This window comes from Talpa occidentalis, unplaced genomic scaffold (genome assembly GCF_014898055.3).
Source record: "Talpa occidentalis isolate TD23 unplaced genomic scaffold, MPIMG_talOcc4v2.1 talOcc4.6, whole genome shotgun sequence".
Lineage (NCBI taxonomy): Eukaryota > Metazoa > Chordata > Mammalia > Eulipotyphla > Talpidae > Talpa > Talpa occidentalis.
In genome coordinates this window covers 1919152-2057433 of record NW_023604972.1, presented here as the reverse complement: position 1 = coordinate 2057433, position 138282 = coordinate 1919152, and the positions used below count along the sequence as shown (strand labels likewise).

The following is a 138282-nucleotide window of genomic DNA, read 5'->3' as shown; positions in this document are numbered from 1 at the left end:
CAGCACACCTGTCAGCACACCTGTAACACAGTGGGTCTGATTAAATCTGTCCCGACTCGTGGTCTCACCTTGGTCAGAATGAAGGCCCCACCTCTTCTGGGCCACAGCCCTGCCTCTTCCACCCCTCACACTCACCGCTGGGCATGGCAAAGTCCCACACAGATAATCTAGGTTTCACAGGACTCCTTGGGTGGAACTGCTTATTTATTGTATTTTATTATTGAATCTGCAGTTATGTTTTTTTAAAGATGTATTTATTTATGCATACAAGAGCCGGGGTGTAGGCCAGAGGTGCAGGGTTTGAAAGGATTCACCAGAGACAGAGTGGGGAGCAGAACAGGCAGAGCCACTGAAATGCACTCCTGAGGGGAGCAGCGGGCAGACAGGAGAGGTCTGAGCGCCATGTGGGCAGCTCCCTGGCCAGGGATCGAACTCGTGCAGCAGTGGCTGGCAATAGCTTGATAGCGCTGTCTTTAACCCCTGTGCCACCAGGGAGGCCCTGCAGTTCTTCTGTTTTTTAACTGACATATAACAATATATCCATTTCAGGGGTATGACATAATGAATTCATCTCAAAATACTGCGTAGGGTTACAGTAAGTCTTGTGAACATCCATCACCGAGCATACAAACTTTTTGATAGTGATGAAAACTGTTAGGACCTCCTCTCTCAGCACCTTTGAAACACACAACACAGCGTGGTCAAAGATGGTCACCGATTGTGCGTTACAGCCTCCGGACGCGTCTGATTTATTATTGATCATTGGGACCTTCGCTTCTTTCACCCATTTAGCTGAAGCCCAGGCCCTTTCTAGCAACCTCCAATCTGGGTCTTCCCCCATCTCTTTCATCCATGTCTTATACTTTTCGGCATGTGGTGCTGCACCTCCCCGGCACAATTCACTGTCGTCTGTGGCTTTTGTTACGCTGAGTCAGGTCCCCGCTACAACCACATTGTTCAGAGTTTTTATCGTAACTGAAAGTTGAGTTGCGTTGAATACTTTTTTGCATCTGCTAAGACATCATGACTCTTATCCCTCATTCTGTTGAAGCAGTAGATCACTGATTGATTTGTGGGTGTTGACCTCCCCGTGCATCCCTGGAATAAAACCCCCTGAAACCTGGCGCACCATCCTTTCAATGTATTTTTGAACTTGGTTTGCAAATAATGAGTTTCTACAGTTTTCTTTTCCTGTGGCATCCTTGTTGAGAGTTGGTAGGAATTTGGAAGTATCCCTTCCTGTCCTTTTTTGTTTTTTGGTTTTTTGGGAAGAGTTTAGGAAACACTGCTGTGAATCTTCTCTAAACGCTGGGTAGAATTCACCAGTGATGCGCTCCGGTCCTGGACTTTGGCTTGTCAGGTGACTTTGATGACGGCTGCGAGCGCCCTTGATTAACTCGTCTGCTGAGATTTCTATTTCTTCAGTCTTGCTAGGTTCTAAGTTTCTTGAAATTTATGGATTTTTTAATTTGTCTACCTTTTTGGAAATGAGCTTATAGTTAGTAAGTGTATTATTGTTGTTATTAATAATTATCATGTTTTCATGATGTTGAGCCGTGGAAATACAGGCGGGTGCTAACAGACAGTGGGTGATATGCGTCAGATGAAGACAAGTACTGCGTGATCTTGTTATGTGTAGAATTAATAAAAACACACACATTTGTGGTAAAAAAAAAAAAAAAAGTCCAAATTTAGAGTTCCTAGAGGTGGGAGGAGGGGTGGGCAAAGTGGTTGAAATTTCTCGAAAGAATGCAACCTCCAGATGTAAGACAAGCCAGGATGGGACTGCTGCGTAGCTTGATAATTTTTTAATGAAAGAGAAACAAAGAACAGGATCACCTGTCACCCAGCCACGGGGCGGCCCTGAGCCTTCCTTGGCCCTGTGCAGAGTGGGCATGTGGTCAGCAGGTAAGGCCGCCCTGCCGGGCTGGGCTCTGCTCCCAGCAGCTCAGGGCCTGCTGCCGTGCCTGCCGCAGGGGTGTGACAAGCAGTTCTTCAACGCCTCAGTGCAGTTTGCCAACATGGACCTCCTGATGCGCTACATCAACATGCAGACACGCCTGCTGGGCGTCACGGTGCAGTACGCCACGCTCAGCAACTACTTCCAGGCCCTGCACCAGCTCAGTGGCCCCTGGCCAGTCCATGACCATCGTGACTTCCTGCCTTATTCCTCAGGTATGACTTCTGGGCATCGGGGTGGCAATTGGGTGCCAGGACCCCACTGGGTCCCCTAGACACACTGCAGCTGCCACGCACAGCCTGGTCCCCACCAGGCGCAGGAGTGACCGTTGATTCCATGCTTCTGCTCTTGAAGTGCTCCCTGCCAGGAGTGCCCTCCTCCCGCCACGCTCCTGCAAAGTCTTACTGAGCTTGAAAAGTCACCTCCTCCAGGATGGCTTTCCTGATCTGAAGGCTAGACCAGGCGGCTCATTCGTGTCCCCACAAACCCCAGGTCCCCCATTGCTTCGACATAGTCATTATCAGGGACCGTTATGTCTGCATGTAAGGCTGGACTATGCCAGCTGCAGACAGTACGGCCTAAGGATCCGAACAGCCAGACTTGGAACGCGCCTCCCCGCTGGTTACAAGCCCCGAGCACGCTGTGCCATATGCTGGGGGTGCTCACAGGCCTGTCAACAGAGGGAGAAATTTCCTTGTCTAGGGCCCAGCACAGAGCAGGGGCTCCACATGCAGCTATACCAGGCAGGCTGGCACCCGTGCCTGCCAGCCTGGTCCCTGCCCCTGCCCGGCGTGATCCCTGTGGTCCCGCCCTGGGGGCTCACTCAGGAGCAGGGACTGTGAAGGCCACATCTTCAGCACACTCCCCCAGGCAGCCCCAACCTCCTCCTGCTGAGCTTCCCATAGCCCGGGGCCAGCCTGTGTGGGTCGGGGAACAAGCGCTGGCTGAGAGGCCTTGCTCGGCCTCGCCTGCTGTGCTGGTCAGCCTGTGCTCATCAGGCCTCTGGGCACCCCTCCTTCCCATCCGAGCTGCTGGCTGCAGAGGGACATGCTGCCTGGCAGGCCTGTCCCGGCCCTGGGGGGGGGGGTCACACAGAAGCAACCCCCATGCTCAGGACCTTCCCTGCCGGGTAGGCCCTCCTGTCCCTCATATCCCAGCTGCCCTCGGGACCCCAGGCCCTTTGCTGCGTGGCCATTCCAGGTCTCCCAGGCACACCCAGGGCTGCCATCTCCCATCATAGCACCCCCACTCCAGGCCTGCCCCACCAGACAGATTGTGCCACCTGCCCAGCGGCCCTCAGGGCACCAGGCCCTTCTGGGTGTGTGGGGTGGAGCTGGGCCACTGCCAGCCCGCCTGGGGCTGCTGCTGGGTCAGCTGGCCCTCCCCTGGGCCCGCTTCCTCCGCTCCTCCCAGGTCAGAGTTCAGGGGTCCCCACGGGAGACCCACGCCCGCTGCTGGTCTTGTCCCCAGAGCCGCCCAACACCTGGACCGGCTTCTACACCTCCCGCAGCGGCCTGAAGGGGCTGGCGAGGCGAGCGAGCGCCCTGCTGCACGCGGCGGAGTCCATGTTCGTGCGGCACGTGTGGACGGCGCCCGGCTCGACCCCGCAGCTGGCCTGGGCCCTGGGGCAGCTCCAGCAGCTCCGCTGGGCCGTCTCCGAGGTGACGCAGGCTCCGCGGCAACCGTAGGATGGCAACCTCCTGGGCAGGGGCTCCCCCTCCCCGAGGTTAGCCAACGCTCCGGGTCGCAGAGGTCACTCTGCAGAGGGGCGCCAGGTCACTTGGGGACAGGGGCGGGGTGGGGGGGCTGAGGCTCGCCAGGCCAGGCAGGACCGCTCCAGCTGCAGCCTGAGAGCCCGGCCTGGGCAAGGGAGGGCAGAGCAACGTGGTGTCCCCAGGCCTGCCGGGCGGCCCCGCTGTGCGGCCTCAGGCTCCCTCCTCTCCCGAGCCTGAGGCCCTCCGGGACCCGCCAGCACGGCCGCTGCGAGGGCAGCCCCGAGAGTGACCGGCCCTGTGCCCCGCCCCTGCGGGGGCAGCCACTGCAACAGTCCGGAGACGTCCATGCCCACTGTCCCCAGGGTTGCGGCCCTGGGAGTGCCACAGCTTGTCCTCCTGCCATGGCCAGAACGGGCCACGCCAGCCTCGACGCCTGCACGGCCATCTGAGGGCCATGAGCCGGGAAGCATGGGCGACAGGACCTCATCAGAGCCGGTGCCCAGGGGGTCGCCCTGCGTGTCCCGGTCCCTCAGGGGCTTCCTGCCCAAGCTCAGTGCAGAGACGTGTCCAGGTTACCATGGAGCCTGCCTGGAACACGAGGGCCACTGACGGGAGACAGCGCCCAGAGTGCAGGGGGTGGGCCCTCCAGGAGGCTCCTTGCCCCCCAGGTCGAGGGACTGGGCGCCCAACACAATGCCGGGCAGATCCACCACTACCCACCCACCCCCAAGCCTGGTTCCTCCAGGCAGGTGGGACACCCCTTCTGCACCAGGGCGGCCAGAGCAAGGGAGCCAGGCCCAGGCCGGTGCTGGTGGCCGCTCCACCCTGCCGCCCGCCCCAGGTGCAGCACCATGACGGCATCACCGGGACAGAGACGCCCAAGGTGAGGGACATGTACGTGAGCCACCTGAGGGCGGCCACGCGGGGCGTGCACAAGGTCATGGACTCCATTGTGAAGGGCAGCACCAAGACCCACGCAGGTGAGCCGGGCTCTGCGGGACTCCAGAGGCCTCGGACCTGGCCCAGCCTGGCTGGCTGCTGCCCCTCCGAGCCCAGCTGGGGTGCAGCCATTTCTCCAGCCTCCTGACAGGGAGGTCCCGGGCACAGAGCTGCCATCCCGCCAGCTTGCTGGGATGAGGGCAGTCGGTCCAGAAAGACCCCACACGTGGTGCCCGGGGCAGGAGCAGGACGTGTGCTATGCCGCAGCCTCCGCCCTCGCTCCGGCCCACATGCAGCCTGCCCTGCTCCGCTGTCCCTCCCCTCTCCAGCCAGGGGTCCCAGGGCAGCTCAGAAGTAGCCACAGGGGGCCTCCCTGGTGGTGCAAGGTGTTAAGACACAACCTATGAGGCTTTCCGCAGCCACTGCAGCGTGAGTGCAATCCCCGGCCAGGGAGCTACCCACATGGCGCGGCAGACCTCGCCTGTCTCCCCGCTGCTCCCCTCAGCAGTGTGTGTCAGTGGATCCGCCTGCTCTGCTCCCCACTCTGTCTCTGGTGAGTCCTCTCACCCCCTGTACCTCTGGCCTGTGCCCCAGCTCTTGTGTGCATGAATAAATAAAGCTTTAAAAAATTCATTAAAAAAAAAAGAAATAGCCACAGGACCAGGGCGAGGCTGGACTTGAGTGGCCGCTGCAGGGCGAGCCCTCGCGGTTGAGCTCAGGAGTTACCTGCTGAACCAAAGCCACGCCCCGGGGGCCCCTCGGGCGATCTCCCCGAATCTCAGGGTACCACTGAAGTGACTTGACGTGAGAAGAAGCCAACTCGAGAGGAAACTGAATGAACTGGGTTGTCCCCAGAGGCTTGTGTTTGCAGAAAATACTGTGAAAGCGGCCACTTCAAGCAGGTCAAGACTGGCGTGGAGACTTCACAGAAGTGGAGAGAAACGCGGCTCCAACAGCAGCTATTAGATGAACTAAGTGGGGGCCTCCCCGGTGGCGCAGCGGTTGAACGCTGGGTTGTGAAGCTGCCCGCGGCCTCTGCAGCGCCGGCTCGATCCCCGGCTGCTCCCCGGCCACCAGAGGAGGGTCCCCCATGGCGCGCAGACCTCTCCTGCCGCCCGCTGCTCCCCTCAGCAGTGTACTTCGGTCCTTCTGCCTGCTCTGCTCCCCGCTCTGGCTCTGGTGAATTCTCTCACCCTCCCGCGCTTCTGACTGTACCCAGGGCTTGTATGAATAAATAAATCAAACAAATAAATAAATAAATCTGAAAAAAAATGAAAAAGAAGTGAGGCTGGTCCTAAAAAAGTTCATTTGCTCTCTCTTCATTTCTAATAAGAGCTGTATTGACATATAATTCACCTACCATTATATTCTCTCTTTTTTTTTAAGGAGAATATATTCACAGCCTGTATTCACAGACTCTTGCAGCCATGGCCACCATTACTTGTTACCTTGCGCTGGATATGATGACCATGTGCCAGGCTGCAGGGCCGCACCGAGCTCCGGCCACCGCCCGGGCTGGCGTCTCACGAGCCGCAGCGGGAGCTTCGCAGGCCTCAGGCCAGAGGCGGGAGGAGGCGGGTGTGTGCAGAGAAAGAGAAAGTTCACTGAGGAGAAAAGGAAGGAAATAAAGGGGGGCTCCCGGCGTGAAAGCAGCCCAGGGAGGGGCGAGGAAGCCACAGTGAAGCCGCGTCTCAGGGAATTTATGCCTTTTTCCCTCATTATTCCCTAATTATTCCACCCGCCTCTCCCGGCTGGCGCTCTCGGCTCTTCACTCGTCTGCTGCTGGGGGGGCTGCACCGTCCCCCTCCCGCGGGTTTGTCTGTCCCCGGGTGTTGCATCTCTATCCTCATGGCCCGTCCTCGGATGGGCGCCCCGGCCTTGAAGGGGAGCAGCTGCCCGGCTACGTCGTCCGTAGATTAAGCCACTGTCCACTTCCCCGTCTCCGCCTCCCGCTGTCACCTGAGGGAAACCAGGTGTTGTCCTTGGCCCTGGATGTTTGTCTTTCCAGGCGGAAGCAGTGACCCTCCTCCAGCTGCCCGTGTCTCTGAAGCCTTCCTCCGCTCTCCGGGGCCCTCCTGCAGTGTCCCTAAAGCTGCCTGATGACCCTGACTTGCCCTGTGTCTCACCGGGAAGGCAGAAGCGGGAGGCGGCGGATGCCCGGCTAGGCCCGTGCCGCCCCCCCCCACTCTGCTCCCTCCGTGCAGCGTCCCCCTCCACACCCCAAGTCCCTCCTGCCCTGCCTGCGACTCACCCCCCCTTCCGAGGGCCTAGAGGGTCCTCACGCCCTGTTCTTCCTCACAAGGGCCGCCAGAGGGCGCCATGGATGGGGGCCTGAGAGATGGGGTGACCCCCCATGACCCCCAGCCCCAGGGTAAACCGAGTGGCCCACCAGGTTGTCCCGTTTTGCTAGGGAGGAGAGATGGGGTGGGGCCAGAGCTGCTTGCCCAGGGCCCAGGGCCCGGCAGGGGCGAGGGAGGAGCAGCGGGCTGATTTGTGCGTTCACAGCAGGAAATGGTGTATTAGGATTTACTTATCCTTCAAACAAAATTTGCATTTTAAGGGGCCTCCCTGGTAGTGCAGCCGTTAAAGACCGGCTATCAAGCTACTGCCAGCCACCACAGCACAAGTTCCATCCCCCAGGCCAGCCAGGGAGCAACCCACATGGCGCAGACCTCCCCACACCTCTGGCTCACACCTCAGTTCTTGTGTGCATAAATAAATTAATCTTTTTTAAAAAATTGCATTTTAAGAAACTTTTCTCACCCTCGCGTGTAGAGCCGGACCTCTCCTCTCCCGTGTGATGATCTCGTCACAGGCGCTCATGTATCTCACTATTTGCAAAAGTCAAAGACAGGAAATTCTGCAGAGGCGGGTGACGCAGCCACAGGGCCGCAGACCACAGCTGCAGGACAGGCCCTGTCAGCCTCACCTAGGTCACCACTGTCTGCTGTGGCCCCGTTGTCTGTCGTTCCACGGCTCACCCCATGCTGGTGACATCGTTGCGGGGTGTGGTTTGCCATTGAACAGAGGGCGGTGTGAGCCAGCAGGTGTGCGGTGAACCCTAACACCCCACACTGGACCTGGGAGCACCCTGCTCTGGAGGCGCTGTCTCCCGGGTGCAGAACCCCTGGCCCAGAGCCTCAGAACGGGACTGTATGTGGAGAGCGCCCCAGGGGTCACGGCTCGAGTTCTCTGCTGGCTTCAGAGCTGGGATCAGAGAACAAAGGACTTAGACTTTACTGGCTGAGAAGCCAGGAATGTGGACCTGGCCCCAGTCTGCGGGCTCATCCCAGGGGGTCCAGTCATCACTGCCCGTCGTGGGCACCCACCGCACCCAAGGTCATGCAGAGCTCACGAGCATCTCCTGGGGCCTAAGCCCAATGCACCCACACACCAGCTTGAATCTGGTCTCGGGGTCTGTGACTCCCTCCTTTTGCCACAGTCAGGGACCTTGATACACCGGATGGAGATAGTGCAGGAATGTGCAGACTCAGTGATAAAAATAATGACCAAGGAAGTGCACATGCTGGCCAGGCCTTTTGCTGAGTCATCTGGTTTGTTTGGCCTTTTTTTTTTTTTAAGATTTATTTATTTATGCATACAAGAGCTGGGGTGCAGGCCAGAGGTGCGGGGGGATTCACCAGAGACAGAGTGGGGGGCAGAGCAGGCGGATATACTGAAACACACTGCTGAGGGGAGCAGCGGGGAGATAGGAGAGGTCTGCTGTGCCATGTGGGTAGCTCCCTGCCCGGGGATCAAACTCAGGCCGATGCAGTGATAGCCTGAGACTGACCCCTAGGCCGCCAGGGAGGCCCTGGCCTTTATTTAACCAAGTTCTCCAGTTGGAACAGCAGAGTTCTGTCCTGGTCCCAGGCCCCTGCCTGTCTCTGGTGCAGTAACAAAGGCTGCCGGCAGCGGGCCCCAGCTGTGGCAGTTCTAAGTCAGCAGACGCGGGTGCCGGGAGCAGCAGCGGCGGGAAGGCAGAGCTTCTTGGCAGGGAGACCCTTTATCTTACGCGGGGGCCTCTTTTTTCCCATTTCATACTTCTGCCCTTAAGTTCTACTTTATTCCTTTATTTTTCCACGTTCATCCTCACTTCCTCACAGGTGTGCTGCTTGTGAATAACACATTTCTGAATTTTAGCTGCCACTTCCTGTCTTTTAAGGACCAGTATGTTCGCAAATGGAATTTTATCATTTCTCTGCTATTCATCGCTCTGGCCTTTTCATTTTTCCTTTCTTTTTCACTGCTCACATGTCTCTTCATTTCTTACCTTTGTTGGATGCTGGGGGCGGCTTGACCTGGGGTTAAGCCTGTCCTGGGGCCTGTCCCAGGGGTTAAGAGCCACTTGCCTTGGGAACACCCCTCAAGGCAACACGTCCCCAGTGCCTGGTCAGCTTTCTCCTTTCTTCTTTTCCTGTCATTACCTTGAAAGTCCTACTAATCTTTTCAGTTTTGTTAGCTGTCACTCCCAGGCCTTTTGCCCCAATCATCATAAATAAGCCCCTATTTCTATCAAATTAAAGCCATCACTGTGCTACCCACACCCAGAGGCTGCCGCTGCCCCTTCCCTCCTGCCCACCAGCAGATGCGGCCTGCGGCCCTCGGCCTCGCCCCGTCCAGCTCCGACAGGCTGAAGCTCGGGGTGGAGAGACATTCAAGCCTGAAGAAGAAGGAAGAGAGAGCAGAGGAGCTGGGTGGCCTGTGCCTCCCTCGTGGGTCCGCAGGGTCAAGCCCATCTGCCCCCCACATCCTCAGGGGCGCCAGCCTCCCCCCAACCTTGAGAACCGGAGCGGCTGGGCCACTGCTCTCCTGCCCTCCCACCAGCCCTGTGAGGCCCCAGCCCTGCAGGACCAGGTGTACATCTGGGCAGTGCCCCCTTGGGGACTGATTAAGGCTGGTCCATGCTCCAGGGCTCCCCTCCAGGCTTCAGCAGCATCCCCTTTTCTGCTGTTCTGCAGGGTTCAGGGCCAGGCACAGGACTCGGAGTCCCCAAGTGCCTGCCTCACCGCACTTGGTCCGGGACAAACTGTCCTCCAGCCCCCAGCTGGGGAGGAACACGTTCCCATCACTGCCCGCAGAAAGCGTGGCTTTCTGCTCACGAAGCCTGGGGGCTGCCTGTCGTGGGCAAGAGTGTTTTTGCAAAACTGCAGCGTTGAATCTGTGTAGTGTTTGGGCTGAGAGCAAAGAAAAATTACAGACATTCCTGGGGGCACCGGGCCGGGTATGTGGACACAGGGCAGGGCCCGGAGAACCAGCAGCAAGGCACGCAGCACTGTCTGTAGGAATTTGAAAACAAGTTACACCACTGGACCTGTCTGGCTTCTGGTATCACTACACATCTGAAATTCTGAACCTGCCAGTGGTGGAAGCACTGCTGCTGAGTGGCAGCCCACCAGGAGCCCCCAAAAGTGCTGCTGTCACCCAGGAGATTCCAGGGGGCTCAGAGCCCTGAGTTGGGAGCCCGGCTGGGACCAGATGCAGGACAAGGCAGGCAGATCATGTCACTGGCGCTCTTGCCACTAGGCGGACAAGGGCGTAGCAGCTCTGGCTCAGGAGTCCGGCCGACACTATCTGGTGTGTGTTATATTATCTCAAGAACTACCTGAAATACTGAGTAAATAGCTGTTCCTTCAGGAGAGTGGGGACCTTGTAGAAAATTTTAAAACATAGATCCAGTAACTGATGGATCAAAAAAATCATAGGGGCCTCCCCAATGGCGCAGCGGTTGAGCGCTGGGTTGCGAAGCTGCCCGCGGCCTCTGCGGTGCCGGTTCGATCCCCGGCTGCTCCCCGGCCACCGGAGGAGGGTCCCCCATGGCGCGCAGACCTCTCCTGCCGCCCGCTGCTCCCCTCAGCAGTGTATTTCATCAGTCTGCCTGTTCTGTTCCCTGCTCTGGCTCTGGTAAATTCTCTCGCCCTCCTGAGCTTCTGACTGTGCCCAGTGCTTGTATAAACAAAAACAAACAAACAGATAAAATAAATAAATAAAACATGCCTCTATTTAAAAAAAAAAAATCATAGTAGGGAAAAGTATGATTAGAACTAGATAATAATAAAAATACAAGTATCAAAAGCTGTGGGATGCAACTAAAGCCATACTGATGGAACATCCGACCTTAAATGCATATATTAGGAAAAAATAAAAATATTATTGGGTTCAGAGTGTAACTTTTTAGGCTCCAAGAGCCAAATGAGTGGTGAGCAGAAGCGGGGGGGAGGTCACTGGGGCGAAGGGAATCCATGGATGGCCAAGGTGGACTGGATGTGGCCAGCGTGAGCACAGCCTCTTCCACCCAGATGCTGATTCATCATGCTGTGCGTCGGGAAGCCATCTAGTGTTATAAACTAACTTTACTTCAAAAAAATTTTCATTTAAAAAGTAGGGGCCTGCCTGGCGGCGCAAGGGGTTAAGCACAGCACTCTGAGGCAATCTGCAGCCTCTGCAGCACAAGTTCGATTCCTGGCCAGTCAGAGCTACCCACATGGCGCAGCAGACCTCTCCTGTCTCCCCACTGCTCCCCTCAGCGGTGTGTTTCAGTCAGTCTGCCTGTGCTGCTCCCCGCTCTGGCTCTGGTGAATTCTCTCACCGCCCCCTCCTCTGGGCTGCACCCCAGCTCTTGTATGCATAAATAAATCTTTAAAAAAAAATTTTAAAAAGTATAACCTAGGAAATTAAAAAGGGGACACAGAATTAACCCAAGGAAGGCGATAATGACGACAAAACAGAAATTCATCAAAGCGAAGCCAACACAGGCCGTGGGGCCGCCCCGTGCCCGCCCCTGGAGAGGGGCGCCCCTAGGGCCCCGGCCAGGAACCCCCGCCGGTGCGGGAGGTCAGGGGCTCGGGCAGGGGCTCGGGTCAGGGCCCCGGGCGCGGGTGAGGGGCGCGGGTGAGGGCCGGGGTGCGGGTCAGGGGCGAGGGTGAGGGCTGGGGCCCGGGTCAGGGCTGGGGCGCGGGTCAGGGGCGCAGGTCAGGGGCGCCGGTCAGGGCCAGGGCGCGGGTCAGAGGCGCGGGTCAGGGCCGGGTGCGGGCCCCAGAGCACCGCCCCCGGGCGAGAAACGCTTTCCGCAAACAGCACAGGCCGCGCCACGCCGGCGGGCGCCCCGCCCCGGCCTCCCCCCCCCCCCCCCCCCGCCTGCGCGCGCTGGGCGCCGAGCCGCCCTCCGGAGTCGGGGAGCGCGCGCCCGAGCGCGGCCGGCCGCGGGCGGGGCCCGGGGAAGGGGCGGGGCCGGGGCCGGAGGGCGAGCGTGCGCGCTCGCGGCCGCGGCGGCGCCCCCCGGGGCCCCCGTGGACGTGCGCGCGCCCGCCGGACGTGGGCTCCGCGGCGCGGCCGTAAAGCGGCGCGCCGCGTCGCGAAAGGGGCCGCCGCCGGCGGGGCGCTGCTTGACGGCGCGGCCTCCATTTTGTTCGCCGCTGCTCTGCCCGCGAGTCGCCTCTCGCCGCGGCCTCCCGACGCGAAAAGTTTCCAAGCGGCGAAAGTTTCCTCGCGGGCCCCGGCCGCGGTCGCTCGCCGCGCGGTGCCCCTGTCCCCCGCAGGCGTCGAGAGCGCGGAGCGGCGGCGCCATGCGGCCCCTGGACGTGGCGGAGCCGGCGGAGCCCGAGGAGGTGGAGGTGCTGGAGCCCGAGGAGGACTTCGAGCAGTTCCTGCTGCCCGTCATCCACGAGATGCGCGAGGACATCGCGGCGCTCACGCGCGAGCACGGCCGCGCCTACATGCGCAACCGCAGCAAGCTGTGGGAGATGGACAACATGCTGGTCCAGATCCAGACGCAGGTGGAGGCCTCGGAGGAGAGCGCGCTCAACCACCTGCAGGGCGCGGGCGACGGCGCCGAGGCGCGGCCCCCCACGCGCGGCGACCAGGCGGAGGAGAAGGCGCAGGAGCTCGCGAAGATGGCCGAGATGCTGGTGCAGCTGGTGCGGCGGATAGAGAGGAGCGAGTCGGCGTGAGGCGGCGGCGGTGAGCGGGGCCCGGGCCCGCCGGCCGTGGGGCGGGGGTTCGGCCGAGGCCCGTCGCGGGCGGCCGCGGGGCCGTGGCCTCCGAGCCTGCGGGCGGGGGGCTGCGGGGCGAGGGGTGCAAGCCGAGAGCCCCCAGAGCGAAGGCCGCTGCTGGGCCGGTCCAGATTTTGCTGGAAGGCGGGGAGGAGGGGGCTTTCGGCGCGGCTGGAATTTGAGGGGGGCTTGAGCCGGGTTGGGGGGGTGGCGGGGGGTTCCCTCGGCATTAACCTCTTGCGTTTCTCCACATTGTGTTTCAGGTTAGCGGCCAGTGGGCTCCGGGCACTGGCGGAGATTGGCTGATACCCTGGAAGCTGAAACCAGAGAGCCTGTTGTTTTCTCTCTTTCTGTCTGTCTTCTTTTTCCTTCTGTCCACACCGCCCTCACTGACACTACGTTTCTGCTACAGTCTGTGGTTGATGACCTCAATATGCGTTTTGACTGTTAAGTGTTTTTGTTTGGAGAGGTAACTTACTCGGAAGACGCGCTCACGTAGGAGAATGAGTCCTGGATTGTAAACGCCTGCAGCGGTCACATTTGTTCCTGGGCTTTGATTATTTCTAAATTTTGAGGTGCTTTGTTTTTTTGTGTGACCTGATAGCTCCCTGGAACTTTGGGTCTGTGTGTGACACGTGGGACTCGCAGTTGGGGTCCTCCCGCTCTGGAGGTGCTGAAGGAGCTGCGTTACTTCTAGAAGCTGACTCCGTGCAGTGGCAGCTCAGGCTGAAGAAGGGACCAGCCTTCAGCTGGGGGTGAGACCGGAGCTGACCTGGCTGGAGGACTGGCGGAGCAGGAGGACTAGAAGATGGTGTCGCGTGCATCTTGGGACTTTCATTTCTCTGTGAGACCAAAGGAGGAGAGATGTGTTTTGTTCAAAATTTAATCTCATGTGACACACTATCCGATGTAAACTTGTATGGTCGTTTCATTTGGACAACTTACACAGAACCTAGAGTGGGAGGCCAGAGCCTGATGTTGCGTACACGCTGGTGCATACCCTGATGCATCTCGGGTCATCTGATGGGGGAGATTCGCAGACATCCTCGAGGGTCTGGGAAGGAAAGCAGGGACTGTTCGCGCTGGACCCTCAAGCTGGCAGGGACCGCGTAGCTAAAGGTTCGTAAGTTGTCCGACTCTGAGTTCATTTGAGTAGCAGACCTGACAAGTATTTGAGGTCAAAACCCAACCATGTGTAAAAAGCAAATTACCATGTTAATAAAAGTATTCATTTGCTTGGAAAAATGAGTTGAAAAGTTATTGACTAAGACACTTCATTTCTCTTAGAATGAAATCTTTCTCTTTGATTGTCATTGCCAAGTGGGGGTTAAATTTCCAGGGGTTTTGAGGCTCTCAGTAACCTCTTGTCAGAGGGAATGTTTACCTCCCAGGACGGCCGTGGGGCCTGAGCTAGCACAGAACGAACCTCGTTCTTAGTGTAGGAAGAATCTTGCCGGCCTTGCCTGAGCACCAGAGTACTTTCCACCTATCGTCCTAGAAAACCAGACGTGTTCTCTTGTCCACGTGCGAGGGTTACGGACAATCGCAGTGGGGTGTTTCCTTCAGAGGTGGACTTCCCCCAGCTGCAGGAATGTTGCCGGCGGGCCCCTACCTCTTGCGTAAGAACTGCCTTAGCCAAGGCCACACACCCCCCCTTTCCGGGGTGACCCATCTCCAGTTAGCTATGTCTAGTGGGCTGGGAATCTCAGGGTCCTGTCCTCTCACTACAACTTGGGACAACTTTGAATCCCAGCATCAGAGCTCCCGGTGGGAGTGCCTCACCCCCACTACTGCCAGTCTTCACGCCTTCCTGGCACAGCTCCTAACTCCTAATTAACCTGCACTCCAATTTTCATCTTAGAATCTGCTCCCTGGGAAACCCAGCTACATGTCAAGCAATAGAAAGCCAGCGAGATAACCATGCCTTAGCACGGGTGGCAGGGGGAGTGAAGAGGACATTGCAAAGCAAGTAACTGATGGACTTGGTCTTGACAGAGGAGTACAGCTGTCAAGGGTGGAGAGGAGAGGGCTGCCCCTCGCCAGGGGACGCCAGTGCTTGGAAGGGTCTGTGAACCGCAGTATTGGGGAGCAGTGGCTGGGGAGAAATTCAGGACCAGGAAACAACCCAGAGTTCCATTTCGCACATTTGTTAAAACTAGAAAATTGACAATACTCTGACTGCAGATTGGATTCTGGTTGCCCAGTTCCCGTGACTGCCCTGCGGTCTTCAGATGCCACGTTGTACTTGATTGATTTTTAAAGTGGTGAATACAAATGGCACAAGATTGAAAAGGAATAGACGTCTCCGCTCCTGGGCAGGCCTCCCCAGAGCCCACCCAGGAGACGCCATCTCTGTCCTCCCAAGCGTGCACGTGGGAGCACGCTAGAGGACTTCTCCTTCGCCCGCCTTTTGGTTTTTTAAAACACAACTGGTCGCACGCTACCACTCTGTAAATAAAGTGTCTAGATAAACAGACATCTCTGGAGAACTTATCAGTCATTGCACAAAATCCTTTTTACATAATGTCAGATTCAATTTACTAGTATTTTGTTGAGGACTTTTGCATCTTACTCTAAAGCCATCGTTGGGAAGTCGCCCTCTCTAAGCCTGGATCTCCGCGTTCTGTAATGGCTGCAGTGTTCGTATTACCGTCAGCTGTCAAGTAGCCACAGATGACTCTTACTACACAAATGTCTGCGAACTATTGGCCTAAATTCTTGTTTTTTAAAGGTTTATTTGATTTACTTATGCACACAAGAGCTGGGGTGTAGACCAGAGGTGCAGGGGGTGAGAGGATTCACCAGAGAATGATGGGGAGCAGAATAGGAGGCTCTACTAAAATCCCCAGTTGATGGGAGCAGCGGGAGAGGCAGAAGAGGTCTGCTATGCCATGTGGGTCAGCTCCCTGGCTGGGATCGAACTCTTGTCGCAGTGGCTGGTGGTAGCTTGATAGTCTGTCCTGGGGCCTGTCAGCAATTGGAGGAGCACTCAGATCTTGCGTTTTCTAACAGAGATTGAGGGCGCCACCTGAGCGTGGCCGTATAGCCCTGAAGCTGAGTCTGGCTTGCAGAACATTTCAATATTGCGCATGTCTCTCCTGAGCCAGAGCTCCCTGCCCCTATGGGTCAGGTCATGGCCAGTTGTTCAGAGACCCCCTCGCAGTGCTGGGACAGGTGCCTGACACCCTAGAAGACCCTGAAGCTCACTGTTTCAGGTGTAACAAGTGGCCTTTATGTCAAAGCGCGGTTGCAGAGAGTAGAGGGCGCCTGGGAGCCTGGTGGTCTGGAAGGGCACCTGGGAGATGGTGAGGGGTTGAGCTCTGGCGAGAAACGTAGGCAAGGTGTGCAGGAGGCTCTACGTGTGCAGGCCGGCGGGGGGGGGGGACCGCAGAGCACACAGACCTTCTGCTCCGCGTGTTATGCCAGCTGAGACGACCACTGGGGAGGGAGAAAGTTCATTCTCAGGGACAGTTTGACAGGACTGGTGGCAGGGAACACGGCCGTCAGCCCTGAGGGTGAGGGGGCATGAGGGAAAGTCTGCCGCCAGGGGACAGGAGGCCGGTCCTACCCCCGCTGGAGACAAAACCTCAGGTCCAGACGGCCACGGGGTAGAGGGCTGGAGGGGGCCTGGCTCCCAGCCTCCCTGAGGCGCACCGTCGGCGTGACCTCGGTGGATGCTGCTTGTCTCTAAGGTTCTTTCCAGCCTGCCATTCCGAGTGACTTCTAGAATAGAGCCGCGCTGGGAGAAAATGCTTAGAGGCCATCCGTGCTATTCACCAAGTAACTTTCAATTCTCTGCCTCCCAGGCCCTTAGTAGGGCCACCTTCCCAGCCCCCTTGTGGTGGTGGTGGAGGTGGTTGTGGCGATGATGGGGGGTGGTGGCTAAGTCAGTGAGTTGTGAGGGCGTCTCCCAGGTCACATGAGAGCCAGAACGCCCGGCTTGAGACCCTCCAGAGTTCTCTCTCCCCCCACCGCTCTCTCTTCCAGATGAGGGTGGGTCAAAGGCTGGTGAGTGGGTGGGGTCTCCTGCCCCTCTACAATGAATGTGCGGCACAAACAAGGGAAACCCTCGGTGGTTTCCAGCCACTGGGATGTGATGACCGGTGGAGACCCTGTCTTCCTCTCCTGGGGACGGGCGGCCGCCTCCTCTTCGAGGCTACCCTCGCTGTCACCGCGTCCCAGGTCACGGCTGACAAATGATCTCCTTTTGGATGTGTTTCCAGCTATTGGCTTTTCTCTGCCCACTGAGGATTCCCAGTTGGGAAAGGAAACCCAAGTTCATGGCCCTGGCCCTGGAAACCCTCCCCTTGACGGCAGCAGGTAAACAGGGACCCGTTTGGGTTTCTACCATGTCGCAAAGGTGAGTGGGGTGAGTTATCTGGTCAACACTGGCCAGGTAAATCCAGATCCATCCAGCGCTTGTGCCAGCCCCTGCCCAGCACGAGCCAAACCCTCCCTAGCCACGCTGCCCCTTCCGTGTGCTCTTCTCTGTCCATTCTGTGAGCCACAAGGCCCCCCCCATGCTCCTCTTCCCAGGCTCCTCCGATTGGTGATGATTTGCCAGTTGTTTACACGACTGAATCTGGGAGCACAAGTGCACGTGCTCACTCACCCCCCACCAAAGCGCTAGTGCCCGTATCCTGTCACGGCCTCTCCCCTGCCCCCTCCTGTCTCACCCCAGCCCTTCTCAGAACAACCTATTTCTACAGAGACTAGGAATTTCTTTTTGTTCTGCTTTGCCAGTTTGTTTTCTTTGTACCATGCTACGATCCAGTGAAATCCCTGGGTAACTGTCTTTCACTCCGACTTCTTTTTACCCGTTGAGGTTTCTTTTCATTCATGCCGGCAGCATTTTTACTAATATATGTCGTCTCATAAATGTCTCACAAATATATGTCTCATAAATGTCGTGGGTTTCCTATGTGTTTTATTTCATTCCACTCCTGTACCAAAAGCCGGGGAGTTCTTTTAACGATATATTTAGCTCTCCAGATTTAACTACTGCTACTGATGAGAAGATATATTATTGAGCAAATGAATACAATAAAGATTCCAGCAGAACTTCCAGCCCAGGTGCCATGAACATTCCAATGCAGGCGTCGTCAACAAGTTTGCTTCCTTACAGCTCCTTCCCTTTCAAGATTCATAGCCGGGGCCTCAGCACTCTTCTCTACAAGGTCCGGCAGCCAAGCAGTTGGTCTGTCTCTCCAAGGCCAACCCTGAATGCCGCATCTTTCCCCGCCTGCCTTGCCCCTCTTGTCTGGGGACTTTGCTGCAAACGGTTGTGCCTGCTACAAAATGCTATCAGTGTAACAGCCATGGACACAGGTGTGTATAAAAGGAACCCTTGGTGTTTAAACCTGTGCTCAGACCTTACCGGCTCCGCAGGTCTAGGACCTCATGCATGAGTAATAAAGCTTCTCCTGCCCTCACCATTCCTCTGCCTGGGGAAAAGGCTAGAATTAATTTCTACCCTACTCAGCCCTGTCGGCTGTGGTAAGGCCGCGTCCTCCGGAGTCCGGGGAGGCGGTGGTGCACAGAATTTTAAGATGCTCCCGGGCATCACTCCTGGGGTTGTGTTATCTTACGTTGCAGCAGATGCTTCAGTCGCACCCAGTGTGATCACATGAGCCCCTTGAAAGGGGAGGGTGTATGTGCGTGTGCATGTGTGTGCACCTGCGCGCAGGGTTGTGGGTGCGTGCGTGTGCGCTTGGTGCAAGGGTGTGTGTGCGCGCAGGGGTGTCTGTGCAAGACCCTGGGAGGGGGTGCCCAGAACTGTGCCCAGAAGCCGCTGACGGGCGGGACCTGTTGCTCGCGCGCGGGCGCCGAGGCGGCCCCTGCACGCCCACCAGCCTCGGGAGCCGGCTGAGCCCAGACAGCCGCGCCCGCGCCCCGCGCCCCGCGCCCCGCGCCGGAGCCCCCAGCCCTGCCCCGCCCTGCGGCGCGAGCACGTGCGCGCCCGGCGGAGGCGCCTGCGGCCCGGAGCCCCGAGCCCGCCGCGAGGAGGCGGCCGCCCGCTGCCAGGCGCCCGGGCCGGGGCGCGCGGGGCTGGGGCGGCCCCTGCGGCTCCACCCGCGGGGGGACGGGCGGCGGGGCGGGGCGGCCGCGCGAGGGGGGCGGCCGGGCTCGGCGGCGGCGGGGCGGGGCGGGGCGGGGCGGCCGCGGGAGTGTCCCGGCCCGAGGCCGCCCGCGTGGAAGTGGGGCGGCGGGGAGCCTGGGTGACGCCCGGGCCCTCGGGGACAGGGGAGGGCGCTCGGGAGCTGCGGGCGCCTGTGAGGGCGCGGGGATGACGGCGCCCCCGGGGGAGGCCGCGTCCCGCCCCGGCGCCCCGCGGGGTTCGCCCCAGGCCCCAGACAGCCTCTCTCTGCGGTGCGGGCGCTGCCCAGGCCCAGCCCCGGCCATCGCTCCCGAGGCTCCTGCTGGCCGCCGGGCTCGTCCTTGGAGACGCGGGGCCGGGCCGGCCTCTCCGTGAAGGACCCGCCCGGGCGGCGACTTCATCTGCTTCTCGGGGCGCGCGGGGCGCCTCCGAGGCTCTGCTTGTTTTTCGTGCCCCCGGAGCTGGGCCTTGAGCGAGACCCGGGGCTGCCTGCGGGGGACGCCCTGGCCGCGCCCCCAGAAGCAGGACCCCGGCCCGGGGCGCGGCTGTGCGGGGGCGCCCGGCCCAGAGCCCCGGCAGGGAGAGGCGCCGGGGAGGCTCCGCGCTGCGTGTTTTGGTTTCATTTACGGACTTACGCGCGGGAACGGGAGTGATGCCCGCGGCGTGTTAACGGCGCGCACGTGCCTGTCAGGCGAGTAACCCGGCCGGGCCGTGAGTCCCGAGCACCTTCTCCGCTCGCTGATTTGGCGGTGAGCACGTGCTGACACCCCTGCACTTCAGGGCTTCTCTGCCAGGAGTGCCCGTGTCCCGGAGCGGGGCGTGGGGGGCAGCTGGGCCACAGGAGCCCCGACTGGCAGAGGTCGCCTCCTGGCTCCCAGGCCTCCCACCTGGCGGCGGCCCAGACCCCCAGGACGAAGGGCAGAGTCTAGTTTGTGACTGTAAAGTCCTTTTGCCTGGAAAACGAAATGCTGAAAACCGATTTTAGAATCTTTGTGCAAATGGCCAAAGCCGGTGGCGTGGCCGGGGCAGGGGGTGAATAGAGCTTTCAACACAAACCCTCTCCCTGCGTGTGTCCGTCAGCTGGAAGGCAGGTGCTCCTGGTGCAGGCCTGTCCACCACCCCGACTGCAGCGGGTTGCGATGGGGGAAGCTGCAGCGGGAAGGGCCACAACTTTGAGCTGGAATGGGAGGCGGGGGCCAGGCGAGCCAGCACCTGCCCCAGGAGAGGCCCAGCTTCCCTTGCACCTCCCTGTGCTCAACTCTAGAACTGCTGGGAAAATCAGTCCATTTGGGGGGATTGTCCTAGGTCAGGAGACACGAAGCCCCTTAGGCTTCGCAGACTGGGAGGGTCAGGCATTGTCCCAGCTACTCAGCCTCAGGAAAAGTGCGTGGAGACCCTGGCCCCACTGGCAGATTAGCAGAGAACAAGGACAGCCTCACCCGACTTTTTCGGAGAAGCATTTCATGCAACCAGAGCGACCCCCGTTCTTTAGCGCCAGGGCTGGCAGAAGGGCGCAGCCCTGTGAGCGTGCCTGAGCCCGGGCCACTGCACCCACAGGGAGAATGAGCTGCTCAGCCCTCTCCACCCAGCCAGGAGCCGTCCAAGCCACCTCATGCGGCCTTGCTTCCTCCTAGGTGTTGCTGCTCACACCATAACGTGTTGCCAAAAGCGCTTGGAGGTGCATGAGCACAGCACGCTCGCCTGAGGACACCAGGGCCAAGCAGCCAGAGAGCAGGGGCACGTGTTCCCACAAGCACTGACGCCCAGGCCGAGACAGCGGGAGATCATGGGGCAGGGGCTCCGCTGCTGCCTGCCCCCTGTCCCACTTGCTGGGCTGCCTGCGTCCGGTCTCCTGCGCCCGCGTTAGAGTCTGTCCAGTCTGCTGAGGGCTCCAGGATTCGCTCCCATTTGCCTGAATCAACAATGAGCCTAGTTTGCCCCACAGCAACCAAATCCTCAGATGCCTGAGAGGCCAAGATACTGGAGGCCGGACAGAAAGATGGGGTGGGGAGTACAGGGCAGGGAGGTGGTTTGTTCCTGAGTCCTGACACTGCGTGCCCCGGAAACGCGCCTGCTTCCTGCCCCCCTCCCCCCCTTGCTGAGCCCTAAGCACATGGAGCTGCAGAATCTGATGGGGATGCCCAGGCCTGGACCCCTTCAGCCCTGGCGTCTGATGTCTGCCTCTGGGCTCCCCACCTCCAACTGTGCCAGACACGCCCCACAGCTCCAGAGCTGGGTGTGCGCGCCTCCCCCCAACCGCGGGGAAGCTGGAAGCTGGAGGCCTTGAGCAAGCTGGCCTGGGGAGAGTTTGCTAATGGCCAATCCTGGTCAGACCTCACCCTGCCTTCGGGCCGGGCAAGCCGGGACACCTGCCCTGGTGGCCGTCTGGGCCAGGACCCCGTGACACCAGGCCTGTTCCTGAGAAACAAACTCACTTCCTCCACTCACTCAGCCTCCTCCCTCTGCAAATATTTGTCTGAGCCCTTATCAAGTTTCGCTCCCAGGCTTCTGTGCAGTGAGAGTGGGGAGGAGCCTGGGCATGTTCACCCACAGTCACTCCAGGCCTCAGTTTCCCCTTCTGCAAATCATGGCAGTACCTCCAGATGGTAGGTTCCCCCACCCCAGTCTCACCTCTCTCTCCTGCCCCCTGCCAGGGCCACTCCCAGACGTCCTTTGGGCAGATGATGGCAGAAGCCTGGCCCTGTGTGGCCAGAGGCTCCTGACCCTGCTTCCAGCCTCCCCCTTCTCACCCGCCAGCCGCCAAGCAGGCCTCAGAAGAGCCAACCCCACTGTGAATGTCCAGCTGAAAGGCCCACCTGTCCAGCGGGGCCCGCTGGAGGCGTGCGCCACCTCTAGGAAAGTGGCCGCGCTGGGGGCAGGGAGCAGGGGGTGCTTGTGCTCCCTCCAAGCCCACCTCGCTCTGCAAACTCCGCTTCCTCCGCCAGGGCGGCTGATGGCCCCGTTCTCCTTGCCCCTGGGCCCTCCTCTGTTCCATTCGCGTCTCCCTCACCGCGCCCCTCTGAGGTCATCCGGAGACTCCCACCGGGCACCCTGACCCAGAGCAGGGGCCCAGCTGCCCCACACCGAGTCGATGCCCGGACCCAGGCTGGCTGGGCCCAGCAACCCAGCATCTTCTCCAGCCCAGACGCAGAGGAGAGCATGAGCCAGTCCCCCACAGACTGTACCCAGCCGCCCCACTGCTCTGGCCCCCGGCCCCCCGACCCGCCTGGACCCACGGGAGACACGTCCTGCCCGCCCGTGTCCCCGGTGACATCCAAAGACTGCAAACTTGACCTAGACCCCTGCCTTGAGGCCAGAGCTGCCTTCACCTTGCCCAACCCTGGTGACCGTGTGGGTTCGGGGAGTGACTCTGAGGGGTGATACCTCAGGGTGGGGGCGCATAATTCCAGCATCTATTCAAGCACTGCCTCCCCCCACCGTGATACAGCCCCTCTGCTATCTATTCACACGGGGCAATAACCGGAGAGGACAGAGCCACTCACTCGTTATTCATTCAACAAACACAGCGCCCACTCGCCCCAGGAACGCCACTTGTCCCCCAGGGTGGGGACTCCGCTGCAATCCAGCGCTGACCTCTGCTAAAAACAAACAACAAAAAACCCAGACGGCCCCAGATGGAATCCCAAGCTCAGCCCAAAGAGGCTCAGGCAGATACAGCCCCCCCAGGAATGCGGTCCCTCCCCTTCAGGTTGGGCAGAACTTTCCAGTCAGCACAGCACCATGAGGTCATCCTTCCCATCCCCCAGGGGGAGGCGAGCCACCGGCCAAGCAGACCCCTGCCCCCACCCCCAGAGGCCTGCACCCCCTGGCCCCAGCCAAGCCCTCTGCTTGTGAAGGCCACCCCGGGGGCGCAAACCCTTCCCCCCTCTGCCTGGACTGCCCACCGGGCGTGCAGTCTCAAGGAGAGCTTGTCATGAAGCCCATCAGTGCTTTAAAGGTGCTTGTTGCAGTTGTCACCCAACACCCCAGGACTCCAGAGAAGCACAGGAAAGTGTGGGTGCTCTTCGGTGGGGGAGGTTTCCAGACCAGAGGTTGCAAGGAGCGGCTGGGCAGCACAGCGGGGGCGGGGCAGGGCGGGTGACCGTGGCTCCCCGGCCCACCCTCTGTGTCAATATGTGGCTGGGCCTTATTAAGGGCCCCAGCCGCGGCCCGACACTTCCTCGCCCGGCAGCATGACGGAGCTGGAGACCGCCATGGGCATGGTCATCGACGTCTTCGCCCGCTACTCCAGCGTGGAGGGCGACAAGCAGAGCCTGACCAGGGGCGAGCTGAAGGCGCTCATGGAGAAGGAGCTCCCCGGCTTCCTGCAGGTGAGCCCCAGCGGAGGGGGCGCGCGGTGAGGGCACCCCAGGCCCAGGGGCAAGGCCAGCCGAGCCCTCCAGAGGGGAGGCTGGGAGCCGCTGAGCAGGAGGGGTGTGGCCAAGGGGCCCTTCAACCCGGAGCTGCAGCCCCAATTTACTTGAGAGCAGGAGAGGGGTCCAATCCGAGCGGTGGGGGGACCCACGGGGGGGCCATGTCCCAGGCCTGGTTTGCTGGGCCCTCAGGCTGTCCCTCAAGGCTGCGTGCCCACCTTCATGCCCCGCCCCAGAGGGAAAGAAGGTGGGGAGCCCGCGGGGCCTCTCCGCAGAGGCTGCCTCTCCACCAGCCTTCCCTGCTCTTCCCTCCCCCGGGACCTCCCTGCTCCCTCCTCTCGCTCTTCACCCCCTTCCTGCCCCCCAAGCTCCACCCACCTGCCCTGGAAGGGACTAGCTGATACTGAACCTGAAATCTTCAGCCTGAAGTGATACTTGGAGGACGCTGAGCCCCTTGGAATATTGTGTTTTTCTTTTTATAGATGAAGATAAATATTATTTTATTTTAATTCTTTTTTTTAAAAAAGATTTATTTATTTATTTATTTATTTATACAAGCACTGGTACAGTCAGAAGCGCGGGAGGGTGAGAGAATTCACCAGAGCCAGAGGGGAGAGCAGAGCAGGCAGACTGATGAAGTACACTGCTGAGGGGAGCAGCAGGCGGCAGGAGAGGGCCATGGGGGACCCTCACCCGCTGGCTGGGCATCGAACCGGCGCTGCAGAGGCTGCAGGCAGCTTCACAACCCAGCGCTCAACCGCTGCGCCACCGGGGGAGGCCCAAGATAGATATTATTTTAAAACAAGGTCCGTTTTTCTCTACTGTAAATATGTTTGTGGTAGAAAATGTACTATTTCCTTTCTTTTCTTTAATTTATGTATGCGTACAAGAGCTGGGGTACAGGCCAGAGGTGTGGGGGTGCGAGGACTCACCAGAGACAGAGTAGGGAGCAGAACAGGCAGACAGACTGAAACACACTGCTGAGGGGAGCAGCGGGGAGACAGGAGAGGTCTGCTGCGCCCTGTGGGTAGCTCCCTGGCCGGGGATGGAACTTGTGCTGCAGAGGCTGCGGACAGCTTCATAGTGCTGAGCCTTTGACCCCTGAGCCACCAGGGAGGCCCGCAGTCACCCTTTTAAAGCACACCCTCTGATCCGAAGACAGTCCCCCCCAACATGCTCCTTCAGCAGCGCACCCGCAGCTCAAACGTGGCCCCGAGACAATAATAGGTTAGTTGGCATCGTGGGGCAGCTGAGGCCGTGGGTCTCACGGAGCTGCCTGGGTCTCGCGCGCTCAGCTGGGCCTGGCCAGGAGCCCACACGCCGCAGAAGCCGCGCAAGCTGGCGGGAATTCCCTCTACACGCGGCGGTGCCAGGCTGAGGCGGGGTCCCGCAAGGCGCCCCATGGCTGATCCTGGCCTCTGTCTCCTCAGAGCGGGAGGGACAAGGACGCCGTGGACAAGCTGCTCAAGGACCTGGATGCCAACGGAGATGCCAGCGTGGACTTCAGCGAGTTCATGGTGTTCGTGGCCGCGCTCACGGCAGCCTGCCACAACTACTTCGCGCAGTCAGGACTCAGCTGACGCCCGCAGGCCCGGACCCCGAGGGAGCAGAGCCTTCCCCGGCTTCCCGAAAGCCCTCTTTGGGGCTATTTCCTTGGGCTGAACAGTTGCCCTCTGGTTGAATAAAATGCTTGTGAAATGATCCTAGTCTCAGGGAAATGTGACTTCCTTAAAACCTCAGCAGCCGCCCTTCCCAATAATCACTAACTAGTCACTTACCTGACGACTGCCTGAAGCCTGGGCCCAGCACCGCGCTCCTCCGCTCACCGCCCTCTCTCCCGCGCCTCATTACGCACCACGCTCTGACTCAGGTGCCCTGTGCTCTGCCCACATCTCTGGTTTCTAGGCTCATCCTGGGGCATCCAGCTGGCACCCCCCTCTCCCTCCTTGGTCCCAGAGCCCCAATTTTGTTCAGGCATGAGGCAGAAATGTATGCAGGGAGCGTAGGCTCCTCATCCAGTCCTTGCTCCTTCTGCCATGTGGACTTTGAGGAGATCTCCTGGTGGCCGCCAGGCACAAGGCCAGCCCTCGGGGTACTGGAGGGCCCTTCCTGGAGACCAAAGAGCAACGTCTGCAGGAAAGCTGTCCCGGGACCCTACAGGGGTGCACGCATCTGACGTGAGTGGCGCCCCCAGAGCGGAACAGCACACGCTGCAGGTGACCATAGCTGGGAAGGACCTTCCTCCCCGATTCAGACACATCACGTCATCATGGACACCACCCGCTTCTTTCAGGGCTCAGGCAGCGTTGAGCGAGGATGTGATGCTTGGAGCAGCAGCAGCCATTGTGCGAGCATGAGGACAAAGGGCAGAGGATCCCAGAGCTCCGGCTCATGGAACAGCTGACAGCGCTGCCCACCGCCCAGCCCCAGGGGCGCTACTTACACCATCGCCCATGTGGGTGATGCTGGGAGGCCCTGGTTGCTGAGCTGAGTCAGGCCCACCCGCCACTGGAATGATGGCCACACAAAGTCCTATCCTTAAGCCCCGTTAGTCAGCAACTGCCTGCCCCGTCACCGTGGCGTGGACGCTTCCTCACTCCGGCCCTCCCGTCAGGTCCCCTTCTCACGGCTGCGAAGTTCATCTCCCGCGCAGGCCGGGCGGCCGGGGACACACCGATACCCTCGCAACCAGCGTGCTATGGCGGCACCGGGCTCCCCCAGCCTCACCCCCGCCGGGAAGAGGGGAGGTGCGGAGCTGGCGGACTCCCCCGTGGCTGGTCAGCTCAGGGGTGAGGCGCGGGCCGGGGAGGGGGCTGCAGCGAGTGCTGTGCTGGGGGCTCGGCAGGGCTTCTTTTGGTCCAGTTCTGCAGGGTGGATGCGCCCGGAACCGTCACCTGGGGTCTCGCCTCCTGCCCTCCCCAGGATTCTGGGGACTGGCAAAGGCCAAGCCTATGACCAAAACCGGGACCCGCAGCACGTCGTGAACGCTGCACGCGGGCCCTTCAGGCGACGTAGGCGCCACAGCCGTAGTCACAGAAGTGCTGCTTGCACGCACGGCAGCACAGCAAAAGTCCCTGATTTCATGAATAACCTTGACCAGAAGAGGCAGACACCGGACTGGACAAGAACCTCCTGACGGAGAAATTCAGAATCACGCGTGGGTTACGGACCGGAGCTGCCGCCGCGGCCGGGTATGAGCGCGCAGTGAAGGTGGAGGCGGCAGCTTTGTTCCGGGAAATGACGTGAGACTTTGTAAGAGGCCCTTGGCTTTCCTTTATTAGTCCTTTCTTACTCTTAAAATCTGAAAACTTGGGAGAAAAGTGAAGAGTATAAAGGACATTTTTTTAATTTATTTTTTTTTAATTTTAAGATTTTATTTATTTATGCACACAAGAGCTGGGGTACAGGCCAGAAGTGTTGAGGGAGGGTGAGAGGACTCACCAGAGACAGAGCGGGGAGCAGAACAGGCAGATCCACTGAAACACACTGCTGAGGGGAGCAGCGGGGAGCCAGGAGAGGTCTGCTGCACTATATGAGCAGCTCCCTGGCCGGGGATCGAACTCGCGCTGCAGAGGCTGCGGACGGCTTCATAGGTTGTGTCTTAACCCCTTACGCCACCAGGGAGGCCCTTAAGTTTATTTTTAACGTTTTTTGACAGGACAGGCGCTCCCATCATGAGTGTCACTGTAGCGCCCCCACCAAAGCCCCCACAGGCCATGGTGCTCTCCCCACTCACCCCTCTCCTCCACCAGCACCTGATTGTTCTGCATGACCCCCAGGAGGCTAGTGTGGACATCTCCCCACATTCCCGTCCCCGGCCATGCAGAGAACCCTCCATCTCCAGACCCTTGCACTCCCGCCCCTGTTCTAACAACATCTTTTAGGAAGCAGAGGATTGCTTGTGTAGCAAAATGAATAAAAAGCAGCAGCGCTGCCTCCAGCTGCCACAGCTCTTTGGTCTTCAGTTAGGAACAGTCCCGGGTCTTTCCGACTTGGGCGACGGCATTTCTGGAGACCCCAGGCTGTCATTCTGTAGAACTCGCTGCACCTCTAGCCTGGCCAGTGTTTCCCCAGGGCTAGGGGCGCGGGCCGTGTCTTGGCAACAACATCACAGAAGCCACGCAATGTTCTGTCCCCTCGGCTGGCGCGAGGTTTCATCTTGTCCCATTACTGACCAGGGCCCTTTGATCACTTGATGAAGAGGCTGTGCCCGGGCCAGCCCCGGGGAGGGCAAGCATGAGGAGTCCCGGATATGGCGCTGGGAGGGCAAGAACATGTTCACGGAACAGCCAGGACGAGTCGAGGGACACACGGCCAGTGTGCACGGGCTCCCGCCCGCCAGGTCACTGAGACGCTGCGCTCTTTACACCCTGGGCACTGCCACGTGTTTTCACTTGCAGACTTTAAATATTCTGCTCCTCATCACAGATTTTATTCATCTACTCAGAGCCATGTGAATTCAGTTCCCCACGGCGCTCGGTGAACTGGGACCGTCACCACCGCTGTGTTCCGATGTGACCGCGGCCCCACTGGCCAGGGGAGCCCACGGAGCCGGCCTCTGGTGCCACGGACGTGGGCCGGGCCTGGGAACAACTCAGCAAGCTCTGTGTCTTGAGCTTTCCTTGCCCCGGAAGGGACAGTTTCTCCACGCAGCTCCAGTTCCTTTCAGTGGAAATGGTCATGTAGAAGCCAAGTCTGGAGCGCGGTGCCGCGCTGCCGGGGGTGCGGCCGCCGGCTACCCCAGGGGACACAACTAGAGACTGTCTCCAGCGCGCACACAGCCACGGCTGCGGGACGGTGACACGGGAGACACCACACGCCTCACACCCCCTCCCATGCCGTCAACACCGGAGACTCTCCTGTTCCCCCTTTTGGGGTTTCCGCTGGAACCCCTCCCCTGCAGGGCCACCTTTCCCCTGGGCTCTGCGCCCCAGGCCGGGGTGCCCTCGGGGCCCCCCGCGGACGTCCTCAGGCCACTCGGCCGACGGCTCTCCTCACGCCCTGGCTCGGCCCGCCCCGGGGCCCCCCACTCGGCCCGGCTTGTCTCTGATTTCCGGCGGGGGCGGAGAGGGCGGGTAAACACCCAGCGGCGCTAACATCCGCCGGCCTAGCCCGCTCCGGCGACCTCCCGGGCCGGCCTCGCTCTCACGCCGGTTCGGACGCAACGAGCTCCGGGCTCACGGCGAGCGCCACCGTCCTCGGGGGACCCGCGCCCCCCGCCCCAGCATCTCGGCCGCCGAGGAGCTCCGGCGCCGTCTCCCGGCCCGGTCGCCGCGCGGGTGGCTGGGCGCGCCCCTCCGCCGAGGCGGCCACCGCGCCCGGGCCTGGCCAGCGCGTCGTCCGCCCCACAGCTTGCTGCGGCCGCGCTCGCGCGTCCCGCGGAAGACGGGCAGCAGGAGCTGCTCGACGACCTCCCGCCCCCGCTGCCCCCGGGAGGCCGCGCCCGCCCCCTGCCCGCCTCAGGCGCCGGAGCCGCCCGCGGGGACGCGCCCGCCCGCGAGGCCGGAGCCAGCGGGCAGCGCGCGCGCGGGAGGCGCCACCGCCTCCTTTACGACGCCGCGGGGCCCTTTACGACGGGGCGGGCTCCTTTACGACACCGCGGGGTCCTTTACGACGGGGCGGGCTCCTTTACGACACCGCGGGGCCCTTTGCGACCCCACCGGGCGCCTCTACGGTGGTGCTGTGGACGGGCTCCGGGCTCTCGTCGCCGGTGAGGGCCGGTGGCCCGGCCGCGTGCCTGCCGCAGCAGCGGCTCCTGGAGACGGTGTGCGTGAGGGTTTTGCAGCCCCCGGCAGCCGGAGCGGAGCGGCCGTCGCGGCGGTGCCCTGCGGGGCGGGCCGGGGCAAGCCTGGCGTTTGTCCCATTGTTGTAGAGCAACCCCGATACAAAACGGGGTGCCTGACTGTGGGTCCTCACCCGCGCGCTTAAAAGGACTTATCAATGCTCTACTGCAGGCACACGTGAAAGGTTAATAAAAGGTTTATTTACAAGGGAAAGGGAAATGAGGAAATGTACAGCTCTGGGAGAAAAGTGGGAGACAAAGTTTTAAATGCGTCCTACCCGATCCGCCGATCAGGAATCCCAAAATGGCGCTCTCAGTTGGCCGCCAGCCAGGAGCGGTGAAGCCAGGAGGCGAGCGATCACCAGCCAGAGAGCGAGCAAGGCCCACGTGTTTGGTTTTTATATCCAACCTGGCTGCCCAACTCCACCCTCAGGTCCCAGCCACCCTCCCCTTGGTGGTGATGGGATTTGTCTTTCCCAATGTCCTGATGGCTTTAGTCTGGAGTGGGGGTGGAGTCCACAAAGCCTGTATGAGATTATCTCAGGACATCCTTTCCCCCTAACAATTCCCCCCTTTCACTTTTTGCCACCATTTCCATGGTGATGAAGATCAAACATATGGATTTTGGGATACAGTCTCAGATGAAAATTTTCCAGGGTTCCAGTCTGAAAGAAAACGAATCCCTCCAGGTAGTGTCCATTGTGGAAAGCACTCTTTAGGGTGCATCATGTAACTATACCAGGTTTTCATACCTGTGTTGTTGTTGTCCCTCCCTAGTGTGGGGGAGGTGTAATCTGTGCTTACATGTTTAATCTGCTCTTTCAGCTTCTGTCCCAGAGTGGCTAACAGAAGTAAGGACATGACTCCTTTTAATTGAAAGTTAATTACTGATATTTTGATTTTGCTTTTTCAGGTTCTATTCCAGGAAACCCAAGGGAGGGTGGAGCTGAGCAGCAAGAGGAGAAGCTGCAGAAGAGACTGAGGAAGGAAGCAGGATGGAGCCAGGAGACCTGGAAGAGGCGCATGGAGCCTAGAGACACGTGAAAAAACTGCGCTTGTCTTTTGGTCGTGGACTGGGTGACACAGATGTGGGTGAGACCCGTGGGGAGGTGACCATGGCAGCTTTTATCTTGATGTTGATTTTGCTCTTTTCCTTCCGGGCTTGTCTGGTTGTTTGTGACCCTTTTCTGTGGGTCCCCACTGGAAGATGTTTTAGACTTGTGGCAGGCTTTGGGGCCTTGCTCTGGGCCGACCCCATATGGATGGAGTTTTACCCACGAGGGGATGGGTAACTTTGGGTGCTTCATTTAGAAACTAGACTCTTTGCCTTACCTGTATTGTTTCCTAGTTTTTATTAAAGATCCTTCCCATTAAAGTGTCATATGTTTTGTGTTGATGCGGCGGATGGCAGAACCCATGTAGAATAGGCAGGTTTGTGGGGGTCTGGGGTGCCCCTCTCCCTGTCCTATAACACCATCGCCGCGTAGGCCGCGGGAACCATTAGGGAAACACGACTGCTTTTCCCCGCCCGGCCCCCCCGCGGGCGCCCGCCTGGCTAAATGTCCCGTGAGGAGGTGTCGGCGAGGGTGGGGGACCTAGAAGAGGATGTAAGAAATGCAGGAGCACCCTGGGGTCCCCACATGCCCGCCGCCCAGACTTCACTTCCAGACGTCGAGGCGTGCACGCCCGCGCTCGGGCGCTGTTTCTGGCCCCCGATGAGAGCAGCTTCCAGCAGCTGACTGCCAAAGAGAAAAGCTGGAAAGTGTTGCAGGTAACCAGGCGGCTGATCCTGCCCCCTGCGTAGTTGCTCGCCTGGAAGGCGCCGAAGTCCGGGCCTGGCGTCTCTCGGGGCTGTCGGTTGCCTGGCCTGGGCCACAGGCTCCCAGAGAGCTGCGTATCTGATGGTTCGGCAGGGCCTGGTGCTGCTGCCGCTGTCGTGTACTCCAGCGTCTGGTGCTGCTCATCCGGACCCTCCGACTCCCTGCAGGCTGCTGCAGCTTTTCTTAGCCGCCCCCTCTGTGAGCTCCTGCAGCTCAGGTTGGAGCCTGGCCCCCCAGAGGCTCATGGAGCCTCTGGCTGCCACGAGCTCCAGGCAGTGCCATCTCGGAGGACTGGCCTTTCGTTTGGGACTTCTGAACCCTGTGGACTCTATCTAGGGTGAAATAACCGGCCACTTGTGGCCTTAGTAACTCTGTTTCCCCTGTGTGTTAAGTAACCCCCATTATTGGTGTTCCCTGAGACTGAGTGGTCTTTAGTTGTGCAGGCAGGTGACGAGCCCACAGACGGTGACCCGTCTGCTGCTGGGCACTGTGCTTGGATGGCAGTGGCAGCGTAACTGCCGTTTCAGTGTTATAATTGTCAGCAGACAGTACATGGGGAGGGTTGATGCCAAAGGGTTTGGAAACACACAAATCCAGAATTAGACCCAAGTTTTTCACTTTATTTGCTATGTGGTCCTGAACCGGTTAACGTGAGCACAGCTCTCTGGCCTCTTGTCTCCACATGTTGCTCCAGGGTGGGTGTTGGAGACATGATCCCAATGATCACATTATGATCCGTGTGGTCCATAATAACTATGTGGTGTGGTGTGCTCTGGGTTTTCACCTAACTCATAGGGTTGTTCTGAAAGTTAAATGAATTACCAGAGAGCTGCGTATCTGATGGTTCGGCAGGGCCTGGTGCTGCTGCCGCTGTCGTGTGCTCCAGCGTCTGGTGCTGCAAAACAGGCTAGAAGAATGGGGAGGTAATGAGTGTGAGCTCTGCTGTCTCCCCCCCACCCCCCCAGAAGAACATGAATCCTGACAAACTCCACCTGTGTCATCTCATTTCATTACTTTCTTCCTCAAATGTAACTACACTGGGAGCTAGGGCTTTAACATTTGACTTGGGGGGGGGCACATACATTTCATCCGTTACAAAGGAAATGTCAACTGGTACAACCACTTTGGAAACTATTTGGCAGGATCTACTAAGTATATACCAACCCTATGATCTAGTAAACTTGACATTTTGATTTACACTCAAAACTTTTTTTTTTTTTATTTTTTTTATTTATAGAGGCATGTTTTTTTTTTTTTTTTTTTTTTTTTATTTGTTTGTTTGTTTTGTTTATACATGCACTGGGTACAGTCAGAAGCGCGGGAGGGTGAGAGAATTCACCAGAGCCAGAGCGGGGAGCAGAGCAGGCAGAAGGACCAAAGGACACTGCTGAGGGGAGCAGTGGGCGGCAGGAGAGGTCTGCGCGCCATGTGGGACCCTCCTCTGGTGGCCGGGGAGCAGCTGGGGATCGAACCGGCGCCGCAGAGGTCGCCGGCAGCTTCGCAACCCAGCGCTCAACCGCTGCGCCACCGGGGAGGCCCCTACACTCAAAACTTTTAATGCATTTGTACACAAAAGGACATAGAGACAAATATTCAAGCTCCCAAATTAAAACAACTCAAACGTTCACCAGCAGAATTGTAGTCTAGTCATTTAAGAGTGTATATTTTATCTATTGCTGCATAATAAATTATCCCAAAATTGAGCAACTCAAAATAATATGTATTTATTACTTCGCATAGTTTCAAGATACCAGCTGGCAGTGCAGCGATCTCTGGACTGGGGCTGGAGGATCCATTTTCATGATGGCTTACTCACATGGTTGTTGGAAAAAGGCTGGTTTTCACTAGCTGTTGGTTAAAACCCTCCGTTCCTTTCTACGTGGACTTCACAAGAAAGCAGCTGGTTTTTCCCAAAGTACATGATTTGAGAGAAAGAAGACATGGCTCCTCTTACCATTTTATCTCTACGTCACATGCCATCACTTCTGCTGATTTTTATTAATTGTAAGCAAGTCAGTAGGTCTAGTATGTACTTTCTCAGAAGGAACACACAAGGAGGTGGAGATGATCTAGGATCATAAAACTGCTACTGCAGTCTGCTCTCTGGCCAGTAATGATTCATGTGCTTTATTTTTTTTTTTTAAAGATTTATTTATTTATGCATACAAAAACTGGGGTACAGGGCAGAGGTGTGGGAAGTGAGAGGAGTCACCAGAGACAGAGTGGGGAACAGAACAGTCAGATCTACTGAAATACACTATTAAGGGGAGCAGCGGGTGAGCCAAGAGAAATCCGCCATGTGGGTAGCTCCCTGGCCAGGGATCAAACTCATGCCACTGTGGCTGCAGATAGCCTCATAGGTTGCATCTTGTTGTGCCACCAGAGAGGCCCCTGATGTGCTTTGAACATGCAAATCACACTCATTCTCACCCAAGCTCCCTCGATTATATAGCATCAGCTCCAAGTCCAGAGTTTTGTCATCTAAATTAGGCTAGCTGTGGATAAGACTCCATGAGTATAGACTAGATTGAGTTGTTAGACTACAGTTCTTCTTGACCTGCAGACTTCGAAACTAAAGAGACAGGCTATCTGCCCCCACACATCCAATATGCAGTGGTGGCCAGACATGGGATAATCATTACAGATTATCCCTGTTCAAAACCAGTGGGAAGATGGTGGGAGGCACAAAGGAGTGATTGTCACAGTAAGTCTGCAACCCAGTCTCAAGTTCTGAGGATAGTTCTCCATGGCTCTCAGCTACACCATTGGCTTCACCCTTTGTGTCATGCTTTCTTTTTCTTGAAAGGGGGCACGTATTTGCTGATGAGTCACTTTATCAACATGCCTTGTGCTTGCAGAAGTTTGTGAGGTCCAAAGGTCTGTTTTGTACCATTGCTGCTCCTTCTAGTTCAAGTTGCAGTGTTCTGATGTAATTATCTTTAGAACTTTGTAGGCTTCTTGTCAATCCCATTGGAGTTTACTCCATTAGACAAAAACAGCACCTTCAAATCCCTTTGAGATAAGTTGGTCTCTGCTTATGAGTTAGGCTTTTGCTAATAAGGCCAAGGGACAAGCACTTACGCTTCCCTGAGACCCTGAGGCTGGGAGAAGCACAACCTTATTAATCTCATTAAAGAGCAGTTAGACTGACTGGTAATTTGAACCACTGCCTTTAATTTTTTCTCAGATATCCCATTTTTTGCTTCTACTTTCTAAGTGTTCTCCAAACAACACATAATAATCAAGCAACTAGAAAATGTGGGCAATTGTTTTTGTCAAGTATGACTTTTTCTCAGTTAACAGTAAATTCAACGACTACCTGGGGTGTGGGTTTCACAGTCACAACTCGGGTCTTCCTGTCCCTGCCTGGGATTTGAGCGTTGCTATGAAACCATTTTGTAATTTTATTTACCTAATAAATAAAATGTGTTAAATTTTATGACGTCAAAGTCATCGAGTGTCAGAGTTGAAGAGTTTCCTTTTTTTAAATTTTGTTTATGCATACAAGAACTGGGGTGTAAGCCAGAGGTGGGGGGGGTGAGAGGACTCACCAGAGGCACAGGGGGTGGGGGGCAGGAGACAGGGGAGGTCTGCTGCGCCATGTGGGCAGCTCCCTGGCTGATAGCCACGTGGTGCAGAGACTTCAGCCCCTTGCACCACCAGGGAGGCCCAAGCAGCGTTTCCTCTCGCGTGTCTCACTTCGCCAGCTGCGTGGCTGCGGCCCGGGGGCCCTTCCTGGGCTTGTTCTGCACCTTAATCTGGAGGGAGGTTAAGGGTTGCGTGGCTGCGTAGGAACAAAACAGTCGGACGGCTGCACTTCGGGGGGGTGCGATTTACCCTATACCAGTTACGTTGTCATTTGAAAACAGAAATGGGGCTCTAGGCGCGAGCGCGGGCGCACGCGGCGGGGGGCGCCGCCGCGGGGAGGGCGGCCGGGGCGCGGGAGCGCGCGGGGGCTGGGCTCCCAGGCGGACGCCGGAAGTGGGGCGGGAGCGCGCCGGGCGAGGCCGGAAGCCGGGCGTGCGCGTGCGCGGAAGCCGGCGGTGCGTGTGCGCGTGCGCCAGCGCGCGGGGGCCGGAAGTGGGCCAGCGCGCGGCCGCCGCGGGCCATGGAGGGTCCCCCCGCGGAGGAGGCCGAGCCCCGGGGCGCCGCCTGGAGCGGGGACAGCGGCCACGTGTCCCAGAGCCACAGCAGCGCCTCGGGGCCGTGGGAGGACGAGGGCCCGGAGCCCGGCGCGCCGGGCCGCGACCTGCCGCTGCTGCGCCGCGCCGCCACGGGCTACGCCGCCTGCCTGCTGCCCGGCGCCGGCGCGCGGCCCGAGGTGGAGGCCCTGGACGCCAGCCTGGAGGACCTGCTCGCCAGGGTGGACGAGTTCGTGGGCATGCTGGACATGCTGCGCGGCGACTCCTCGCACGTGGTCAGCGAGGGCGTGCCGCGCATCCACGCCAAGGCCGCCGAGATGCGGCACGTCTACGGCAAGATCGACAGACTCGAGGCCTTCGTCCGCATGGTGGGGGGCCGCGTGGCCAGGATGGAGGAGCAGGTCGCCAGGGCCGAGGCCGAGCTCGGGGCGTTCCCCAGTACGTTCCGGAAGCTGCTGCACTCGGTGACCGGGCCCTCCTTCTTCGGCAGGGCGCCCTCGGGCAGGCCCCCGCCCGCCGGCTTCGAGCCCCCCGTTCTGTTCCGCACCGAGGACCACTTTCCCTGCTGCAGCGAGAGGCCCCAGATCTGAGCGCAGGACGAGCGCGCGGGGACACGGCCGAGTCCTCACCTCGAGTGTAACTCGGCCCCTTGAAACTCCTGTCGCTAGACATGGGTGACGTCCAAGTTTGGAATTTCTCCTTGTGCACACTCTGGTTCTCAGTCTCCGTTAGTTGGTGTCTGATTCGGTGTCTTCCAGGTCTAAGCTGAGAGCTGCTAGGTAGGGGTTCAGGGTCGCGACGTGAATGGCGCCCTCCGTACACTGGGACTGTTATTTTCATGGATTTCACGGCTCGGCCAACAGTATTGCCTTTTCCAGATTTATATATTTATATTGAAAAAATGAGCCATTAAAGCCTTGTTGTTCAATCCTATTAGAGATTCAATTTTCTATAACTTTTAGGGTAGATGGTAAATTATTTAACGTTATATTGAACTTTCCACATCACGGATTGTAAACTGAAAAAAATTATACAGTTTCCGGGAAAATATATTGATTTGTTGTAACAAATTCCAAAGTCCCATTTGAAAGTATGACCTCACAATCTTTTTAATGTGTTCCAAGCAAACATGGCTATATTTGGTTGCCAATGTTTGGCTTAGAATTTAAGTGTTAATAAAGTTTTTTAATTCTGTTGGAAAAGCTTTCTTTCTAAAAAGAGCTTCACATATTTCCTTTTTGTTTGTTTAAAAACAGACCTGTTGCTCATAGAATTTTAGGAGTGGGATAAGAAAAGTGACTTGGGAGTGTCTCCTAATGCGAAGAACTGATCTTGGCTCCAGTTTCACTGTTCCTTAATTTTCCCACTCATTTGTGGGAATCAGCGGTATGGGGGTTTTGTTCTTCCACCTCACAACGTGGAGTGCGTGAAGATCTCTGGAGATACAATAGGCTCTGTTCTTGCTTTTCATCTGCTTTATAAGGTGGCCCTTATAGAGAGTAGACCTCAAATAGGGACGCAGCTTGGCCTGCTTTTGTGTCATTACAGGTCTTTGGGGTTGACGCAGTCCGCACGGTGTCCTTGACCTTGTAAAGATACCAAGTGTATTACATTCTACAAAGCCCACACTCTATTCCCAACCTGAGCTCTCCGGGTTTTCTGTGCAACCTTTACATTTTTCTAGTAATTTATTGATTACAAGCTAAGGAACTCCTGACACTGCAAAAAAAAGCTGAAAAAACATGTGATTAATCTTAAGAACTTGGCAGCTCCTGGGTACTGCTGTAACTAGTCTTCATGGGGCATAGTCACTGGGTCTGATTAGCTTCCTTATGCAGCTTCTAGATTGCCAAAAAACTCGGAGCTGATATTAAAAAAAAAATTAGGACAAATGAAAAGTTACAATAATTTTAAAGCTGAAATTTAATATCTATATACTATAAAGAAAAGCTTTAATAATTAAAAATGTGTAATAGATATCTATTTTCACTACCTACAAAAGTAAATTGGGTTGAGAAAATTAAAAGCTTAAAAACCAGTAAAAATGAAATTCAGCTTAGTCGCTTTTAAAGCAAATCATCGCTTTCTGACACCACAGTTTCAAGTGCCGGTTTAGGTAGTTTACGGGCCACACGTGCCCTCATCTGGAAGGATCCTTGGGGTCTGAAGTTCTCTCCATCAGTGTTTTGAGGTTTCTAAGTAGAGGTTTGTGTGGCGCTTTTCTTGTTCAGATGGGGACTTGAACTGGCTTGCTGAGCACAAGGCAGACTAGTGAAGGGGATTTGTTTGTCTCCAAAGGGGGGCACCTTGTTCTGTCACTGTCACCCTTGCATCTGACTTGCCTACCCCTGGCCAACTGGAGAGCTAAGAAGGCCCTTCTGGATAGTAGAAAATTCATCCTTCCTCTTCTTGCTTAGTGAATAACAAGTTGGGAGGGGGCCTCCACCCCTGATTCTGTAGGGGGAGTCCCAGTGTCATCCTGGGTGATCCCTACAGACCATCTGCTGCTGTGGTCTGGAGCTCCCCCGCTTCTAGAATAAACAGTTGGAGTTGGTGTTTAGTAAAGCTTGGGAGGAGCACCCCCAGCCCCACCAAAGTCAATTGGTTTCGATGCGGGTCCAAGAGCATACCCACCAGTTTTCTGGGGTCCATAGGACTCAACTGCGCAGCCTCAGCAGCTGAGTTGGTTTCTGCACAGTGTAAAATCGGGTACTAGTGAGCTGTAAGCACCTAGTGCTAGCCCCCACGCCCTCAAGCCAGAACTTCCAGGAATGAGTCTTGGACCATGTAAAAGGAGGTGGGTCCATCGTAGGTATAACCTGAAGGCACCCCTCTGTCCACCCCCACCTGCAAAGCCTCACCTGGGCCACAACGATCTTTAAGTGGCTTCCTGCTTCCCTGTCCCTCTCTAAGCCACCCCTAGGTTGCATACAGCAGCCAAATGGGCTTTAAAAATTATGTAATTTTTTTTTTTTAAAGACTTATTTATTTATTTATTTATACCAGCACTGGGTACAGTCAGAAGCGCGGGAGAGTGAGAGAATTCACCAGAGCCAGAGCAGGGAGCAGAGCAGGCAAAGGACCGAAGTACACTGCTGAGGGGAGCAGCGGGCGGCAGGAGAGGTCTGCGCGCCATGCGGGACCCTCCTCCGGTGGCCAGGGAGCAGCCCGGGATCGAACCGGCGCTGCAGAGGCTGTGGGCAGCTTAGCAACCCAGCGCTCAACCGCTGCGCCACCGGGGAGGCCCTATGTAAATCTTTATGAATCAAATGTATTAGACTTTGTCTAAAACCATCACGAGTCTCTTACTACATTCGAATAAAATCTGGGGCCTCCCTGGTGGCACAGGGGTTAAAGTCTCAGCGCTACCACCAGCCACTGGGGCATGAGTTCCATCCCCAGCGAGGGAGCTGACATGGGGCTGCAGACCCCTCCTGTTGCACCTGCTGCTCCCTTCAGCGGTACTTTCGGTCCGTCCACCTGTTCTGCTCCCTGCTCTGTCTCTGGTGAATCCTCTCACCCCCTGCCCCGCACCTCTGGCTTACACCCCAGCTCTTGTATGCATAAATAAATAAAAATAAATCTTTAAAAGAAAAATAGAGGATAAAAGTCCCAAATTCTATTATACAGGATCAGTTTCCCATCCCCCACCGGCACTGACCTTGTCCTGAACAGCTCTCCTGGCCTCACCTGGGTCCAGGGGCTGCCAGGGCACTAGTGCCTGCTTCCCTCCCTGCCTGTGATAACATCTGAGCGGCCCCGTCCGGCAGGGGCTCTGGGTCCCGCTCCACCCGGCTGCCTTCCCATGGGAAACACTGAGCGGTTATTAAACATTTGCAGGGAAGCCGAGCAGCAGGGAGGGCTGAGGACACAAAGGAAAAGGGGGGTGCAGTTTTCCCAGGAGCTCTTGACAGGGGAGACCTGAGGTCAGGGGCCAGCTTAGGCCAACCAAGGTTGAGGGTCTGAGCTTGAGACACCAGGTACCAGCATTCTGAGGGATTCCCAGTGTGCCCGCACCTACCAGGCCCTGGGGGTGCTGATAGCTTGTAGATTCTCTAAGAGAAAGGCTGAAAGGTTGAAAAAATATTTTCTTAAAGCCCATTTTCCAAAGTGACCTAAATCAGTCGTCCCAGAAGTTGAGAAAGGAAAACACTGCTGAGGGGAGACAGGCGAGGTCTGCCACGCCATGTGGGCATCTCCCTGGCCGGTCGGGGATGGAACCCGCGCTGCAGAGGCTGTGGACAGCTTCACGGCACTGCGCTCAACCCGCTGCGCCCCCGGGGGGCCCTAGAGTGAGATATTCTTTATGATGTTTGTCCTCAAAGAGGGGCTCCCCAAGGCCACGTGAGACGCAGGGTGTGCAGGTGGGAACCCAGGTCCCCGGGTTCTCCCAGGAGCCAGGCTGCAGAACAGCCCCTGTTCCGGCCGGGGGCTCCTGGGAGCAGGCAAGGCCACCCGAGGAGTCCAACCCGGCCTCGGGAGCCAGGGACCCGCACCCTGCAGCTGCTGGCCCTGGGTCTGGAGCCTGGGGGCCTCTGCCAACCCCAAGGCGCAGCGGGCTGCTCTCCATGCGTGGGCGGGGAGGGCAGGATGGCACCCCCGTACCCCAGAGATCTCTAGGCTCATCCCTAATGGGAGCCACCAGGATGACAGAACAAACCGAGGAAAATATGCGTCCATCCCGCCCTGTGCCGGACGCTGCCAAAGTCCCGGAATTTCCCCGCCTGTCCCAGGAGGGCCAGGGCCAGAACCCTGCCCTCGACTTCCCCTCTCTGATCACCAGGGGGCACTGTCGGCCCATTGTTGGCCCAGGTCCTGGATGGGGGTGGGGGTTGGCGCTTGGGAAATCGCTACAGTCCTCTGGGCCTCAGCTGCTCCTGGGGAGGCTGTGACCCGGAGCCCCAGCTGCTGCCGGCCAAGGTCTCTTGCGCCTGCTGGGACACATCTCCACCAAGGGGGAGTCTCTGTCCCTCTCCTTGGAGCTGTCTGCCATGGTTGAGGCCTCAGGGGACCCCAAACTCCTAAACCACAGAATCTGCTTCAGGCCGTGAAACTTCAGGGCAAAATCTGTGGCCAGAGTGACGGGCCCACCTGGCCTGCTCGAGCGGGGAGCAGCTCAGCTGTGGGAAGCCCAGTTGCCGCCCCCCCCAACCCCCCGCTCCGCCATGTCCAACCCTGGGCAGGGCCCACAGGGGCTGGAGGCCCAGAAAGGGACCCTCGCCAGCCTGGGGGCCCCCAGGTCCGGCGTGCGCCTGAGGCGCCGCGGCACGAGCCGGCCTTGCGCTGGGAGAGCTGTAGCAGCCAGGTCCACAGTCGGCCAGGCGGGCCGGGCCGGGTCAGGCCGGGTCCTGCAACCTCGGGTGAGGACCAGGCCTTGGAATCTGTCCCTCGGAAGGTCTAGAGGAGAAAGGCGGGGCCGGGCTGGCTCAAGAGACCCCCTGGGGACCACGCGGGGCTGTTGGGTGAGGGGTTAAGAGCGGGGGCAGGACAGCAGGAGGGGGTTGTAGCCCGTAAGCACTGAGCCCTCTTCCCCAAGCAGGCGGGTCTGCGTGGTGCAGGCCCAGCCTCCCCCTCCCTTTGGTCCCTTCCCCTCCATCCCCTCTCCCCCCCGACCCCCCTCCACCCAGGGCTTCTGCCTTCCCTGCCCCCCAGCTTTGCAGGGACCGAGCCAGTTCTGGGAGCCCCTGAACCCACGCAGAAAATGCCCCAACCTGAAGGCACCCCACACTGACAGCGAGTCCTTTGGGGCCTGGTCCCCAGCAGCTCCGGAACAAGCCCACCCTGGGGGCACTGGTCTCTAGCACGGGACAGCTGTGCCCACGTCAGCACCCCCCTCCTATCCCCCCGCCCTGGCCTCTCAGCCCCGCTGGGCCCCAGTGCTGGGGGGAGCGCTCATGCTGTGCGTCTGGAAGCTGAGGGGGGTCACGCGACAGCCGGCAGGCAGTGGGGCCCACACATAGAAACCCCATGTAGGGCTCTCCCAGGGCCGGGCCCCAGCTGGTTGTGTGGTGAGGGGGGGTGCTCGGTGGTGTGGCCCCAGCAGGGAAAACCCCACCCCTCCCCCAGGCTCCTGGAGCCTCAGGCACTTGGGGTATTTGAGGGCCAGGGAGGGACCAGGGCCCCAGGAGTGCGCCCCCCCTGCCTGCTCTGCTCCCCCCTCCTCAGCAGGCTGAGGCCCGGGTGTGCCAACCAAGGGGGCGCGAGGCCAGCACGGGCACCCGCAGAGCAGCGGGCAGTGAGGGCAAGCGTGTGGGTGCTTGTGTGAAGGTATGTCAAGGGCACACGCGTTTGCCTGGGGGCGGGTGCTCCAGGGCTGGTCGGTCTCTAGGAGCTGGGAGGAGAGGCCTGTTGGCGCCTTCCCATGCTGGCCGCGTCCCCTGTCCAGTGCCAGCCGCCAGCTTCTGTGTGCTTTGGCAGGCATGCCCGGGCCCAGGGGCCTCCGCGTCAGGTCAGGGCCGCTCTGTCCGGGCCTCTCCCCGCTCCCCTCCTGCCGCTCCCCGTCACATTCCAGCTGACCAGGCCTGCCCCCCGCCCCCCCGCCCCCCCCCCGCCCCCCGCCCGTGGAGTCTGGCCCTCGCGGTCCTCGTCTCCAACTTGGCTCACCTCAGTCACCCTGTTTTCTGGGGCCTCGGGTCTGCGGTCAAGCCCATGCGGCTGGGCTGGGGTGGGGACAGACGTGATAATTAAAGAGGGTGCCAGTAGCCAGCACGACTGGCCCCAGAGTGCCTGGGAGCATGAATGACAAGACAACGGCCTGCTTGGTCCCTGTGGAGCCCCTGGAGAGCCTCTGCGCAGCCCGGAAGCCAGGACCAGCCGCGCTGCAGGTGCCCCGCCCTGCCCCAAACAGCCCCGGGAGCCCCCCGTCGCCGGTGGGGAGACTGAGCCCAGGGAAGGCCAGTGGCACAGCCAGGGCCCCAGCGGTCAGGACGTGCCTTCCCCAAGGTCCCCGGCAGGCCAGGCCGGGGAGAGCCCGGCACCGCCAGGGTGACGAGGCGGGGCTGCCGCGTGGGCCCGGGGGAGGGGAGCTGTCTGCCATCCTGTCCACACTCTGCCCTGCCCCGGCTCGCCGCCCCAGAGGTTCAGCCAGGTGACCCCGCAGCAAGTTCTCGCCCTCAGTCAAGATCAGAACGTGTTCTCCGCCTGTTTCACTCGCTCACGCTCACGCGCTCGTCCCGCAGACATCCGCTGGGCCCCCACCAAGCCCCGGGGTGCGTCGGCGCTGCGGGCCTCAGCAGACACGGACTGCAGCAGCACCGGGGCAGATGTGGGGTGGGGGGCTTCCCCTCGTCAGGAAGGCCTGGCGGCCCCTCCCCAGCCCCGCCCTCGGGCCTGCACTGTGGCCCGTGCGGAGGGCGCTGGCCGCGGGTGTCCTTCTGTGGGTGCTGGCCTGCGGCCCACATGGCCCCGTGCCCCAGCACAGGCCTGCCCACACCAGCAGCCGAACCGTGCTGTTTGTACAAGGGGATGACAACGCCTTCTGGTGAAAGACCTCAGAGGTGACGCGAGCATGCATGGGAGAGGCGAGGGAGTGAGCCCTGTGGGCCGGCTGGGCGGGGGCAGTCGGGGGCAGGGATGGCGTCAGGAGCCCAGGGCAGTGGCCTGGCCTGGCTCCTGAGGACGCCACTCCTGGCACTGGAGCGGCCCCAGCCCTGTCCTGCTCTCCCGGGCGGAGCTTGGCCTTGACCTGAGGCCGGCCAGCCCCACGACAGAGCCCAGGAGACATCCCCCCCCAGAGGTGGGCAGACGGAGAAATCGAGATTCAAAGGACCGATGTGCCCAGATCCTCAGCTACCCGCAAGCAGACCTGGAACTCAAATCCAGACCTGTCCTGCCCCTCCCCCCGAATCGTGCCATGTCCCATGTCCACCCTAGAGTGGTAACGCTGGCAATGGCAGCGGTTTTCTGCAGATGAGCTGCCCATCTCAGACGTTCTCTCCAGGGGTGCTCTTGAGAGTGTGAGGGAGGAATTCCCATCCCCATTTACAGATGGGGAAACTGAGGCTCAGAGCCGTGCTAAACTGTGGTCATTTTGGCCTTGTGCTGCAAGGTAGACCCAGCAACACGCAACGGGGCCCAGTTCCTGGCTACTGGGTCAGGACAGGGGGGTGAGATTGGGGCCCCCTCCATACTGCAGGCCCAGGCAGCCCTCCCGAACCCCATCTACCACCGTGACCCTCCTGCAGCCTCCATGGGCCGCCTGGACATCAGGGACGGCCCCAAGGAGTAGAGTGAGAGCCAACCCACCCAGCCTCCCCTGCTCAGGCCGTCCGGCTCCGCCGGCGCGCAGGGCCACGAAGGCCACCCCGCTCCAACTTGTTCTCCGGCAGGCACTGCCAGGGTTGGGGCGGGCTGGCCCCGGGTGTCCTGCCAAAGCAGAGGAGGCCGTGGGCCAGATGCAGCGTCCTCTGTCCTCCCCACCTTTGCACCCGTGCCCTGTCCACAGCTGAGACGTCTTTCTCCTCTGGGCCCAGCTCATCAAACGCTGACCCATTTGTCACAGCCCTGCCGGATGGCACAGCCTCCAGGAAGCTTCTGGACTCCCCCAGGCTGAGGGGTGTGGCACTCGCCCTGTCCAGCAGCTGACCCTGGAGAAGATCCACTGTATCCAGCCCCGAACCGCATGCGAGCTCCAGACCCGCCACGGACCACGTGCTCCTCACCGCAGCCCCGCGAAGGGGTGCCCACGATTGTCCCTGGCTTACAGGCGAGGAACTGGGGCGCGAGCTGGCTCCGGGTCACACCGCTGGTAACTGGCAGGACTGGATCTCGAGTCTGGCCGCTGCCTGGCTCATCCCCGTGGCCCCACTCCCCCTGGAAGCCAGAACCGGAGCGGGAGGCAGGGCTGGGGCCCAGGTGTGGAATCTGGCAGGCCAGGGCCCGCCTCCTCTGGGCTGCGTGACTTAAGACAGGCTGCTTTACCTCTCTGGGCCGCCGATGTCTCCGTTCTAGGGCGAGGATAGTACCAATATCATCCCTTCAAAAGTAGGGAGTGTTCTCTGTGCGCCAGAGCTGTTCTAGAACCCAGGAACACAGGCGATGGGGACAGGCCATCCTTCCTGGTGGGGCGCTGCCGCTGTGGGACCCGTCGAGAGCGGGTAGCGGAAGCTCCTATGTCGCTGCCAGGACACACACCTGCTTTGCCAGCCCTTTCTACTGCCTCAGGGGGCCCTTCCAGTTCTGCCTAAAAGATGGTGGGGCTTGTGGGAAGTGCAGTCCAGGGGTGAAGGGAGTTGGGGGGGCGGCCAGGAAGGCGAAGGTGCCGGTGAGCAGCGCGGGCGGCCGCTGGGTGGGGCCAGGCAGAGGGGCCCTTGCTCCGGGCGCTGTGCCGCAGGCCCTGAGGGCAAACTGTCCTCTCCTGACCTGGGGTGGGGGTGCGGTGACAACAGGGTGTCAGCAGGTCCCTCACCTGCCTGGCCAAGCCCAAAGCAGAAACACGCTGTCTGAAGCGGGGCCAGCTGTCTTCCGTTTTCAGAAGCGCCTTCCCTCTGCGCATGAGGCCGCGCTCACTGTCGTCAGAACAGGCCTGGGAAAGTTAGAGCGCCATCACCGCGGGAAGTCACAGGCCCTCCCGCCGCCCCAGACAGACCTGACGTGTGTGGGCCACCAGCCCCGGGGGTTCCCCGCGCGTCCCCACCGGCTTGGGGCCAAGCTGCACGTGGAGTGCGTGTTGGGCTCCGTCCACAGGTGACGCGGGGCGTCGCGCCCCCCCCAGCCTCTGGCACGGTGTCTGTGCGGGCCTGTCCCCCCAAATGAGCGTCCGCTCATTGAAAGAAACGAACAAATCAAACACGTAGAGAGACGTGGGACAGAGACAGTCCAGGGGAGAAAAGCAGGGGAACGTCGCCCAGCCCTGCCCCGGGCCCGCGTGGGTGTGGGGTCACTGGCAGTGCCCTTCGGATGGGGGACCAGGGCAGGGCGGCACGCGTGTCCCGCGTCCACGGCCACTGGTCAGCGGCCCCTCTGGGCCTGCCTGGGCTTCTGTAAAGTAGGGATCCTGGTGAGGCTGGCCCCATAAAGTTGCTGGAGGGGTGAGGAACAAATGAGAAGCAGTGCCGGCAGCCAGCGGAGGCAGGCAGAGGGCTGGCAGCGTGTACAGCTGGTGCTCGATGGATGCAGGGTCGCCGCGAGCGCTCACCCAGCAAGGGCTGCCGTCTGTACGTCACCCGGGCCCGAGGACTCCAGGAGGTGGGATTTTCATTATGCCCGCTGCACAGACGTGAGGACCGAGGCGCCTGGCACAGCCGCGCAGGCACAGCGCTCAGAAGGGGACAAGCAGCTCAACCTCCATCAACAGCACATGGAGAAACAAAGCGGCCAAGTCACGCGAGGGATCTTGTTCGGCCCTGCAGGGGATGACACGCTCTCGCCTGCCGCAGCGCCGTGGGCTTCGAGGACACCAGGCTAAGAGGACACAACAGTCACAAAAGACCACGCACGAGCCATTTAGACAGACACGGGGAGTCTCTGGTATGAGATGCCCGGGAGGCGCATCCACGAGAGGGCACAGAGTGGCGACTGCCAGGGGCCGGGAGGCAAACGGCAAGTTGGCGGGGGCCGCCTTTGGGAAAACGTTTTGGCAAAAATGAAGAAGTGGTCGCACAACCTGATGAAGGTACTGAAGGCCACGGAATTGTACACTTGAAATGGATGGTTTTGTGTTATGTTAATTTCACCTCCATTCAGGAGGGGGGAGGGGGGAGGGTCCTGCCTGGCTCAGAATCACCGATCACGGACAGGGGCCACGAGGGAGGACCTGAGCCGAGCCCACGCAGCCCACACAGCTGAGCCCTGTCCTCGGAGGGGTTGGCCACACCACCACGACCTCGATCTCTAGAAGTAGGCACCGGAGTGGGTGGGAGTGCTGGCCACCGGCCTGGGTCATGAGAGACAGGTCAGTGTGGTCATCCTGGAGCCCAGCCCAGAGGAGGAGGCGGGCGCTACCCTTTGACCACACTGTCTGCGAAGCCTCCTGCCTGCCGGGGTGACATTTGATCCTGCTCTCTCCAGAAACCAGGCTTGCAGGAGCCCCAGAGGCTGCACCCCACCAGGGAGCTGCTTCTGGACAAGGGGCTTTGCTTTTCTGAGTCTCAATTTCCCCATCTGGAGACAGATGTAAGCAGAACTCAACCCGAGGGAGGTGCCTGTGGCATCCAGGCATGTTCTGACGAGGCCCTGGGAATGCTCACGTGTCGCCCCAAACCCGGCAGGCTTCTCTGGAAGTATTCTGAAAACGTGACTAGGGACTTAGCAATGCGTGTAAAAGACAGGAAGTGAGAAGTGGGGGTTCTGTTTGCCCACACAGGTGTCTACCACAGAGTGCCTTTCTGGAGGATTCCACGAAAGACAGCTAGTTCCTCCCGTGTGAGCAGCAAAGGGGACTTCACTCGACACCTTTCTGTTCCCCTGAGATTTCCATCAGGCGCGTGCGTGGCTGTTGTAATAAAGGACTGGAAAGTAAATTCATGCTCTGAGATACAAGCTGCGTCTGGGCCGCCTTCTCCAGGACAGCCCGCACCTCGGGCGTGGGGTGCAGCTCAGCTCACTCCCCATAAACGGCCTGGAAAGGCCAGTGGGGGTCGTCCAGAGGGCCTCTGCCGGGCTGGCCCTGTGGCATCTGCAGTCCAGAGGAAGAGAGGTTGTCCAGCCCCAAGTAGCAGAGAGGACACCCCGGGCATGGAAAACACTGGGCAGCTGAGACAGAGAGAAAAGCCACAAAAATAAGGGCAGTTGGTCCTGCTGTGTTAACTACTGGGCATTTCAAAATTGAGGTGTCTGCCTCCTAAGCGGAGTAGACGTCTGTGAAGATGGCCGCGTCCTTCCCAGACAGACGCAGCCGTTGGGGCCTGGAAAGACAGACCCCAAAGGATCAGCAAAGTGAAGTGACTCCATTTTCCCCATGAGAAAAGCGAGGTGCAGGGCCTCACCCAAGGCTTCACAGGACAAGAGCTTTTCTTTCAGTCCTGATCTCTAAACTTTTTTGCTCATGTAAGTTGTAAAAAATACTGGGGGTGGGGGAACACCCTGATTACCCCCTTGTTGATCCATTTAATTTTTCATCCTCCATTTACCAATAGCAAATTATGTGATTTCTAGAATGGCGTATGTGTCGACATTTCAGTATAAATGGCTACATCACTCTTGAATAAAAGCAATGGAATCCATGTTCCATCGCAAGCTGACACTCAGTTTCATTTGCTTAAAAAAGTGTGAACAAGTTCCTTGACCTTGAACAGTTTGCATTGTTCCTTTCTCTCAGTGTCTTTTTATTTCCATTCCACTCACCCCCCGAAATTTTATCTAATTTAACAGAACACATTTTTATGCTTTTGCATTTTACTGTTATCTGATTATTTGTTTTCTCTAACAAAGATCACTATACAAACTGAAATTAATTTCCTTTGACTTCAAGACTCTATGGTCTTACAAGACATACTTCGGGGTTATTGTTACTAAATTCTTAGTAAAAAGGTCTTATGTTATACATTTTTAAAAGATTTATTTATTTATGCATACAAGAGCTGGGGTACAGGCCAGAGGTGCGGGGATAGGAGGATTCACCAGAGACAGAGTGGGGAGCAGAACAGGCAGACTGACCGAAATCCACTGCTGAGGGAACCCGTGGGGAGACGGGAGAGGTCTGCGGCACCCTGTGGGTAACTCCCTGGCTGGGGATCGAACTTGTGCTGCAAAGGCTGCGGACAGCTTCACAGTGCTGACACTTAACATCTTGCACCACCAGGGAGGCCCCTGTTGTACACTTTGATAAGTACTTATTGAACATAAAGTAAAATTGTTCTAGAAATTTGTTAATGACACATGGACCTTGTAATCTAAATTAGCTCATGCTCCCCAGGGGTGAATATTTGCTTCGCCAGCAGGAGAAGTAGTTGATGGTATTTGTTGCATTTGTAGACACACACATTGGGGTGATATGTTCGTACAAATGTCAACGGGAAGGAGAGTTCTTGTTATAAAAATGTCTTAATTCTTTGAACTCCTTCAAAGATATGTGGCCCCCCAAAAACCACGGGTAGATCTCTGTCACTCCGATTACTATCACTGCTCAAGCAGTGGGCAACTTGGGCAAACTTGTCCCAGTTTGATTCTTTCTCCATTTTCCTGGAAACCGCCTGGCTGGCCTGGGCTTTAGAAGCTGGCCAGTCGTTGGCCAGTGGTTGGGGTCTTTCTCAGTTCTGGGGAAGGGCGCCCCAAACTGCTTCTTGAGAGTCATCGGGGAGCTGTCAGTCACACCCGCTCATCTTTCACTTAAGGGCACCGCATCTAACCTACAGATGCAGGGGAAAATTGAGAAAATTAAAATATTTCAATATACCTTTCCCCAGACAACTATGAAATGCTCTTGTCTGTTTCATGTGATTTTCATCCAGATGTTGCCGTGGGGGTCTAGTTCATCCAAGTCACGGAAACTATCTACCAGCACACCCGTTGGCAAGGCTGTCCTCTCTGTCCCTCCAGCGAGGGGAGGTGACGGAGCCGCCTTCCATTCAAATACAGGTGACGCCCCCCACCCCCACCCCGCTCCCGCGAGGGTCTCCTCACTCTTGAGGAGTAGGCAGGTGATGGGGAACCGCCCCCCCGAGCGGGTTAGTCCTGCTCACGCAAATGCCTCCCGTGTCTCTCATGACAAGCTTTTGACTTCGCCCCTAAAGACTCTTGTTCTGATAACAGAGGACAAGAGCGGGGTGTTCCGTAAGCAAAGCCAGGCGCCCCTCTCCTGCCCACAATACAGCGCATGAGAGTCCAGAAGGCCCGGCCTGCAGACGCCGCCACCAGCTCTGCCCTTGCCGCGGCGGCGTGGGACAGGGTGACCCGTCCCTGCCAGTATCGCGCTTCGGGCTGGGAGAACGTGGCTTTCTCTGTGCATGTGGTGGAGGGCGCGGTGGCGGGCGGGGAGCCAGATACCGCGCCAGGCAGGACGGCTCAGTGGGAGACAACCTGGAACTCGGGGTCTTTGGGTTCTCTGTGCCCGCCTGCCACGCAGAAAGTCTGTGGCCCCCAGGCCTGCGGGAACGCGTCGACAGGAGGAGACTCTGGGCTGCTTGCTGCATGGAAGTGGGCCCCACCCACAAGGTCCTTGTGGAGGGTCACCAGTAGCGAGCCCCCCCACCCCCATAACCCCCACCTCCTGTAGACCCAGACCTTTCCCTTACTTTCCAGATCCTGCAGCCCCTCAGCCTGCTTCCTCCTGCCCCACCCCCAGGCCCCTTCCACCAGAAACCCAGACACTGTCCCAGTCACAGTGCCTCACCAAGGCCGCGGCCCTCCGCTGCTGCAGCCCCAGGCAGCTCTGAGCCCTTGCCCCAGCTCTCGGGGCCTGTCTTGTTTCTCCCTCTTCATGCGCCTCCCAGCTGCCAAGGGCCCTGCTTGGTATCCTCCACGTCTCCCACGCCCCACGCCCCCTGGGCATCTGGAGTCTGGCCTGTAGTCCCAGTGCTGCAGGCTAGTCCCTGCTCACACCACACACCGGCCACCCTCACACTCATCAGTCCTGTCAGACCGCGTGCACCCCGCTCACCCTCACGCTGCCTCGTGCCGTGGGCGGGAGCTTTTCCACACACCATGAGGCTGTCGCTCACACCCATGGGCACCCCCCTGCACCTGCTTTGGCCCTGAGTATAAAGGAAGACAGGGTGCGGGGTCCACATGGCAGACAGACCGGATGTGTGACTGGCCCCCAACCACTCGCCAGTGTGACCTCAGAGAAGACAGCCTTTCTCTCTCTACACCTCAGTTTCCCCAGCTGCAAGACAAGGAGGCCAGGCCAAAGGCTGCCCAGTGTCCTGGGCGTGGTTCGGCATTCTCCAGCTGAACCTCCTGCACGCGCCTGGGTGGGGCACCCCCACCTTGTTCCTAAACGGCCTGTGCTTGTTAAGTAAGTAGGTTAAGTCAGCTGTGCTCAGTTCTCAATCTCTCAGCGCCCCCCACCCCCGTCCAGCAGGGAGACGTCGCGCTGGCCTGCAGCCTGCCCTCCGGCTCCCAGGGAGCGCGTCTCCAGCCGCTGAGGGAGGCGGCCTTGGCCGCCGGGACAAAGGCAGCTCTGTCCCCAGCCAGGGGTTACTCAGCGGCCTGCCCTGACGCCCGCAGCTGTCCTTCCTCCCACCCCGCTGTGAAGGGTGCCCAGGGCCCGCACTTGGCAACTGACCCACTTTCCCGCTGCAGTGATGCGCCCCGGGCCGGCAGGGACTCCCGCAGCTGTGCAGGCGCCCGGAGTGGCCGTCCGGGTACACAGGGCGCCGATGGCCAGAAGCAGGCATCCCCCCGCCCCTACCAGCAGCTGCAGGGCCCGGGCAGATGGTCTTCCCAGATGGGGAGGTGGGCGTGGCAGAGGGCGCCGGTCCCGGGCAGCACCCGCACCCGTGGGCCCAGCGAAGGAGCAGCCCCCGCAACTTGGGTCCGCCTGGCTCGACTGTCACATTCATTTCTTTAAATGTCGAAGGTGAATGTCTGCCTCCCGCCTATTAGTCGAACTGGATTTAGCTCAGCGCCCAGCTGGCTGCTCTGGGGACGTGCTCAGGCCTCTGGCCCGGGTGGGCATGGCATGGCTTCAGCCACAAAGGCCTGCGGAAGCTAGTGAGGCGGCGGGGGCTGCGGGCCCCTCCTCGTCTGCAGAACCAGGTGCTGGTGTCTTCCTCGCAGGGCCCTAGTGAGGACTCAGGAGCAGTAGGGAAAGCGCGTGGCCAGAGCCAATGCCAGTGAATTTGGGGTGTGGTGCCCGGCTACCCCAGGCAGGGGCCCTGTGCTCCGCCACCCACACCCCCTTTATCTCCAGACCCTTCCTCTGACACACACCTTCACCGACCAGCAATTGTTCTACAAATCTTTCTGGAGCCGGAGTCCGGGCGGGGAGTGAGGTGCGACCCACACCTGGCCGCCCGGCGCTGACCGCTGGCGGGGCGCGGGGCCCAGGCCAGACGATGGGCCAGCCGCTTCACCAGGCCGGTGCTGAGGGCCATGAGGAAAAGGGCTGGGCCTGGGCGGGCAGGTGCGGCGGGGCAGGAGGCTGCCCGGGAGAAGTGGGTGAGTGTGCTGCGCAGGGGCGGGGGGCAGGCTGGGGGGCAGGACAGGGGCCTGCAGCGGGAGTGGCCCTGAGGACTCTCTGCACGGGAGGGGTCACCCCTCGGGCCCTCGACCCTCACCTTGGTTCTTCCCATTTTCGCAATTCAAGCCCGAAATAGCCCAGCCCGCATCCGTGTGTGCGACTTCAAAACAGGCCAAAACCACCCTCGAGGATAGGAACGGGGACAGGGCTGCCTCGGCAAGGAGGCGGGGAGGCGACCGGAGCGGGGCGTGTGGACACTCCCGGCCGGGGGCAGGAGGCGGCACGGGTGTGGTCGTTTGTGAACCGCATCGGACACTGGATCTGTGTATTTTACCCCATAAAATTATTTCTCAAAAGAGTTGCTGGGGGGAGGGAAGAGGCAGAAGGAGGGAGGAGGCAGAGACAAGGGCTGCGATGAGGCAGGAGATGAAGTGTCGGGAAAGGAGCAGCCGTCACGTGACCTCGACCAGGCTGTTTGCTGTTTCTCAATCTCAGTTTCTCCATCTGTGAACCCTCAATCCCTGGCCCCCAGCTTGTGGCCTGGGACGCCACACGTGTAGGGGGCACTGGCTCTGCCAACTGGCCCCTCCCTGCAGGGCTCTCTGCTGCGCTTTGTCCTCACCCAGGAATGGTGGGGGGCGATGGCGGCTCAGAGAGACCCCTGGGCTCTGGAAGAGCCTCCCCTCTCGTACTGCCCTGGCCACGTCATCTTCCTTTGAGTTTGCTTTCCGCCGCTCACGAGACGACTCACAGCTCTCTGCAGCACAGAGGGGTTATCCTGGTCTCCTCTGGGGCCACACAGCCCGCTGCTGCTGGGGAGGCGCCGTGGCTCAGTGCCATCCAGCCCACCCGCCCGCAGGGAAGGGCTTTACCAGGGCCATCCGGGTGGCAACTTCCACAATGAACACGACTGTTGCCTAAATGTCACTGATAACCCTGGATCAGGCCGCCCCAGAAGCGGCGCAGCACCTCATTCCCCATCGTGGCCAGGTGCGGGTCCAGCTCAGGCCAGGACACAGAGGGCGCCTCGTGACTGTGGCCTCCAAAGGGGGTCAGGTCTGGGGGCCGCGGGGAGGCCGGGCGGGGCAGTGGGAGCCATGCTGTCAAGCACTTGCTGCAGGAAGCAGCCTGGATGCCACCACATGTTCTTAGAACCCAGCAGATGGGGGCAGGGGTAGGGGAAGCCCTGAGCTACGGCGTGGGCCAGTCTCTACGGTGTAAATTTTCCCACCACAGCCAATTTCAAACTACCAATGTGATATCCTTGACCTTGGACGTCTGTGAGCCGCCTGTGATGGGCGCCCACCAACCAGCCTGAGCCAACTGTTTGAGTCACGGGCGCGGGGCAGGGACACCCCTCCCCAGGCTTGACTGGAGACCCAACTTTGCGGCGGAGAGCCGGCAGCGCGCTCAGTAGAACCGGCTGGGGGCTCTGAAGTCCGATCTCTTCTGCCCAGGGCTCTTGCAGGCGCTGGAGAGCAGAGCCCCCGGCCAGCCTGTGGCCATCGGGGACAGCACGCACACGCCACAGCCTGCGGCGCTGCCCGTGGCGGGTGGGATGGGGTGCCCCTGCGTCTGCAGGCCCACGTGCTGAGACAGGAGAGCTTCCGCACACAACGGGCCTGTGCCCGCCTGCTCTGCCCGCCGTGGGCTAATGAAAGTGTCCCGAGCACCCGCAGGTGGACGGGGCTCAACTGTGATGCCCGGAGGGTGAGGCGCATGACATGCATTCCCGATTTATGGTATATTCCATTTAGGAGGGGCCTACTGGGCGTCACCCCATCAAATGTCGAGGAAGATTTGCACCCGTGTGCCGTGAACGTCAGCCCTCGGCCCTACGCCTCCTCGCCCGCACCACGCAGGCGCCCATCCGACAGCCAGGGAGGGCCCCTGCTGAGCCGCCACTGGAGCGACAGCGCCCTCTCTGAGGCGAGCGCTCCTTTCCCCTCTCTTCGAGGTCCCTGAGGTAATCGCTTCTCCCCAGAGTGTGCCCAGTAGCTCTCTCTGAAGAGAGGGTATCTGGGGTGACCTGCCCTCCCATGCCCAGGAGCTTCTGAATGTACAGCGCCCGCGTAGGGAGTTCCCCCATCTCTCCTGCTTGCTGTCCGGGGAGTGGCCGTCTGGGCAGTCGTGGCCCCGGGACGCTGGTGTCTGGGCACGGAGCCCCTGTCCTGAAGCAGCAGGGAGGGCCCCACAGAGCCCTGTTCCCACTGGCACCAGAACAAACTTGAATCAAGTTTTGACGATGCTTTGGCTTCCCAGTAAGTCACTCTCAGCTTCAAAGTAGGACCCCAGGCTGTTGGGGACCCCCAGGAAACTAACAGCCACCAAGCCTACAGTGTTTCTCAGGGCCCAGCTGGCAGCCCATAGCCCCTCCTGCCTCTGGCCCGAGGCGGGGTCCCCTCCTTCCCCCAGGAGACACCCCCTGCTCGCAGGCCCCAAGGTCACCTCCTTGCTGTAGAAGGACACAGAGCAGGTGAGGGCAGAGCCCAAGCCTAAGCCCGCCCTGGGCATCCAGCATCTTCTTTGCAACCCTGTGGGGTTGCATGTCGGGTCTCCATGTCCACATGACCCTTGGAGAGGCCCGTGGACCCTTCCTCCTCAGAGGTGGGGAGAGAGCATTTCTCTGGGGAGCCCCACACGGACTCTATCCCTTCCAGCGCCATGGGCTAAGCTGCTCTCCAAAAGAGGAACTGGGGTGGGGGGTTGAGAGGCAGCTTGCCCCCAAGACCGGCCTGAGCTCTGACCCTGGGGCTGAGGTTAGTCCCCAACCCCACGCCGGTCTGCTCCGCGCGGAGAGCACCTCATCAGACTGCCCCTGCGTCAGAGGTGAGCCGCGTGCCAGCTCGGGGTCCTGAGGCAGAGGGCCCCGCAGAGCCTGTGCCCGCTGGGCACCACAGCAGAGTCAAATAAGGTCCCCGTGATGCTTCGGCTTCCCAGGAAACGACTCTAGTCTCTGGGAGAAATGGCGGCGAGCCAGGGCGCGGGCAGGCCGCCGGGGAGGCCTGAGACTGCTGACCCGCCGTCCTTTCTTTCCAGACAGAAAATTCTGGAAGGACGGGCTTCATGTACCCTGTCTTAACACAGCTGAGTCCTCCCCACCGAGGCCCCGACATGTCACAGAGCTGAGACGCGCTGGGCGTTCTTACGCGTGGGTCTAGATTCAGATCAGCTCTGTAGTGTCAGAGTTGCCAGAGAAGCCTCTCATGCGTCCGTCCAGACGTGTTCCAGGCCCTGTCCCGGGAGCCCTGAGGCGGCACGGTGGGGGTGGGGCCGCAGAGGTGAGTGAGCTGCGGGTGGTCCTGCCTTCCAGGGGCTCGGAGATTGCAGCACTCCAGACCCTGAAACCGAAATCCAAGTGATGTTTCGAGCTGCCCTGCCAGGCATGGGTGGGGCACCCTTTTCAGACTGGCATCGATTAAACACTTCCCAGATGACGGGCAGGGCAGGGCAGGGCTGGCCCTGCATTCCAGTTCTGGGCCCCCCGCTCCCCGGCTGTGTGACTTGGGGTAAGGCCCCGCCCTCGTGGGGACAGGGGACCTGGGCACGGAGCCCGGGCAAGCCCAGGGCAGGTGGTGGCTTCCTGGGTTCGGTCGTCCCAGTGACCGCAGAAGGAAGTCAAGTGGTTCCCAGCACAGGGTTTGGAGTCCGAAGGCCGGGACTTGACCCAGCTCTGCCACCAGCCAGCTGAGCGCCGTGAGCCGCTCCCTCGGCCGCGACACGGGAGTGTTTGCGGGGAGCCCCGCAGCACGGGGTGGCTGGCCTCAGTGAGCGGCGGCTGCAGCTGACTGTGAATGCCGGTGATGCCGGGCCACGTGAAAGCTACGGCTTAGGAGCACCCGGCGTGTGCCCAAGCACTGGGCGCAGAGCGGGCACCCCAAGGTGCGGACGCGGGTGTGCAAATATAGAGGTAATATAGAGTCTCCCAACCCCCCCTCCTCCCCCTCACAGCGTGACTGAGTGCACAGAGCGAGGCTGGTGCAGGAATGCATAGAAGTAAACGTGCACACATGACGTGAGCGTGTGCGCACCCCCGCGCGGCCGGTCCTCGCGTCGCCTGGTTGATAGGGCCTGGCAACTGCCGCTTAGAAATGACAAAAAATAAAAGCATTTTCTTGAGTAACATGATTTGATTCAACATCGACCGGGATTGTTGTTTTTCTCATCAACATTACAAGAAAATGGTTTTATTTGAGGGTTAACCTGCGTCTCTGCCCGTGTCGGTATCTCTGCATCTGTTTCTGCGTGTCTGCGTCATGCCCTGCGAAGGCCTGAGCCCTGGGGCAGTGGCGGGGGGGCGGGGGGATGGCAACAGTGGACACTGGCTGGCCCCACGGAGGCCAGCTGGTGGACGCCTGTGCACAGGGCCGGCTGGCCCTGAGTCAATGCCCCTGTCTGTGTTTTGATCTTGCGCCATGTGACTGTTTTACCTCTTTAAAAGGACATTCAAGTGAGACTATGGCTTCATCATCTGGGGCTCAGAACAGCTGGCAGGAGAGAGCTGACTTCCCCGAGGTTTCGCCTGGCTTGCTCAAGGTCAGCAGAACCCAGAACCTGAACCCTGCCCCGTCCGAGGGGACTCTCCTGACGCCTGCGGTCCCTGGCCAGCTGGTGGGGTGGGCTGCACTCCAGAGGACGAGCCCCGTGTGGCCTCGGGCTGGGGCGCCGGCACTGTCTGCTGGTCTCCTGTCTCCCTTTGAGAACTTGCCCCACAGGCCGCCTCAGCAGTTCAGGGAAAGAAATAAAAATAGCTGGGCAGAGAGGCCAGGGGCCAGGCTGTAGGCAGGGAGGCACGATCTCTCAGGGCTGAGGTCGGCAGAGGCCTCCCTGGGCCTGGCTTGGTGCCAGGCCCTGTGCCAGCGCCCTGGGGACAGAGCCCAGTGCCGCGCCACTGTTCTGTCAGAGGAGTAGGCTGGGGAGCAGCTTGTCCAGGGCAACACTGGGGGTGTGGCCCCAGGAAGGCTGCATGGGCAGTGAGTTGTGCCAGAGAGGCCTCTCCCGCAGACCAGGGTGGAGGAGAACACAGAAATTAAGAAGAGGTGAGAGGCAAGTCTCAGCACTATGGAGCTATCGGCAGCCGCTGCAGCATGAGTTCAATCCCCAGCCAGGGAGCTGCCCACAGGGCGCAGCAGACCTCTCCTGACTTGCCTGCTGCTCCCCTCAGCCGGGGATTTCAGTGGATCCGCCTGTTCTGCTCCCCACTCTGTCTCTGGTGAATCCTCTCCCCCCCTTCACCTCTGGCCTGCACCCCAGCTCTTGGATGCATAAATACATAAAATAAAGCTTTTTTTTTAAAAAAAAAAAAAAAAAAAGAAGAGGTGAGGAGGGGATTGGGGACATTCCAGACAGGGGAAGCAGCATTTGCAAAGACAGACAGGTGTGAAAATATGCCTCAAAGGCCCAGAGGGAGGTGCAAGTAGCCACCTGGAAGGTGGGGTGCTGGCTGGGCCCACAGGGCGAGACTGTGGGGCAGTGGGGAGCCAAGGGAGGTTTCAGCACGGGGGGATGTGTCTGATCAGAATCCTAGGAAGACCATGGATTTCTGAACCTTCGAGCTGTTCACACGGAGGCCCCAGCTCCAGCGCCGGTCCCTGCTGCTCCCCTGCAGGGGCCTGGAGGTCTACTTGCCCACTCCCCAGGCCCATCTCCTTTCCTGAGGGAGCTCTCTGGCTGACGGAGGGGCTCAGCGGCCTCTCCCCGCTCCTCCTCTCCCACCAGGGGCGCTGGCCCCAAAGGGGGTGACTGGCTGAATTCTGGTGCCCCCTCCACGCCTGGTTCTTCGGTGCACCTGCATGGGTGACCTTCACTTCCCACTCCCTGCCAGCACGTCCCTGGGCCCCCTGCTGTGGTGGTTCCTCACCCCCCCCATGCCTGCCACCCCGCCCAGTAACCCAACTTAGCAGCTTCAACAGCGACACGCACTTACTACCCCTCACTTCCACCAGAATCTGCCACAGCGCGGGGCTTACTCAGGCTGCCCACAGGGCTGCTTCCTCCCGGGCGCTGCAGGAGGGTCCTCTTCCTGGCTTTTCCAGGGCCTGGAGGTGCCCGCAGCCCTCGGCCCTCCATGCCTGTCCTTCGTCTCCGAAGCCTAAACAGGTCCTTCCCACATGGCCTCTCTCTGGCCGCTCTCTGGCTACCTCTCGTACGCACACTACCAAGTGTGCATACTACCTCTGAGGTGCCTGTGGTTGGACTCCCCGTCGTGGAACCCAGGCCCATCTCACGTGCAATGAGCTCAGCCGGCCCTAGGAGTCCCCTTTTGTCATGCAAGGGCAGATCCATGACCCCCGGCTCCTCCCGGTGGGCACCGCATAATTAGCCTTGTTCTGCTGATGACAGGACACTGTCTCCATCGCCACCTGAGCTCGGCTCTGACCCGCGGGCCCGCAGCTCCCTGCAGCCCTGAGGAATGAACTGCTGGTTCTGAAAGTTCCAGATCCTGGAGGGTGGAGAAGATGCCTCCAGGCAGAGAGGTGGGGCAGATGGGCGTCCTGCTGTTCCTGCCATGGAGGGCCCCCAGGCTGGACAGACGCAGCTGTGGGCACCTGCCATAGCACCCAGCTTTTCCGTTCAGAGCATGGTAAGAAGCAGCAGCACAGCAACTTTTCCAGCTTGCCCTGTGCCCCTGGCCTAACCTCGTGTGTCTTCCCACTTAGGGTCACGACCTTCTGGAACATGCGACTCCAGCTAAGGATACTTGAGCATTGTCATCAGACTGTGACATAATCATGCCACGTACAAATAAGTATAATATCCATTTTAGTAAGCACCAATTATATCCACTTCCCCTGTAAACACCGTGGCGTCACGAGCTGTGAGTAACAATTCTGTCTCCTAGGAATGACCTGAACGGGACTGTAAATCTTTGGCAGCCTCTGGTCTCTACTTATTCACCCAACAAACATTTATTTTGAGCACCTGCTGCGTGTGAGGCCCTGTTCTGGGCGGCTGTGGAGGCAGCAGCGCACACAGATGCAGGCCCGCCTGGCCCCCCCTCCGGACCCCGAGCTTGCAGTTGGCGGGGGGGAGGCGGCGGTAGCCCGAGAAGCACACAAGGAGACTCACGTGATGGGGAGAAGCAGGAAACAAGGCGAGAGCCAGGGCTTGGGCTCTTAGGAGCACAAGACTGTTCAGGACACAATGTCGCCGCTTGGGGAGTGACCCCGAAAGACAGGTCTCCCCAGACCTGTGCATGCGTCCATATTTGGAAACAGGATGTTTGCAGATGCAATTAAGCCGAGGGTCTGGGTGTCCTTAGACAGACAGAAGCCCACGGGAAGGCCCACTGTGCCCACGCGAGGCCACACGCCGCGGACTATTGGGCCCTCGGAGCTGGGAGAGACCAAGATGTCTCTATGGAAGGCGTCAGAGGGAATGTGCCCAGACGACACCTCGACTTTAGACTTCTGGGCTCTGGAACTGTGGGAGAATAAATTTCTGTTGTTTTGAACCCCCTCCACCCCCCCCCCAGTTTGTGGTAATTTGTTGCAGCAGCCACAGGAAACGACTACCCATAACTTCTGCCCCAAGACTGAACATTGAGGAAGGAACCTCGCGGCTCAGCGGAGAAAGAGCCTTACAGGGCTGAGCAAGTGCAAAGGCCCTGAGGCTAACTGGGCAGCTGCTGGCGACAGCAAAAAGCCCAAGTGGTTACTGCAGCGGGTGGGGGATGAGAGAGCCGGTCAGAAGATGAGAGGTCCTTGTGGGTACAGGACTTTGACCTTCACCCCACACTAGGCGGAAGGTGCCGGAGTGTGAGGGTGACCTGGCCATGTCAGGTCTGTAACTGGACCCCGCTGCCCGCGCAGTGCGCCAAGGAGTAGGGGTGGAGCGCACTTCACGCGCCCCCAGCGCAGGGACCCGCCACGGGAGCTTTCGTCAGGTTCACATTTCACTGAAGATGGTGGGAAAGCGCAAGGGGAAGTTACACAGCCCACGACGCCTCCTCCCCCTGTAAACTTCCAGCTCCCTTTTGAATTCATTTCCCATAGAAGCTACTGGTGCGCTCCAGGCAAAGCCTCCTGCAGGCCTTTTCCTGACTGTCATCATCAGTTTTATGTGAACCAGATGCTGTTAGGGTTCAGGTTTTTGCCGGGTTGTAAGCAAGCAGGTTTCACAGCAGATCTGCCTCCCTCCAAGGTGGCAGCGATGCAGGAGATACTCACAGTAACCTTGACACCTATTTTACAGATAAGAAAGATAAGGCTTGGAGAGGCAGGGACTTTGCCCAGGGCAGTGCGACTCACAAAGGAGGAGCCCAGAGCCCGTCTCTGACAAGGGGGTTAATTTCTGTGGGTTCCAGGGGATGAGCCTCCCTGTGTGTCTGAACAGGCAAGGGCAGCCACCACGCTCCCTTCCTACTGCCTTGCCACCGTGGCCTTGGCATCCACCAAGCTCAGCCAGGGGACTCACCAGCCTGACATCAGGAATTTCCAGGGTGTCTCCTGAAGTGGCGGGGACTCAGACCTTGGGACTCCAGCTGTAACCTCCAGCCTCCCTACCTCCTCCCCACGATGTGGCCTCAGTCACCCTTCGATCCTTAGCCCCAGACTTGCAGACTCAGAGGGATCCTGGGAGATTCTCCTGTCCCCACCTACAGGAGCTTCAATATTCGTGCAGCATCGCAGTTACAGGCAAATACCCAACTTGCAAGTTCTCACAGCGCCTGAGAAGGTCTGCCCCATGCCAGGACAAGCCCAGAGCACTTGACAGTGAAGAGAACGAGGAGAGAGGAGGTTCTGGGTTCTGTTAAAGAACAAAATTCACACATTTAGACATCTGATTGGCTTCATTAAGTGATTCGTGGGTCAGGCAGCGAGCCGTCCAGACCCTGCAGGGCTCACACGGAATGCGGGTGTTTACAGACAGGAGAGGGTGCGGCCAGGTATTTACACAGAGAATTTTATTTCAGGTACAACCAACTTTCCTCAGGGGCAGGTGCGGGGGCGGGGAGTCTTATCATGCAGACGGCCTCCCAGGCACTGGGACTCCAGATTATCTAGGATATATCCAGATTATCCAGATGACCCTTTGCGGGGAGGCCAGACCCTGCAGCAGGATCGGGTTTCACGTCTTGGCAGGAACCCAGCACGAAGTGTCCATTTGCAATGCTGGGTCCCGGGACCGTGGACGAGTCCCTCCATCTCTGGGAGTCTGTGTCCTTGCCTGGACTCATCTACCCTCTCTTCTCACACACGTATCTTCACCGCCATCGGTCCTGTGTCACCACCACCACCGCGGCCATCGATGTCACCCCCACCATGGCCATCACCGTCCTCAACTGCCACCTCTCACTGCCATCAGGAACCCTCCGGTCACACCCGATGGCTTTCAGTTGCTCGGTGCACCCTGAGTTTTCCTGCCACAGGACCTTTGTACCCGGCATTTCTCTACTGGCACTCTCCGCAGACTGCCCGCTGCACTGACCATGAAGACCTGGGTCCTTCTCGCTCTCCAGATCACAGTCTGAATATCATTTTCTCAGGGGGGCTTCTTTTTTTTTTAATTTTTTTTTTAATTTATACAAGAACCGGGGTACAGGCCAGAGGCGTGGGAGGGCGTGAGGACTCCCCAGAGACAGAGTGGGGAGCAGAACAGGCAGACGGACCGAAGACACTGCTGAGGGGAGCAGCAGGCGAGGCAGGAGAGGTCTGTCACACCATGGGGGCATCTCCCTGGCTGGCCGGTATCAAACCCGCACTGCCGAGGATGCGGACAGCTTCGCAGCGCTGCGCTCAACCGCCTGCACCACCGGGGAGGCCCTCAGAGGAGCTGCTTGTTGACACCGTGGTTAAGTAGATTCCCCTGTTTTTGTTTCTTCTTGTAGGACTGTGATAGTCAGTAATGATATATTTTTAAATTGTTGTAGCTTCCACCCCTAGATTGTAGCTTCGGCGGAGCCACGCTTGCTTTAGTTACGTCTATCAGGAGGTTTGCACCTCCCTGCCCGGCGTGCCCGGCTGTGCGCCGACGGGAGAATGGAGGGAGAACAGGACTTGGGGTTGCCAGGAGTTGGCTTTGTTCCCTGGTCTGAGCACATCCCAGCTGAACTGTGAAAATTCGTTCATTTCTCTGAGCCTCAATTTTCCAGTCTGTAAAACAGATAAAAATACTCGTACTCTCCTTGGGAGGATTAAATGATAATGCACGGGCCACGCGGGTGAAGGAGAAAGTAGGAGTTATGGGTTCAAGTGTGACCTTCCAAAAAAGACCACTTGAAATCCTACCCTTCCCCAAACCTCAGTGACCATCTATGAAAATAGGAGCTTTGCAGACACCATTAGCTAGGATGAGGTCCTTGTGGGGTACAGCGGACCCCACATCCAATCTTACTGGTGTCCTTGTAAGAGGAGAGGCAGGGAGACCCCGTGCCAGCAGAGGCAGGTGCGCAAAGCAGCTGTGAACCTCAGAGCCCGATGGTGGCTGCCGGAGCCCTGGCGTCTTGGGCAGGAACACCGTCCCGCAGCCGCCTTGCCTTTGGCCTTCCAGCCTCCACCACTGCCATCGCTTCTGTGGCCCAGGCCACCTGCTTGGGGGTTCTTCATAGCAGCCCAGGACACTGGAGCAGTAGGCCTTGACATCAGTGGGCTTTTCTTCGTGGTGAGCCCTGTCACAGAGCTCTGCTGATGCCTGGAGTCCCCAGCCCAGGGGCCAGCTGGTCCTGAGGGTGAGCGTCAGGTGCATGAGTACTGTGGTGGAACAGAGCACCCTCACCCTCGGAGAAGCCCTGTGCGCTCACGGTTGTGAGAAAAGGCTGGTTTCCTGTCATCCTGCCCGGGCTCCTCCCCAGGCTGTGCACAGGGGAAGGGTCACGAACTTGTCTGGCTCAAAATGGGAGGAAAATGGATCCACCCAGGTTTCCCAGGTGGGGCTGCTTCTCTGAACCTCGGGTGCAGCGTTCCTGGGTGCAGCATTCTCTCCTCTGCCTTCCCAGGTCCTCCTCCTGGCCCGGCAGGGGGGGATTCCTCTGCGGGAGAACAGGCGATGGCACCTTTCAGCTCACCTGCCCCCGCCTCTCACCGCCCCAGACAGCTCAGCTCCCACAGGAGGGCTGGCCCCTGACAGGTGCGCCAGGCCCTGCTCGCAGTTTAAGCCTTGGTTAAAATCATTCCCAAGGCCTTCGCGCCAGTCCCCAAGTGCACGGCACCCCTGAGCACGGAAAAGCACACCAGCGCAGGGGAGGCCTCGTGCATCCTGGGTGTGGCCGTTGATAATGACAAGCCACCAGGGCTGAGGCCAGGAGGTCGGGAGGCAGGGTGGTAGGGGCCAGCCCTCGGGCGCCTGTAGAGGGACACTGGCTCTGCTCCCTTGCAGACACCAGGGGTCGCGGTGACTGAGCACAGGTCTTCAGCAAGAGCTGGACAAGAGTCTACTCGCTCACCAGAGTGAGGTCCGAACCCAGGAAGCAGTCAGACAGGCCTGACCCGGTGACAGCTGTTCCGGGACGCACAAGCTTGAGTTTATGTACGTAGGCAGCAACAGTGAATCACTGACATTAACGATGTCGTCATTTATAGGAGGGGCTTCTGGTTCTGAGTGGTCCCCACCTGAAGGTATGCTGGCGGAGGAAGGCCATGCAGGATTTATTTTTTACCTTCTAATAAATGCAAAGAAGCAAAGGCTGGGGACTCATTCTGGTATTTTTGTTTTTTGGGGTTTTTTTGCATAGAAGAGCTGGGGTGTAGACCAGAGGTGCAGGAGGGTGAGAGGAGTCAGCGGAGACAGAGCGGGGAGCAGAACAGGTGGATCTACAGAAATCCACAGCTGAGGGGAGCAGCGGGGAGACAGGAGAGGTCTGCTGCGCTGTGTGGGTTCAAGACTCAGCGCTACCAAGCTATTGCCAGCCGCTGCGGCATGAGTTCAATCCTTGGCCCTAAACTTGCTTCCATCTGGAAAGACTGCCCTCCCCTCCAGGAGCACGTCCTGCACGCAGGTGGGAGCCTGTGAACTGGCTTTGTTCTCTGCTGTTAGCCCAGAACATTTTTCAATCTGCTTGCAGTGGGAAGGGCTTCCTGCCCATCCTGGCGGGCAAGTCAAGGTGGTACCTGCTAGCAGGGCGCACTCGTCGTCCCTCCATCGAGACCCTGCAGTCTGCTCAGAGAGCGGGTTCTTGCCAGGTTGCACAGCTCTCCAGGGCCAGTGCTGGACTTGCACTCTGGCCGGTCTGGCCTCAAAGCAGATTCAACTTGTGAAGCAGATTCAACAGGGCAGCGTATGGTCTCGGCAGGAGGATGGACAGATAACACAGCAGCGGGCACAGGCAGCCGCCGACTATGGGGAAGGTGCCACCTGCGCAATGAACAAGCTGGGGGCCAGAAAGGTGGGGCCGAGATGGGGCCCTTCCGTCTCCACCGCAGCTCGGGCTGCAAAGCCTGCCCAGGACTAGCACAAGGGCAGGGGTGGGGGTGGGCAGAGGGTGAGGGGACCCATGCTGGGGCGGGGGGAGGCGTGGAGGCGTGGAGGCGTGGAGGCTGGCACTTACTGGGTGTCGGCTGCGAGCCCAGCCCGCCTGCCCATGTGCAGGTTCCCTCCTCCACACAGCCGCCCTGGGAGGTGGACGCTGTCATTAGTAGGCCCATTTCACAGATGCAGAAACAGACGCTGGACAGCTGCCCGGGTCGGCAAGCTAATAAATGGTGGTGCTGGCTTTGCCCCAGCGGAACAGCCTGGGTGCTTCACCGCCACGCTGCCCTACCCGAGGCTGGGCGCTGGCGAGCCAGGAGCTTTCTCGGGTCGGCGCAGAGGGGCAGGAGCCAGGAAAAAGCATCACTCCTTGGAGCAGACCTGAGGCCGTGGCGGGCAGGGACGGCAGCAGGGACCGCAGCGTGGGATGTCGCTTGGCCCTGAGCACCCCTGCAGACCGGGCCAGGGTGCTGCCTCTGGCCTTCCCACACCGGGACCAGAGGGAAGGTCAGCGCCCCCCTGCTCCAGGCTGGGCTCCAGGACTTGAGGCTTGAGCGAGAGCCGGATGGTGTTTACTGCTCGAAGAGGAAGGTGAAAGGTGGGGTGTGGGGGGATTGGGGGGCTGTGGGCTGGAGGGAGTCTAAGAAAAGCCAGGAAGGACCTGCGAGGACCCCAGGTGAGGCTGCGGGGCCTGCGCCGAGGCAGCGGGAGCTCCCTGGCCTGGGCTTCCCTGGGCCTCGCTCATTTGCAAGCTGACCTGGGGCGGGCTTGGATGAGACCAAGCAGCAAGGGCGAGGCTGCCTCCAGATCTGCAGCTTAGGGCGTGGCTGGGGCGAGCACTAGTCCCTCCAGAGCGATGACCCCTTGGGGAGCAAGGGGTCGTGGGGGAAGGACATTGTGAGTGGAGCACCTGGCCTGCAGTGGGGCCAGGAACCAGGAGTCTGCTGCTAGTCTGGGTGCAGCTGAGGGTGAGCATGTAGTCTTTCATATTTTTAATCCAAATTTATTTTTCAGAGCAGTTGCAGGTTCCCAGCAGAAGGACAGAGATTTCCATCTGTCACCTGCCGCCTCATGCACAGCCTCCCCTATTGATCAGAGTCCTTCAGTGAAATTTTGTTTCCAAAGGTCACAGAAAAGTGCAAAACAGGAGAAGATGTTGGAAATCTTCCCGCCAAGCCCCTGGCTGTCCAGCTGGGGAGGCTGCCGCCGGCGGTCTTACTCCCAAGGTCACCCAGCCAAGGGGGTCACAAGGGTGGGCTGCACAGCATAGGGCGTCCTAGGCTCAGCCCTCTCCCATGCTTCACCCACATGTACGGGTCACAAAACCACTGCCCCCACTGGACTGGCCAGAATCCCAGCTGCCATCCAGAACTTCCAAAGCAGGGGCCATTCGGAGCTGCCTTGTCCATGTGCCAGGGTTAGAAATGACGTGAATGGGCCTCCCCGCTGGTGCAAGGGGTTGAACACAGCGCTGTGAAGCTGCCCGCAGCCTGCAGCACAAGTTCGATCCCCGGCCAGGGAGCAACCCACATGGCGCGGCAGACCTCTCCTGTCTCACCTGCTGCTCCCCTCAGCAGTGGATTTCAGTCAGCCTGCCTGTTCTCCCCACTGTCTCTGGTGAGTCCTCTCAACCCCCGCACCTCTGGCCTGTACCCCAGCTCTTGTATGCATAAATAAATAAATCTTTTTTTTAAAAAAAGAAGTGATGTGAATGACGGCAGGCATGCTCAGAGGCCAAGATGGGCTCTCCTTGGAAAATCCTGACGGGGGGGCCATGTCCGTGTGGCTGGATATTAAGAGTCCTCTGGCCTCTTTGGTGTTCTCTGGGGATCTTAGTTCACAAGATCAGGGAAGCCATTGTGATCTCGAGTTTCATGGGCTGATCACTGCCCAGGAGTCTGAAGGAAGATTGGGGTGTGTGTGTGTGAGGGGAGAGGAGGCGGGGGAGTTCATGCTTCAGAACCCTGTTGTCAATTGCTTGAGAGAAGGCTTGTTTTCATGTGTCCGCTCTGACACATCGGTCACTCACCTGCAGATGGGTGGGCCCTGTGGTGGGTCCTCGAACACCACCAGTCAGAAAACTGCAGTCCTGGCATGCAGGTGTTGGGAGGAGAGGCTGAGCTTCACAGCGTACACAAAGTGTCTATTTTTAAAGATTTATTTATTTATTTATTTTCATAGAGGCATGTTTTATTTATTTATTTATTTGTTTGCTTGTTTTGTTTATACAAGCACTGGGTACAGTCAGAAGCGCGGGAGGGTGAGAGAATTCACCAGAGCCAGAGCGGGGAGCAGAGCAGGCAGAAGGACCGAAGGACACTGCTGAGGGGAGCAGCGGGCGGCAGGAGAGGTCTGCGCGCCATGTGGGACCCTCCTCCAGTGGCCGGAGAGCAGCCGGGGATCGAACCAGCGCTGCAGAGGCCGCGGGCAGCTTCGTAACCCAGTGCTCAACCGCTGAGCCACCGGGGAGGCCCAAGATTTATTTTTTTTAGTGCGTACAAGAACAGGGGGACAGGTCACAGGTGTGTGAGAATGTTCACCAGAGACAGAGCGGGGAGCAGAACAGGCAGACTGACTGAAATACGCTGCTGAGGGGAGCAGCGGGGAGACAGGAGAGGTCTGCTGCGCCATGTGGGTAGCTCCCTGGCTGGGGATGGAACTCGGGCTGCAGTGGCTGCGGACAGCTTGATAGCACTGAGACTCAACCCCTTGCGCCACCAGGGAGGCCCCGATACAAACAGTACTAGCAGATGATGGCATCATCATTTAGCATTATCTTTATCAAACAGAACGGAGCCAGCTCTGGGAGATGGGGCAGAGCTCCATGAAGACCAGTCAGCAAGTGAAAAGCCCCTGAGGCTGAAACCAGCCAAGTCTTCTAGGACATTTATCAAAACAAACAATCTGAAAGAGGGGCTCTTCTCCTAAGGAAACAAAGTAACCAAGATACTTGCATTTTTTAATCTGTATTTTATTTTATTTTTTTTTTTAAATGTTTTATTTATTTATTTTTTTAAATAGAGGCATGTTTTATTTATTTATTTGTTTGTTTGTTTGTTTATACAAGCACTGGGTACAGTCAGAAGCAAGGGAGGGTGAGAGAATTCACCAGAGCCAGAGCCGGGAGCAGAGCAGGCAGAAGGACCGAAGTACACTGCTGAGGGGAGCAGCGGGCGGCAGGAGAGGTCTGCGCGCCATGTGGGACCCTCCTCGGGTGGCCGGGGAGCAGCCGGGGATCGAACCAGCGCCGCAGAGGCCGCGGGCAGCTTCGGCGCAACCCAGCGCTCAACAGCTGCGCCACTGGGGAGGCCCTTTTAATCTGTATTTTAGTGCACCCCTCCAAACCCTGCTAGTTCTAGTTAATGCCTCCTCAGTGGAAATGCCTCCTCCTCCAGGAAGCCTTCTGGTTCTGCTAGTCATGGTTTATAAAAACTGGGCTGTGGAAATGAGAAGAACACGGTCCTTAAACTGGGTGTGGGTGTGTCCTTACAAAGTTGCCGACCAGGTTCCCTTTCTCCCTAGAACGTTTCTATTACCAGGGCGGCAATACTGAAGAGTTGACTGCCCCTTGCCAATCTCCCCGGTTTGGGGGGAACTGGCAGTCTCAGGTTGGGGGGCCCGGGAGTGACGTCCGTCCTGGCGTTCCTCGTGGCCCTGGGCTGGGTCACCCGCTCTCCGCCCCCTCCTCGCTGGCCCTTTTCGGAGTTGGAGGTCAGGAGGGCAGGGCTGCCGGGCCGGGCGTGCGCCTGTGGAGCAGGTGGGGCAGGTGGGGCCGGTGGGCACGTGGGGCCGGTGGGCAGGTGGGGCCGGTGGGCACGTGGGGCCGGTGGGCAGGTGGGCCGGTGGGCTGGTGGGCCGGTGGGCCGGTGGGGCCGGTGGGCCGGTGGGGCCGGTGGGGCCGGTGGGCACGTGGGGCCGGTGGGCAGGTGTGATGAGGGGCGGGCCGGGAGCCGGGTCGGGCCAGGCGGCTCGCAGAACCGCGGGGTGCGGCTCGGTGGGCGGAGGGTGGCCCGCGGGAGCCGCGGGCGTGGGGGCGCCCGCAGCGCCGGGCAGGTGACCCCGGGCCGGGCCTGATTTGCCCTCCCAGGCCGGGCCCAGGAAGCCCCGGGGAGGGGTGGCGCGGGAGACGCTGGAGAGGGCAGCGCACGGTTCTGGTTCCCACTTCCGAATCTTCCAGAATCTTTGCCTTCCGCCGCCTAACGAGGAGCCCCGCGGCGGTCCCGGGCGTCCTCGGGGCTTAAAAAAACCTGCGTCTTTATTGGAAACCGCCCCCTCCAGCCATCCCAGGACGCGGCGCGGGGGGGGCGCAGACAGGTGGGGCGGGGTGCGGGGCGGGGCGCGGGGCGGGGCGCGGGGCGGGGTGCGGGGCGGGGTGCGGGGCGGGGGGCGCGGCGCGGCGGGGGGCGCGGCGGGGGCGCGGCGGGGTGGGGCGCGCCGCTGGGGTCGCGGGCTTCGGCCGGGGGCGCCCCCCGCCCGGGGCGCCCACGGGGTCCCCCCGCGCGGTGGCGGGCGGGCGGGCGGCGGGGCTGGGGGCCGGGGCGGGGGCGGGGCGGGGCGGGGCGGGCGGCGGCGGCGCTGACGTAATCCCGGCGCCGGGCGGAAGGATCCGGCGCGCGCGGGGGGCGGGGCGCTGCGGTGTTGCCAGGCAACGGAGCGGAGCGGCCGCGGCGCCGCCCCCCGCGCCGCCCCCCGCCCCCCGCGCGCGGCGCCGCCGCCGCCTGACGTCAGGCGCAGGCCAGGCCGCCCGGCGCTCGAGCGCGCGGAGCCGGAGAGCGGAGCAGAGGCGCCCGCCGGCCGCCGCGCCGCCCGGCCGCTCGGCAGGTACCGCGGGCCGGGGCGGGCGGGCGCGGGGGCCGCCGCGGGGCTGCGCGGCCGGCGGGGCGGGGGCGGGGGCGGGGGCGGGGGGCGCGGGCGGGCGGGCCCCGCGGGGGCGCCCGCTGGCCGCGGCGCGCGATGAGTGCGCACAATGGCCGGGCGGGCGCGGGCTGGGCCGGGCCCCGGGCGGCGGCGGCGGCGGCGGGCGCGGCCCCCCAGCGTCCGGGCCGGCGCCCCCACCTTGTCCTCGGCCGGCGGGCGCGGGGCGGGCGGGGCGCGGGCGGCGCCGTGACTGACGGGCGCGCGGGCCAGTGGGGCGGGCGCGGGCCGGGCCGCGAGTGTCCGCCGCCGGCCGCCCGAGGCCGCGCGCCCCCGCCGGGCCCCGCGGGGAGCCGGGGCCGGGGCCGGGGCCGGCGCGGGCGGCGCGGAGGCCGGGCTGGGGTCGCGGGTCCGGCCGGCGGGCGGGGGCCGCGGCGCGCCGACCGTGGAGCCGAGCGCCCGCCGCCCCTGGACGCGCGCGGGCCGGGCCCGGAGGGCGGCCGGCTCGGGCCCGGCGTGTTCCGCCTCGGGCCGGCGCGGCGCGGGCCGGGGCGCGCGGGGCGGCGCGGGGGACGCTGCGGACGCGGCTGCGCGGCGGCTCGTCCCGGGCCGCGGCCTCGCGCCGGAGGGAGACGCCGGCCGCGCGCCCTGAAGGTCAGGGCGCCGGAGAGCTCGGGGCACCCGGTCCCGAAGTGGGTCTCGGGCCGCCGCCGCCCGCGCGAGGCCCTCCCAGCGCTGTCCTCGCGTCCCTGCCGCGGGCACCGGCGCCGAAGCCGCCCCCGCCCCGGAGGCCGCCGCTTCGCTCGCCGAACGGTGAATTTCCAGTCACCGGAGGAGCCGCTCCCCGCCTCAGCCCGGCACGTGGACGCAGTTTTGCATCAGCCCCTCTCGTCAGTGACCCCTGACACATGGGGGGAGTGTTACCCCCAAATACTTCATCCCGTAGAAGAGGGGCTAGGGGTACCCTTCTTTAGTTGGTTTTTTGAAGTCTTCTGCAGAGCATTGACGCCAGGCGGATGTGTAGCTGTTTGAAGGGTGATTAACTTATTTCTTACAGTTGCAAACATTAAAAGAAATTAGTGGCATTTCGGTGTATCTAATTGGCTTGCAGGAGCACGTCTCAAATGCAGGAGGGTTTTTTAAAGAATTTCGCACTGTGTGGAAAAGTACCGCACCTGGATTTTATCCCTGCTGTGACTGCATTTGACTTGGAGCAGCTCGTGGCTTCTGAGCCGCTGCCTCGCAGTGCTGCGCTGTGGGGAGAGGGTGGCACCTGCCTCCCGGGATGGCTGGGACCTCAAGTGAAGAGCGAGGTGAATACTGTCAGCCTCCATCCCCTTTTACAGTAGTTGGTTAGTGCCAGTGTGTCAAAGCCTCAGATTCTTTTCTTGGCTTCAGGCTTTGTTTTCAGGCTCCTCCCCACCCCTTCCTGTCCACACTTTGTGTGACTGCCAGAGCCATCTTCCCTGGACACTCGTCAGGTCTCGCTCGCCTCTGGTTCGCAAGAAGGCATGCCCTGGCGCCAGTGTCGCCCAGCTGCACCTGGTCCTCCTGGGCGCCTCGCTTCTCTGCCCTGCTGAACAAAGGACACTCTCCTGGGCTCACCCCTCTTTGCGGGTGTTCTGATTGAAATGCCCTCTCTCCCTCCCACGCCCTCTAGGTTTCTTTTGAAAGTCTGCATCAGATTTTGTGTTCTCTTTGGAGCCTTTGGAAATTCTGTCGCAATGAATGTTTTCTGCGCGTAGAGTCCTGCTAGCATTTCCATTATTGTCTCTCACGTCATGTTGTAAACGCCTGTCATTATTTGACCCCCATCACCTTGTTCAAGAAAGTGTTCGCCTGTTTGCTGAAGTTACAGTCTGTGATCCCCTTGTGGAGTGTATTATTACTGTGAACTTTGCTAATGACAAACATCTGAGTACCAGCCACAGCCTTGGAGATGCATTGGCACTGGTTTACAGATCGTGAGTACTCAGAATGTCTCCTTTCAGATAGTTCCAGTTTCTCATCTAATACTGGGTAGCGGGCAGTAGTGTCGGGCAGGTAGGAGTGTCGGGGTCAGTGACCCCGCATTGCCTGCTGGGAAGTCGCTGTGCTGCCTCCCTGACTGAGAGCCGCAGCATGAGTTTAAGAGTTCTCATCACTGAAATACCGCGCTCACGGCAGACTGCGTGCTTTTTGTTTAAAACCTTTTTTTTTTTTTTAAATAAAGATTATACTCATAAAAAGTAATTTGCTTTGGGGAGCAGGCTTACTTAAAGATCATTAGCCCCGGATTTGAAAGACTCGGGGTTCTTTGTGATGGGAGAACAGTCTTGAGCTGTTTTTGTTTCGCGGTGTGGCTTCAGGCGGTCATCCTCCGTGTGCTGCCCTCGCTCACGGCTGAGATTGCACATCTGTCCTTTGCCCAGGCTGGAGGCTTACCAACCCCGCCCCAGGTAGACACCAGAGGTTCTCAGTATTCCGCCCATTCCATCACACTTGCGCGATGGGACGTGCTTCTGTTGGTAGGTCACGGAGGGATCTGGGCCTGGAGGCACCGCCACCGCCTCCTATTCACTCACAGGGTGAGGAAATCAGCAGCAGTTCTAGGCCATCTGGCCTCATTCTAACTTGTGGCTTCATCTTTCACTCTTCCGTTTGGTCACCTGTAGCTCAGGCCGCATTCCTGATGCCTGTGCTCCCCGTTCTGCGGTGTGTCCTTTCTGCCCTCCTTTCCCTGCAAAACCCTCAATGCTGGAGGCTCGGCTTACATATTCGTACTTTTGGGAAAAGCTTCCCTGTGTTTTCAGGGTCTGCTTTTCACTCTTCTGTCACAGTGCTTGACTGATGCTGCTGTTGTCTGTTTTTTCCCTGTGACGACTTCTTTACCTGGAGGTCTTTCCTGGATTGTAAATTTCTTGGGGGAAGGAGGAGAATCTGTGCTGCTTGCCTCTAGAGTGCAGTGCAGTCTTCATCATGGTGCTTGCTCTCAACTCACGTTACAGTCAGATGTCAGCAGCTGGGGGAGGGTGAGATGACTTTGTTTCAGAGCTTCCCTCAAACAGGGCCCATGGCGTGTGCTCAGTAAGTAGCAGCTTGTAGCTGTTAGCTGGGCAGGAGTAGCAAAGGCCTGTGCTTGGGTAAACTGGCTGGTGGTACGTCCTGGTAGCAAAGGCCTGTGCTTGGGTAAGCTGGCCGGCTGTATGCCTCGTTCATTAGAACAAGCTTGCAGGTTTATTTCTGGCCCTCTCACTTGTACCTGTGTGTGGGTAAAGGAAAAAAACTCATAGGTCTCTCCAGCTGCACCTCTTTTCTTTCGTTTTGGGAATGAGCGGAACAGTGAGGGCTTGGGCCGAGGAGCTTTGCACAGACCTGAGCACCACCAGGCATGCCTGTTTGTGGGTGAGCAGGCTCTTGTACGTGGGCTTCAGGGAGTCCATGGAAAAGAGGAGTTGTGAAGTTTTGTATTCTACATTTTCGGTAAAGCAAATGTTTTCATTTTAATCTCTTATAATTGCTTTTCCAGTGACAATGTCTTTCTTCTTAGGAGTTGGAACAACTGTTGAAATTCTGTGTTTTGACATCTTTAAAGCTTTTCTGCCTCAAGACTCTCCCCACAGCCCTGGGCTTTTTGTCAGCTCAGCACTCTGACCCCTGGCTGGATAGGGAAGCTAGGGGTGGGAACCAGCTAGAATTTGGAGACTTTGAAATAGCTCCTTGTTATTTTTCAGTTTATTGACAAGTTGTGTCCAGAAACTTGGGTAACATCTGTTGATTCTAAAATAATATGGAATAACCTACTTGTAGCAACCTAAAATATGTATTGATAGCTGTCTAACTTACATTGACTGTGATTATGAAACTCTTTTTTAATCTTTGGAAATCTGTATTTCCTAATAATCTCTTACAAACCCTGGCTCAAAGAATCTGGGATGATAGGTCTAGCCCAGTGGATGAACTTGTTAACGTTGCTAGTATCTGTTTAGAAAATAAAGTTAGTTGAACAGTGAGAAGCTTAGTAATTGCCAAAAGCTCAAGAATGTTATGCCGTGTGTGTGTGTGTGTGTGTGTGTGTGTGTGTGTGTGTGTGTGTCTGTCTGTGACTTGTGTCTCGGCCGGAAGGAACCAAGCACCGTCTGTGCCGGGAGTGGTTGCGCAGTATGTATTGAAATGAACTGATTCTGTCACTCGGGGTTAAAAAAGTACATGAAGATAAATAAGCATAAAGAAATGTACTTTGGTGCATTTTAAAATTTCTCTTTTGGTAATGTGGTTGTACCTCATTTAATGGAGGGGCTAGAGAGTGGGGAAGAGTTTTCTTTTCAGCCAGGAGTTTGTTTCTAGTTCAGTTACATTTTCCAAAATGCCTTTGGAATCTTAATAGCTGGTACATAACTACTTCAAATTTGCTTACTGGACTTGGGCATTTGTTCAGAGCCTTTTTTTTTTTTTTTTTTTTTTCAGTTACTGGCCTTAGGTGTCTGACTTTGTTAGCAAAAAGTTTAATGGAGAGAAAAAGTTGAAATTGAATGGACACTTTTTTTTATCCTTTCTTCGGTTGCTGCGCTTGCCGCTGCTGCCTCTGGGTACCCGCTAGATTGTCGAGTGCTGCTTATATTCTTGTTAATAATTTTCCGCTAGTGAGGTCTAAAGGAGATTCTTGTTTTTATAAATTTTATTTATTTTTATATAAGAGCCAGGGTATAGTCCAGATGCGTGGGAGGGTGAGCAGATTCACCAGAGACAGAGCGGGGAGGAGAACAGGCAGACTGACAAAATACACTGCTGAGGGGAGCAGCGGGCGAGACAGGAGAGGTCTGCGCGCCATGTGGGACCCTTGTGGGCCGGCTGGGATCGAACCCGCGCTGCAGAGGCTGCAGACAGCTTCACAGCGTGTGGAACCCCCTGCACCACAGGGGAGGCCCTTTATAAATTTTAAAGCTTAAGTTAAAATTGTTAAAGTATATTTTGTATCATTAACCAAAACATTGGAGTGTAAGTAGCTGTTATAAAAGCTATTTACGTTTTAAAAGTAGGTGCTTGAGGGGCCTCCCTGGTGGCCCAAGGGGTTAAGCGTCAGCACTATGAAGCTGTCCGCAGCCACTGCAGCATGAGTTGGATCCCTGGCCGGGAGCTGACCCACGTGGCGCAGCAGACCTCTCCTGTCTCCTTGCTGCTCTCCTCAGCAGTGGATTTCAGTAGATCCACCTGTTTTGTCTCTGGTGAATCTTCTTAATCCCCAATACTTCTGGCATGTAACCTATTCTTAAAAAAAAAAAAAAAAGTTTCTTTGGTGGCTGTATTAGTTTTAATTTCTAGATTAAGAAAATTAGAATAATTTTCTTCTCTGAAGTAGTCTTTGGAAACAATTTTTTTTTTTTTTTACCATTAGGGAAGAGATAGTCTTTGTATTGCACATTAAATATTAGATTAATGAACATTGAAAAGGCTCTGGGTGGGGCCTCCCCGGTGGCGCAGCGGTTGAGCGCTGGGTTGCAAAGCTGCCCGCAGCCTCTGCGGCGCCGGTTCAATCCCCGGCTGCTCCCCGGCCACCGGAGGAGGGTCCCACATGGCGCACAGACCTCTCCTGCCGCCCGCTGCTCCCCTCAGCAGTGTCCTTCGGTCCTTCTGCCTGCTCTGCTCCCCGCTCTGGCTCTGGTGAATTCTCTCACCCTCCTGCACTTCTGACTGTACCCAGTGCTTGTATAAACAAAACAAACAAACAAATAAATAAATAAAACATGCCTCTATTAAAAAAAAAAAAAAAAAGAAAAGGCTCTGGGTGGGCTTCATGCATCAGCACCCTGTGCATTCACGTGGCGTCAGTTGGGTGCCCTGTCACCCGCTCCATGTTTGAACAGTCCCCCCCCCCCATTTTCACTTTGCACAGTGCCCTGTAAATCATGTAGCCAGTCTGTAAAGATTTTAAATGCATAGGAAAAAAAACCTCATTCTCACATCTAGTCCCTCTGCTGCCTGTGCCTACCTTTAACAATTTAGTTTATCCACTTGCAGACTCTAGAGTGTCCACATATAAGTGAACACAAGTCATGTTTGAGTCTTTCTTTACAAACTGCTAGCTTGAAAGCCATGCAGAGTCAGTGGGTATTTTCTTGAAAAGCTCCATAAATGATCTAGGATGCTCCAGACTTTAAAATGTCTTTGAAAGGTTCTAAAAAGCGTAGTTGTGAGAAGTTGGTACTGAATCAGTTTTTAGATTGGCATGGTGTTTTAGAAGCTTTAGGGAAACTTAAGTTTCGGAGTGTTAAGATACTGATCTCTGTCCGATGCGATCTCACTCTCTGAAGTCTAGTGAAATAAACCATAGCCTGTACTGGGCAAGCTGGGAGTGACAGCTTGCCGCTCGTTCAGTGCTGAGGCTCACTAGCACAGAGATTCCCCAGTGGGTGTGTAGGGTTATTTGGGTTGTGAGTTTAAAAAAAAGTGGTCAGGATTCTTGGTGAGGTGGAAAGGAAAGGATTCTTAGAAGTAGCTACAGAAAATGGATGAGGCAGAGAATGACTTAATGTTAGAGTAACAGTCCTGTGTGCCAGGCCTTGTGTTCTGGACCTTAGATCAAGGATTTCCTTTAATCCTCCTCCTAATTCTTGAGAAAGTGTGTTATCTTCATTTCACAAGTGGTAAAGCGGTGCCTCAGAAGTCTCAAGAAATTCCCTAAGGCTACAGATAACATAAAGCAGACCTGGCGACTACCCTGCTCTCCCAGAGTTTCATTCATGAGCAAAATACGTGACTGCCTGTGGCATGCTGGACTCTCAGAGACTTGGGAGGGGAGCTCCGAAGAGGAGTAGGAGAGAGGGAGGCAGAGGCAGGGACGTGTGCAGGCAGAGCCTTCTCTGCCCTGTGGGTGTGACCCTGTGGAGGAGAGGGGGTGGGGCCGAGTAGGAGCTGCCTTCTGCGGGGATGCTTCTGAGAAGGTCTTGGCCAGACCTGAGGGGGTTGGCGTCAGGCAGGGAGACCTGGGTCTGGTGCCCCCTTCCTGGTCAGCAGTGCTGGGGCCCCGTGAGGGCCTCGTGGTGCGGTGTCAGAGCTGTGCTGGCTCTAACTGAGCGGCTGCCTGAGGCTGGGGTCTGCTCGGTTCCCCACAATGGGTTCTCTGGAAGGGCCTGTGAGCAGCGCACCCCACACAGTACTGTTCTGCCCTAGTGTGTGTGGGATGGGGCCGGCGGGACAAGACAGTCAATAAGCAGATGGGTGTGCGTGCCCAGTGAAAGTTTGCGCCACGAGGAAAAGTAATGCAGGAGATGGGGGTCGCGTTCTCTAGGGTGGCCAGGGAAGGGCTCTGAGGATCCTGGAGTGGCGAGCGGAAGGCCATGAGGGAGAAGCACGCGGGGGCCTCGGAGGAGCTGTGTTTGAGTGGAGGGCAGACCCTCCCTGTGCGAGGCCTGATGCCACATGCGCTGGGCGGGGGCAGAACGGCCGTGTGCTGAAGGGCCGATGTGGGATGTCGACGAGGGGGAGTCGGGTGATGGCCAAGCTGCCGGCTTGAGCAGTGGCCTTGTGGAGTTGCCCTGGACTGCCCTCGGGTGTCCTGGCAAGGATGGAGCTGGCGAGGGTTGAGTTGTGTGTTTTTAAGACATGAATTGAGATGTCAGAGGCCTCACTGGTAGGTTGATGGGCCTAGAATTCTGGGGTTCATGAGAGAGGAGGAGGCTTGAGAGAAAGTTAGGGATGAGCGCTCCGTGAGGGTGTTTAAGCTCCTGGGAGCTGCCTGTCGGGCGCCGCGAGCCGCATGTGCTGGATGTGTGCTCCTGAGCCCTGGACATGCGGCTGGGCCGGCCTCATGGGTGCCGGGTCGAGTACATGCCATGTTTCAAACACTTCGTCCGGGGCGAACGTGAGCGAGCTCATCCATTATGTTTGGGAGGACAGTATTTTGGAATAGTGGGTTGCATAGATTACTCAATTAATTTCACCTGGTTTGCATTTTCATACGCTTACTAGAAAGGTTTACAGATGCATGACCCACATTAATTTGCCATGGGATGGTGCTGGCGGGGCAGGTCAGGGCAGAGGGGGAAGGGCAGGGCGAAGCCTGGAGAGCCAGGGAGGAAGAGGAGCCGGGGGTTGTGGCGGCGGAAAGGCTGTGGAAAGGCTGTGGTCTGTGCGCAGGTGAGGGCCACTGATGTTCTCTAAAACTGGGGACAGGACATGTGTCCAGGCGCGACTGAGTCTCCCGCTGCCTGCTCGCGGCTTGGCTGCTGAGAAGTGACTGAGCGCTGCGGGCCTTGGACCGATGCATTTAAAGTGAGGCTGGCCAGGAGGACACGGGAGCGCTGACTGTGACACAGCGCGGCCTCTTGGGTCAGCTACGGCTGGACGAAGGCACGTGTGCTGAGGCCTTGACAGTTCATGCAGCAAAGTGCTCTCTGACCGCCCCACCCCCGCCAGTGTAACTGCAAGGCTTGGGGGAGCCAAAATGTCATGGTTGGCGGGTTCACCCCTTTGCCTGCAGCTGCAGGACATGCCTCAGGCTCAGCTACATACAACAGGATTTATTTATCATGGAGAGAGAAGTTGGGAGAGAGGAAAGAGAGGCGGGGCCAGAGGCGGTAACAGTGGCGCCAAGGTTGAAGGTGTCTGAAGTGGCACCACGGCAGTCAGCAGCAGCAGTCTGAAGGCCAGGCCGGCAGTGCTGGACATGGCGCCGGATGGCATCAAACCAAGAGCAAGCAGCTCTTTTAGAGACTCCTGGCACAGGGCCAACGGGCGTCAGAGGCAGATTCGGTGGTCAGGCTTGCAAAGGTATGGTGCGGGGGTGGGGGTGGGGTGGGGGCGGGCGGGATCCGTGCGCGGTTCAGCGAAGGTCTCCAGAGGAATCTGCCTGCCTCTCCAAGTCTTCTTCAGCTCCCCTTTCAAGCTGGTTGGAGTTTGACTTATGCTCTCCAGGGTGTCTGTCTTTCAGACTCGATGGGTTCTTTTAGTTGATTGGCACCAATGAGAGCTCCAATCAGATGGGTCCATTTACAATTCCAGCTGTTTGCATCAGGGAGCACCAGGAACCAGGGGAGGGGGCGCTTCACCAGTTGGACTTTATTACTGACAGGTTGGGCTTAGTAACTGAACACTGCGGGGGTGCAGTGGGAGAAGAGAGGGGCCAGTCCCAGCTGGTGGGTGCTGGTCAGGCTCCAGTGCAGCTGGTCCATTTTCAGTATCCTGGAGCCGGATGTGAAAGGGAAAAGCCCAGCCCCTGGCCAGACCTGGCCGGCACTGTGGACAGGGAGCTCCTGGGCTGGAGGGCTCCAAGGGCCCGCGGCAGGGGCCGTCCTCGGTGGGGCCAGTGGCAAACTGCACCCGATGCCCTTCAGCGGGGCTGGGTTTCTACCTCGGGGGCCTTGCCTCGCTGATCTGGGCCTCAGGACTTCTCGTCTTGCATCCTTTGCCGTAGAGTATCTTCCTCCCTTTTTCTGATCTGAGTTCCAAAGGGTGACTTAGTGTTCAGTCAGGTCCCTGGAGTGGCGACCCGGAGCAGGAGGGCTTTGTTGCTGCCCTTCTCTGAACGTCTGATTTGGTGGTTTGCTTCACATCGGTCACTTGTTCCTCCTGGCAGCGTGGCTCACACCCCTCGTCTGCTCTCCCGATCAGCTCCGAGCCAGAGCAGAGGAGCAGGCTGGGGCCCGTTCAGGGGTTTCTCTTGGTGTGTCGGTAGAAATCTCAAGACAGTATGAGGCAGTTTTTCCCCCTTACACGCTCTACATCGCTCCTGCGTTTCACGCTCCCATTTCCCAGCTTGCACCCTGGCCTGGTGAGAGCAGCCCGCTGCAGTCCTCGCCTTGCGGTGACACCGTCGTGGAAACCGGACCGCTGGGGGCTTGCGCAGGCCTTGCTGGGCAGGCCAGGATGACCTTGAGAAGGATCAGGTAGTGCCCTGCTGTCTGCTGCCGGCCGGGGTTGGTAGGGGCTGGTCTGGCTTTCCTCCGGCTCAGGGTTAGGCCCCAGCGTCCCAGAATGCCCCAGGTCTGTGCAGACCGTGAGTAGTAGTGGCCAGACTGATGACTTTGATTAAAAAGGAGTGCAGTAGAGAGATTTTGCCGTGATCCTTTCATATTGTGCGGTGGCACGGTCCCAGTCAAGTGAGGGGCAAACAATGTGGTGACGGAAGGGCGCCAGCTTTGGCCAAGGCCCCCCGGGGACTCTGAGTGCGTATTTGCATTTTTTATCCCATGAGATGAAGCTTGACCTGATGTCGTGTTTTCCCTGCTGGGAAAGCAGTGTCTGGCACAGAGGTGGTGCTCAAATATGTATTACCCCAGAAGGCCTGGCTACCTCAGGCGCTCAGGCCTGGGCAGGGACTGCGAGGTGGATGTTTGGGCAGTTGCCTCACTCCTGACTGTGCCACTTTCGCCTGTTTCCGGCGTGGCGTCGGGTTCTGCTCTGAGAGCGGTCTGGCCAGCACTGGGCTCGACATTTTCTCCGGGCACAGAGACTGCAGGCTGCTCTCGGGCCTCCAGGCGGGCTTCTGGGCTCGTGGTCCCTCAGTGTGTGCTTGTTACTAAGATGCACTTTGCAGGAAGGCAGATGCCCTTGTTGGGGGGTGGGGGGGTTGGGGGTGCGGTGCTGCCACGTGCTGTTAGAATTCCCAGAGCGACAGCGCCGCTCGCTGGGTGCCCAGGGTTGCTGAGGCGACTCCTCTCCCTCTTCCCCACGGAGGCCCGCGCCTGAAACCCAGCTGTTGGCAGGGCTGGCTCCTCTGGGGGCGCTGAGGGGGCTGTCTGTGCATCCTTCCCTGTTGGCTCTCTTTAGTCTTCCCTGACCGGTAGGCCTGGGGTGCTGGTCCTGGCTGCATTCTTCACGCGGCCTCCTCTCTGGAATCTCAGGAGGACAGCACTCATGGATTCGAGTGTGGACAGTCGTGTCTGGGCCAGCTTAGCAGGCAGATGTTGACTCAGAAGTGCCCTGGGGGCCACACTGTGGAAGTGAGGGGGGTGTCAGACTGCTCGCAGGCCCCTCCCAGCCTGGCTGGCCGGTGGGGGCTGACTGAAGCCAAAACAGCTCTCAGTCATCTGACTGGTGCTCTCATCGTTCAGTTGTTGGGTGTGGAGCAGCTCTGGGAAAGAGCAAGGAGTTCCATGGGGCCCCTCTTTGCAGTGAGGCACCCCCTGAAGAGGCTGGTGGGGCCTCCCAGCAGCTGGCCACAGTCTCAGTCAGGTGCCCGGGGGTGGGCAGCTCCCAGCACCTGCCACAGTTGGGTAGTAGTTTTCTTAGAAAGTTTTTTTCATTGATTTGCTTTGACCCATTGGTTGGCCTTCTGGAGAAGCACACAGTAAGTCTGTCCCTTTTCTCTGTGACTTCCCTCAGCCCTCCCTCCCAGAGCGTGCGTGTGTGTGTGTGTGTGTGTGTGTGTGTGTGTGTAAATACTTAATAGTGCATGCTAACCGTTTCTTTTCAGATGAAATCTGATTTCCTAAAGTTTCTGTATTTCTCATGCTACCTGTACTAACCTGCTCTTGGTCTGGGCACGACTTGCTTCAGCCATCTGGCTGCATATTTTCAAATATTGATCAGTAGCCTTAAGGCCCTGGGGGCAATAGCTAGCTCATTCTCAAAATTTTGGAATCCATTTTATTTTATTTTTAAAATTTATTTATTTTTATTTATACAAGAACCGGGGTACAGGCCAGATACGCGGGAAGGTGAGAGGATTCACCAGAGACAGAGCGGGGAGCAGAACAGGCAGACTGATGAAATGCACTGCTGAGGGGAGCAGTGGGTGCGATAGGAGAGAGGTCTGCCGCACCATGTGGGACTCTCGCTGGCTCAACTGCCTGTGCCACCAGGGGAGGCCCCATTTTATTTTATTTTTAAGATTTATTATGCATACAATAACTGGGGTGCAGGCTAGAGGTGCGGGGATGAGAGGACTCACCAGAGACAGAGTGGGGAGCAGAGCAGGTGGATCTCCTGAAATCCACTGTTGAGGGGAGCAGCAGAGAGACAGGAGAGGTCTGCTGCGTCATGTTGGTAGCTCCCTGGCCAGGGATTGAATTCAGGTCACAGTGGTTATAGCGCTGAGAATAACCCCTAAGCACCAGGGAGGCCCTTATATGAATTTTAAGTTCTTCATTCTGTCTTAGCTCTCTTTTGCCTGCTTTGCTGATTGCAGGGCTTCTTAAAATCTAGTGGTAAATTGGCTGCCTCATGTACAAAATGTAATCCTGGAAAGCCAAGGTTATTTGCAGAGCATTGCTGCTCTGAATTCATTCCTCTGGGACCAGCGGGTCTTTCTGTGTGGTGGTTAGTTACCATCGTCATCTGTGGTGGCGAAGAGCTTGACTCTGGAATTAGCTCAGCTTTTTTCCAAATTCCAGCTCCTCTTTCTTGCTGTTTGGGGAAATTAACTTTCTATTCTAAGTTTTGGTTTTATTATCTGAGAAGGGAATTAGGGATACTAATAATAGTATCCACTGCATAGTGTTGTTAGAATGAAGTGAAAATACACGTGGATGGCCTAGGTTGTGAGGGCTTAATAAACAAGCTGCTGCTCTTGCTAGAAGAAAACCACATTTATAGTCTGAAGAAGAAAGAACTTCTGTCCACTAATTCTAGACATAGGTGCCTGAGCTATTTTTTTTTTAAAGATTTATTTATTTATGCATACAAGAGCTGGGGCACAGGCCAGGGATGCGGGGGGTGAGAGGATTCACCGGAGACAGAGTGGGGAGCAGAACAGGCAGATTAACCATAAAGTATACTGCTGAGGGGAGCAGCGGGAGAGACAGGAGCGGTCTGCTGTGCCATGTCGGATGCTCCTTGGCTGGGGACCGAACCCGTGCTGCAGAGGCTGCAGACAGCTTCACAGTGCTGCACTCAACCCCTTGCGCCACCTGGGAGGCCCCAGTGCCTGAGCTATTTCTATGAGCCTTTTAAACTGAAAGAGACATGCTCTTAACCAGTACCACATGTCTGCTGGAGCCTGCAGAGAACAGCCACCTGTGAGAAAGGACAGGCATATCCCCTGTGTGATTGCTACCAGGTGCAGGTAGGGGACGCCCCACAGAGGCCACTTCTCAGGCTCTCCTGAGTGCTGCCAGCTTGGAGAGCAGCACCGAAAACCCACGCTGAGGCGCCAGACCCCAACACCGATGCGGGCTGTGTGACCGCCAGAGAGGACCTGTCACCAAGTATCTAGGAGTTAACGCAACAGTTAAAAGGGAAACTCATCTGAAAGGCAGGAAAGAAGCCCTGAGTAGGTGGAGAAATAGCCTAGTCCCCGAGCTTTCCAGGCTGAGTCTCGTCAGGGCCTCTCGCAGTCCCGTGAGGAGCGGAGCACCAGGAGCAGGGAGGAAGCGCCTGAAGAAGAGTCTAGAGACTTTGGGGAAAGGCCTGCTGGGAGGCGGCGTGGTGCTGGTGGAGGGGAGCGCACTGCATGCACAGGAGCGCCCGACCCACGGGCTGAGTGCTCTGCCATGGAGGGCAGCGCATCGGAACACGGAGCCCAAGTCAGGCCAGGACAGTTGGTTTTCCACATAAAAAAACAAGATCAGATGCCTTTTCACAACCCCATTGTGCTAATTCTACAAAGCATTGGAGCAACTCGTGTTCACTGACAGCAAATAAAACATGGCTTTGCACAATGGAGTGATATAATGTGATTTGTAAGTGGATCGAAGACTTGAGTGTTTTATGAGGTTTCACAAGGTGGACTATGGGGGCAAAACCCCCAGAACTCAGTGGCTTCAACACCAGATATTTCCTCCTGAGTCCCCTCACGCATCGGTACTGTGAGTTGGTGCCAGGGCTGGGTTCCAGGTGTCTCCCCGTGCTGGGGAGGCCACCCCATTTGGGACATGCTGTTCCTATGATACCAGGAGAAGCAGCCAGGCCAGTCCACACAACCACTTTTATTTTTATTTATTTATTTTAAGGATTTATTTATTTTTTATACAAGAGCTGGGGTACAGGTCAGAGGTGGGGGAGGGTGAGAGGATTCACCAGAGAAAGAGCGGGGAGCAGAACAGGCAGACGACAGAAATACGTTGCTGAGGGGAGCAGTGGGCGAAGCAGAAGAGGTCTGCTGTGCCATGTGGGATTCTTGCCGGTCAGCCAGTATCGAACCCACACTGCAGAGGCTGCGGACAGCTTCACAGCGTGGCGCTCAACCCGCTGTGCCAACGGGGAGACCCCATACCACCACTTTTAAAGCCCTTTTTGGCCATACTGTGTGTTATGTCTATCCAGTTCATTGGTCAGCCACCCCAGGAGGCACTGCCAGTCCATTCCAGGGGGACAGCTGGGACTTGCTGTGGAAAGAATGTATAAGGGAACGGGCAGTGGGGGAGGGCAACTCAGTCCCCTGCAGTGTGAGGAGAGAAACTGGACTGTTTTTAGAAGAAAATACGTCTGCAGCCAGTATATTTGGTAGGACACAGACTACCTTCTGCATTCTAACAAGTTCCCAGGGGCGCTGCCGGCCCAGGGACCACATTCTGAGTAGCAGAGTCTTAAGATAAAAATTGTCAGGAGGGCCTCCCTGGTGGCGCAGGTGGTTGAGACGCAACCTGTGAAGCTGTCGGCAGCCACTGCAGCACGAGTTCTATCCCCGGCCAGGGAGCTACCCACATGGCGCAGCAGACCTCTCCTGTCTCCCCGCTGCTCCCCTCAGCAGTGTGTTTCATCAGTCTGCCTGTTCTGTTCCCCACTCTGTCTCTGGTGAATCCTCTCACCCACCGCGCCTCTGGCCTGTACCCCAGTTCTTGTGTGCATAAATAATAAAACTCTTTTAAAAAATTGTCAACAGTAAAAAAGCAAGATTGATAAATTCAGCATAACCTCTACAGTTAGAGGTTTTGTATACCAGAGGGTAACATGAGGGAAATAAAATTATGAGCCTCATGTTAGGAAATGCCCTTGTCAGACACAAAGAACTCCCGCGAGTAAACAGTCCAAAGAGTAAACCTTACACAAGTAGCTGAGAGAAGAGGAGGTATTTGGCCAGTGTACACATGAAAAGGTGGTCATCGTTAATGATAAGAGAAATGCAACTTAAGATCCAGTGAGGCGTTGTTTTACATTCAGCGCATGGAGAAGAGGGAGCGGCTCTCGGAGCTCTGCGGGCGAGAAGTGCGGATGAAGGCGTGAGGGACCTGCTCTGTGGTTGGAGGTTACGCTGGTAACATTTGGGGATGTCATTTTCATTATTTTGCAAAGTTCACTGTGTGTGTCCCGGAACTCGCGGTCCCCCTGCGGGCTGTGCTCGCGAGCGCGATCCGGCAGCCATCGGCAAGGCTGCTCATGACTGCAGGGTTTATAATGACAAAGCACTGGAACAAGTCATGTTCCCTGACAGCAAATAAAACATGGCTTTGCACAATGGCATGATATAAACAGTACAAATGAGTGAACTTCCGCAGGCAGCACGGGTAAATTTTGGAACCAACACTGACTGAAGAAAAGACACCCCCACAGATTATGTACATGACATACACTGCCCGTTTCACAGAGTTCCAGAATAAGTACAGCCAAACAATATATTAAGCATCTATGCATTTTGGACAAGCTTTAGTTTTTAAAAAATGCAAAGAAATGAGAATTGAGGTTAGTAGCTACTGCTGGGAGGGCCAGGGAGCGGGGTGGGCAGGGAGCGGGCGAGCACATGGGTTGTCAGTTCTGGGTTGGCTGGTGAGCTCACAGGAATTTATTGCCTTTTTATGTTTTATGACTAAAAAATGTTGCACACAGATGTTTCAGCGTAGTAAAAGTGCACATTAGCACCACTGTGGCGCTGGCAGGCTCTGGCCTAAAAGGTGGAAGAAAGAGTGAGGGCAACTATCCTAAGCGCCTTCAGTGAGCGTTCTCCAGTGAACAAGCAGTGTGACATGCAGGTGCCTCGGTTGTAGGAACTCACATGGTTATGGGGCTGAGCGATGAGGACCCAGGGCGCTGATGTGATGGGTCCAGCCTGAGTCTGAGCGCGTAGCTGGAGCATGGACGGCCTGAGTCCCAGATAGAAGGCAGGAGAAGACCAAGATCCCAGCGCAAAGACAGAACTTTTCACCAGTCAGTCTTTATTCTGTTGAGGCCCTCCATGGTCAGGATGAAGTCCACCCTGACACCTTCACAGATGCACCCAGAATATCTCCGTGCCCCAGCCTGTCGAGTTGACCCACAAAAGGCGTGAGGACAGTCACCATCTCCCCTCCTGAGCCCTGCCCCCAGGGGCTCTCATGGGAAAGAGCTCAGATTCTTGTCTCAGCACTGTGAAGCTGTCCCCAGCCACCGTAGCATGAGTTCGATCCCCGGCCAGGGAGCTGACCCACAGGGCACAGCAGACCTCTCCTGTCTCCCCGCTGCTCCCCTCAGCAGTGGATTTCAGTCAGTCTGCCTGTTCTGCTCCCCACTCTGTCTCTGGGGAATCCTCACACCTCTGGCCTGCACCCCAGTTCTTGTATGCATAAATAAATAAAATTAATCTTTAAAACAACAAAAAAAGAATACTACATTCACGACAAGAATTCATTTCGGTGTCACTGGAGAATATACAAAGAAGTCTTACTTCCTAGGACTGACACACTTCTCGTGGGGAAGTCTGCGCATCTGGTCCATTTCTGCGTAGATTTTCAGCTACCTAGGGTGAGCAGTTTTACCATTTAGAAACCATTTAAAGTCGAAAAGACAAGAACTTCTATAATGAACATGTTATTGTCAGGCCTTTAGTATGGTTATTTATACAGCCCAACTTTTAGGATGATTTGGGTTAATTTTGCATGGGAGGAAGTTGACAAAAATTAAATACAAAGACCTTTGAGTATGTGCAGTGATGCTTTTTCTTTGAAACTCTCTTAGAGAATTTAACCAAACGAAAGTGGAATTTAACTTCACACTGACTAACTACCACATCGGAGTGAGTGTGAAGATGGGCAGACAGTTTGCAGTTTGGGCATTTGCCGGCTGTGTCTCGGACTGGCCCGCTCTTGTCACAGGCCTCCGCTTTTCTGGCCACGTGGTGATAGCACCTGAGGTGAGTTTTAATTAAGTGCAGTCCTGAGCCGACACACCTGGAAGTCCTCTGCTCAGTTCAGAACTAGGATAGTGGGTTTCTAGTTTGGTCAGATGCGCGCCCCGCCCCCAGAGGCTCGCTGCTTAGCGAGCAGCAGCCGAGTGAGGACCCGGTCTTCGCTGCCTGTTTGGGGTTCCCGGTACAGAGGACGGCACTTCAGTTTCCAGGCACCTGCGGGCCTGTCACCGTGGAAGGTGTCCCCTCGGAATGCCGTGTCCCGGGCCCACTGCCCGCACCGCTCAGCTTCCTGGGATGACTGCGGGACGCTGGCTCACTGTCAGGCCTGGCTTTGGAGTCAGGATAATGCCAGCCCCATAACATGATTCGGGAAGTGTTCCCTCTTCACGTTTTTGGAAGAGTCTTCTGGAATTGGCATTATGTTTCCCTTAAATACTTGGTAGATTTCACCTTTGGGGCCATCGGGACCTGAGAGTTCTTTGTGGGAACGTTATAAACTGGGACTTCATCTCCTTTTTTTTTTTTTCAAATTTTTTTTTAAAGATTTATCTATCTATTTATTTATTTATACAAGCACTGGGTACAGTCAGAAGCGCGGGAGGGCGAGAGAATTTACCAGAGCCAGAGCAGGGAACAGAACAGGCAGACTGACGAAATCCACTGCTGAGGGGAGCAGCGGGCGGCAGGAGAGGTCTGCGCGCCATGTGGGACCCTCCTCCGGTGGCCGGGGAGCTGCTGGGGATCGAAACTGCGCCGCAGAGGCTGCGGGCAGCTTCACAACCCAGCGCTCAACCGCTGCGCCCCCAGGAGGCCCTTCATCTCCTTTTATAGACGCAGAACTATTCTGTTTCTTTTTTTTTTTTTTTTTTTTATAGAGGCATGTTTATTTATTTATTTATTTGCTTGTTTGTTTGTTTTTGTTTATACATGCACTGGGTACAGTCAGAAGCGCGGGAGGGTGAGAGAATTCAGCAGAGCCAGAGCGGGGAGCAGAGCAGGCAGAAGGACCGAAGTACACTGCTGAGGGGAGCAGCAGGCGGCAGGAGAGGTCTGCGCACCATGTGGGACCCTCCTCCGGTGGCCGGGGAGCAGCCGGGGATCGAACCGGCTCCGCGGAGGCTGCGGGCAGCTTCGCAACCCAGCGCTCAACCGCTGCGCCACCGGGGAGGCCACTATTCTGTTTCTTGAGGGAACTTTGGGAATTTGTCTTCAAGGAATTTGTCCATTTCATCTAAGTCAATTTAATTTGTTGGCATCAAGTTTTTCTGGAATTCCCTTTTTACCCTTGTGATATCTGCAGACTCCAGCTACCCATCTCTCCTTCCTGATAAGGGTCATCTCTCTGCCAAGTAGTCTGGCTGGAGACTTGCCAGTACAGGGTAGCTTTTGGTCATAATTTGCTGTTTTTAATTTCAAATTGCTTTTCCTGCTCTGATCTTCTCTTTCCCTTTTCTGCTTAGTTTAGGTTTCATTTGCTCTTCTCTTTCTAGTTTCCTAAGGCAAAAACTGAGTCATTGGCATGAGACTTTTTAAAAAAGATTTATTTATTTATGCGTACAAGAGCTGGGGAACAGTCCAGAGGTACGGGGAGGGGGAGGGTATGGTGGGGTGGGGTGGAAGGTAGAGGGTTCACCAGAGACAGAGCGGGGAGCAGAACAGGCAGACTGAGTGAAACACACTGCTGAGGGGAGCAGCGGGCGAGTCAGGAGAGGTCTGTTGCGCCATGTGGGTTGCCCCCTGGTCGGCCAGGGGATCAAACTCATGCTGCAGAGGCTGTGGACAGCTTCATAGTGCTGTGCTTAACCCCGTGTGCCACCAGGGAGGCTCCATGAGACGTTTTCTGATAGGTGTTTAGTGCCATACATTTCTTCCTAATTATCATATTAGTGACAACCTCAAAAATACAGATATGTTGTCTTTGTTTTTTATTGTTTTAGTTCAAAATACTAATTCCTTCTTTGCCCTATTGGTTGTGTAGAAATAAGTATGCCAGTGCTCAAATGTTTGGGACATTTTCCAGGTATCTTTCTGTTAATTTATAATTTAATTCCATGGAGTAAGGAAATATATTTTGTATAGCTTAAATCCTTTTAAGTTTGTTGCAACTTTCTCCATGGCTCAGAATACAGTCTGTCATAGATCAGCTTCTTTCATTTAATCAGGAAAGGCAGACTGAAATACACTGCTGAGGGGAGCAGTGGGGAGACAGGAGAGGTCTGCTGCACTGTGTGGGTTGCTCCCTGGCCATTTGGGCATCGAACTCTTGCTGCAGTGGCTGGTGATAGCTTGATCGTGCTGTTTCTTAGGAAAGATTGAGAAAGGATTATTGAAATCTAGAATTATGGGTTTGTCTAATTCTCTTTGTAGTTCTGTTAGCTTCTCATGTATTTTGAAACTTTGCTAATGTTAATAGAACTGCTATATCTTGGTGAATTGACTTTATCATTATGAAATGGCCACCTTTATCCTTGTTAATATTCTTTGCTCTGAAGTCTGTCAGAAGCTGAAGTGGACACGCCAGCTTTTCAATGGTGTTGATGTGATATATCTTTCTACTCTTGCTTTTAATCTGTTTATGTCTTTATGTTTAACGTAGATATTTTATAGGCAGCATAAAATTGGGTTTTGCTGTTCGAAAATCCAGTCTGGCTATTTCTTTTCATTGGTTTTTAAGTCATATAAATTTATTATGATTATCAACTTTGCTACTTATCACTGGCTTAAAGTGACATACCGTTTTGTGTAATACAAGAACCTGTAATAGCGGTCCCCTGTCTGCTCCGAGCCTGTGTGCTGCTGTCTGGGTACATGGTACTTGTGCACAGGTCGCCACCCTCACATACTTCCATTTGAACAGTTATCTTTTAAAGATAAATAAGAAGAAAAATGTGCTCCCTGCTCCTTTGTGGGGATCCACATTTGTTCTGGTATTATTTTCCCTCCTGCCTGCAGGTCTTTCCTTCCAGAGCAGGTTTGCTGCTGATGGATTCCTTTAGCTTTTGTGTGTCTGAAAAAAAAAAAAAAAAAAAAAAAACTTTGTTTATCTTCATTTGAAAAAGATATTTTTCATGAGTATCAAATTCTAGGTTGAAGTCTTTTTCTTCTCAGTACTTCAGAGTTTTTGCCGCGTTATCTCTTCACTTGCCTTGTTTCTTGCAAGAAACCTGGTGTCGTCCTTGGCCTTCTGTGGCTAATGTTTCTTATTTTATTATGGTGTCATTTTCTTCATGTTTGTTGTGGTTAGAGTTCATGGAGCTAGTAGGAGCTTGGGTTTTGTTTTCTTCAGTTTTAGGAAAAAATTTGGCCATCGTTTCTTCAGATATGTTTTCTGTCCCCTTCTCTCCTCCAGTTACATGTATATCTTAGATTTCTTAGATTTGTCAACCAGTTCACTGCTTATTTTTTAAAGTCATTTTCCTGTTTTATTTTTTATAATTGCTTTTGTTGTTTAAAATTCTTCAGTCTGGGGCTTCCCCTGGTGGCGCAGTGGTTGAGTGCTGGGTTGCGAAGCTGCCCGCAGCCTCGGCGGCGCCGGTTCGATCCCCGGCTGCTCCCCGGCCACCGGAGGAGGGTCCCACATGGCGTGCAGACCTCTCCTGCCGCCCGCTGCTCCCCTCAGCAGTGTCCTTCGGTCCTTCTGCCTGCTCTGCTCCCCGCTCTGGCTCTGGTGAATTCTCTCACCCTCCCGCGCTTCTGACTGTACCCAGTGCTTGTATAAACAAATAAATAAATCTTTAAAAAAAAAAAAAATTCTTCAGTCTTCTGAGATGTCTGATTTCCATCAATCCAATGCTGTGTATTTTTCATCTCAGATGCTGTGGTTTTCATTTTTAGATGTTCGATTTTTTATCTTCCATTATCTGCTTTTCAAACATGGAGTAAAGTCACTGTGACTATTTTAAAGGCCTTTTCTGCTAATTCTAACATTTGTGTCAATTCTGGGTTGGTTTCAATTTAATTTATTCCCTCATTTCTGGTCCCTTTGTGTGCTGCCTCTTTGGATGCTTGCTGATCTTTTTTTTTTTCTTCTAAAGATTTATTTTATTTTTGCATACAAGAGCTGGGGTGTAAGCCACGGGTGAGAGAGAGAGAGAGAGAGAGAGAGAGAGAGAGAGAGAGAGAGAGAGAAAGAAGTGTCACCAGAGACAGAGTGGGGAGCAGAACAGGTGAATCTACTGAAATACACTGCTGAGGGGAGACAGGAGAGGTCTGCTGCACCATGTTGGTCAGTTGCAGTGGCTGGCCATAGCTGCATAGTGCTGAGACTTTAACCCCTGCACCACCAGGGAGGCCCTGCTTGCTGATCTTTAATGCCAGGCATTGTGAACTTTACCTTCTTGGGTGGGTTCTGGATACCTTTGTGTTCTTTAAACGGTGTTCTGTTGTCAAGGCAGAACCCTCCTCAGCATTGCACCCAGTGCCCTGCATTACAAGGTCGTCCCGTCTGGTACTATCCCCACCACGGTGAGCTTCAGATTCTCTTCTTCCCCTCCTTCATAAAGGTGATCTTTCTGTGCCTCAGATGCTTTGTTCTTTGCATACGTGGTCCGAGTAAAGCTCTGCCGGGCGCTTGGGGACCGCCTCTGTGGTCTCCGGTTGTTCTCGTCTCCATGCAGCGAGCTTGGTGGCACTTTATCCTCTGAGCTCCAGCAGCCGCAGAGTCTCACCCCGGTTCCCGCAGCCATCACTTCTAGTCTGCTCGCCGACGCGCTGGCCTTTCTGAATATGTACCGACTTCTCTTGCACCAAGTGCCATCTTCAGAGTTGAATGATTCAATGTGTGTAAAATTTTATGCTACAGTTGTCATTATAGATAACTACAGAATTGTCTATAAATATCTATAAATATAAGAGACAGTCTTAAATTTTTGAAGAGTGTCTTGTTGACTTGATGCATTTACTAACAATTATTAAATTTCTTTAAAAGTCATTTTTGGTAGCTTTTTGATTGCTAAAATTCATTAAAAAGTTGAGCTGGGGGGCTTCCCTGATGGTGCAGGGGTTAAAGTCTCAGCACTCTCAAGATATCATCAGCCCCTGTGGCCTTGCCTGAGTTCAATCCCCGGCCAGGGAGGTGACCCACGTGGCTCAGCAGACCTCTCCTGTCTCCCCGCTGCTCCCCTCAGCAGTGTATTTCAGTAGATCCGCCTGTTCTGCTCCCCACTATGTCTCTGGTGGGTCCTCCCACCCCCACACCTCTGGCCTGCACCACAGTTCTTGTGTGCATAAATAAAAATAAATCTTAAAAAAAAAAGTCAAGCAGAGGAGATTTTTCCTATCACTATATTAGTTTTCATTTTCTTTTTTTTTTAAGTTTTTAAAAAAAATTAATTTATTTATACAAGCACCGGGTACAGTCAGAAGCGCGGGAGGGTGAGAGAATTCACCAGAGCAGGGAACAGAACAGGCAGACTGACGAAATACACTGCTGAGGGGAGCAGCGGGCGGCAGGAGAGGTCTGCGTGCCATGTGGAACCCTCGCTGGTGGCTGGGGATCGAACCAGTGCTGCAGAGGCTGCAGGCAGCCAGGCAGCTGGGCAGCCTCGCAGCCCAGTGCTCAACCGCTGCGCCAACAGGGGAGGCCCTAGTTTTCATTTTCTAGGGATATAAATTACTTAGAACTGTCAAAGAATGCTGTGATTTAATAAGGCCATTGTTAGATTAGTTTGACATATTGAAAGTTTGTTATAATTTAGGGGGGAAGTTACTCAATTAAGGGTGTCTACTACAAGTGATCTTTCATAAAGTCTCCCAGAATATAAGAAGTTACAGTAGAAATAGCAGTACAGTCTGGCATGGCTGTAGGAAAAACCATGTTCCATCTTAAATTTTATGAAATAAGTGAATAGGCCAGAGTTTTTAGCCATAAAAAGTAATTGAGCCTGTGTACAACTTTAAGGAACTTTTTTTTTTTAATTTTTAATTTTTTTAAGATTAATTTATTTATTTATGCAAGCACTGGGTACACAGTCAGAAGCGTGGGAGGGTGAGAGGATTCACCAGAGCCAGAGCGGGGAACAGAACAGGCAGACTGACAAAATACACTGCTGAGGGGAGCAGCAGGCAAGACAGGAGAGGTCTGCATGCCGTGTGGGACCCTCGCAGGTGGCCGGGGATCAAACTGGCACTGCAGAGGCTGCGGGCAGCTTCGCAGCCCAGCGCTCAACCGCTGCGCCACCAGGGGAGGCCTGGGACTTTTTTTTTAAACCAGCATTTCAGTGATTACTCTTCAGATGCTTATTTCTGTTAGATGTAAATATGAACTAGTGATTTGTTATCAGATTCTTTAGCATTATAGAGAAACAATGTGTTCCTAGTCCAGTCTCTTGAAATAGTCAAATAAACATGAGTATGGTTGATTGTAGCACATAAAGAATTTCCTCCTCTTTTAAATAAGTTTTTAAAAGTATGAAATACCATTTAGCTTAAAGTCTCAAAGCTTACATTTAAAAAAATTCGGTGTTTTAAGATACCAAGGTATTTTAATAAGAGGAACACGTCATTTGGATTATTTTTTGAAAGGATTAGTAATGTAGTCTGTGTCCTACATAACGCACACCTGTTTTTTCTCTCGTTTTTGTAGGTTCTGCCGGAGACTCACATTTGGCCTCAATGTGAAGTTAAAGTAGAGACTCCCACCTCCGTGTGTTGTGATCAGGGTGTCGACTCACTGGTCATGCCTGAGGAGGGGGGTTCTGTTCTAGATGGTGACTGCCAGCAAAAGTAAACGCTCATCCTAGATGTCAGGCATCCCTCCTTCCACTGGAGTGAAAATCCCCTCCAGATACCAACGAAACGTCAACTGCAGAAAATGCTCCGCAGTCTAAGGATGTCAGCAACCTAACTTCATGCGCCCCATCTGGCCCGTCGTCGTGGGTGGTTTACCATCGGAAAGCCCTGTCAGCTCTGACCCCGGCCCTGCTCCTGCGTCTGAGATGTCTCTGCTTCATGCACTGGGCCCCGTGCAGACCTGGCTGGGACAGGAGCTGGAGAAGTGCGGCGTCGACGCCGTGGTCTACACACGCTATGTCCTCAGTCTTCTGCTGCATGACAGCTGTGACTACGACCTACAGGAGCAGGTACTGGTATGTGTTAAGTATTGGTGTCTGCGTGTCTCCGTTTCTCTGCAGAGAACTTTCATGCGCCAGACAGGCTGTAGATTACAGCGGACCAGATTCCCTCCCAGTCCGTGTGAGTCTTTAGTTCGGGTATTCTCCCCTGGCTAGCTGTCCTCAGCGCCGGGGACGTCCTGGCACCGGCTCTAGAGCCTGACAGGGCCTGGACAGTGACGCCCTGCTTCGGGGTACTGGTTTCCGCGCTCCAGGAGGGTCATTTCCTAACATCCCGGTGTTTAACATTTCCTCTTATCCACGTAGTGGCCAGAGTGTGTGTCACCAAGCGGCAGCCTTAACATTCAGTCAAGCCTGTGACCTGGCTGTCTGTCGTTGCATAGCTCCTGCTAAGTTGGCCATTCATTTTCTGAGTTTAAAGTGAGATAGCAGCCAGGTGTTGGCTCTGGAGAAGAAGTCTCGCTTTAGTCTCCCTCTGCTGAATGTGAGCCTGCTGGAGGAGGGGGGTCATGACAGAGAGCGGAGGGCTCGGGGCGCCCTCTGTGACTGTACTCATGCAGAAGGGGGTTCGTCGGCAGCTTTTGTGGTGGTTTTAAACCATTGTTACTAATGCTGAAGGCAGGAGCAGAGTCTTGTTGACAGAAGAAACTAGCTTTGCTTTTCCAAACCTCAGAAAAAGCCTCCTAGGATTTCATGAGCATGCCTTAGTTGGATGGCTTGTTTCCCTGTGACCCCACACCCCGCCATTACCCTACTTCTGGGTTGCTTAGGATTTTAAGGGGGTTGACTTCTAAACAGATAATCAAAAATGTGCAGTTCTGGTGGTCAATATGTTATATAATTGCCTTACTAAGACTGTATTAGTCCGTCATCTTTCCAGTAAATGCAGCACACTACTTTTAAGGCAAGTTACATGTGAGAGACTGTAGGCGGTCCCGGGTCACACAGCTGGTGCACGGGGTAGCAGCATTGGTTTAAAACATAAATGTCCAGGGCCTCCCCCCGTGGCGCAGCGGTTGAGCGCTGGGCTGCGAAGCTGCCCGCAGCCTCTGCAGTGCCGGTTCAATCCCCGGCCGCTGGCGAGGGTCCCACATGGCGCCTGTTGCTCCTCTCAGCAGTGTATTTCATCGCTCTGCCTGTTCTGCTCCCCGCTCTGGCTCTGGTGAATTCTCTCACCCTCCAGCGCTTCTGACTGTACCCAGTGCTTGTATAAATAAATAAATAAATCTATCTTTAAAAAAAGAAAACATGAATGTCCAGGTGGTATGGCTGCCTCAGTGGCAGCTTGATCTGGGTCCTTTAATAGAATCATTAACGGCCCAGGGTCAGAAGTTTCAAGCAGCTTCCCCCCCCCCCAAATTTGTATTGAAGTAACATTACTTTATAATATTGCGTTCCAGGTATTCGGCATTGTTGTTCCACGTCTTTGTGAACTACATCCTGATCATCAAGTGTCTGGTTTTCTTCCATCACCATGCAGTTGACCCCATGGGCTAGCTTCCCCCCTCCCCCCCAACCTTCCTATCTGGTGACAACCAGTCTGTTCTCTGTGTCTGAGTTTGGTTTTTTTGTTTTGTTTGTTCATTTTACTTAGTTTCTTTATCTTTCACATACAAGGGAAATAATATGGTATTTGTCTTTCTATGTCTGACTTTTTAACTTAGGATAATTCCTTCAGGGTCCATCTGTTACCACAAATGACCAAAGTTTGCCTTTTCATTGCTGTATAGTATTCCATCGTATGTGTGTCACACCTCTTCGTTCGTGGGCCCTTACCTTGTCTCCATGGCGTGGTTATTGTGAATCGTGCTGCAGTGAACGTAGGTGTACAGCTATCTTTTCAAATCAGTGTTTTTTTTTATCTTTCATATAAGTACCCAGAAGTGGAAAACTGAGTCATATGGTATTTGTAAATTTTCTGAGGATTCCATATACTGTTTCCATAGTAGCTGTGTGAGTTTACATTCCAGTGCCCCATCTTGAAGCCTGTCTTCTCTGTTGCTTTATTCAAGCTTCACTCTCCCCTTTCCTGCTGTAAGCTGACTTTCTGATTTTTGCTAGCTCAGGAAGAAGAGCAGGTATCTCCTCCCAGTAGGAGAGCTTGGTCATGGCCATGTCCCTGACCTTATACTAAGATGAGGGTCTTTGGTGGCTGGGCTACCTGGAACCGCCAGGACTGTGGTGAGCATGGCTCCCCAAAGACCATCTGGAGTCATTAGGGTGCTGGGCCATTGAAAGGAAGGTCTCGAATGCCTGTGTACAGAACTGCACTTCCTTTTTTTAGGAAGTTTCAACCTCTTAAAGTTTAGGGAGTATTATTTGATTGTGCTGCTTTCTAAGAGTTGAGCTTTAAAGAAATAGAACAAAAAATTAACAATGATGTAAAATATATATATAAAAATAAAAAATAAATAGAACATTCACTGGTGTTCTCACTCATGGTTTTGCTTGCTTTGCTTTTTCTGCAAGTTTTGTCTTTGTTAACCTTCTCCAGCTCTGTCCTTTCATAATAGTCTCTCAACCTGGGTGCTGTAGGTTGTTTAGGGGGCAGGACGCCCAGAACAGCGGTACGATGCACCCATGCATCCTGCATAAAAATGAAAGGAGAGGGGCCTCCCCGCAATGGTTGAGCGCTGGGCTGCACAGCTGCCCGCAGCCTCTGCAGCGCTGGTTCGATCCCCGGCTGCTCCCCGGCCACCGGAGGAGGGTCCCACATGGCGCGCAGACCTCTCCTGCCGCCCGCTGCTCCCCTCAGCAGTGTACTTCGGTCCTTCTGCCTGCTCTGCTCCCCGCTCTGGCTCTGGTGAATTCTCTCGCACTCCGCGCTTCTGACTGTACCCAGTGCTTGTACAAATAAGCAAATAAATCTTTTAAAAAAAAAAAAAATGAAAGGAGGATTTTTCCTTAAACATTTTGTTGTCGTATAACGTATATACAGAAAAGGGTACAAATTGGTGAATTCTTACCAACATCGTTCATATATCACTAAACCCAGATAGAAACATAGAACTTGACCATCCACACAGAAGCCCACTGGGGCCCGCACTGCCGTGGAGTTCCAGCCTGTCTGGGGCGAGGGAGGGGCTGAGAGCGGCCTCTGCCCCCGCCCCCGGGGGTCCTGGCACTGGCATCCCTTATTCCTCTCTGCAGCCCTGAGAGCCTGCCCCCAGCTCACTTGCTGTCTGCGCCACATCAGGGCCACTTTCCTGGAGCCGTTTGCCCTGGACCTTGAACGGGGGCATTTCCTGAGGGGGTGCAGCCTCCGGTGTCAGCGCCTCTGCAGCTGCCTCCTGTCTCCTCAAGGTCTCGGTGCCCCAGCAGGGCCTACGGCCTTAGCACAGGCATGGTGCAGCTCGTTTGGCCTGGTTTTCACCTGGCATTTTTGGGTAGTCCTGGCAGGGCAGCTGGTCTGCCCACCGTTGTTCCCCCCCTTTTTTTTTTTTTAATATTTCATTTTTAAAAGCAAATTTTAGATTCACAGCAAGGTACAGAGATTTCCCATTTATGCCCTCCCCTGACGTGTGTCTCGCCTCTCCCTTTATCAGCAGTCCCTGCCAGCTGGTTACATTAGATAAACATACTTTTTGATGCGTCACATCCCCCCGCGTCCATAGCTGGCTTCCGGGTTCACGCCTCATGATGTCCGTTCTGTGGTGTGGACAGATGGGTGGCATCTGTCGTTAGGGTAGCATGCTGAGTCGCTTCACGGCTCTGAAAGTCCCGTGTTCCACCTGTGCATTCCTTCCTCCCCTGGCTCCCGGAACTACAGATTGTTTTTTAACAGCCTTCATAGTTTGCCTTTCTGGAATGTCATAGAATTGAAGTCAGAGTCAAAGCCTTTCCAGGTTGGCGTCTTTCCCTTGGTAATGTGCGTTTAAGGTGCTTCGCGTCTTTTCATGCCTTGGGCGTCATTTCTTTTGACTGCTGAGTAATGCCTATTGGCCCTCGGGCCAGCCTATGGCTCTGGTCATGTAGTAAAAGACATGTCCAGGTGTCGGTGGCCGTGCAAGCTGCTCTGCAGCTCTCTGTGCCGGCCTTGGTGTGGGCCTGAGCTCCCCGCTCTGTTGAGTAAACCCCAGGGCTGCCGCTGCTGGAGTGTATGGTGAAAGTCTGTCTGGTTTCGAAGTAACCACCCTGCTGTCTCCGCAGGGCACCACTTTGCACCCCGACTTTGTGTGTCAGGCCTGTTTCTGGGCTCTGATGCATGTTCCTTGTGTCTGTACCACCGCCCTCACTGCTCTGACTGCGCAGCTTTGTTGTCATTTTAATTCCCTAGCTGAGTGCTGTCTGCTAGCTCGGTCCGCTGCTCTAGGGCTGCAGCTGCGCTCTGCACATCTGTCTTGCCCAAAGGTTGAATGAGAATCCTGGTCCTGAGTGCTGGGTACGACTGGACTCAACAGAGCTTGTTGACTCCTTCAGCCCACTTGGCACCCGGGTGCCGCGTGTGTGGGGCCGCCATCGCCGGCCTCCAGGAGTGCCGCTGCGGACACCTCACCCGTCCTAGTTTCTCGAGCGCTTCGCTGCATTTGCTGTGTCGCACCCACTTATCCCCAGTTCAGTGCAGTTTATACAAAAGGAGCACAAGATGAAGTGAGTGTGGAGCTGGAAGTCATGACGGCACGCGAGTAAACGTTCCTCGAATCATCCGCATTGAGCTTGGGAGGTATTTTCCACGGGGTACAGAAAAGCTTTTGAATATGCGTGTTGAATAGTGTAAACACACGTTATTGCTTTTTAGTTACCTCATGAATGTTGTGCCTGGCAGAGAGGCGACGGGGCGGTCCCGGGGAGATGCCGCCCCTCGGGGGCCCGTGAGCGCGTGGGTCCTGGACTGTGACCGAGGTCACGGAATGGGAAGGGCTGGAAGAGAGGAGGTGCAGGCTGGGGTGGGGGGCAGGAACAGACCTGGGAGAGCCGGCGCCCTCCCAGGGGCTCACCTCCGAGACCCAGAGCCGCCCCATTGCCCACGCCCGCACCCCAGTGGGCACTCAGGTGGTGGTGGGTGCTGGCTGGGCAGCCGCAGGCAGGTGGCCAGTGAGAAAATTGTCCCTGTGGGCAGAAGGAGGCCCAGCGGAGCCCCCGGGAAAAGGAATGGTGGAGCTACTGACATTGGGCCAGTTTGACTAGAGCTGCTTGCTTTTCACAGGCAGATCGTTCTTTGGAGCATGAGGAGTGGATTGTTACTGAGACTTGCCCTCTAATTTAATGATATCTTTTAGTCATAAGCAAAAAAGCAAACAGTGGCCTAAATTGGCTTCAGGAGGAAAAATATGTCACGTAACTGAGATTCTGGAAGGAGGGCTGGCCCCAGCTTGGTTTGAATCAGGACTCACGGGGTCACGGGCGTCGGCCCTGCCCCTCTGCCAGCTGTCCCCTAGGGTCCCCCTCTCCCGTCTCTCCCGAGGCTGCCCTGTCAGTGCCTTGCAGCCAGCCCGCAGTGGGCAGAGGGCAAATGATGGCCAGCCCGCCTGCTGTAGCATCCCGTTCCCAGCGCCGCCCGCCGGAGCACGGGCGCCCGCCTCCAGTGACTCGTGCCGGGTGTCGGCTGCTCTCTCAGCCGCTTGCTGGAGCCGGCGGGGCCGAACGTGCTCATCTGCGTTCCCTCTCGGGCAGGTCGCGGCCTGGTGGTTCAGGACTCCGTGCAGAAGGGCCAGGGCAGGCAGGCGGGGTGGCCAGGGGGCACCGCCTGGGGCAGCTGCTGCCGAGGGCCGCGCTCCTTTTCTCCCTCCAGCTCGCAGCTGCCTTTCTGGATAGACGAGAGCGAGGGCGAGTCGCTGAGAATCCTGCCCAGCGCGGCCTCACGGTGGGCTGGAGCAGCGCCTGGGGAAGGCCTCGCGTGCTGAGATGGGCCTCGGCGGACTTTCCGGGGACTTGCTGTGTGTGTTCCGTCTTTAAGATTATGACTTTGAAAATTCATATTTGATTATACTAAGTTTATTGAATAATATTTGGCACATATTTGTGTTTATGTCTAAGTGGACTTTATTTTAAGCAACTTACACACATTTATGGGTACACATGGCGTATTCTGTGTAGAGGTTAGCTAAATTTAGGGACAATACTAAGTACTTCCAGGAAAATTATTTCGTTTGTTGTTGGTGTCACCCAACAACTCACAAAAAGCTGTTAACACTGGGTGTCTCTGACACCGCCTCTGAGAGACCAGTAGTGACCATCCCTACTGGCCGTTGCTGTCCAGCTCTCCGGGTGACCTGTGGCAACCATCACTGATGCTCTCTGGGTGAGGCAGCGCCATTGTGAATACTATGAGCTCTTTGTTCCCTGTTGGTAAAATAAACCCCGTGGTGGTTGTTCCTGGAGCCCGGGCGCTCTTGAGGCTGTGCACGGGTAGGACCCACAGACTGACCCGTCCTCTGTTAGGCCCTAGTTGCAGGCCCCCATTGTGTGGGTGCTGTACTGTTGGAGCCCTTGACATTGGCTTTTGGCCTTTTGGGGCTTTTTGGCGGCTCTTGCCTCAGAACCCAGGCAGACGGGCGACTGTTCCGTCCTTCCATCTGGCCTCCTGCCTGGCTGCCCTGTCCGCCTCTGTTTCATAGAGATTAGGTAGATTTAGGGGCAATATGAAGAACCTACTGGAATTTTTTTTTTTTTTTTTTTTTTTGTGGGACCCTTGCTGGCGGCCGGGGAACGAACCGGCGCTGCAGAGGCTGCAGGCAGCCTTGCAGCCCAGCGTTCAACCGCTGCGCTACCAGAGGAGGCCCTGGAAAATTATTTTTTACAAGTTAAAAACAAGTATGGAGGTAAAATATCCTGTGGTTACATTGGCTACGTAGTCCATTCTCATCGTGTCCTTACATTCTGTTAAGTTCCCGGGGAGGCTGAATTAGCAAGTCCTGCGTGGCGGCTGTTGAGGGCAGCTCAGGGTGGAGCCCCGGGAGGCTCGCTCTCACGTTGTCAGTCCAGTGTGTGGCCTTGTTTTTGTGTGTTTTGCTTCAGTGCAGTTCATTTAAGTGGGCTTATCATTAACAACAATTGGAGACTGAAGCACAAGAAGTAAAATAGTAATATCTTGAAACTTTTTCATGCTTCGTTCTTCCAAAATCTGATGATCAGTTCAGTGCTATTGATGAATACGTCATAACACAGGGCCTGCTGCAGGATGTCTCGTCAGCACCGGCTGCAGTGTGCGTGATGGTGGCCCCACATTCCTGTTGTTTAGTAATTTCATGGCGCGCTCAGCCTTTGAACTCCAAGACCCAATGCAAGTCACAGCAGGCCCAGCTCCCCTGCCGGCATGCCCTCCCCAGTGCCCTCCAGCATTGCTGTGCCAGTGAAGTGGAGAAGCATGGTGTGGAGAACGCGTGCCTCTGCCGCTTGCCTGATGACATCGCCCCGCAGTGCCTTTCTCGGAGCGTGTCTTAGGCTGCGCCTGACTGTGTGCACGGTGACTGAAACCAGGAGGGCAGGAGAATAAGGACGTGCACAAGCACAGCATGTGGGAAGCCAGAGTGCGGGAAGGTGATCTCGTGTGCTGGGGCTTCACCGAGCTGCGGACTGGAGAACTGTGTTTCTCACTGAAGTCAGCTGGAAGTTACACGACCAGAGGAGAGTATCACAGTTGACGGTGCAGGCGGGTCATTCTAACTAGCACGGAGTCACGGAGTCAAGGTGCCTTGCACATTGTCGTTCTGTCCAGAAGCTAAAACTAGAAGCAAAATCTGCATCCCATACACGTGTGCAGTGGGTGTTTGTCCACAGCCACACTGCGGTCCCGCAGCACTTCCACACCCTCACACTGTGCACCGGATGTGCCTTTCACAGTTGATTTAAGCGTTCAACTGAGAACTTCCCCTGACTTTCACTTGTGATTAATCTGCAATTTAATGATGCTAAAAAGCAAACATCAAGAGCAAATAATGGGATTTTGTAAATGTCCTCTAAGCAATTAGTATGTTCAGTTAAACTCATCTGTGGATTAGGATCAGTTTTGGCAATATCTGTTTGTGTGTGGAGATGAAATACATGAAATCCTATAAATCAGCATTAACAGGGCAGTGAGGTTAAAAAAGACATCCAGATTGAAAAGGAAGAACTAAGTGGTCTCTGTTCACATACAACATGATTTTATATATAGGAAATCCTATAATAGTATCAAAAAGAGTACAATATTTAGGAATATGTTAACAAAAGAAGTATAGTGCTTGGACACAAAGAACTATAAATCATCATTGAAAGCAAACAAACCAAAGACCTAAAAAGTGGTAAAACCCACCCCAGGTTCGTGATCAGGAGACTTACTGTCATCAAGATGGCAGCGCCCCCTACCGACCTGCAGGCTCAGTGCGGGCTGCATCAGGTGCCGCTGGCCTTTGACTGCAGACCCAAGTGTGAAGAGTTGAAACTTTTAAAATTCAAAGAAGAAAATATAGCAGTGAATCTCTGGATTTATTGGATTACTTGGATTAAGTAATGATTTCTTAGATATGAAACCGAAGTCCAGGTAGTCAAAGAAGACATCGACATTTCATCCCCATGAAGAACTTTCACGCTTCAAAGGACATCATCAAAAAAAAGTTCATCGAATTGAAGAAAATATTTGCAAGTTACATATCTGACGAGCAGTGTGTATCCACACCAAAGAACTACAACTCAAAGATGAAAAGACAGCCTGATTTTAAAAAGGCAAAGGAGTTAAATACAGTCAGAGGAGACACCCAAATGGCCAGCGAGCACATGACAGGGTGCTCAGTGCCACTGGTCGTTGGGGAATCAGAACCACAATGAGGTGGCGTCACCTGCTGGGGTGACTGCAACAAATGTTGATGATGCAGAGAAATTGGAAGCCGGACACATACATGGTGTGATTATAAAGTGGTGCAACTGCTTTGGGCAACAGCTGGCAGTTCTTCAAAAGGTTGAACAGAGTTAGCATGTGACCCAGCAATTCCCCTAAGTCACCAAAAGAACTGAAAATACATGTCCACCAAAAGCTGCTTATGAGCATTTAGAGCAGCAGTAGTAGCAGCCAGGAGACAGAAACGACCTAAATACCTGTCAGTGGCAAACGCCAGCACGTCCCTGCAGCGGGCCGATCCTCAGTCTTCACGAGTCATGAGCAGCGATTCCTGCCACTTGGGGTTGAGCCTTCAAACACTACACAGCGTGCAAGAAGTCAGACGCTGAAGGATCTAGCGAGAGAGGGGCGAGGGGAAGTGACTGCTGATAGGCACGGGGGTTCTTTTTGGGATGATGAAATGTTTTAAAATTAGATAGTGGTGATTATTGCACAACCCTGTGTATTATCCTAAAACCACCAACTTGTACACTTAGAAGAGTAAATTTTTTTTAAAGATTTATTTATGCATACAAGAGCTGGGGTACAGGCCAGAGATGTGGGGGGTGAGAGAATTTGCCAGAGACAGAATGGGGAGCAGAATAGGCAGACTGACTGAAATACACTGCTGAGGGGAGCAGCGGGCAGGTCAAGAGAGGTCTGCTGTGCCATGTGGGTTGCTCCCTGGCCAACTGGGGATCGAACTTGTGCTGCAAAGACTGTGAATTGCTTGATAGTGTGGTGCTTAGCCCCTTGCGCCACCAGGGAGGCCCTAGAAGAGTAAATTTTATGGTATGTAAATTATATTGGTAAAGCTATTATTTCAAAGTGAGCATTAGTAGATGAGCATTTGTAATTGATTTTAATGATAGGGAACACTTTGAATCCCAACTTAGCAAGTGTTATCTCACCTCCAAAAAGAATCCCATTCTCATTGGGAGACTTGTATTACCAAAAAAAAAAAAAGGTACTAAGGTACAGTTTGAACTTCACAATAAAAAATTTATGAAGCATTATTTTTCTTTTTTCTGGTAAAAGTACTTCCATTATATCTTTGGTTTATCCTTTTGGCCTGTTTAAAATATTTGACCCTTTACAGAAAAAGCTTGCTGTCCCTTGCTCTAGGCCTTTGTTTCTTTTACCTGATTTTCCCTCCCCATTCTGTCTCAGACCTGTTCGCGTGCTAAGGTGCTGCTTTGGTGACCCGGCCCTCCTTGGGAGGAAGGCTTTGCTTCCCCGCCAGGCCCAGAAGAGGGCGTGCCTTCGGGTTCCCCGCAGCGCCTCCCTAGACCTCTGCGGCTCGCATCGGGCTGTGCTGTGTGCTCTGAGCCTGTCTGCCTGTCTAGCCGGCGCCTCTGGTGGGCAGGGGCTGCGTTGTGTCCGTCTTTCCGCCCCTGGTGCCACAGAGTGGACGCGTCATTGCTTGCGGGATGGGTGGATGGAGGAAGCTTAAGCTTCCTGCCAGGCGGGAAATGCAGTGCTAGCGCCAGACACCTGTTCTGGTGAAGACCTCCAGCCTCTCTTGTTTCTGTTGACTTCGAAGTTTTCCATTAGGCAAACAAAAGCTCATGACTATTAAAGGAGATGACCTAATGACAAGAAAAGCCAGAAAAATAATCATAGTCGCTTACCCCTAGTTACCAAGAGACAAGCTCCTTGGTGACCTGCAGGTATATTTTTCTCAGACCTTTTAATGCCCACTAGTGGTGGGTGTGTTCAAGGCAAAAATGAGAGGATGCTGTTGAAACCATTTTTCCTCTATATTGTAAATAACTTGCTGTGGCAGAAAATAAACTTCCTAACTCTTTCAGTGGCTATGCTGTCTTATTACCTGGATGAATCATAACTTATTTAACCAAGTCCTTTTTGACATTTAGTTTGTTTACATGTTTGCCATTATTGACCAACTATACGATCAACATCACTGTAGTTAGATCTGTGCACACTTTGGCGATTATTTCCTTAGGATAAATTCCCAGAAGTAGAATTATTGGATCAAAAGTAGATGTAAATGTTTAAGTTGTTTGATAAGTACTGTCAGACTGCCCTCAAAGAAGAGCCACATGTCCGTATAGATTTTGAAAATCTCTTCTCTCTATGTGGTGAAACTTTATTAGGACCTTTGAATGTGCTATAGGGTAGCTTCAGCAGAGAAGCATGTTTATAATGCTCAGAGAAAGCGCTGGTCTCAGCAGCTCAAACAAAGATGAGGTTCAACATGCCCCAGGAACGAAGTAAAATGTGTGCTAATTATGAGTGTAGCAGGAGGGTGCCTGTTTTCAATAATTGCACAAATAATTGTTCTTCCTTGTCACGTATGCTGTGAACAATAGAGGAAATTATAAGTTTTCTCTGACTTCAGAAACCTTCAGCTCTGCATTGTTAAGGTTGCCCTCTGTTCCTGTACAGCAGGCGCCCTATCTCCGGAAGACACCATTGATAAGAAGTGTGAGGTTTTGGGTGTGGTCCAGCTAAATTTGTTAGATAAATGGATGTACACTGATAGGTCTTATTTGACCATCCAGCACATTTTCCCCTTGGAGAGGTAATTAATGCTACTCACACAGAAAATGTGTCTTTCAGGTTTAAAGATCTGCAGACATGCCCAAGAAACTAAGTATAATGAGTGCTGCTTATGATGCGTGTGGAAGGAGGCTCTTCCTCCCTCACTTATCTGGAGGCATAAATGTAATTTTAATGCACTGGATCAAAGCACAGATTGGGTTAGATAATCGATGGTAGGTGATTGAATCTTAAAATGAATTAATTTTTTTAAAAGATTTATTTATTTATATAAGAACTGGGGTACAGGTCAGAGGCACCGGAGGGTAAGAGAATTCACCAGAGAGAGCGGGGAGCAGAACAGGTACATGGACGGAGGACACTGCTGAGGGGAGCAGCGGGCGAGACAGGAGAGTTCTGCCGTGCCATGTGGGATTCTCCCTGGCCAGCCGGGAATCGAACCCGCGCTGCAGAGGCTGTGGACAGCTTCACAGTGCAGTGCTCAACCCGTTGTGCCACCGGGGAGGCCAAATTTTTCTCTTTTTTAAAGATTTATTTATTTACACAAGAACCAGGGTACAGGCCAGATGTGCGGGAGGGTGAGAGAATTTACCAGAGAGAGTGGGGAGCAGAACAGTTGGGTCTACTGAAACCCACTGCTGAGGGGAGCAGTGGGGAGACAGGAAAGGTTTGCTGCGCTGTGTGGGTCGCTTCCCTGACCGGGAGTCGAACTGGTGCTGCATTGGCTGGCCATAGCTTTATAGCGCTGTCTTTGACCCCTGTGCCACCAGGGATGCCCCATACTGAAGTTTAAATGACGCTGCTTTCATTTATGCGCAGATGTCTGCGTCACTGCATACAGGTGGGTCATCTCAAGGTCATAAATCACGTATGTTACAACTTGAAAAAGGGATGCTGATCAAACGGGTTGTTCTGAAGCACTTCCAGTTTCTGTGCCTCTTCGTTTACGTGTGCTCCGTTTTGTGAGTGAAGCTATTTGGCAGTGGGGTGTATGTGAGTGCGACGAAAGCGACCGTGTGGGAGGCTTCCATCTTGCTCATTTACCCTGTGTGGTCTTCTTGTAGGAGAATGACATCTTCCTGGGCTGGGAAAAAGGAGCTTATAAGAAATGGGGAAAGAGTAAGAGAAAGTGCTCCGATCTAACTCTGGAAGAAATGAAAAAGCAGGCTGCTGTCCAGTGTCTCCGATCGGCTTCTGATGAGGTAAGTTCACCCCTCATTCCTGACACGTATTAGGGCAAAAAAGCTCACCTCTGCAACAGCGTCATCAAAACTTAGCAAGTTGGCTGCTGGTTAGTGTGCCCCTGTCTTGTGAGCGTTATCATTGTTCCTTTGTGGTATTTTTCCATGTAAACTTTTATATAATACGTTCTTTCATGTGTGCTGTTGTAATTAGAATGTACTCAAAATTTTGTCCTTTTTTCCATTTAATATTGTACATCCATTGAATATTGTAGCATTGTTCGTCTTACTCAGTGTCCTGTATTCTTTTCAGTGGATCAGTTATATTTCATCAAATAATATCCTAATACCAATATAATCTTTATTCCTGGATGTTTAAATTGCTTTTGACTTTTGTTCTGCTGTCTGCAATACTTTCGAATGTAGCATTTTCCGTATTCTATGTTGATTTCTTCTGGATGCCTCCCTCGTAGTGGGATAGCAGTTGTCACATTTTAAGAATACTGTATTTACTTATGAGTCATACTTTGTTGGTTTCTTGGAAAATTATTAATCTTTTGACGCTTTGTGTAAAATACTTCCTCCGTCCTCTGGCACGGTAAAATACAGTTGTAGAATATTGTCAACCTATTTAATACTATGAATTCTTATTTTATTACTCTACATGGTAATCTCTGAGAGCATAACTACTTAGAAAAGTATTTTGCTTTACCATGCTGTCTGAGCTAGTGTGGCCTCAGGGCCTCTGGAGGGCAGGGTCACATTGAGAGTACTCATCCAGGTTGTCAGAGACGTTTCTGGCCTCCAGGAACTCCCCAAGCGCGCCTGTGGGTTGACGCTGGGGTAGCCAGCTGCGTTGCCTTTGGTACTCTGTAGACGTTTGTTCTGTCTGGCTCCACCCACTGCCTGTGCCTTGCACAGCTCATCCAGTGCCCCGGCAGCATGTCCTCTGGCCAGAGTTGCCCGTGAGAGCCCATTTCCCGGCGTGTGCTCACGGGGCCTCGTGGCTTCTGTGTCTTCCCTCTCTGTGCACCTCGGGGCCCTGGCAGCAGGTGCCTGTGCTTTCATGGCCTTGCGCCGGGCAGAGCGCGTGCCCATGGCTCAGTTTCTCTTGAATGAATTGATTGTTTTTTTTAAAATCTCATCTCATCCTGTCCGGCCTTTACTGATAAGCTGTAGCACGAGGCTGACTGCCCGGAGGCCACCCCTTCAGCAGGGCCTGTGAGTGATGGCCAGTCCTCAGAGGACAGTTACCCCAGAGGTGTTTTCTACCTGACACAGAAGCAGTCGGCTTGCAGAAGTGATTTGGAATTTGAAAGGAATTCAGAATGCGGATGGTTTCAAAAAGTGATAGGTTATTTCAGGTAAACTCTCTGAGCAAAACCCAAGAAGCTGCTGAGTCACGGAGAGAGGAAGACACGAATAGGCTCTAATTTCTACTTTGGCCAGGGTTGCTGAGTAATGACTCCAGCCGGCGCCCAGTGTTGAGCTGAGCAGCAACAGGGGCAGCTGGAACCGACCGTGGAAGAACAGGGAGTGTGGACCCGCCTCTCTGCTGAGGCGGGAGCCCCCCGCCCGAGGGCTGAGGGGTGTCTGCTGGAGAGCGGGAGGCGCGGAGAGGAAGCCGGGGCAAGGTAGAGCCGATCAGTGGAGGCTGGGGCTTCCAAGGGCACTGGTTCTGCAGAGGCTGCTTTTGGGAAACCGTTGCCCTGTGGGGCTTTGGTTGTTTGCAAGCCCAACAAAGCAGATTTATCCTGTCTTACTCTTATTTATTGAGAAAAAGTTGCATTTCCTTTTCATAATAGTGATTACATCTTACTATATTAAAGTGGAAGACGTGACAGCAGCTGCCCAGGGAGCTTGGGGAGCACGTGGGACTGACACCTTGTGTCATGCCACCGCCTTCTGTGCCTCCGCCCACAGGCTCTGGCAGCCTCCTGTCCTTGAGGGGCCAGAGCAGGAACCGGAAAGAGCCCTCTTGTCAAGACCTGTCTGTCACCACAGGAAGGAAGCCCGTGGTCCCTCACGAATGGCAGGCCAGCCTCGTGTCTGGGCTTGATGTCTAGGCTCTGTCTGGCAGCTTCATGGAAAGAATGAATCAGGGAGGCCTGATGTAGGTAAGGAGACTGGGCCTGGTCTCTTGTACGTGGGCTCAGCGAGGCCTGCTGAGGTTTGCTGCTCAGCTCCTAGGCTGGGGCCAGGGTCACAGCTCTCCGTTCTGCTCCGCCCCCAGTCCACACGCAGTCACGGAACTCTTCCTAGCGCACTCTGTACAGTCAGACCACCTGATCCCCATCAGAAGCTAAAAATGTTAATGGCATCTTCACAAGGCAGGGACAAGGTGATGTCACTGCTGCAGAGCAGTGGAGCCCATGATGTGTGTGGTGTGCTCCGTGTGTGCAGCGTAACCTCGGGACTTCAGGGTGTGTGTGCCCGCACAGGGAAGCCTCCAGGTAGCAGATCCTCTCTGCGTCTGGCTTCCTTGGGCACCCTCGTGATGGGACTCCACCCCCGCATCATCCTCGCGATGGCTTGCACCCCATGGGACAGCACATCTCTTGGCCTTCTCGGCTCAGTACTTTATCTGAGCCACACGCCAGACAGAGTGGAAACCCAGTGATGCATTACCTGACCTGGGCGCTGTGGGCAGCTCCTGCAGAGACCTGCAGGCGGGCAGTGGTGTCTGTCCTCCTAGGCACAGCCTTGGCTGTTAGGTCCTGGCTGAAACCGCTTAACGAGTTCTCTTTCACTTACACGTGCAAATGACATGCAGGTCCCCAGGTTTTCGTTTTCTAGAATGTTCTGCATTTACTTTGATTGTAGCTAGGATCTGTCTAGGAGGAATGGCGCTGTGACTCAGAGCCTCCCCAGTGGTGTTTTTGTTAAGTGATGCTTTCCCAAGCTGTGGGCTCAAAAGAAACAGAGTTTCTTTTAGCAGTGGACAGGGCACGTGCCTGGCCCAGTGCTCCCTTCAGGAGACATAGAACTTGTTTCCTCAGCCCTTCAAAGTTAAAGCTTTTTGTTTGCTTTTTTTTTTTTTTTTTTAATAATTAGCATTTCTATTTTATCTTTATTGAGCTACTTAAAACTGAATTGAAGCTAGTCTTTCAGCTCCTGATTTAGGAATGGTTAGATTAGAAACTTAGCAAGACCCTGTTTGAGGATTAGAAGTTAGAATGCAACGGTAACTTGTTTCAGTGAAGCTTGTTTTGAAGGTCACCCTGCCGCTGCTTACTCTGGCAGTGGGTGCAATCTGTGGTGTTTGGGACGTCCACCGGCCACAGTGGAGCGTGGCTGTTGGAGTGGCTCGTGTCCTCACATTCAGCTCAGCCCACCAATAAGAGTACATTACCGCCTCAGCATCCTGCTATTTTGGGGGTCTGTGCGGGGTTACAGATACAAATGCCATGCAAAGTACTTCATGACATTTATTTGCAAGGTTAATTTTGATCATGTAGACATGCTGACATTTGAACTTAACTGTTTCTGGATGATAATAAGGCAGTAAGTAACATTTATTGAGCGCTAAAAATCTACAGGGCACCAGTCTGTGCCTGGGCTCCTTGTAAGCAGTGGTGCCGTGCTCCTTCTACAGGACAGAGCCAACCGGTGTGCCCAGGACGGAAGGCCTCATCTCCAGGAGAGGCCAGGCTTTGGGAAACCTGGAGGAGCAGGAGGACTCAGCTCTTCTCCTTGGGGTGAAGTGTTGGAGGGTGGCATAAGCTGACCTGCATGCTGACAGGATGTGCTGGCTGCAGGAGCCCAGAGGGCATGGGCCAACTCCGAGGAAGCCATTAACAGGCTAGCACAGGGCCCAGAAGGTAGGTGGCTTGGAGTGCTGGTGGGATTCTAAGTGTATTTTGAAGACAGAGCTGACAGGTGTGGGTGTGAGTTGGAGAAAAAGGGAAGAGTCAAGGAAGCGAGCCAGGGTTTTCAGTCTGAGCAACTGTAAGCAACGGGTTTTCCTGTACTCAGGGAATGGCGATAGGAGCACCGCTAGTTTACGTGGATGGTGCGAACAAAGGTTTGAGTGTGAGCTGCCTGGGTGAGAGCTAAGTGGAGGTTTCGATAAAGCAGGTGGATGTGCTTGCTTGAGGGGCACAGAGGACAGGCTAGCTCGTGTAGCTCCGCGTCAAGCTTCAGGAAGACGTCCATGCCCCCATCACCACCCCTGTGCTCCTCCTCAAGCCTGGGTTGGGCGCACAGGCTGTTCCAGGCACAGACTTTGGCTGCAGGTGCTGGTGTAGTCCATAGTGGTTTGTTTTTGCGTTTTCCCCATCAGCTGATGTCACGGTCTTGTATTTGATGACAGCTGGGGACCTGATGCAAAAGGTAGGCGTGGGCTTTCCTTACATACGTTGCTTCCTTATCTGCTCACCTGTGGCTTCCTGAAGAAGACTTTGGATTAAAAATAAGGACTCGAGGGCCTCCCCTAGTGGCGCAGCGGTTGAGCACGGGCCTGAGAAGCTGCCCGCAGCCTCTGCAGCGCTGGTTCGATCCCCGGCCGCTGGGCGAGGGTCCCACATGGCGCGCAGACCTCTCCTGCCGCCCGCTGCTCCCCTCAGCAGTGTACTTCGTCAGTCTGCCTGCTCTGCTCCCCACTCCGGCTCTGGTGAATTCTCTCGCCCTCCCGCGCTTCTGACTGTACCCAGTGCTTGTATAAATAAACAAACAAATAAGTAAATAAATAAATCTTTAAAAAAAAAAAAAGGACTCTAATTCTGCTGCGAGGAGCTTCGACAGTGAGTGTAACAAGCAGGGCAGCCACACATTCAGCCAGAGCTCCACGCGCCTGTGCCCGAACCTCCTTCAGGACGTTAGTCGTGAGGAGGAGCATGGATATCTGGAGGGAAAAGAATTGGCCGTCTCGAAAGTGAAGGGAGAAGTAGATGGTCTTTCCGTAGGTCCTGAAAAACACCACCTGCTGTGATGAACCAGGAAAGCTCCAGCTCGTTGAGGTGGGCGTCTCCCCTCAGAGATGAGGAGCGTGGGAGGAGGGTGTCGCTGGCCAGCTTGACACAGCAGCGGGGCCCTGCCTCGGTCACCCCGTGAGAGTGGCGTGCAGCAACGGTCCTCTTTTCTGAACTTGGTGAATCAGACTGCTTGGTAGTCACTCTGCGGGTGCGACCTTCTCTGCTCTGTGACCAAGTGTAACGGTTTCTGTCCTCGGGGAGCTAGTTGCTTCCTGCCTGGCGCATAGTAGGTCACCGTTAGGCCCCGCTTTCCTCTGTGTCGTCACCCGGAGCGGCGTGGACAGGAGAGCTGGAGGCGCTGGTCCATGGATGGCGTGGCTCCCTGGTGTGCAGGGATGAGGGTCACCTGCCAGCAGTGCCTTGGCGCTGGCAGCTCTTTGTTTGGGTTTTTAAGAATTTTTAAATGGCGTGAGTAGGCCAGGAATGGTCATTCTGCATCATGTGTGACCACCCCTTCCTGCTGCGCAGCCTGGTCACGTCTGTACCACTCCCTGTGGCGCTGGGGACTCCGGTGGGCATGGCCAGCTGCCCCCCTGGGTGCTCTTTTGTTTACTGTCATCCTTCCAAATTTTAAAAAGACTTTAAGAACCACCGAGTCATCAAGTGTAGAAACGACAGGCATTCTCCACGCGCTGTTGCCGGCCGTCATTCCAGGGGCTTCCCTCCCGCGTCTTCTGACTCTGCAGGCTGGAGTCAGAGGAGGCGTCAGAGCGCCACGAGCCAGCAGAGCTGAAGCCAGGTGTGCTCGCTCCCGTCCTGCTCGCTGCCGTGTGACAGGGCGCCTGCGCCTGGTGACTTCCAGCAGCTGCTGTTCTCCTTGCTCAGAGTGTGGCTGAGCAAGGGCTCGGCTGGGAAGGTTCTTTTGCTGGTCTTGCTTGGCCTCCTGCCTTTGCAGTCAGATGGTGGCTGGGACTAGAGCATCCAAGATTGTTCTTCACATGTGTGCGCCCCTTGGCAGGGAGAGCATGGAGATGTGACCACGTGGCTACCTTGGGCTTCTGTGCGTGGCGGGTGCTGCCCAGGGGGTGTAGTATTTCTGGGGGCACAGGTTGCACCTGCTAGTGTCTGGGTGAGGATCCCCTGTGTTGACTATGGGAAGTGCCACAGCACTTCGGGTAAGTGCCAGCAGGCACGGGTCATTGGGATGCCAGAATAACAGACTTTCCCTGTCCTGGCAGGTCCTCTCTGGAGAGATGGAACCAGACAGGTTCTGGACTTTGGGACTCAGGCACCTCTGAGGGAAAACATGTGGCACCATAATGAGAAAGGAGGCTAAATGAGGTTGGCAAGATGGCGAACTCCATCCTTCTCCAGCCTGGCTGCCGGAACGCTGAGAATTGGGGAATTCCTCTCTGAGGAAAAGGTTGCTGTAAAGAAGGAACATTCAAGTGCTAGGATGATCTCTTGAAAATCCTAAACATAATTAAAGAAATGAAAAAATTCAATAAAAGGATTAGATGATACAACTGAGGAAATCTCCCAGAAAATAGAGCAAAAATGAAGAAATGGTAAATGGAGAGAAAAGAAATTAAGGAGCCAATACAGGAAACCCCGCAACAAGCTATTAGAATACGTGTCGGTGCTATTCTGGGCTGTTTTCCATATGTGGAAGCTGAGGCTTTGATAGGTGAATGATTCCGGTAGCACCTGTGGCCAGCCCTAGGAGAAACCCAGAAGCTTCCTTTGTCACCCAAGAATAGAACAGGCAGGTGAGTGCCACTGGGTGTCATGTGGGTGAGTGGCCCCAGGATCGGATGGAGTGCCTGACCAGCATGTAGGGAACAGCCAGTCTAGATGAGGTCTCCGTCTAAGATTGGCCTTTGGGATCACTAGTCTAGCATCGGAAATGCTGCATGCAGCACAGAGAGGCAGCGGGCAGCGTAAGTCCATTTGCCTTTGTTTTCTGCCAGAGATCAAGGTCACAGCGGAGGTGGGAGAGGATGGGGCGGCACTGGAGGAATTGCGGTTATGGGCGATGCTGGAGAGCAAATACAGAGAACATTCTGGAAGCAGTAGGACGGTGGCTACCGCGTCTCACCCCGACCCGCTCCATCCTCACCAGAGCACGGCCGTCCTGACAGAGCCCAGAGCGGGGTTGTGTTGATCAGGCCCCTTATCGCTCGTACCCCACACACAGCAGAAATTCAAGGCATTTTAGAAGAGATGAATCCAGAAACGAGATTCTGGAAAATGAAAAACACACAAACTCTAGAAATAGCACCGGCGTTCCCACAGGTGGTGCAGCAGGTGCTGCGATAGGCACCCCGAGCGCGTCTGGACAGTGCGGTAGGGGAGAGCGGCGGTGTCGTGCGTCTCGCGGCTAGGGCTGTTTCCTCAGAGAGGCTGGACTGTCAGTGTTCTTGAACGCCTGGTGGATGTATGGTATGTTAGCAAAATACGACGGTGAGAATTATCTAATATGTCGTGCCACAGTTGTGGAAATGAACGGAATGTCTCTCAATGGTTCTTGCTGCAGATGCCGGCCAGATGTGCTGCTCTGGGGGCTGCTTTTTGCTTCTCAGCTGGCGCTGATGGCAGTCAGGGTGACCTGCTGGTTAGAGGGCTGCGTGCCCTAATCATGCGTGGTGTGCATGTCACACACATCTGTGGCCAATGTTGCAGTGGTCAAGGCGGAGAGCCCCGAGCCTGGCGGGCAGACCTGACTTTCACACCCAGAGCTGAGGCATGAGCTGGTGTGTCTGCCCTTCACACGCGAGGGCGCACACATGTTCCTCCATGTTGCGTGACGCACCAGGCAGCCACATTTTAGGAGTTGCTAGGTTGTAAAATGGTGGTTCCATGTAGAACACTGACAGCCAGCTGCTCGGAGAGCTGCTCCCGGCTTGACAGGCGAGCCCAGAGGTCGTGCCCGCTCGGAGAGGCCCTGGTTTAGAAACAGCCGTACAGGCGTGCCGTGCAGGAGGGCGCAGCAGCGTGTCAGCTGACGCTGGTGTTAGGTTTACGGGCTGGAGGAAATGGAAGCGAGCGGCCATGCTCGTCACGCCCCGGGCAGTATGGTAAGCAGCGGCCTTCCCACGCTGGGGTTGTAGGGGCAGAGCTAGTGACCATGTCTGCCAAGCGATTTAAGGGTGTTTTCAAGGAAAGGACCGTCCCCTGGCCCATTGGCCTTTCTCCCTCTGTCCTGCCTCCCTCTTCAGAGCTGTGATGGGTGGGGACGTGAGTAATGGCCAGTGGGCACAGTCGCTGTTTCCATTTGAATCTGTTTTTGCTGCTCAAGCGGCGTGGCTGTGGGCTGACCTCCGCAGGGTCTCTGGTGCCTGTGCTGAGTCACTCCGGGTGCAGTGCCTGGGGACGGTTCTATTTTTAGTCGCTCACAGCTCCGTGAGGGCGACAGGCGCAGTTGCAGGCACCACCATCTGGGTGCGCCCCCCACAGTGGCCCACTCCGATTCTAGTTGGTCCAGGAAGTGCATGTTTTGTGCACTGCAGAAGGGGTGCCTTCCTCCTCTGAGAAATAGAGGGCTTGAAAGTGTGAACGTCTGCCCAGTGAAAGGTCATTTGCTCGTGGCTGTTTCCAGCGCTCCCTTCTCTCAAAAGGTTGGTGCTCGTTCTTGCACTCCCAGACTCAGCCTCTGGCCTGCACCCTCCTCGCAGCCACGCCGAGGCCCGGGCCTCAGGCCTTGGGCCTCCTGCAGCCTGTGGGGGAAGCAGAACCCCGCCTCCACACGCTCCACATGTCCTCTCTGCTCTTGGGGGCCGTCGTGAGTGTCCACCTTCCGCAAAGAAAAAAGACCCCTGTTTCCTTTAGACCACGAGCACCTGAAGACCCCAGGTGAGAGCCTCGTGGTTTCCCACTGTCCCGAGTCTGGTGTGGGGCCTGGCTCGCCCGCACTGAGGAGTGTTTCTGACGGTCACTTTAAGCCATGGGATGAGGCTAGGGAGTCAAGGCCTTCTTGGTGCCCCTGGGAAGACAGAAGTCATTCTGGGAGGTTTGTTAACATTTTCGCGTTTTGTTAGTAAGTGCCATCGAATGCGCCTCGTTGGAAAAATGTGTGCTATGTGGTAAAATGTGTACTAAGATTAGTCAACTGGACGAGCAGGCCTGTAGTTTCTGAACTCTTTTTTTTTTTTTTTAATTTATGTATTTATTTATACATTTTTCGCTTTTCCTCTTGTCTGCTCCGCGGCGCCTTTCTCCTTTTTGAGCCTCCTTCGCGCCCGACCCCCCCGCCCCCCCCCCCCGAGTCCTCGGGTGGCGGCCCCCGCGGGGGGAGGGAAGGGGGCGCCCCCGCGCCCCCCCAGACCTGGCCGGGCGGCCAGTTTCTGAACTCTTGTGTGTTTAAATGTTGATACTGTATTTCTTTTGGAACATGGAAGATGTGTAAAGCGTTTCTAATCAGACAGAAGTGTGCACACAGCTGACGTGCGTGGAGCGCGCGGTAAAGAGCATGTTCTTTGTCGCGCAGAGCTCCGGCATCGAGACTCTGGTGGAGGAGCTCTGCTCCCGGCTGAAAGACCTTCAGAGCAAGCAAGGTAAGAGTGCTGCTTCCTGAGACGTGTCGCCCCCGCCAGGATGACAGTCCCCCGGGGATTTGATTGAGTGACTCTTAGAGTTGATTTCAAAAGAAGTAAAATAAGAAGCAGCAAGTCTTTGTGCTCAGCGTGTCTCCAGGGCAGCCTCACACACTGTCTTGAGGTGTTAGAGGCTTGGGGTGAACCCGCAACTGCCCCCCAGAGAGGATCCCTGCACCCTCCAAGGAGTGACACCCCACAGTGCCCTGCTGGAAAGATGTGCCATTTTATTTGTCTTCAAAGTGAAACTCAGAGACTGGAGCAACTTTTCTTCTTTCTCCCCCGTGCTTGCCTCGCTGTCCACGAAGGCCTCCAAAGATGTCCATGTTCATTATTTTAGATTTGCAATTAATTTCTGCCTTGCTCTCAAATTTTTGTGAAAAGCAGACTTGTCAAGCTCACAAGACCATTTTGCCTCACAAACCCACGTGGTTTCTTTTCCCTGCTTTTTGTAGGCCCTCAGGACGGGGTTGCACGTCAGGGCCTGAGGTCGCTACCTGGGCACCTTGACCCCAGTTGTGAGCCTTCCTGTTACGGGCGTGGTTCACTTGTATCTTTTAAATCTGAGGCCAAGAGTGTAATTCTTTGCCTCTGCTTCAGTTGATACGCAATCCTTACTCATCTTAGATGTTCCGCAACGGGTAATTGTAATGGAGAATCTTTACGCATTAGTGTTAGTCAAGATAATTCAACATGAATGAAGTCCATGAGGACAGAACTTTGTGAGAAAATATTTTTGGAATCCAAATAGTTGTACTCCTTCTGGTATAATTGATAAGTACACAGGGAATTTCTGTTTCTTTTTTTTTTTTTTTTTTTTAAGATTTTTATTTATTTATGAATGCAAGAGCTGGGGTACAGGCCAAAGATGCGGAGGGTGAGAGGACTCACCAGAGACAGAGTGGGGAGCAGAACAGGTAGACTGACCGAAACATACTGCTGAGGGGAGCAGCGGGTGAGCCAGGAGAGGTCTGCTGCGCTATGTGGGCAGCTCCCTGGCCGGCCAGGGGATTGAACTGGTGCTGCAGAGGCTGTGGATAGCTTCATTGTGTGGTGTTTAACCCCCTGTACCACCAGGGAGGCCCGATTTCTGTCTCTTAATTAATTGCCTCTAAAGGACTGTACCACTTCGTGGGCCATTGTTAATCTGATTTAGCCAGAGAAATCCCTCTGGCACTGAAGGAAGAGATTTTTATTAAAGACAGACTGGGGTCTCCCTGGTGGTGCAGGGGTTAAAGTCTCAGCATTGTCAAGCTATTGCCAGCCACTGTGGCCTGATTTCGATTCCTGGCAAGGGAGCTGACCCACAGGGCGCAGCAGACCTCTCGTCTCCCCGCTGCTCCCCTCAGCAGTGGATTTCAGTAGATCCTCCTGCTCTGCTCCCCGTTCTGTCTCTGGTGACTCCTCTCACTGCCCCCCCCACATCTGGCCTTCACCCCAGTTCCTATATGCATAGATAAATAAAAATAAATCTTAAAAAACAAAAACAAACTGGTATAGAGTTCTTTTTAAACCATAAAAGCCTATGTAATTTCTGAGTAAAGTTGCATGAGAAGCTTTTTAAAACACAAGCATTTATTAACTAGATAATAAGGTAAATCTGTCTGAATTTTTGTTTCATAACAGAAGAGAAGATTCATAAAAAGTTAGAGGGCTCCTCCTCTCCCGAGGCAGAACTATCCCCTCCAGCGAAGGATCAAGTGGAAATGTATGTAAGATTGTGAGCGTGGGCTTTGCGGAGACCAGGCTGGCTGCTGGTACATGGCTTGCGGTTTCTGTTCACCTACTCTTTAGTTTCACCTTTTAGAATTCAGGAGACACTGACTGCGTGCTTGCTGTCACACAGAATTCAAAGGTGGATAAGCTGGTCCTGTCCTTACCGCACATGGTGAATCAATAGTTGTGAAACAAGTGAGTGAAACAGCACGGTTATTACTAGTGCCCTCTTCACATGCTGTCACGTCAGTCCTTGGAGACAGCTGTGAGGAATGGTGCTTGTCCTCGCCTCACACTGAGAAACCTCATTCCCTGTGTGCTTATGAAGGGAACAAGGCAGGTCACTGACCTGGTTGGACTTACTTCCTAAGATGCTGTTAGCTCTTTCTTTGTGAATGGTTAGTGTGAAGATTAGCTGCATTGAAAGCAGACTTCGCTAGTATTTATTTTATTTGAATCTTCTGAACTCCTAAAGCCTAAGGAAGAGTAGCATTTGATTGGTCTGTGTGGACCTGCACTGTCTGACTCAGCCGCCAGAGGCCTGTGGCCCGTGGGCCCCTGAGCTGGGCTGTTCAAGCAAGCTGTGCTAGGTGAGAGTTTCCCCTGACCGGAAAGCTTGGTGCAAAACATAGTGTAAAAATGTGGCATTAGTACTCAGTATTAATTTCATGTTGAAATGGTAAAATCATGGGTGTATTTGGTTACATAAAATATATTGAAATTCATTTCACTTGTTTCTTAGACGTTTCATGTGATTCCTAGAACATTAAAAATTACACATGATACAACAGATTTCTGTTTGACACTTTTGGGATAGACTGAAACTTGAGAATCAAGTGTAGGATTAGGCCCCATGAAAACTCACTACTTCCCAGGTGACCTTGACTTGATGCCTGCAGGACTCAGTCCCTGGTGGCCAGCCTGACTCCAGACGCCTCCTCTGGCACTGTCCCACTCCACTGTTAGCAGTGGCTGCCCGTTCCCTCACCAGGTGGCAGCTCGCCCTACCTTGGTTCCAGGCTCTCGGAAGCCAGCCTCTCGTTTCCCAGGGGTCGTGGTCTGGTCAGGCTTCGTGCCATGAGCACAGCAACGTGTCCATGTTGGCACACAGGCCCCACGCCTCAGCACTAGATCCGGCAAACTACATTTTTGGAACTTCGTTTGTTTTCTCTGATTGCTGTAGGCCTCACTGGCATCCTCTTTTTCTGAACATTTGAGCGTGGTAATCCCTGCCATTTCTGAGGTTTCTTGGGACACAGTGACAGTGAACAGCACTCCCTCAATGAGGCCTCTGACTCGTTACACATGTCACTTTCCTGACCCCCTACAACTCTGCGGGGTCGATACTCCCCTCACCTCATTGTAGGTGAGGAAGGTGAGCCGCAAAGGCCGAGTGACATGCCCAGGTCACCGGGCTTAGTGGCAAAGTCAGGATCGGGACTCGGACTGTGACTTACAGACTCGTGCTCTTGACTGCCTTGCTGTCTGACTCTGCAGCTGTGTCTGTCCCCAAGGCTTTCAAGGGCCTTGTGCAGTTAGTCATGATCGCCGCCTTCCAGTTGAGGAAATGCACCAAGATATTATTAGTTAGCTTAAAAATCACAAGCATGGTGAGTAGCTGAGATTCAGCTTCATATACTCTTATTGAAGATTGCATTTTTCCATGCAGTGTTTGTCATTTTTGACTTCTTAAATTAAAATTCAAACTTTGAAGATAAAAACCGTCATCTTACATATTTTCTTAGAGCATATCTCAGTGCTTGATACGTAGGGATAAGTGTTTCGCTGTACTGTTCAGTATTTCAATGTCGGTCATTAGAGGATGATGTAGATGTCGATTATTAGGGTGGACGGTCCCATTCCCCCGCCTTGTGATGTGCTCTTAATGCATCTGACACACGCTCGTGCTCACTGTTGGAATTCTTGGTTCTGTTGTTCCAGGTACTATGAAGCGTTTCCACCACTTTCGGAGAAACCCGTCTGCCTGCAGGAAATCATGACTGTGTGGAACAAGTCTCCGGTCTGTTCTTACTCTCGCTCTTCTTCGTCATCCACAGCGCCCCCCGCCAGCACAGACACGTCCTCCCCCAAGGACTGCAACAGTGAGGGCGAGGCCGTCAAGGGCAGAAGCCACGAAGCGCCCACCACTGCACATGAGAGAACCCAGAGCAAAAGCAAAAATGAGAAGGAGAACAAATTTAGTAATGGCACCATGGAAGAGAAGCCTGCTTTGTACAAAAAGCAAATTCGACATAAACCTGAAGGAAAGATTCGCCCTCGCACATGGTCTTCCGGCTCCAGTGAAGCAGGCTCAAGTTCAGGTGGTAACCAGGGGGAACTAAAAGCATCCATGAAGTGTGTGAAAGTGAGACATAAGACACGAGAAATTCGAAATAAAAAAGGGCGGAATGGGCAAAACAGGCTGTCTCTGAAGCATGGTGAGAGGGCAGAGAGAAACACTCACGCTGGAAGCAGCAGTAGCAGCAGCAGCAGCAGCAGCGGGTCCATCAAACAGCTGTGCAAACGGGGTAAGCGACCCTTAAAGGAGATGGGGCGGAAGGACGCGGGGAGCACCGAGGGCAGAGACCTGTACATGGAGAGCAGAAGCGAGAAGGAGTATAAAGAGGAGCCTCTGTGGTATACCGAGCCGATCGCCGAGTACTTCGTTCCTCTGAGCAGGAAGAGCAAGCTGGAGACCACATACCGGAACAGGCCAGATGCAGGCGGCCTGACGTCAGAGGCGGTGGAGGAGCTGTCTGAGTCAGTGCAAGGTCTTTGCCTCAGCAGCAATGCTATTCATAAAACATACCTCCCGGCAGGTACTTTCATCGATGGTCATTTTGTCGAAATGCCTGCGGTTATAAACGAGGATCTTGACCTCACTGGGACCTCATTCTGTTCTCTCCCAGAGGACAACAAATACTTGGATGATATTCATCTCTCAGAATTAACCCACTTCTATGAAGTGGATATTGATCAATCCATGTTGGATCCTGGTGCCTCAGAGACAATGCAAGGAGAAAGTCGGATTTTGAATATGATTCGACAGAAAAGCAAAGAGAAAGCAGATTTTGAGGCAGAATGTTGCATAGTGTTAGATGGGATGGAGCTGCAAGGGGATCGTGCAATACGGACAGACTCCACCAGCCCCGGGGGTGCCGAGGGCTTCTTCCTGCAGGACCTCGGCGGCCTGGCGCAGTTCTGGGAGTGCTGTTCATCCAGCTCTGGCGATGCTGACGGGGAGAGCTTTGGAGGTGATTCTCCCATTCGGCTCTCTCCGCTCTTAGACAGCACAGTGCTTGAGCCGCGCTTGCTCGCTGGCAACCAGGAGCTCTTTTCAGATATTAATGAAGGATCTGGTATAAACTCTTGTTTTTCAGTGTTTGAAGTGCAATGCAGTAATTCTGTTTTACCATTTTCTCTTGAAACACTCAACTTGGGAAATGAAAATACAGATTCCAGTGCTAATATGTTTGGGAAAACGCAGTCTAGGTTGCTAATATGGACCAAAAATAGTGCCTTTGAAGAAAATGAACACTGTTCAAATCTTTCAACGAGAACGTGTAGCCCGTGGTCCCATTCAGAAGAGACACGTTCAGACAATGAGACATTGAATATTCAGTTTGAGGAATCCACGCAGTTTAATGCAGAAGACATGAATTATGTAGTTCCTAGAGTCTCGTCAAATTATGTAGATGAAGAACTTCTAGATTTTTTGCAAGATGAAACTTGCCAGCAAAACAGTAGAACTTTAGCAGAAATTCCTACTTTAGTTTTCAAAAAAAGATCTAAACTAGAATCTGTCTGTGGTATTCAGCTAGAACAAAAAACAGAAAACAAAACCTTTGAAACGACGCAGGTAGGGGGCGGAAGCAGCCCGCAAGGAGACGGCTACAGCTCAGGGGTCATTAAAGACATTTGGGCCAAGATGGCAGGTAGGAATTCTGTAGCCATGATAGAAATAGAAGGGATGGATGCCGAGTTGTTTCCGACAGATCTAAATAACCACTGCTGCTGTTTGGATGCTGAAGCGAAAATGGAGCCCCTCCAGGTGCCCAGTAAGGCTGTGCAGAGGTCAGAGTACCATCTGTGGGAGGGGCAGAAAGAGAACGCGGAGAAAAGAGCTTTTGTTTCTGGTGAGCTCTCGAAGGTGGACGGTGGTGATTACACGACTCCCTCCAAGCCCTGGGACGTAGCCCAAGATAAAGAGAGCACGTTCATTCTCGGAGGCGTTTATGGAGAACTCAAGACCTTTACTAGCGACGGGGAGTGGGCAGTGGTGCCACCCAGCCACACAAAGGGAAGCCTGCTGCAGTGTGCAGCTTCCGACGTGGTGACAATAGCTGGTACGGATGTCTTCATGACCCCGGGAAACAGTTTTGCTCCTGGCCACAGGCAGCTGTGGAGACCCTGCATGTCATTTGATCAGAGCGATCAGCCTAAGAGCGGGGAAAATGGATTAAACAAGGGGTTCTCTTTTATCTTCCATGAAGACTTACTAGGAGCTTGTGGTAACTTTCAAGTTGAAGACCCTGGACTTGAATATTCCTTCTCCTCCTTTGACTTGAGCAATCCATTTTCACAAGTTCTTCATGTAGAATGTTCATTTGAACCTGAAGGGATTGCATCTTTCAGCCCTAGTTTTAAACCGAAATCAATCCTCTGCTCTGATTCAGACAGTGAGCCTTTCCACCCCAGGATTTGTGGTGTTGACAGAACACAGTATCGGGCTATTCGGATCTCTCCTCGGACTCACTTTCGTCCAATTTCTGCATCTGAGCTGTCCCCGGGAGGGGGAAGCGAGTCAGAATTTGAATCTGAGAAAGATGAAGCAAATATTCCCCTTCCGCCTCAGGTTGATGCGTTTGAAGATCCACAGGCAGATCTAAAGCCACTGGAGGAAGATGCAGAGAAAGAAGGCCATTACTATGGAAAATCAGAGCTGGAGTCTGGAAAATTCCTTCCCAGGTTAAAGAAATCTGGAATGGAAAAGAGTGCTCAGACATCCCTGGACTCCCAGGAGGAATCCGCTGGGACGCTCCCGGCAGGGAAGCAGAGTCAGTGTGCGGGGTGCAGCGGGGGCAACTCTCTGGAAATCGACTTAGGAAGTTCAGAAGCAAATTGTAAAATAATGGCTCACTGTGAGGAAGAAATTAATAATTTTTGCAGTTGCAAAGCAGGTTGTCAGTTTCCTGCTTATGAAGATGACCCAGTTCCTCCGGGGCAGCCGGAAGAGGTAAGTGTCCCGTGTGTGGGTAGTTGAAAAAGGATTGCCCAGACTTGCAGCCAGCGGCCCACAGCCGTATCCAGCAGTGAAAGACGGTGGGACAGACAGTGAAAGATAAATTATTGGGAACTTAGCTTAAATCTCTTAAAATTACCGTTTTTATGATTTTACAGAAGGATGTAGAATGACTGGTATTTATAAATTTGAACTAAACATTTTCTGCAGAGAAAAGACATTCCAAAGTAAACCACAGGATACGAGCCTCTTCTGTGATGTCTTGACCAGCATGTGCTATGCTCAAAGCCAAACCTCACGCTCATGTCCACCCATCAAGGCTGGCCGGTCGGGAAGGGGCTGTTCACGCAGCGGAAGGAACAGCACAGGTGTCTTTACACAGCAACCCCTCTAACAGCTTTTGAAATGTTGATCAGTCACGAAAACTTACGTTTTACGTGCATGGTGAATTACATCTGTATCGTGGCACAAGTGAAAATGAGCAAGTGCAACCAGACAGCTTTGGTAGGACCTCTGTGGAGGCTCCTTTGCTTTCTGCCAAGTCCGTGCGCTCAGCCGCAGGTCTGTCAGACCAGTTAATATTGATAGTTCTGTTAGTGGGAGACATTGTGCTCTGACTAGTTCTGAGAAGTCGCTTGAGGTTACATGGGTTACGTAAGCATTACACAGGGCATAAGTAACCTTTCTCACAGAAAGGCCTAGTGTGTGAACTGCCCCTTTCGGCAGTCAGGCCGCAGTGCCCGGCCTTTTCCGGGATCAGCTTGTTAGACAGTTGGAGGTGGTTGGAAGTCAGGCCCCTGGGGCCAGAGAGCAGAGGAGTGGCCTCCTGGCTGCCCTGCACTCCCACCTTACACACCTTGTGCTCCTCCCACGAGGCTCTCCAGACCCCGCTCCTTCACCGATACATTCCCCGATTCCTCTCTGCCCCGCTACTCCACCCCTACCCCCCATCTGAGATCATCTCTCCTGTCTCTGAATTTTCCTGTACTTTGTTCTGCTTCTTTCTTTCGTTTTCCATTTTTGTGAGTTGGTCATGTGCTCTGCTAGAGTATAAGCTCCCTGCATGCCTGGACCACGCCTCCCGCGTGTGTGGGTGGGTACCTCGGTGTGGCCTGAGGGTGCGTGATGGGAGGGAGCCCCGCAGGAGCTCGAGAACCACTGCTCGCAGAACCACTGCTCGCCTGGACATCCTTACAGAGGCTTGAGTCCAGTTGAAACTGAAACTGGGGCCGCTGAGAAGCTATGTTGTTAGCTTTGTCTGTTTGCTTACGGCCCCACCTTTCAGCCTTAAATATTTCTCTTTGTACTTTGGATTTCACTTGGTTCCAGATTGGGAAGAGAGAACATGAGGAAAGAAGCAAGATTCTCCATCATGCCCTGCCTACTCCTTTGTCTCCTGGCACGCTGCTGTATTTAGGTGTTACCAGATGCCGCTTGTCTTGAATGTTCTTGGCCACCAGTGCCGCCCCCGGGGCGAGGTGGGGTGTCCTCGTCTGGCTGTGTGGGGGCGGCAGCACCCAGTTCCTAGCCGGCTCCGAGCTCACTGCCCAGGTTTACCTGAGCTGTGGGGAGACAGAGTGTCCTGAGGGGACAGTTTGGGGCCAGCCTGGGACCCACATCTTGTCCTCCCGCTCTCTGTGCCTGGTCAGTCCTGGAGAGTGCCTGGGAGGGTCTGCATCTTCCCGAGGACAGTCTTTGCAGAGAGCACGGGAGCCCCATGCGAAAGGTCGTTTGTCGCCGCCTGCCAGCACCAGTGCCTCAGTAGTCGGGCTCCCGGGAGGACTGGTGCCCGGTGTGAGGTCGGTGCCCTGCGCGAGCACGACGCTGTGCTTGCCCTCGCGGAACTCAGTCTAGCCGTGAGGAAGATCATTTATTCGCGTGGCTTGAATTCAGAAGTTACGAGAAGGTCCATACACAGTGAGGAGGCCCCTTCCACAGCAGCCACAGGGAGCCCTGGCGGGTCCCTCCCGGGTGTTCTGTGCCCGTTGAAGCCGGGACATGTTCATTCTGTCTCCTCCTATTTTTTCTTTCGACTGAAATGGCACTTTATTGTCATCACGGTTCCTTTTTGTTGTCTGCAGACTGTTCCACCGCACAGCTAGCCATTTCTTACTTTCTAAGGCATTTGAGCAAATGCAGCTTTGCGTACCTTGGTAGGTAGTGTGGCGGAGGTGAGGGCACCTGGGCACCCAGAGGTGCACTCCTGGCCTGTGAGAGTTGAGGAAGGTTTTCTCGACATACCCGAGCAAGAGGGGCGGACGGGACAGCAGAGCGAAGGTGAAGAGGCCTGAAGCTTGTCCTACATGCAGGGCAACTGCCTCAGCTAATTCTTGGTTACTGAAGAGTAAAATGAATAGGGAGGCCAGCAAAGCAGGCCTCGGGTGTCATACCATTGGGGCATAAGTTTTTTTTTTTTTTTAGATTTATTTATTTATTTATTTATTTATTTATTTATTTATTTATTTATACAAGCACTGGGTACAGTCAGAAGCGCGGGAGGGTGAGAGAATTCACCAGAGCCAGAGCGGGGAGCAGAGCAGGCAGAAGGACCGAAGGACACTGCTGAGGGGAGCAGCGGGCGGCAGGAGAGGTCTGCGCGCCATGCGGGACCCTCCACCGGAGGCCGGGGAGCAGCCGGGGATCGAACCGGCACTGCAGAGGCTGCGGGCAGCTTTGCAACCCAGCGCTCAACCGCTGCGCCACCGGGGAGGCCCTGCGGCATAAGTTTTTATAGCAAAAATGTTCTCTTCATCACTTACCTGATTGCCGGCTAGTACCATGTGCTTTGACGCACAGAAACGCAGCAGAAGGCTTCAGGCATTTACGGTCCAGGAGAGGAGACTGGGTTCCCAGCGGACCACATGGCGTGGAAATTGCAAAGTGCTGACGAGAGGTGCCCCGTGCCCACGCTGCTTTAGCACCACACCCCACCGCACCGCCGCGTCACCTTCTGTTGTGGATTTGCAGCACCTGTGACTGCCAGGCACATGCGGGTCCCAGGATGTAAGGGACAGGCCGCTTTCCCCACTGCGCTGGGGCCTGGGAGTCATGGGCACCCACACAGGCCCCGTGGAGCCCTCTGCTCTCTGCTGTGCGCGCTCCCTCTTCATTCATGTTTCTTCCTCCTCTCCCAGAGAATGAGGCCTCTGGAAGCTGTTTCATTTTGAGACCCAAATCGCAAGACTGACTTAGCAAAGGCACGCTTTCCAGGCCCTGGTCCTAGAATAAAACTTGAAAGGAGGCCCCAGGCCCCTTCTTCCTCACCAGAGCGGGGGCTCTCTTAGTGGGGGATGAAGACCGCGGTCCTCTACCCAAGCGCCCCTTTCTGAAGCGTGGCCGGGCATCGTCCTCCTCCACAGGCTGGCCTGCCGGGCTTCCTGCACCGCATTTGGGTTGTCTCTCGACTGCCCCTTCTTCCATCAGTTGCCAGGAGCCGGCCCGGTGCCCAGCACCAGGTCTGAGGCGCAGACACCCTGCATGGGTGGGCTTGGGGTTGACCTTGGAGAGCTCAGCAGACAGGCCTCAGGGCCCGTGTGGGCAGCTGCAGCTGTGCTGGCAGGGGTGCGGTGGGTGGGCTGGGGCCAGGCTTCCCTGCAAAGGCGCAGTTTGGAGGGATGCTCGCTGGTGAGCATGGGAGCCGAGAAGCCACGGCAGGGGCCGGCCCACCCGGGCGGCGGCTCGCGTTCTGCTTTGTTTCCCAGCTTCACTCTTTCTCTTTCTCCGCTGAACCCGAAGTCGAGCGCTTGTACTGTGCAGACATTGTTTAGGCAGCGCTTGGGCCTCTTTGTGAGCAGCTCGACAGCTAGAAACTGCTGCGTCAGGAAGGAAGGCATAGTCGTCACATTCGTGCTCAGGGCCGCCGAGGATGGGGTGAGTGCCACCGTGGTCGTCGGGATCGACATTCAGATGGAGGATACAGAGAAAAGCCCCAAACTGGCAGAAACCCGCATGTTCCTTACGGTGATCTCAGCAGGAGGGAGAGAAACTGAGACTAAAGCCAAGAAGCTTTTCTTCAGGCCAGCAAGCCCCGAGTCCCGACTGTGCCAGGAGCTGGGGGCAGGAGCAGGGTGCACCCTGCCCTTAGAAGCTTTCCGCCTGCTTCCTTTCCGGTCTCGCTTCCTCTCTGCGCATGGCCGGCCTGGCCCCCGAGCCTGCTCTTCCATCCTGCGCTGCCCCGTGAATCCTTGCTCCCTCCCGCAGGGATCCTGAGGAGGGCAGCGGTGAGCTTGTGCTCAGCACACGGGTTCCTCGAACTCGCTCACGCCACAGCCTGCCCAGCGCCTTCTTTTTCCCAAACAACCTTGTTGCCTCCAGGTCCGTCTCTTCAGTAGTGCCTGGGCCGTCGCTGGTGGGGAGGGTGCTGCCCGGGGAGCCCTCGGTGGTCCCCTGGGCAGCCTGAGGAGCCTCGCAGGACAGTGTGCCTTCACAGGGAGACAGGGCCTTTCTGGGCAGGCCGTCCGTGCGGTGAATTACGTGCCAGGTGCAGGGACCCGGAACCCACTGCTGTGCTCGTTAGGCTCGGGCCTGGCCGCATCTGTTCTGGCCGTGGGTGGCTCTGTCTGCCTGGCAGCAGTCCTGGTTTGCGTTGTTAGAACACACGGAGGAAATCGCGAGGGTTCACCGCTCTCTCTGGGTAGGGGGCTGATCGTCCTTCAGTTTCTGATTTAGGAATACTTTTTGAACTTTGGTGAAAGTTTGAAGTGTGTTTCCCCCATGGTCCGAGCAGAGACTCCGTGCTCATCAGGAGCTAGCGCAGTTCGCATCTGAAGCCGGGCTGGCCGGCGGCGTGTCTGTTAGAACAGGGAAGTCCTGTGCGGTGTCCACAGCCTCTCCCTGGAGAACGCGTCTGCTGGGAGCGGGGGCTGCGGCTCGGAAAGGAGGCCAGGACCAGCCCGCCCCCCGCGGACCTGTTGTCAGCAAGCAAAGGCAGTGCGGGAGAGGGCGGCCCGGCGTGTCCGTGTCCGCAGACGGCCCCCGGCGGGTCTCCTCGTCCCCGCCCTCAAGGCTGTGCCTCGACCACTCGTGCGCGCCGCCGTCTGCCGCCCCAGCCAGTGTGTCCCCGGCCTCGCTGCTGCCGGCTGAGGGCTGCCGGGGCTTGCGAACCCGCCGGGGAGAAGGGCGCTTGGGTTCAGCCTCCGCCGCTGCCCGCCGCTTCCGTGCCACCTGGCCCCCGAGAGGCACAAGGGTGGGTGCCTGCCCTCGGGGCTCAGACCCTCGCCCGTGCCTTTGCCTGCTTTGAACTCGAATTATTCTCAGTTGTATTATTTGGCTTTAGTCTCAACTTCCTTCTGGTTCTCACCTGAGCAGATGATTTTCTTTGAAGACAGTGAGGTAATCTGTCTTCCCGAGCTTCTCTCCTTTCTCCTCCTGCTTGAGTGTGTAAAGAAGAGGACACCCCGCCTTGCGCTGGTGGAGACTCAGGGCTGCCTTATCACCCCTCACCCCCACAATCTAGAAGGTTGCCCTCCTCGGGGGTATTTCCTGTTGCATGTTTTTGCCTTGTAAGACTTTTTTTGTTTTTTAAGAGTTGTGGGGCTCCCTGGTGGCGCAAGGGGTTAAGACGCAACCTGTGAAGCTGCAGCGCGAGTTCCATCCCCGGCCAGGGAGCAACCCCCATGGCGCAGCAGGCCTCTCCTCACTCGCCCGCCGCTCCCCTCAGCAGTGTATTTCAGTCAGTCTGCCTGTTCTGTTCCCCGCTCTGTCTCTGGTGAATCCTCTCACCCAATGCACCTCTGGCCTGTACCCCAGCTCTTGTATGTATAAGTAAATAAATCTTAAAAAAAAAAAGTTGCATCTACTTCCAATATAAGTGCTTCTTAAGGTAAACCTACTTTATGTGCTCTGAACACGCCGGCATTTTTTTTGACACACCATTTCTAGAACAGTTAAAAAGGCAACAGCTATTTAAAAATCCTGGGTTTGTAGTTTATAACTAATAATGTTTGATTTTTTTCCTTTATCCTGAAAGTTTGTAAATTTTTCTATATTGGTTTGTCTAAACAGTTCCCCGTATTGAACACTGATGAGCAAGGAATGAATAGAAGTCAAGAAAAGCAGACCTGGTGGGAAAAAGCCTTGTACTCTCCTCTTTTTCCTGCGCCAGAGTGTGAAGGTAAGGAGGCTGGTTGGATTCATTCATTCTGTTTCTAATTCATTAAGAGCAATAAGTTCTTTTTTGTGTGTATATACAAGAGCTGGGGTGCAGGCCAGAGGTATAGGCAATGAGAGGATTCTCCAGACACAGTGGGGAGCAGAGCAGGTGAATCTACTGAAACACACTGCTGAGGGGAGCGGTGGGGAGGCAGGAGAGGTCTGCTGCGCCATGTGGGTCAGCTCCCTGGCCGGGGATCGAACTCAAGGCATGGTGGCAGGTGACAACTTCATAGTGCTGAGACTTAGGATTTGGGGGGAAACACACACCAGGGAGGCCCCAGAGCAATAAATTCTTTTGCAGTGAATATCAGTCAATAAAAAATTTACCAAGAGACTAGCATTGTTGCACACTGGGGACACTAATGAATGTGACCTGGACTCTACTCTTAAACTCAGTCACAGCGTGGCGTGGGAGAGGTGTGAGACATGGCAGTGCCCGCCACCGCGATCCCAGCTGTGTGGAGGCTGTAGGCCTGCCGCAGTGGGGACGCCAGGAGAGCAGGCCCCATGGAAGAACTGCTTGCAAAGGCAAGTCGAGGCGTCAGGGCCCAGCTGGCTGTAGCTGAGGCCAGAAAGGCAGGCAGAGAAGGTACTTCTAGGAGCTTGGGAGCTCTACAGAGTTGGGTGGAGTTAACATGCAGAAAGGGAAGACCATGAGGATTTCGAGTCTGAGGGTGTTGGAGTCGGGTGTGTGTGTGTGTGTGTGTGTGTGTGTGTGTGTGTGTCGAGTCTGAGGGTGTTGGAGTCGGGGGTGTGTGTGTGTGTGTGTGTGTGTGTGTGTGTGTGTGTGTTTTCCTGGCATTTGAGCGGAGACAGAATTGAAGACCCAAAGGTTCCTGCTGGGATTCATGGGTTTTGTCGAGAAACTCCAGAGGCTGTTGAGTGACTTCCGGTGAGAAGTGGACACAGGATGGTCAGAGTAGACCTAGTGCAGGAAGGGGCAGGAGCAGATGTGGCGAAGATGATTTTTTTAGTCTGCGAGCCTCCTTGGTGGACCCCAGAAGCTGTGCAAAATCTTGATCTGAATTTTTGAGAGAAGGAGGAACCGTGGTGGGGGGCTAGATGCATTGGCCCAGAGGCAGCTTGCCCAGATGGCTGCTTACTTGGCTGCTGCACTGAGTTAACTAATGTCTCTCCTGTCAGCCCTGAGGAACATGTGAACCCTCTGTGAGTAGTTACATGCACACATATCTGGCCTGTCTCCCAGCTCATGGGTCACCACTTGGGGCCTGCATGCACTCAAGGCTGAGCACACCCCCATGTTCAGGACACCCCACTGGCCTTCCTCCTTGGCAGCCTTGCAGGGTTGGCGGCGGGTGGGGGAGGTCTCCTTCTGAAGGCACAAAAGCGCTTCCCAGCCCCACCTCCCTTCTCGCCCCCCTGCAAGTTTCCTGTCATTGGGAGAGCCCCAGGTGCCCACCCAGTTGCAGTGTCCTGCTTGGGGAGTCTGCTCTCGTGTCAGCTGACAGGAGGGTCGCCCTCCATTACTCTCAGGACATTGTCAGTCTTCTGTGCAGTCCCTGCAGAGGCCAGTGAGGTGCTGCCCCCAGGCTCTGAGAAGGAAGCAGAGTCTCGGGTTGAGTCGTTTGCCAGACTCCGTCCCGACTGCCCTGCGCAGCAGCCCAGGTCAACGGGAGCATAAACCGACCTTGGTGTCGGTCAGTCTGGCGCGCCTGGGTTGGAGCGTCGGGTCAGAGCACCTTTCGCACATAACATTGGTGAAGACCTGGGGGCCCAGAGCCCCCAGGAGGGTTAGGGAGAAAGGGAGGGAGCAGCAGGCAGCCCCCTTCCCACGGAGCTGAGGCTGACTGTTGACTGTCCAGCACAGGAGCACCTGCCCTGTAAGGGTATCAGGCCGCCTGGCACCTTAGCCCTGTTCTGTTGTTAGTCAGCAAGGGATCCAGGCCCAGCTCTTAGCAGCAGGCCCTTGGTTACCTCCACTGTCCCTTGGGGGCAGCTGTCAGTCATTTTTGTGCAGAATCTTCTCTCTGACGGTGAGGGGGTCTGTGGAGAAACTTCAAGTGGGCGAGGGCTGGAAGCTCGTCGTTTGAGTGACCGTTACCTCACAGCTGTGGGTGGAATCCCTGCCTGGTGCCTGGGGGGACATTATGGAGCATCCTCTGGCAGCCTTCCCCGGATGGGTGCAGTCTCTGGAGGTTAGCCAGGAAAAAGGCCGCTCCACCCACTCAGTGGAAGTGGCTGGACGCGCGTCTCTGCTGCTCAGCGTCCTGTGTTGTGCATGTAGAATGATCAGCCAGCGAACTCCAAGTCAGGGGCTGACTGGAGGGCTCCCATTGTCCCCAGAAAGGAGGAAAAAAGGCTCACCCCTCTTAAGAGTGGGGCACCGAGCGCCTCGAGATCTGTCAGGCCCTTTGTTCTGCCGCCTGCTTGCCTTGCTGTCCTTGTCCACACCCACTGGCTTCTGACAGGCCTACCTGTGGCGGCATCATTCTGGGCACTGGGGATGCAGAGGCAGATAGGCCGTGTCCCTGCCTTCCTGATCAGGTGAGTCTGTCACAAGCCATGTGTCAGCTGGGGCCGCTTCTCCTGCAGGGAGAGGCACCAGGCAGGAGCCCCGCTGTGCAGGAGGTGCCCCACGTGCCCGGCAAGGGGGATCCCTGGGAGATGGTGGGGCGAGCTCAGCCAGGCAGCGAGGCCATGTGTGTCGGTGCCCTCACCACACTCAGCAGCGGGGCCCTGAGCGCTCGGAAGGCCTGTTGTGAGCGTGTGTATTTGGTCGGAGAGAGCCGTGCAGGGAAACAGTGTGGCCAGCAGGTGGGGGCTCAGGCTCAGGAGACAAGTCTTGCTGGAGTTGAGCAGCCGCTAGGCCTTGGGCGGTGACTGGTCTTGGCTGCCTCCTCCACTTGCATCCTGCCTGGAGGAGGGGTGTGAAGAGCAAGGCGCCCCAAGCCAGCTTAGAGGTTAGCCATGACCCGGAACGTGGTAGCTGTCACCTTGATTCCTGCGGCCTGGCCTCACGGACTCCCGAGGCAGGAGGAAGGGGGTGGATCTCGCTCCATCTAGAGTGTCTCCTGGTCAGGGAAATAGTCACTTTCCCACACCCTCGGCTTCCCCGTGCAAGTGGTGACCCAATGTGGTGTGGGCTGTGGAGCACAAGGTGTCCGCCAAGATGGGTGAGCAGGTTTTCCTGCCTGTCCTCAGGCGTGGGCCCAGCCCGGCCTTTGGCCGGAAGCAGCTGTAGGTGGCTTCACTGTGTGGGCCGGGGCTTTATACCTGTCTCAGATGCACAGAGGTCAAGGCGGCAGATCCTGTTTTAGAGATGAGGAGACTGGGGCTCCAAGGGGTTCAAGAATGTGCCCCAAGTCACATGCAGGCGAGCAGCGTTCCCAGGCGTGTTCTGGGGGCTGCTCCTCCCAGAGCCCGGATTGCTGTCATGGGCCCAAGCTGGCAGCTGAGGTTGGCTGAGGCAGCTGGCACTACAGCGAGTGCAATGTGGCCTGGCTGCCTTGGTGAGAGGCCAGGTAGGGTCCCTATGGCCTTCTCTGTGGCACAGGCCCGCCCCGTGGTGGGAGGTTGCAGCATCACTGAGCGCGGCCTGTGTGTCCTCTCTGTCCTGCACAGGGTGGCGGGGCGGAGGCTAGAAGCTTGGGAGTCAAGGCCTAGCACGCAGCGGTGTCCCAGCAGCCTGCCTGGCACTCCTCTCAGCTCCAGTGCCTGTCCCATGTGGCAGTGGACAGGGCCCGGTCTGGACGAAGACCAGGGGTTCCCAGCCCTGCCTGTGCATTGCACTCACCTGGGAGCTTTTCAGAAAATGCTAAGTCCCTAGGCCCTTCTGGTTCACTGACAAGCTCAGGTGGGCCTGGACTTCCGGCTGCTCTTCACGCTCTCGGCGGGATCACAGGGCACAGCTGGGGATGACCATTGCTTACAACGAATAGCCAGGCCCTTTCTACACGCAGCTTGCAGTCCGTCCCCTGGGCACTGGCCGGCCCCTGGCCGCCCTCCCCCGGCCCCTGCTCCCACCCCTCCGCCGGGAGCCCAGCACTGTTGAGCTAGGGGAGAACAAGCAAGGGGCTCCCCCGTTGTACTTTCTGCGCCCCCCCCCCTCGTTTGTTACGTGAACGTGTGCGGTGCATCGTCTGTGTCCACGGACGCTGGAGAGCCGGCCTGCGGTCCGTGCGGTGCTCCTGGGCACCCGCGGGTGCTGGCGGGCGAGTGTCTCCGGCTGAGCAGCAGGACTGTGTGGGCCCCGGCCTGTTCCCGCGGCCTCAGCGACACCGTTAGGAGGGTTTGTAAGCCGCCGCCGTGTGTTGTCGGACACGCTGGCTGGCGCGTCGCCCTCGCTGTCTGCCCGAGCGCTCCGGGGGTAGCAGGCCTGGCGAGGCGCGCGTTTTCAGCAAAAAATGAAACAAGAATGTCTGTTTCGTGACTGTGTCTTAATGGACTTTCCCCCTCTCCCTCTTTTCCCTCCTCCCGTCACAATGGTTAAGAACCTTACACACACGCCAGGGCCGAGAGTGGCATGGAAGAGCATCCAGATGCTAAAGAAATGCCCAGTAATGAAGAGCGTCTGTTAGATTTTAATAGGGTAAGTGGACTGTCCTGCTCCTTGTTCTTCACTTGCAAAGGGCCACCGCCCCTCCCTCCCCTGCCCCCGCCCCCCAGGCCGCTGCCCTGGAGTCCCGAGTCCCGGGCTCCGGGTGTGACCGTCCTCCTGGCCTTGACCACCCCGCTGCGTGGTCTCCCGCCTCCACCGCTCACTGCCAGGGCTCCCCCAGATTGCGGTCCCCGCCCACCTCCCCACCCCCCGGTCCTCACAGCCGCCAGAGGGCATCTGGATAAACACCTGACACCCACCCCTCAGGGTCCGGGGGTGGGCACCCTTCCCATCTCTCGGTGCACGCCACGAGGGCACGCCACGAGGGCACCACCAGGCTGCTGCTCCGCCCCCCCGGGACTGCCTTTCTCTCTCTCTGCCCGCAGAACCCTCGGGCAGCCGTGGCCTCGACTGCACTCCAGCCCCACCTGTCTCCCTGCCCACTGGCCTGTGAGCCCCTGGGGTGGAGGGGTCCGTCCAGCCAAGACCTCGCCCAGCTAGGCAGGCAACCCTGCCAGCGACTCGGGAAACGTCCTTTCCTCTCAGAGGTGGCTGTCAGCGTCAGTCCAGGCCCCACTGGCCCGCGGGCTGCTGGCCCTCTCCCGCTCCCCTCGGCCTGTCGGACTCTGCATGCAGGCCGACCTTGACCCCCACCAGTCTCGCCTGACTCAGCGTGGGGCCGTGTTCTGCCACCAGCGTCAGCCCCCAAGCTCGACACCGCCCTGCCGCCCCTTTCTCTAGCCTGTGTCTCCCCCTGTCTGCTGGTGCGGACCCCCAGCTCCCAGCCCCTGGAAGCCTCCGCCTCGCCGGCTCCCGTCCCTTGCTCAAGCCACCAGCCCGGCCCAGACTCCGCACGGGCCTTTCCTTGGGTTGCCTGCTCCTGCTCCTTGTCCTCTCCACTCTCCATCCCACCCAGCAGGACAGTGAGCTCAGTGTTGCCTCATCCAGTCCTCACATAGCCCTGTCAGGCCCGGACTGTCGTCCTGCCATTTGCAGGCAGGAAACTGAGGCGTGTAGAATTCAGGCCCTTGTATATAGCAAGGCTCTTGATGTGCAGCCCCCTCGTGCGGCACCTCTGTCCCCCGCGCCTGCACGGAAGGCCCTTGGCTGTTGTGCTGAGAGCGGCTCCCGCCAGGCCACACGCTCTGTCCTCATGCTCTGCCCGCGTGCCCTGCCCTCAAGCCCCATCCTGTGTTCCCTCCTTGGCATGGCTGACTTCCTGTGCCCCTCCCTCTTCTTGGGGGTGCTCAGCCAGACATAGTACTGCCACTTGGGTGTTGGGGGTGCTGGCTACTAGCACTTTGGGGGACTTTTTTGCTAGTTAGTATAACCGGACTGTGCTGGTTCTATAAGCAGGGGGGTTGCTAGTTGCTGTAACAGGACTTTGCTAGACTCTAACTCGGGGGCCTTGCTAGTTACTCTAACTGGGGGGCTTTGCTAGTTCTAAAACTGGGGTGTCTGTTAATTACTCTGGGGCCTTTACTAATTCTGTAACTGAGGCTAACTCTATAATTTTGCTAATTACTCTGACTTGGGGGGCTTTGCTAATACTTCTAACTTTAGAGTATGTGCTGCCGAGCTCAGTGCTGCCCATTCTGTAGTCGGGGCACTTGCCAGCTGCCAAACGGGGCTGTGGTCGCTGCGCCTGGCCACTGTGCCTGGGAGGCTCTGGCTAGCCACCACGCGCGGCCCTTGCTCTTACTCGTTTACTCGTCCTTGGTGGGAGGGGGAGCATTCCTGGCTACCGGGGAGCCCCGAGGGGGGAGGGGTGGTGCTGATTATTGTGACTGGGGCGGACACTACTTGCGAACTGTGCCCCAGGAGCCAGAGAGGTTAAGCACCTGCCGGGGACTGCCTCGCACCACAGAGGTTTTGCTCAGAAGCCCCGGATCTCAGCAGAACCTTCTCTCAGAAGCAGAGCGAGGGTTCCGGCCGGCGCCGCTGCTGCTCCAGGGGGAGGCCTCTCCTCGGAGGACCGCTTGCCGCCTCTCCGTCTGCGGTGTCCCCGTGGTCGGCCCAGCGCCGCCTGGCCCGGGGTGGCTGGCACCTTGGCGTGCGGTCTCCGGGGCGTGGGCAGGCGTGTGGTGGTGTCCGCCACCCCTCGGAGCCCCATGTCCCGTCCTCCGGTCCTCCCGGCCGGCCCCGATGTATCCAGCGTGGTGAGGGCGCTGAGTGGAGAGGGTTCGGGTTGGGGTCCCGCGCGCGTCGGGGCGGAGGGGCGGTTTTGCTTGGAAACAGTGAAACGCTGAGTCTCCACAGGAGGATCCCTGCGGTTTGCTGCTCGCCCTCCGCGTGAGGCTTCTCACGCCCTTGTGAACAGTCTGGCTCTTTGACGTGTTGAAACTGTCCCTTTGGTCCTAGGTGTCTTCTGTTTATGAAGCGAGGTGCGCGGGAGAGCGAGACTGTGGCGCGAAGGCCAGCGGCTTCCGCAGAAAGCTGTGCTCGAGCGGCAGCTCCGGCTCCGAAGACACCGGCGCAGAAGGCGGAGGCGAGTGGGCGGGCCCCGGCCCGGAGGGGCTCTTCTCCCGGACTCACCTCTGAGCCCGCGGAGCCCCCCGCTCCCCGCGTGAGACCGGTCACCCAAGAGCAGCACTTAGGCGGCTTCTTCACGTAACTGATCCCGATCAGTGATTCTCTTTCTCTTCTCGCTTCTCTTAGAGTTGAGGACAGCTCTCCTGGTGAAGATTTTTTTCCAGCTGTTAAATTCTTGGCTCTTTGAAATAGACTAGATAGTGTTGTCCAATCAAGAATGGGTGTGCATGTGCTTGTCCTAGAAGTATCACTGCTTTTTGCATCTTACCTGCAGGCCCCTCCTCCTAACTGCAGCCGTGCGGCCCCAGCCCGGGCAGCCTCCGCGCTTCAGAGACGCTAGCTTGGGACGCTTAGGCTCTGTTCTCTGAGAACCGGGACATTCACACTCGCCCTGGCACGGATCAGTGCCTTTCTGAAGGCAAGAGGGAAGCATGGGTGGCGCCTCCACGGTCTTCATTCAGTGCAGCCTCACGCACGCTGGAAGTAGGACCCGCAGGGGTATGCTTTAGAGACTTAGAAAATACTGTGTTTTCTGTCTTAGGATTTCCCCCCAAAGTATCATGGCAGATACTGCGGTTTGTGACTTTCTTGCTAACAGAAGAAGCCAGGGCTCTGGGGTGCGGGGTGGTGACGACACAGCCGGGGTGAGAGTGCTCCCTCAACACGTGCTGAGACTGCTGTTTCGTGGCACCGAGACACCTTCAAGGTGATTTGTGGCCAGTCTTCTGGGACGTGGTGAGGTCCCTAGTTGCAAATTGTGATCTTCTGGTGACTTAGAGAATTGGAGCCCCCAAAACGCAAAATTGTGAGCGTTTGACGTGACACCTTATCACCCCAAGAACCCTTGGCTGCTGCAGCTAGCTCCCCTTGTGCTGTGGTTTATTAGAGCTTAGATCACATTTTGTTTGAGAGAATGTTGAAGTTGGGCAAGTTGTGTGTGTGGCGGGTTGCGGGGCGGGCAGCGGAAGGGTTCTCCCGCCGTCGCCCCCTGACCTGGGAGCCGGGGCCCGCGCGCCGGTCTGCTCGTGCCTCCCCCTTCCCGGGGCAGCGCCCGAAGCTGGAGGAGCGACACTCGCCAAACCTAAGCATTTTGCCTTTTTATTTTCCAACTCGTTGTTTCCAAGGCCTCGTGTGTGAGGCGGCTTCGGCATGTCCGCAGCGTCAGGGGCTGCGGAGAAGCCTGCTGTGGTCCGGACCGTTTCACGCCGCCGCTGGCAGGCGAGGCGCACGCTTGGGGGCCGGCCGGGAGCTGGGCTGGCTGGGGGAGGCGCGATTCGCTTTGAGCGTTGGGTCTGGTGGCCTTTTCCTGACGATGGCACCGACGGCCCTGGGCCGTGGCGCTGCCCAGCTTCCGGGGTGCTGCCTGTGTGCGCCCCGCGGCCCCGCCGGCGTTGCCCTCGCCGCGTGTCAGGGCTTGTCCGATGCAGCACATCTTTTGACACTTTGAAGTGGGTGTGTGTGTGCGTGCGCGTGTGTGTAAGGTTTTATGTTGCTCTTATTTATTTACAGACTTTATAAGGTTTTTATGTATTTTTCTTTCTTCTGGAGCTTCCTAAAAGTTGATTAGCATCTGCACTGAAATATAATTTAACAGCAAAGGCAAAAAAGAATTGGAAGTTGTAAATTCCTAAAATCACTACAGTGACGATCAGCTTAGAAATCGTTGCTTATGTAGCAAAGACCAAATAAGTATATTTCAGACACAACCTTTAGCTCAGTTGACTGGGGACAGCTGCTTTTACCCCGGAGGGGCCGCCGGTGGGGACGGCACAGCCTCCCGACGCTGTGGGGGGCCCGGGCCTCCCGGGGGGATGGGTCCTCCGTGGGCGAGGGGACTAACAGGTTCTGTATTTATTGGTTTTCTTAGTGAAGGGACTGAGGCCTCGAGGCTTTCAGTAGCAGAGTTGAAAGTGTGATTTTAGTTTTGTGACAGAGTGATCACAAAGAAAACGTATTTTTTAAAAAGTTGGCAAAACGCTGAGACGCACTGTGGTATGAAGCGGGTTGCAAACCCATAGCACTGAAGGGTCGGTTCTCATTCCTCGGCTGAGATTTTTTTCCCGTGGTTGTATTGTTCTGATTTCACGTACACCAGAGTAACTGATTTTTTTTTGTTGTTGTTTTCTTGTGGAGTTAACACCAAATAAAAAAAAATTGAAAACAGTCGGTTGTCTTTATTCGTCGTAGCAGAGATTCCTTCCGAAGGACCCGAGCCACCTCTGGACCGCGTCCATCAGCGACACAGCCGCCCGGGCCCCGTCTCGCGCTCCCGGCCACTCTGCCCTCCCGGGCCTCGCCGAGCGTGCCGGCCAGCTGCTCTGCAGGGAGCGGCTGGGGGCCGTCTGCCGAGAACGGAGTCTGCTCCCCCAGCTCCCGCCCGAGTCTCGAGAAGACGCCAGCACTCTCGTTCTAGGCGGTAGGCAAAACCTAGTCCTTGTGTTTCGGGGGGGAAAACAAAGCAGCTTCATACACGTTCGCGTGATCGCTGGTCATCGTGGGAAGGAGCGTGCTTGTCAGAAGCAGTCGGCAGCTGCCCACCCGCCCGCCCGTCTCGTCCGAGAGGGCTGCCCCGCCTGCAGCCGCCCGCTCCTGGGTCTGGAGACAGCGCAGGGGGCGAGGCCACGCCCGAGCGTGGCCTTTGGGGCGTTTTCAGGACAGGCGCCTCGTGTTGCCCGACTCGCAAGGCTGGAACGGACGCTGTGCCCTGACATTTGGGTGGCGTCCGTGCAAGTGACGGCTGCCTGGGGTCCCGGTGGCCTTCTGGGTGGTGAGTGACAGCCCTGGGAGGTGGCCTGTCGCCAGGGAGAAGCCTGGCTGCTCGAGCAGCTCAGCACTGGCGGAGGCCTCATCCCGTGGCGGGGAGCAGCCAGGATTAAATGGCGCCAGCACCATGGAGCTCAGTGTGCCGGAGACCTCCATCTTGCCCAGATCCCACTGACTGCAAAAAGGGGGTCTTGGGGGTGTTGGTCAGTTGATTCCGTCAGGTGAGCTTTGGCATCCTTCTGGGCTCTCTGTCACATGTGCTGTATCAGTTGTGAGGACTCGCTTAGGGCCGTGAGCCCCGGCCCGTTGACTTCATCTGTGCCTGGTTGGGCAGCAGGACGGGGCCTTGTGGGAGGGGTGCGGCCCTGCAGACGCTCAGTCAGTGAGCGGGGCTGCCGTGTGCTTGGGGCAGGGGCCCTTGGGCTGGAAAAGAGCAAAGCCGGAGTGCGAACGGGAAGTTGCTGCCCCAGCCGCTCGGAGGAGAGGGTGCCGCCCGCGGGCTGCGCCTCGTCGGCCGCCTCCACCCAAGCCCTTGAAGGGCCTTCCAGCTGGTCAGACCCCACAGGGGCCTGCTCTGCAGGCGGCTGCCCTCTCAGGTGGGGTCACGTCAAAGGCAGGGAGCAGCTCCCAGTGCGACCGGGCCAGAGGGCAGCAGCAGACCCAGCTCGCCCGCTGGCAGCCAGCCTACCTGGCATCCAAGGAACAGAATGGGGTCTGGCCTCCCTCGTCCCCCCAGGGGACACCAACCGTGGGTCTCCCACTTTTGAGTCAAGTTCCAGGGAGCCAGTCGGGGCCCTAGGGTTGGGGGGGACCTTTGGAAGGGGATGGAAGGACAAGCCCTGGCTCGCCTGAACCCTGGCCTCTAGTCACAGACGGGGCCCTGCCCCTCATTTCCAGGCCGTCGAGAGGGCTCGCTGCTGGCTCCTGGCCCCTCGCCCTGGGAGAGGCTGGCGGGCCTTCCTCGGGCAGGGGGCGCCCTCCCTCCCAGTGCCTCCCTGGCTGTGGGGCCCTGGGGGCACCACCTGTTCCACCTATGGCTTCTTGAGACCAAGTGGTGCCCCGCGAAGCATCACCCTCTCGGGCAGAGCAGGAGCTCCCGAGTGCCAGGGTGGGGCCGGCGGGGGGACACGGGGCAGGACCCACACGCCCA

General features: G+C 56.0%; 5 protein-coding genes across 9 annotated transcripts in view; all 5 read left to right on the top strand.

The window, feature by feature from the left end:
• Positions 1–4762, top strand: part of MAN2B2 (mannosidase alpha class 2B member 2) — an 11229-nt gene extending 6467 nt beyond the window's left edge. Inside the window, 3 exon segments of the mRNA XM_037530537.1 lie at positions 1977–2175; positions 3431–3621; positions 4517–4762. Of these exon segments, the coding sequence (XP_037386434.1) occupies positions 1977–2175; positions 3431–3621; positions 4517–4762 (636 nt within the window).
• A 7243-nt stretch (positions 4763–12005) lies between these two features.
• Positions 12006–13869, top strand: MRFAP1 (Morf4 family associated protein 1). The gene is made up of 2 exons (XM_037529256.2): positions 12006–12573; positions 12869–13869. Exon 1 carries the CDS (start codon positions 12180–12182, stop codon positions 12561–12563), a length of 384 nt encoding a protein of 127 aa, XP_037385153.1. The 5' UTR covers positions 12006–12179; the 3' UTR covers positions 12564–12573; positions 12869–13869.
• A 5455-nt stretch (positions 13870–19324) lies between these two features.
• Positions 19325–24849, top strand: S100P (S100 calcium binding protein P). The gene is made up of 2 exons (XM_037530318.2): positions 19325–23033; positions 24506–24849. Exons 1-2 carry the CDS (start codon positions 22896–22898, stop codon positions 24653–24655), a joined length of 288 nt encoding a protein of 95 aa, XP_037386215.1. The 5' UTR covers positions 19325–22895; the 3' UTR covers positions 24656–24849.
• A 9936-nt stretch (positions 24850–34785) lies between these two features.
• BLOC1S4 (biogenesis of lysosomal organelles complex 1 subunit 4) lies at positions 34786–36737 on the top strand. The gene has a single exon (XM_037529553.2). The coding sequence runs from the start codon at positions 34786–34788 to the stop codon at positions 35407–35409; it is 624 nt and encodes a 207-aa protein (XP_037385450.1). The 3' UTR covers positions 35410–36737.
• Positions 36738–67579: 30842 nt separating this feature from the next.
• KIAA0232 (KIAA0232 ortholog) lies at positions 67580–136557 on the top strand. 5 transcript variants are annotated; one of them, XM_054688422.1, is made up of 9 exons: positions 67580–67598; positions 91679–92180; positions 104547–104684; positions 114063–114129; positions 115795–115876; positions 117826–121120; positions 127130–127238; positions 131731–131828; positions 134199–136557. In XM_054688422.1, the coding sequence occupies exons 2-9, from the start codon at positions 91944–91946 to the stop codon at positions 134376–134378; spliced, it is 4206 nt and encodes a 1401-aa protein (XP_054544397.1). In that variant the 5' UTR covers positions 67580–67598; positions 91679–91943; the 3' UTR covers positions 134379–136557. The 5 variants fall into 5 exon arrangements, with proteins under 5 accessions (XP_054544397.1, XP_037386405.1, XP_054544396.1 ...); XM_037530508.2 differs by lacking the exon at positions 67580–67598 and adding an exon at positions 68058–68105 and having other exon boundaries at positions 91679–92174; XM_054688421.1 differs by lacking the exon at positions 67580–67598 and adding an exon at positions 68058–68105.
• The last annotated feature ends 1725 nt before the right edge of the window (positions 136558–138282 follow it).

Bases quoted from the DNA above. Each gene is read 5' to 3' on its own strand.
- MRFAP1 (XM_037529256.2), top strand. From the start codon at position 12,180: ATGCGGCCCCTGGACGTGGCGGAGCCGGCGGAGCCCGAGGAGGTGGAG.
- S100P (XM_037530318.2), top strand. From the start codon at position 22,896: ATGACGGAGCTGGAGACCGCCATGGGCATGGTCATCGACGTCTTCGCC. The intron at 23,034-24,505 runs GTGAGCCCCAGC...CTGTCTCCTCAG, and splicing joins AGCTCCCCGGCTTCCTGCAG to AGCGGGAGGGACAAGGACGC.
- BLOC1S4 (XM_037529553.2), top strand. From the start codon at position 34,786: ATGGAGGGTCCCCCCGCGGAGGAGGCCGAGCCCCGGGGCGCCGCCTGG.
- KIAA0232 (XM_054688422.1), top strand. From the start codon at position 91,944: ATGCGCCCCATCTGGCCCGTCGTCGTGGGTGGTTTACCATCGGAAAGC. The intron at 121,121-127,129 runs GTAAGTGTCCCG...TTGTCTAAACAG, and splicing joins CTCCGGGGCAGCCGGAAGAG to TTCCCCGTATTGAACACTGA. The intron at 131,829-134,198 runs GTAAGTGGACTG...CTTTGGTCCTAG, and splicing joins GTCTGTTAGATTTTAATAGG to GTGTCTTCTGTTTATGAAGC.